This window comes from Halichoerus grypus, chromosome 5 (genome assembly GCF_964656455.1).
Source record: "Halichoerus grypus chromosome 5, mHalGry1.hap1.1, whole genome shotgun sequence".
NCBI lineage: Eukaryota > Metazoa > Chordata > Mammalia > Carnivora > Phocidae > Halichoerus > Halichoerus grypus.
The window spans coordinates 116,048,510-116,166,246 of NC_135716.1; the positions used below are offsets into that span (position 1 = coordinate 116,048,510).

The 117,737-nt window shown below is 42.2% G+C and overlaps 2 long non-coding RNA genes and 1 pseudogene across 3 annotated transcripts; 2 read left to right on the plus strand and 1 right to left on the minus strand.

Annotated features, from left to right (window-relative positions):
* Positions 1–47,248: 47,248 nt before the first annotated feature.
* On the plus strand, positions 47,249–60,688 carry LOC118523603 (uncharacterized). The gene is made up of 2 exons (XR_004911196.2): positions 47,249–47,365; positions 60,483–60,688. It is a non-coding gene; the product is annotated as an uncharacterized LOC118523603 (long non-coding RNA).
* Positions 50,704–108,033, minus strand: LOC118523604 (uncharacterized). Of its 2 annotated transcripts, none has more exons than XR_013447557.1 (3): positions 107,892–108,033; positions 104,735–104,789; positions 50,704–50,899 (listed from the first exon to the last, which is right to left on the minus strand). It is a non-coding gene; the product is annotated as an uncharacterized LOC118523604 (long non-coding RNA). The 2 variants fall into 2 exon arrangements; XR_004911197.2 differs by lacking the exon at positions 50,704–50,899 and adding an exon at positions 88,165–88,230.
* Positions 72,175–72,760, plus strand: LOC118523615 (multifunctional methyltransferase subunit TRM112-like protein pseudogene; annotated as a pseudogene).
* Positions 108,034–117,737: the final 9,704 nt, after the last annotated feature.

A 117,737-nucleotide genomic window follows, 5' to 3' on the forward strand; every position in this document is an offset into this window, starting at 1 on the left:
TTAGTGGGATTTTATGAGGGTTTGATTAAGTTATGATTTGTCATGTACGAGTAAATTTCCTGCTGTGGCCCTTAATTTTCTCATCTACAAATGAAGGAATTAAGCCAAATGGTCTTTATTTGTCCTTTTTTCCTAAAATGATTTGCTTAACTAGAACACATAATATATAGGTCTGTAATGAATGGTGGTACTTTAGGCATTTCCTGAAGTATGTGCACTAAAAGGAAATCTTTATTTTAAAATGAAATGTTAGAAATTTAGTCAGACATCGGATATCACTGAGTGATTATCCAAAGCATCCATGTAGTTTTGTGGAAGGAAGGAAGGAGAAAAGCATGGCTGAAATTTTGAATACAGATCTCTAGGCAAGAAGAGGCCTAGGAGGTGGTTTCAGTGTTTTGGCTCTAATAGTGCGTGGAGCGAGGTCTTTACACATGTCCCGATAGATTGGAGTGGGTGGGAGTATGTTACCAGAGAGCTTTATTTGCTGATGTTGTGGTTATAGAAATACAAAAGCGATAATGGCTAACAGTCTCTCTTCTGAGGGGTAAGGAAGTAAATACATTCACTGTAATCAAAATTCAGGTGTACTTTAACCACAGCGCCACCTCTCGGTAGTCTTTATTTCTGCATTCTTTGCATTTGGCAGGGCTCTCTCCTTGGAGTCGCAAGACCTGTGGTCTGAAAGCGCCGGCTTAAGTGAGGTAGCAATGTCAATCCTCTATCTCCACTGATGCTGAACTCACAGAAACTGTGTGAACACACACAAGTTCATTGTGAATGAGGAAAATCTGTGTTCAGGTATTCCTTAAACGAGTATAAAACAGTGCTCAAAGTCATAATCCTGGTATATAGTAAAATTGCCTAAATGCAAAGTGATAATGGTATATTATGCCCGATAGTTCAAGAAAACACTGCTGACATCATACATGCCTCATTTAGCCTACTCACCTACGGCGAAAAATAAGAATACAGGGTTTGGGAAAAGAAAGAGAAAAAGTGTTTCTTTTTTAAATCCTAATTAAATACAGGAACCATACTGATCCTAGATCAAACCCTCACTCCCCAGACTCACCCCAAAATGATTTGTCCATACCTTCCCTTCTTCACATTTAAGTCCTGCAATCATAATCATCTTTCCCTTCTCCCCTTCTCCGAGTGACAGTTCTCTAGGAATCTCCCACGGACGGCCAGAAGTTCTACACAGACCCACGTTCAGCCTTCCGTGCCTAGAGAACAGCCCCAGACTATTCCCTGCTGATAGGGCAACCTCCCTGACAGAGTGCCCCCTGATGTTTCTCAAGAAAAAAATAATTTTAGGGGCGCCTGGGTGGCTCAGTTGGTTAAGTGACTGCCTTCGGCTCAGATCATGGTCCCAGGGTCCCGGGATTGAGCCCCGAATCAGACTCCCTACTCCTCGGGGAGCCTGCTTCTCCCTCTCCCCCTCTGCCTGCCACTCCCCCTGCTTGTGCTCTCTCTCTCTCTGTCAAATAAATAAATAAAATCTTAAAAAAAAAAGAAAAAATATTTTAAACTTTTAAAGTCAATGCAAAACTGTGTTTGAAGGCAGCCTGTTTAGGAAGAAAAAAAAATCTTTTTAAATCTGCCTACCTTTATTGCTGCCATCCCAGAGACCCCTTGAAATCAGAAGGTTCAACCAAGGTGAATCTGAAAAGCTTGAGTCTAGTGAATCTGAAAAGCTTGAGTCTAGGACAACAATTCCAAAGTGTAAAAGAGGGAATGGAAGGTACTGACAGATGGAACAGGAAAATCCAAGGAGGAGGAATGGCAGTTAGGTCCCTGCCGGTGTTTTATGGTGGTGGTGTTGGCCGGGAGGCGCTGCCGAGTAAGTAGAGGCCGAGAGATCGCGGTCTCCTTTAAGCACAAAGGTTTAAGGAGAACTCAACTTCTCTGAAAGACTACATCTCAAAGAACCTTAGCTTGGCTTTAAATACTGATAATAATACTTCAAATTTACTGACTGCCTTTTGTTCATATTTCTCAAAATTTCTTGTAAATATCTCACTAGATGTTTCCTGTGGTAAAGGAATAGGTAGTTGCCATGTTAGAACATTCTTTTTCTTTCTTTCTTTTCTTTTTTTTTTTAAGCAATCCCAGTGTCTACATGTGGTAAATGTCCCACCAAATTATGTTAATCGGTACTTTGAAAGTTCTGTCCTAACCTCTCTTTTGGTAGGGTAATGTCAAAGCATAGCGAAGAAGTTGATTTGATCACAATAAAATAATTAAAAGATCGCGAGGAAAATGAAACAGCATTGATATTGCTGTGATTAGAAATATAATTTAAGATGTAGATTTTGCTTTTAATTATTCTAGTTGATTAGGACATTTGAAACTCCTGGGGATGACGGGAAAGGTGAAAAAAGATGATGGGAAGGAAGAAAATAACATCTGTGTGATACATAATTTTGCCTGATACAGCAAGGCCACTTTTATTAGAGTGGCAAGAAATTACTCACTTTCTTCATATGTGTTTATTAGGGTAGGAACAAGACCTTAAAAATCCCCCAAACCTGCCCCAGAACTACAGCAAATTTTGATATATGAATATATTCCATAGTGATATCACAGAAAAATTATTTGGCTTACTCACACTACCTATTTCTAGGACTGAATTCTGTCAACATTATTCAAGTGATATTCTGCATATATCATTGCCGATAAATTATCGGACTGTATATGTGAGTATATTATATGTTCATTAGGGTCTTGTGAATGGTCTAGCTGGTTGACAGGCTATGCTTATTAAAGTCGAATTAAATCTTATAACGGGTAAATTTAATTTTGTAATAGTTACAAAAGAGGGTATGTAGATGACTGGGCCATTTGTGAATATATGAGGTGGTTATTAGTAAGAATATATATTAAAATTATAAATCCAGTAGAAAATAGCAATTTCATTCAACATTAATTACTGTTCCTCTCCAAGATGATGGAAATGAGCATTTATTGATAGAGAAACTAAAGCATTAAAACATAATTCATTCCCCCTTATGTTCCCACTAACTGTTCTTGGTAAAAGAAAGGCTAATAATTCAGAAGTTTCAAGTGCCCCAAACCATAGCTTCTTTAGTTAGTGTCACTTTTAATTACAGTATTGATATAATCAAGCTTTTTCTCTATGTAGATTTGTAATAAAATGTAGTATTTTAAAGTATAATACTGGTCTCTGTTTGCTCACAAAAAAAGTTGATGAAAACATGATAATGTTTATTCATCTAATTGTAATGAATGACCCTGGTGGAATTACGCGAGTTCAATCCATAGCTGTCCATAGACTTGAAAAACACATATTTCTACTCTACACAGTGCCATAAATTTTTTAGCATAAAAAGAACAACCAATATGGATTTTTTTTAAATAATAAAATTGGATAACTCAATTGACTAAAATGTGTTCCCTCCACGCAGAGGTACACATTATAACGTCATCATTTATATTTCTCAACATAAATCAAATTTCGTAATAAAATTGTTTTTGATGAATCACCACTTCTTTTCTGGATTCAAAACATTCTGACAGAGAAAGCAAATTTGTCGATTTCTCTGTCTGATAAGAAATCACTGAAAATATATTTAAGACCTTTAGTCTAAGATGATAATTTTTAGAGGAACGTTTCCTTTAAAAGGGAAATATTCAAACAAAGTCTTAGACTTTCTTTCCAGCATTTTTTCAGAGCCATCTGTTGTGCTCGCTGACAATAAGGGCAAGAGAAGTCATTACAGAACAATACTCTGGAAACAATTTGCTTCAAAGAAAGAATGAAAACTTAAACAACACTACCTTTCTACATGTTTGTTCTAATTAGAGGGTTAAAACATCCAAGCATTGTACCCAGATGCTTCTCTCTGTCCTGTTTTTATTGCTTTTCTCCACTGAGATAACATTTAACACTGCATTGAAATTCCTACTTACTGCTGTGTCCAGTAGTAAATCCTGGCACATTATTAGAATATCTGCCTGTTATCAGCTCAGTCAGGGAATGAATTATTGACTATAACTCATTGCTGGGAAGACTACGTATGACACTCCAGTGAAGTTTTGATAATTTCTAGAAGTCGTGGTAATTTATGGAAGGGGGTTTTGATTGATCTCCCACCACCTATTTTGCACCTATCAGTAAATAGGACACATATTGATGGCCTACTTGAACTACATTAACAATACAGGGAATTCACAATTTAAGCGTTTCTCTTTTTTTTCCAGTACAATTTCTATTAAGACAGTAACTCCGTTTCTATTAATTTTCTTATGTGTGGTTTACCCATGGGAGTGGGGAATCACAGATTTAGACTACTGAATGCATAATATTACTATTCTAGTAATTATTTGGATCTTTTCCGCATTTGTAGTTCTACGCAGCATCTGCCTTTTGGAAAGAAAGCCCTGAGACCATTGGCACAGATGAGGATGGAACAAAATGGGTACTGTGAGATTTTAAAGAATGTCTTCAAGTGTGAGGATACACCTGATAGAATAAAGGAGAATGTTTAAAATTAACAGAGAGTAGGCAAGTTACTTATTCTTTGAAAAAAAATGTAATATATTTGATATAAAACTTACAGACACCATATAATAGGATACAGTGGTCACTTTCAAGTCCATCTGTCAGAACATTAAGTAATAATCACTAACAGTCACAACTTCTGTTTAATTTAGGTTTATTTTCCTCCTCTCTCATTTTTGCTGCATTCTCCAAATTCAATTATTTCTCAGAATAAACTCTACTAGACAAATGGTTCCTTTCTTTCTTTACTGAGTTTTCATCATTGTGATTTCATTATTGTTTTATTTACTACAACAATTGCTTCCTGGAAAAATAACCAGTATTTTCAAGTCCTCAATATATACCATACAATAGAGCAGGCAATATAAATAATAATTCAAAGTTTAATGGTTATTTCTGAGATGACATTTAAAGCATGTCTAGATTTATAGAAATTTCAACTTATACCCAAATAGTATTTAGCAATCTGATACAAAAATAATGGTGTCTTTCTTGCCAGTGCCATCAAGATTGGGGGCAGGTGATTTGACTGAATACTTGGCTTAAAGAAAATAATTCTTTCTTAATTTTATCTTAATTTAGTAGCTTCTAGCAGTCATCTAAACAATCTTAAAATTAAAAGATAATGTTAATGGGAGAGACTGTTGTCATAGGATAATGGTTTCCTGCTGCTAGATTAATGCAGTGGCAATAATACTGGAGCATTTATTGAAAATAAAGGGGAAGACAAAGCCAGGAGATTTATTTTTAAAGCAGGTGTCATGGATCCTATGACACTGTTGTCTTATAATTACTTTGTTTCCATTTTGCCAAATGGCTGATGGAGATGATCCCTTTTCCTGATAGATGTGGGGTGGCAGAATGACATTGGCTGGTATCTCCATGACTGGAGAGTGCATCCTTTCTAAGTGGAGGGACAGATTTGTTGTGCTTCTTCCAATCAGAAAGCACCTTCTAAAGGCTGTGCCATTTAAAGAAACAAACACCAAAATGCACAAATAAATGTGTCCTTTATCCAAAAAAAAAAAAGGCAAGCATCTACCTAACACTATTATCATTCATTCTAGAAACGTTAATATGCCCCCAATATTGACAATCCCAAATATATCGCTTTCCAGCAAGCCCCAGGAATGTCCTACGGGACAAAAGCTGTGTGCATGGATTTTAGCCACTGTGATCAACTGTCCTGGACTTATCTTCTTTTAATGCATATGATAATCTTGGGCCAAGTAATAGACTTCTCCAAGTGGAATCCTCACAGAAATGCTGTGGTAGTTGCAACTGTACGATGGTCCCTAAGATTCCCACCCCCTGGTGTACACACCTTGTATAATCCCTTCTCCTTGAGTGTGGGTGGGCCTGGCTTAATCAGTTGAGTCTTTTTAAAAGAAGGTCTAGAAGTCAGATGGAAAAAATCAGACAGATCCAAAGCTGCAGAAGATGTTCTCCCATTGGCCTGGAAGGAGCGAACTGCTGTATGTGAGAGACATCGCGGAGGGAACATGGTAAGAATGGGAGGGTAGCCTTTAGACGCTGAGAGCATTCCCTGGTGAAGAGCTAGCAAGGAGATAAAGACCTTAGACCTGGAGTTGTAAGGACATGCGTCCTGCCAACAACCTTTGAGCTGGGAAGAGGACCTTGAGCCTCAGAGGAGATGGCAGTCCTGGCCGACACCTTGCTTTCAGCCTGGCCAGACCCTGAACAGAGAACCCAGCTATGCCAGACCCGACCTTCCAGCCCACAGACACTCTTGAGATAATAAACGGGTATTGTTTAAAGCCATTTATCATCATTTGTTTTGCAGCAATAGAAAACTAGTGACAAGGCTGTGAGAAAAAGCCAAAGAAGATATTCTGTTGCCACCTCTTTCCCTCTACCATGACTTACTCTGTTTGCTCCTCCTTGTCCAATCCCCCATCTCCACGCCTAGCAGAGCCTGGAGCAAAAAGCTGGAGTAGCCTCACTATGATCAGGGTATTTATAAATTATTATATGTTAAATGCTGGTACCTGCCCTAAAGAAAAAGGAAGCAGGGTAAGAAGGATAGGGAACAGTGGGGCCTGGCTGGAATGGGTCTGGGGATGGATTACACTTTTATGCTAGTGAGACAGGGGAGGTCTCCATGATAATGTTTGTGTCCAGACCTAGAGGAAGTAAAGGAGCCAGGCATCTGAGGGAGAGGGAGTTCCAAGTAGCGGCATCTGCAGTGCAAATGTCCTGGGGAGACGTGCTGTGTACAGTTGAGAAGCTGGAGGGAGGCCCGGTGGCCTGGCTGTAGGAAGAGATGAGATCAGAATGCAGATAGGGGCAGGTGGGGGACTTGGCCTTTCCCCTGGATTGAGAAGGGATGCTGCGTGAGGGTCTTGGCAGGAAAGAGATCAAATCTGATTTACATTTTAGAAAGCTCCGTCTGGCTTTGGTGTTGAGAACAAACTACAGAGCAGGGAGGCCCAAGTGGTGAGACCACCAGACAGGAGGTTCTTGCAGTAATCAAGCAAGGGATGCTGGCGGCTCAAAGCACAATGTTAGCAAATGGAAGGTAAAAAAGGACTGGATTTAGGTATATTTTGAGTATCCGTGGCAGATAGAGCCATGGTTTCTATTTCAAAATTTCTGTTGATAGGCCATGTGCCTTTGACAGTTCTTTTGGGGTTTTCATGTGTCATGACAGCTGTAAGTTCCCTTCTGCTCCTGAGAAGTTGGGCAGGGCACCCCCCCCCACACACACACACCATGTTCCACCCACATCGGAGTCCCCTTCCCACATGCTGAGTTTATGTCAGAGATAGCCACAATATTGTTTTTCACTTGGCTCTTTCCATTTTAACTCAGGAGAAATAACAAATACTGAACCCCTCCTTGTGTGCCAGGCATCAGGCTACGTTCTTCCCCTACAGCAAATCATTTACTCTTATTAACAGCCTGATACAATAGGTCTCATTGCCTCCATTTTAAAATTGAGGAAACTTGGGGCGCCTGGGTGGCTTAGTTGGTTAAACGTCTGCCTTCGGCTCGGGTCATGATCCTGGGGTCCTGGGATGGAGTCCCGCATCAGGCTCCCTGCTCCGCGGGAAGCCTGCTTCTCCCTCTGCCTCTGCCCCTCCCCCTGCTTGTGTTTTCTCTCTCTCTCTGTCAAAATAAATAAAATCTTTAAAAATAAAAATAAAATAAAATTGAAGAAACTCAAATCATAATAGTTAAGTGATCGTTCAAGATCAGTGTCAAAGCTGTGGTTCAAAACTTGGAATTCTGCAAAGTTTACAGGTTGAAGAAACCTTCCACGGTCCACTCCCATCTGCTAACAAATCAGTATATGGGTTTTGTTTAATAGATTTGTGCAACTTTAGTTTCTAAACCCATGATTCTTTCTCCACTGTCGATGATTTTGTTCCCCAGTGGACATTTGGCAATGTCTTTGAGATAATGTCACAACTGGGAGGGGGTGCGGGGGGGGCAGAAAATCACTACTGGCTTAAGTGAGTGGAGGCCAGGGATGCTACTAAACATCATATAAGGTACAGGAAAGTCCCCTAGAACAAAGAATTATTCTACCCAAAATGTCAATAGTGCTGAGCTTGAAAAACCCTATTTTAAACCATGGTTAGATGATTGGACTGTCATAGTAGAAGTAACAACAGTTCTGTAATTTTTATGAATAAGCTTTTCATTAAGATGTTTTAAAAATGAGGAAGTTTCTGTAGTCAGAACAATTTCAGTGTGTTGGTTGGGGTAAAATTCATAGTAATCCAAGGAAGTTTTAGCCAGTATGATCTATAGCACAATGCTCGATGCATGTAAGTTTTTCAAGCTTATATAAAAAAGAAAATGTTAGAAACCTGGAGTAGAAAGTTTAGTGGCTCCAAAGTACAAAAGCTAAACTGCAAAAATTAAACTTAATAAATGTCCAAGTATATGTCTACAAAGGTAACTGATTAACTTGGCACTTGCAGTATAATTCAATTCTCACATGGGCACACTCAAATTGTATTTGTTGTGGGATGTTTTTGATGTGATTTTGCTGGATACACCAAAAGCAAGATTTTCTAGCTCTATAGAAGTCTGATCATAGCTCTGCAGCCACCACTTGAGAGAATGACATCTGGAAACAGGACAAGACTATACCTGAATGAAGTAAGGTGCTAAGCCATACCAAGATTTGAAAACACACACACACACACACACACACACACACTTCAGGCAGCAGAAACAGCAAATGCAAAGTCTATGGAGCGGGAGTAAGCTTGGCATGCTGGATGTACGCTGGTGTTGCTAGAATGGAGTAACTGGGACAGACTATGGAACCATGATTCTAGAAAGAGATACAGAGCCATTAGATCTTAATGTGAACACAATGGGAAGCTATTGGAGAGTGTTAAGCTATGATGTCCTAATCAGATTTATTTTATTTTATTTTTTTAATTAACTGTCCCTTTGGGAAGAATTGATATAAGGGATGTGTGGCAAAAATTACTACAAGCTTACCCAGGATCCATTCCCTCCTTCCTCTTAGATCTAGAACCCCAATTTAAGCTGTGTGTATTGCCACTTGGAATAAAAGACTGCATTTCCCAAACTTCCTTTGCAGCTCCATGGAGCACGTTTGGACTGAGTTGTGGCCAATACATAATATGTAAGGGGAGGTATAAATAGGACTCCCAGGAAAGTACTTAAAGACAGCTGATTCAGGTGGGAAGGACCCATTTTTTTACCCTCCGGATTTCCTCCTTCCTTGGACCTGAACTGTGGAACCAAACGGCTAAAGTTTCACCCTGAGATGACTTTGAGGAATGAAAATGCTGGGCCAGGATGAAGCCTCGTCCTGAGATTACGGAGTAGGACAATAGAAACTCTGGTAAAAGGTGTGTCCCTGGTGACACTATAAGCTGCCCAAACAATGCTGCTGGAATAGTTACTGTCAAACTGATGTGAGAGAGAAATGAACTCATCTTCTTTAGAGCATTGTTAATTTTTTAAATATAGAACCGGAATCAATTCCAACCGACACAGAAGGCAGAAGTGGAAGTGAAAGAATAGTAAAGAAATTATTGCAGTGAAAGATGAAAAGTGGTGAGCAGTACAAGTGGTTAGAAGTGGAAGATTCTGGATATACTTTGGAGGTAGTGTGAAGAGCGTATAGCAATTGAAAGATTGTGTCAGGGGCTGAGAGAGAAAACCCAGTCAAGGATGACCTCTATTTTTTTGGCATGATCTAGAATGGTAGTTGTCCTTTCCTGAAGTGGAGAAGACTGGAAAAGAAGCAGGATCATGGGGTATAAATCAAGATTCTATTTTGGACCGAAACATAGTAAAATTGAGATCCCCATTTAATATTCGTGTGGTAATGTTGAAAAGTCAGTTAGATATAATTGGATATGTAAGTCTTAAGCTCCTGGAAGAGGTCTGAGCTGCAGAAATTAATGCATAAGTTCTCAATATACGGAAGGTATTAAAACCATGAATAAAACTATATAGAGTAAATTTCAATAGAAAAAGGGCCAATGATTGAGCCCTAGGGTGCCCCAACTTTAGAGATCATGAAGAAGAGGAAGAGCCAGTCTAGGATCTATAAAGTAGTAGGAAAACCATAGGCCATGTGAAAAAAATGTTCTAAAAGAGAAAACTTATCAAATCTTTAAACACTGCTGGGAGGCTAAGATGATGACTGAAAATAGATCATTGATTTGGCAAGATGGTTTGACTGGAAAGAGAAGTGCCCAGTGAACTTCATTTCCCCTTATGTCTCATTCGCTAAAATGAGGTCATATGCTCAGCCCTAAACCAATAATGATTAAATCCCTGGGCTTTGGGAAATACCTTCCCTAGAATCAATGGATCTCTGCCTTTAAAAAAATCAGGAGTTGGTAAGTATAAAAGTGGAGGTGAGGGCGCCTAGGTGGCTCAATCGGTTAAGCGCCCGACTTTTGATTTTGGCTCAGGGTTGTGAGATTAAGCCCTGCCTCGGGCTCCCTGATGGACATGGAGCCTGCTTAAGATTCTCCCTCTCCCTCTGCTCCTCCCCCTTCCTCTGCCTATCTCTCTCAAAGAAAGAGAGAGAGAGAGAGAAGTGCTTGGTTGGGCAATAAAGTGCCTGCCGTAATACTTTTTATTTTTACCAAAAAATTCCAAACCTCATCACACTTAGAGCTGGTACCACATTTGGCGTGGGTAGTAAAGTGATCTGGTGCTCTTCTTGCTGTTGCTATTGATCCTGTGCTGAAACGGGTTGTCAAGCATTTGTATACTTTTAATTACAAAATATTCACCCCATTGTGCAAGACTTTTGAATCTCAGATCTGTACCTCTGAAACAAATAATGCAATATATGTTAAGGAAAAAAAAAAAGAAGAAGATAGCAGGAGGGGAAGAATGAAGGGGGGGAAATCGGAGGGGTAGACGAACCATGAGAGACAACGGACCCTGAAAAACAAACTGAGGGTTCTAGAGGGGAGGGGGGTGGGAGGATGGGTTAGCCTGGTGATGGGTATTGAGGAGGGCACATTCTGCATGGAGCACTGGGTGTTATGCACAAACAATGAATCATGGAACACTACATCTAAAACTAATGATGTAATGTATGGGGATTAACATAACAATAAAAAAATTTAAAAAAAAAATTCTCAGAAAAAAAAAACAAAATATTCACCCCATCTTCAAAAAGTTCAACATGCCAGAGACTCCTAAAACTAGATAAAGATGCTGCCAAGTGAAAAAGAATCAACTGCATGGACTTTTTTTTCCTCCAAAATACTAGAGCCACCTGCGTGTCAACCTTGGAAGAGTACCGAAAGTTTGGTCACACGCATAAAAGCTAAAGTTACTACTGATCAGGTTTTAAAGAAAATGATGTCAGAGATTTTTAAAAAGTGTGCCCAAAAGAATTTTTCACAGGAAACTTAAAATTCTGAGTCCCTTAGCTTGTGCTTCTCCATTTTCATGTGAAAACCCTCTCACTTGCCTTTATAAAGTTCCTTAATCATTCCATTGTCATTTGTCTCTAAGACCAGGGCAGATTGTGGTAATTAGCCTCTCTTACTTCCTCTCACTTGGCTGCCATGTATAGCAACTAGGTTTATGAAATGACTGGGTTGTGTTGGGAAGCAGGGAATGCTGCCTTATTCCTGGAAATTGTGATCCTGTGGGACTAAGCCTGGCTTCATCTTCATAATAATAAAAAGGAACTAAACACATAATACCTCTACCTTAGGAGTGCTCCTATGCCTCTCTTAAGAAAATCTGAGGACACCAAAACCTGCTGGAGAAAACCAGTAAGAAAATAAAGACAGAGTGGCCACCATGTGTGAGCCAAGCATCTTGCAGGGTGCATAGCACTGAGTAGCTCCTCAGCAAACAATAGCTCAATAAACACAAGAGACTACAAAGCATACAGAGGTGTCTTGCCCTTGGGACTCTTATAATCTAGTCTGAGGAGAAAGAGCTGACAGATAAGAGACACCTAAAGGCAGGGAGAGAATTTGGGCACGCCATTTGTTTCAGCTGGAGAACAAACAGACAAAGTAGACTACGTGATGGCTGTGAGTAAAGCGAGAATCTATCAAATTCCAAAGTGAGAAGAGGCATCAGGGATCTTCTGGTCCCACTCCCACATTTCACAGTGAAGTCAGCGAGGTGATGCCGCAGATATCACCCAGCAAGTTAGTGGCAGAGCCTACCCTGGTCCCCAGGTCGCCTTCCCCGACTCTAGCACCTGGCCGCCTACACCCTCTTGCAATGCCAGGACATGCTCCCCTGTAGTGAAGGATAATTTGTCAGGAGAGCAAGTATGAAAGCCACAACCGACCACACCCCATACTCAACTTTGTCTTCTGGATTCATGCTCTCATTCACCCTTCACTTTTGACTGGAGGTTACCTTGGAATAATAATCTCCTTAAGTGCATGACAGGTGCTGTTGTTTACCTTGCCAATAAATCATTCACCACCATCCGCTTTCTCCTCTCCACTGAAATTTTCAGTTCTGTTCAAGTATCCAGGTGCCAAGCACTTTACAGGAATCTGAGACCCTCCACAGCCTCTGGAGGTGAATTGTGATTGGTCTAAGCCTGAGACAATCCTTGCCAGTGATTGGCTTAAGAGTGGGACTGTGGCCTAGTTTGGGCCAATAAGATGTGAGAGGAGGTTAGCTCGGGTTATTTCCAGGAAAGCTTTCCTTGCTTTTTAAAAAAGTAGTGGAAGAGATAGCTGCATCTTTTTTGCCTTTAGCTGTCGTTCTGTGAGGATGAGAATGCCTAAACTTGCCTCAGCCCTCTAGGGACCATGAAGGGAGTCACGCACACGCTGAGGCAACGGGAGTGGAGAGGTAGCAAGAACCTATGGCTTGAATGATGGTGGGTGCCTGCATTGATCAAACCGGTAACTTCTGATCTCTAACTTCTAGTTATGTGATAAAATAAATACCCCTGTTGCTCTAGCCACCTTTAACTGGACTTTCTGATCATTGCGACCAAAAGCAGCCTAATTATTATAGGATATCATAGAGTAAGAACCCATCTTCGGAATTTCCAATAATCCTAAAGAGGTTTCTTTTGCAACAACAAAGAGGGCCGTCTTTAGAGTTATGTTTCCACAACTTGGCTCTTGCCATTGCAGGGTCTCCCCGGTGGCGTGATTCCACCATCCACCAACTCTTAACACTCTTGTTTCCAGAATGTCGATTATTTTTAATGTGGGATTTTGGCCTGAGCCAAACCTTGTTTATACCATTAGGATTTAACTATGCCTCATGACTGTTGGGTTTCTCCTATTTTTTACCGCCTGTTTCAAAAGGCTGGGGATACTTAGAAAAAAAAAAAATTAGACATTGGAGGAGGAAATAAATTATCGGTATCAGTCTCATGGCTACTAATATCTATTTCCCGCCAGATGGATGAGATTTCAGGGTCTGCTAAGTTCATGATGTATACATTTGAAATTTATAAAATGTTTCCTTTGTTTTATCTGTTTGAATGAGGGCAGTAATGATATTCCTTCACTGTATATAATTATTAAGAGTCCTTTGCTTATGTTAAGGGAGCTTATGGAAGGTTCCAGCCAAACACAGAACCACTTATTAGGACAAATAGAGCTTTTAAAAGAATACTATACTCTCATGAATAAACTAGTTCCTGATTGGCTAGAGTTGCAATTTAGCTTTGATCAGTAATTAAGGGCGAGCCATGGAGCAAACTCGTTAGTTGACACCAATTACAATTGGTAGACGAACTAATGAGTCCAAGAGAAAAAAGTTATTTATTTCTAAACTTTTGAAGCATAATTGTTGTGTAAATCGGATAGCGCGCAAATCTTTTCCATACGTTTAGGTTGGTAATTGAGAAATAAAATGGTTACCAAATGTACTCTTTGTCCAGTTTTGTTCTGCAGTCGATCTCTCTCGGGACTCTTTAAAGTGTAAGGAAAAGGTGATGTCAACAGCAACGTACTCTGGGCAGACGGAGCCAGGATTAATTAATAGAGATGAAAGGGAAACACTAGGCCTTTCTTAACCATCGCCTTACAGCCCCCACAGTTAGATACTTGCTCCTCTGTGGATGGCCGACCAGTGCTGAGGATGAGGGCCGCGGCCCAGAGACTGCCTCGTATTTAAAAACCAAACAAAACAGGAGAATGAGACTTGTCTCCGTCTCATTTCCAGCATGTAGTCTTTAAAATGAGGAGCTCTCAAGAGCTTTTCCCTTTGAAGTTTAATACGTGGGGCTTTACATCAATATAACATTTAAACGTGTTAAACAAATTAGTCTCTGGTTACAAAAGTTTTGAGACATTTGCAAGTTGCTCTTTAACTAAATTTAATACGTGCCGGCAAAGTTGATCGTGTAGTTGTTCATTTAGAAGAATGCACATTTGGAATGATTAATAAACAAACCAGCCTCCCATTGCTTCAACCTCTGTGTTTATTTGAAGGCAATCTACTTTAAAAAGACATTAATATTCTTAGAATTATTATTAGAATAATTGCTTTTACTCCTCTCAGAACACACATTTTTTCTCATTTCCCTTCAGCATAGACAGCTTTTCACTCAGATATAAACTTCCCATTATTATTCCCCACCCCCAAAAAATAAAGAATAGGAATTATACACTTTTCACTAAGGAATAATTAATTTGTCTCAAGTATTAGAACAGAGAATTGTGGAGTGACTTTGAATGGTAGTCTCTGAGGAGTAGCATTGTTTGTTCTCTCCAGTCTTTAATGAGCTTTAGTAAATGGCCAGGAAAAATTACCTTCTTTCTGTAATATGAGAGAGGCGAAGAATGAAGGAAGCTATAGAATCCCTAAGAGAAAAGGGAACACACACACACACACACACACACACACACACACGCCCCTCCTTCACAACAGCACTCGAGCGGGTTAGGAGGACGCAGTTCTCCTTTAGACTTATTTGAGGACAAGAGATCTGGTTACTAAGTGCATTAAAACAGAAGCATGTCCCTAATTTGTATTGATTATTGTTATAGTTACCATTGTTGAATCGGCTGGGGAAACCATCCATCCTATAATTCCATGGGGTTGGATATTCGTTACACCCGCCATGTTAAATTTCTTTCCTCTTTAATGACTAGAAGAGAATCAGAACTGGAGCTTTAACAGAAATTAGCTGTAGAGGACCTGCCCCTCCTCCACAGGTCACTGAGCTCCATAAGAAGAGCCCCAGATTGTAAAGCTCCTACCCTCAAGGCAACTCCCCCCAGCCAAATGACTTTTATGAAGGGCCAAATCATTTCCCCCAAGTTGCCATAGACTGTTGGGCTTGCCTCCACATCAAGAAATGGGTCTTTTCAGTCCTAAAGTTTCTCAGGTCAAAGGGAGATTTCGCACTCATTTAAAGGTGGCCTGGAAGGTGGGCTGCCGAGGACACACCCCAAACCACGGAGAACTAAGCTCCTTCTCTCTTCTGTCCTGTCAACCTTGTGCTGGGGCTTCAGGGGACCACAAGATAGAACCCTCCTGAGTTTGGACCCAACCGAGAAATAGCACAAAGGGACAAGGCAGGAAAGAGTCCAGGTATCCGTCGCAGACTGCCGCGGCCCGTGTGTGCAAATGTGCCTTTCATCTGTGGGCAAGTAAGCTAGCCACCAGCACGGCGAGCCGCACTCGCCACCGTCTCGGGGGAACCCAGAGCAGGAAGCAGGGCGGAACCTGGCCCCGGGAGGCTTGCTCCCAAGAGCAAGCGGCAGGCGTGTCATCGCTCTGCTGTCTCTTCTCAGGCATTGCATTCCCGTGCCCGGCATGGCGCCCTGGCCACTGTGGGGCTCCGTCCAGTCTGCGCCTGCCTACGTGCCCTGGATTGTGCTTCCCTGCCTTTCCTCGGCAATGGTTGCTGACCTCAAGCTTTATTCTAGCAGGATCCTAAGCTGTCACTTTGACAAATCTTATAAACTGGTTCCCAATAAAAGTGGCATGCCTCATAGAAGCTTAATACATTGTGTGCTATCAGTGAGAGGGGAGAAGGAAACAAAACATGAGTTTTGGAGTCAGACACTTCCTACTAGTTTTAGACCCTTGGGCAATTTCCTTAACCTCTCTGAGTCTCAGTCTTCATCTATAAAATGAGGGTAATGTCATTGTGGGTGAAGACATGGTAGTCAATGTGTGGGCACAATGCCTCACACTCAGTAAATGGACCTGTCCTTCCGTTCATATTATGCGGAGATATGCGCAGATATGCGGAGATGATAATAACGACAATCATTTCTAATTGTATAATGCTTGCAGCTTACCACATGCTTTAATGTGAATATTACACAAGAGCTAGGAGGTTTGCATGACTGTCATAATACCCCACCTACAGCAGGAATTCTCTGTTGGAGGTAAGGGAACCAAAGCTCAGAAATTGACTTATTCAAGGTCATTCAGCTGGGAACTGATAGCATTCAGATGTGAATGTGAGTTTTCTGCCTCCCAATCCAACTTTCTCTCTACTCACCTGATCGGTTAATGACAGTAGATTTTCTTTTTTTTAAGATTTTATTTATTTATTTGTCAGAGAGAGAGAGAGCGAGCACAAGCTGGAGGAGCATCAGTGGGAGAGGGAGAAGTAGGTTCCCCCTGAGCCAGGAGCCTGATGCAGGACTCGGTCCCAAGACCCTGGGATCATGACCTGAGCCGAAGGCAGACGCTTAACCAACTGAGCCACCCAGGCGCCTCTACAGTAGATTTTCTAACACTGAAAAACTAGAGACAGTACCCCGTAAAACAGAAGAGGCCAACGGGCAGCCCAGGGGCTTCATCCAGCTACAAGATGTGTTTTGTTTAGCTGACAGAGTTGCTTAAAAAGTTGAATTTTTTGCTAACGTTTAAAAATCGGGATATGACGTGGAAATATTTGGATTTACAGCTTCTCTTAAAAACATCGAGGCCTACAACCTACATGCCCATGTGGCTCTACCACCTACTGATTCTGCAACCTTGGGGAAGCTACTTCTTTGTCCTCCCTCACGTGTAGAATGCAGATAGTGATGGCCCCTACCTCAGAGGGTGGCTGAGAATTAAATAAGATAACACATTCAAAATATTTAGACCAGTCCTTGGCACAAAGGTAGATCTCAGTCAACTCAGGGTGTTATTTTTATTCTATTTACTACTGACTGCCAGCAAAATGGAGGCTGGGATTTTCTGGAGACCTGCAAACTGTTCTTATATTTGAAGAAATACGAGATGGAAGTGTTGTTTTAGTATGACATACAAAGCCAAAGTTGGTTCTTACGCAGAAAGTACAGCTTAACCCGGCATTAATGCCTGAGCCGTTCCAGCTGAGGTTCTGAAGAAAAGATTTGTCATGTCTCCCATTATGATATTTAAAGCAAACAAGGGGGGGAAAATGAACTTTTGAGCTGGCATTTTTGCATGGCTTTGCAAGGAAGGAAAGAATGAGGAAAGAAAGGGAGGGGAGGAGAAAGGAAGAAAAAAAACTTTGCATGGTTTTGCTTCACCTAGGGAAGGAAGGCAGGCAGGAAGGAAGGAAGGAAGGAAGGAAGGAAGGAAGGAAGGCAGGCAGGCAGGCAGGCAGGCAGGAAGGAAGGCAGGAAGGAAGGCAGGCAGGCAGGTAGGCAAGAAGGCAGGCAGGCAGGAAGGAAGGAAGGAAGGAAGGCAGGAAGGAAGGAAGGAAGGCAGGAAGGAAGGAAGGCAGGCAGGAAAGAAGGAAGGCAGGAAGGAAGGCAGGCAGGAAGGAAGGCAGGCAGGAAGGAAGGAAGGCAGGAAGGCAGGAAGGAAGGCAGGCAGGAAGGAAGGCAGGCAGGCAGGCAGGTAGGCAGGTAGGCAGGTAGGCAGGCAGGAAGGAAGGCAGGCAGGCAGGTAGGCAGGTAGGCAGGTAGGCAGGTAGGCAGGTAGGCAGGCAGGAAGGAAGGCAGGCAGGCAGGTAGGCAGGCAGGAAGGAAGGCAGGCAGGCAGGCAGGAAGGAAGGCAGGAAGGAAGGAAGGCAGGCAGGCAGGAAAGAAGGAAGGCAAGAAGGAAGGCAGGAAGGAAGGAAGCAAGGGAGAGAAGGCAAGAAGGGAGAGGAGAAGGGGGGGCAGGGAAGAGAGAGAGGGAAAGAAAAGAGAGGCCGCGAAGGCCGTGCTGGATACCAGGGAAGGTGACCTACCCACGCTGCCAGAATACTTGAGAGACGCTAGTGCCCTCTGGTAGCAACTTGCATTTTGCTTTGTTTTGTTTTCAAAAACTTCAAAGTTTCTCCAGGCTTCATCCTCAATTAGAACAAATGTCAGTAACATGCTTGAAGAAAATTTGTTTAGAGATGTGTGTATGCTTGAAAATTGCACATTACACATGCCCCATGCATGATTTTCCACTAAATTTTTAACGATGAGCGGAGGTACATGGTTCCAGATAGATGAGTGAATCTGAATGTATATATCTGGTGCTTTGCACGTTGACATAAACACAGCTGCTTTTATACATTTGAGAACATTTGTGTTTATTTGAATGTGTGATGGGGAGGTCATCAAAATGAACGCACTCGTTGTGTTTATTTGAATCTCACATTGCTCATAAGAATACATGCCGTGTTTGAACATGCAGTCAAACACCAGCTTCTCTAAAAGGCAAATCAAACCCCAAAAGGCAATTCAGTGCAAAACCCCATTAATGCTGCATTAGAGTCGAAATTCCATTCCCATGAAAGCCAGAGAATTTGGAGTTAAAGGTTTTCAACAGCAATCTTATTTCTACTAGCTGGAGAGAACTATAGTTTTTTTCCACTACTTTATCACAGTACATAAAATTTGTATTTAGTAACACACAAAAAAAAGAAGGAAGGAAGGAAGGGGGAAGGAAGGAAGGAAGGAAGGAAGGAAGGAAGGAAGGAAGGAAAGAAGGAAGGAAGGAAGGAGGGAGGGAAGAAGGAAGGAAGGAAGGAAGGAAGGAAGGAAGGGGGGAGGGAGAGAGGGGGGAGGGAGGAGGGAAGGAAAGAAAGGATGAATCCCAACCATGGTACTAAAGTATCAAAAATGCTAGCAGGGAAGTATATGCAATATTCTATTCTAACATCGATATAACATATAGAACACCTAAGCCTTGTTGCTTCCTATCTGGGGCATGCTGCTGATGTGTGGATGAAGTTAGGATCCACTGTCAGCGGAACTTGGATTTTGGTTGTAGTTATGGTGATGGTGATGATTTGAATGCACACTTTTGTCTCGCTTTTACTAGCACAAGGATGTTCTAATGCCATTTAAAAAAGAAAGCAGGTAAGTAAAGATGTGGTCCATGAGTAGAGGCGCTTACATTAGGTATATGTGCTTTAGTCCTTAAACAGAGGTGACTGCAAAACACAGCAGTCCATGATACACAGTCTTCTGCACACTTCAAGAAGAACAGCATTAAAATTCAAACTTGACACTTTGAAGCAATGACACCTGCTACATTTGCCCCGTTTTCAACCATTGCTCTAGTTAAAGGTAAAGTCCCCCTCTGTTATGCCACAGTAGCTTTTTGAATTCTTCATCCCCCATATGCCACAATTTGGAAAGAGTATTTGGATTGTCATGAACTGAGGCATCGGCCATTAGAATCTTCAATATTAGATTTGCATAACTCATTACCTGTGGTTTTCTTTGGAAAAAAATATGAAAAGCAAATAAATAAACAGAACGGAGGAATGGGGCACACAGAGTAAGATGAGATTCCTCTGGAAATTAAATAGCAGATGCAGGTGATTGAACAACAAGAAAAAGTATGTGTTTCTGTTTGGCTTATGAGAGCAGACAAGATTACAGCCAATGGTGGTTTGGCTGAGAGTAGGAATTTTATTGTACAGTATTAATTAAAGCTGGAGGGAGGAGGTGAGCCCATGTTTCCACAGAGTCACAGAACACTAGGGTTTGGCCACCAGGCAAGACCTGAAATCTGTGAAAAACTTCCAAAATAAAAGACATTAAAAAAAATCTTTAAAGTTGTTGTCATTACAGAACATGCTACAATAACATAATGTCTCCACTGGTTCCCCATTAGAACAATTACAAAATTCAAAATGGCTCAACTTTTTAAATTAGATAAAATCAGATTGATTGAGACCAGAAGCAACATTTATTTTTCTTTTCCACTGTCATTGACTGTAACTATGTCTTTATTTTTCTACCAGGATGCATTTTTGTCTCCCTAAAATATTATTACTACCTTGCAGTTTGTTACTCCATTAGTTTTAACACTTTTTTTTTAAATGTTTCAGAAACGACAAATGTAAAGAGGAGAGGAGTTGCATTTTAAATCAAGCAAATTTTCTGAGTTTTATGTGGAAAACAAGCAAGACTATCTCAAACCTCCTCTTTGATGAGGCCCCAAATATACAAAGGGATCAAACTCCATATAGACAAAAGGATTTTTTCCCTGACTTTGGAGTGATATCTTGTTACACCAATGGTTCTTGACAGCTATCATAGACCCTTCATTTACAATCTTCAGAACTAGGGACACTAGACTCTGCCATTTTAAACCTCAGTGTCTCCCAATCAGAAACAGGCAAAGTTTGCCTCTCAGAAGGAGACATGGACCACGGTAAGAGAAAAACAGAACCCTTTAAGTGGAAAGGGAAGTTAAAAAACAGTATATTTGGTATGATCTCATTTTCATTTTTATAACATAATATCTGTGTGTGTGTGTGTGTGTGTGTGTGTGTGTGTGTATCAGAAAGGATATAGACCAAGGTGTTAATGGGGATCCTTCTTTTCATTAACTATATTTAGTACTTTTCTATAATAAAACACAAATTATGTTTATAATATGAAAAATATTCTTAAATGTTTTTCAAATGTGGAGATTTTCAAAGTTAATGACATGACACTATTCAGTTTCACCTCTGAAAAAAATTCAGTCAGGGATACAGCTCACTGATCCTAAAGGTTCTTGAATAGCATATAGCATAAATCTCTTTGAGATCACTACTGTTTGAATTCCTGTTTCACAGATAGGAAGACAGGACAAGTGAGACTCCCAATGGGGCACTCCTGGGTGTCTCACGATAGTAAATGAAGGAGGCCATGTGCAACCCAGGTCCTCTGCCTGCAGATATTACGTCCTTTCTTCTATTGAGAGGAAGATCTACATAACATTCTATCGTTTGTCAAAGTTGTACTAGTCCTTCCAATAGCCCAGGGAGATACTATTATTAGCCTCCATGGTGGAGATGTAGAAATAGAAGAAGCTCAGAGGAGAGTGATTTGAATATGGCCTTATGGCTGGAATGTGGCCAACCTGGATTTGACCGGAGTTCTGATTCTGGGCCTAGCGTTCATCCTCCTGCCTAAGTGAGATAACACAGGCAACATCATAGGGTATTTCACGAGGAGCCACTGATTGGAGGGTCAGGATGGCATGTGAGTAACATTCACCCCACCACCCACCCTCTTGAGTCAGAATGCCTGAATCAGAATCTTGGTTTCACCACTCACTAGCTGGGTAAACCTAGGCAAGCTACTTACACTTTCTCTGCCTCAGTTTCTTCATCTGCAAAATGGGGATGATAAGAGCTCTATCTTACAGGGTTGTTTTAAGGATTAAGTGGGTTAAAATACATTAAACACTAAAAACAGTTTCTAGTCCCTGGTAAATATTGGATAACTCTTGATGATGATGATGATGATGATGATTAACATAAAAGGAGAATCTGTATTACTTACCTTAAATAAAAGAAATTTATTGATAAATAAAAATTAAAATATTATTGCTATATACTGTCAATTAAAGACTCTGACAATGAGGTCTACTCTCTGTTAAAAAAAGAGACTAATCAAAACCACAGTGAGATATCACCTCACACCAGTCAGAATGGCTAAAATCAAAAAGACAAGAAATAACAAGTGTTGGTGAGGATGTGGAGAGAAGGGAACCCCCATGCACTGTTGGTGGGAATGCAAACTGGTGCAGCCACTGTGGAAAACAGTATGGAGGTTCCTCAAAAAATTAAGAATAGAAATGCGATACAATCCAATAACTGGGTATTTACCCAAAGTAAACAAAAGCCCTAATTTGAAAAGATACATGCACCCCTATGTTTACTGCAGCATTATTTACAATAGCCAAGTTATGGAAGCAACCCAAGTGTCCATCGGTAGATGAATGGATAAAGAAGATGTGGTACACACACACACACACACACACACACACACACACACACAGCCTACACTGGACTATTACACAGCCATAAAAAAGAATGAGAGAATGAGGTCTCACCATTTGCAACAACATGGGTGGACCTAGAAGGTATTAAGCTAAGTGAAATAAGCCAGACAGAGAAAGACAAATGCCATATGATTTCACTTATATGTGGATTCTTAAAAACAAATGAACAAACAAACAAAAAACAGATGCATAAATACAGAAACAAACTGGTGGTTGCCAGAGAAGAGGTGAGTGGGGAACGGGTAAAATAGGAGAAGCGGATGAAGAGGTACAAACCTCCAGTTATAAAATAAGTAAGTCATGGAGGTGGAAAGCGCAGCATAGGAGATACGGTCAATAATACTCTAACGTCGTATGCTGACAGATGGGGACTACACTTAGCGTGGTGAGCACTGAGTAATGCAGAGAACTGTTGGATCACTATGTTGTACACTTGAAACTAATATAACATTGCATGTCAACTATACTTCAATAATATATTTTTTAAAAACCTAATTTATTAAAAAGGTGTTAAAGACACACAGTATCAATTTAGACAGTCTGCTGAATTAATTAGAAGGATTGAGAATTTTCAATGGAATAATTTTCTCTACTAAATGAAGCAATATACCTTGAGACCTGTGTCCATGAACCACCCCAAATCACCTTAAATATACTGTCCCTCCCTTAGGACACACTGATAAGCTGCCCTGGCTAATATGGAAACTGAACTAACCAGACAATGTGTGGGTTGTCTCAAGGACAGGATTACTAAGTCGATTAGTCAGATGTAGGATTTTGGGTCTCACCCTTCTGGTTTCAAGGGGTTAAAAAATGCAGGCATGTGGGTAAGATTTTATGCTCTGCATAGTGTGGCAACGTGTGGTGCCCAGGTGCCGAAAGCCCCTCCCTCCTCTCCCTCCCTCTTCTCCCTCTCCTCAGATGCTCTCTCTGCTTCTCACAAGGCTTCCAGACACAGGGCTAATGCCCAGGATGAGGTGAGCTGCCCCCCTGCTCTGCACTGAGAACAAAATCACTTTGTCTCTCTGACCTCCTTGTTATTGCCCCCTGTGCAGTGGGTCAACCTCTGTAGCAATATGGCAGTAAGCCCCCAGCCTGGCTGCTGAGGGAGGAAAGAGCAAAGCCCTGAGCCAGCTGCAGTCTGAGGCTCCTTGGACCTAGACAGATTAGAGGGGTCAGCCTTCTGTGTGGTCCAGCCTAGCATTCCAGATTTTCAGGCTAATAGAAACCACAGCGCTAGCTCATAATAAAATGAAACTTCCCATCCCATTTCTTCTTTCTTCTCTCTTGTGCGCTCCTGCGCGCTCTCTCTCTCTCTCTCTCTCCTCAGAGTGTGGCTGAGTGGCCAACCAGGAAGATGCCCAGGGTCCCTGGATACAATATCATACAATACCATCCCATTGTCACCCAGCTTCAAACAATAACAGACTGGCACTTCGGGGGTCTCGGAGCGGGTGGGTAGCCCCCAGATCTGTCTCTGACAATGGGAACATCAGGCTGCTGGCAGCTTGCTGGAGGAAACACTGACGACAGACCATGCTCCTGTGGGCTGGCTTCATTCCACAGTGCGAGTTTTTCATATAATTTGGGTGAAAGGCGTCCTGAGAACCCATGTGTGGTGGACGTTTTCCTTTTGCTGCCCACTCTGGGACTCGTGGGAGCACAATCAAAGCGAGGACAGAGAACAGTCTGGAAGAAGAACCCTGGCCTAGTCACGTGCCTGGTCAGTACCTGTCAGCATTAGAGGGGCATCTTTGGAAGTCTTTGTCAGCGACAAGAAACCGATCCAGGGTTTTAAAACAGTTTACAGAACTTTTTTTCTTTCAAAATGAAAATAGCTTTATTGAGTTCCATGGAAATGATACATATTTTTATGATCTAGAATATGTACTAAGAATGTCAATTAAAGTATTGGCACTGCTTTTGCCCACACATCCAGGCATATGTGAGACTGATGTGTCTCTGTTGATCTAAATTATGTTCATGCCAGGGCGCCTGGGTGGCTCAGTGGGGTAAGCGTCCAACTCTTGTTCTTGGCTCAGGTCATGATCTCATGGATCAGGAGATCAAGCCCCACATGGGGCTCCGGGCTCAGCGGGGAGTCTGCTTGAGATTCTCTCCCTCTGACCCTCCCTCACACTCTCTCTCTCTCTCTAATAAATAAATAAATCTCTATTTAAAAAAACACACAAAAAAATATGTTCATGCCCTCTTATTGTCGTTAGGGTGAAAACCCAAACCACTGCCATGACTTCCGTTCAGCCTTGCCTCTGCCTTCCCCACTGTGAAGAACTGAAGCAGGAGTTCATTCCCTTCAAAGCAGCATCCGGGGGTGCACTGGGTTGGTTCTTCTTCTTGGGCCTCCTTTCCCGAGGTTGACAAGTCCCCCCACCCCTGCCTCCCCCTGCTTGGCTGAGCAGGCAAGGGAGTCCTACCACCCAAAGAAGCCATTTTCTGAAAGAATCCACAGCCAGAGGACTCTACCTTCAGAGGACTCGTCTACCAGACCTGTCACCAGTGATTCTGGAAAGCTCCCTCTCTGTATTTTCCCTTCAGAGCCCTTTGCTCCTCCTGTGCTGAAGCCAGGCCCAGTCATTAGAAAGGCAGGAAGGCTGACACTGCTTGAGCGGCAGCTTTGTGTCACTCCAGGGACTTGGATGGCCACTCACACCCAATGCTGTCCCTCTGCTTCTCCTTGTTAACTTCCAGGTCAACAAAGACATGAAGGCAAGAGCCGCCACCTTACACATTGTCCACATTTTCACTAGAAACTTCTCTCCAAGATGAGCAAACAGAGCACCTCAAACCCTGGCTCCCCCCAAAATGGAACCCAATCAGTGTCCCTACTTTAGCATAGGGGTGCTATTAAAAAACACCTCTGGGGCTACCTGCCCAGTGTCTATCTCCCCTCCACCTTTTATTATCCAACTGGTAGACTCAGGCCCCATGAGAAACCACATCTCTGAAGTGAGAAAATCTAATTTGTGCTCCTGTTGTTAAATGGTGGTAACTTATAACCACTGAATTGGAACTCATTAAAAGGGCAGCATTAAGGAGTTGCTGCCGCATTTGAAATCCGTTTCTAGGGGGGAGTCTGAGTGCCATCAGGGACTTTCTCCTGGGGTCATTGAAGTCGCTACCTTTAGAAAACAAAGTCTTTTATACAACACCTCAAGGTCCCTGCCTGCTTTCTTTTAGGTATTTCACAGAGGATTATATAAGCTCCAATAACTCAATTAATTAAGAGTAAAATGAAGATGGTGACTTCATATTTCATTGGTCAGTGAAAATTTTAACATTCTCATAACCCTTTTCACTCTCTCTTCTCATCGTGAATGCTAATAGAAAAATCCTTTTTAAAATGGCATTTTGTTAGCAGGGGATGTGCCGACAACTCCGCAGTATCTTCCCACAGATCACTGCTCACATCATTCAGATGTTGAAAATTTTAAATGAAATCAATACTGGCCTATTCACGTCAACAGCACTATCCCTGGCAACGTAAAAATATATAGAGAAATTGCAACCCCAGCGACTTACCCAGTGCTCTTTTCATTACAAGTCGTCAATTAAATTATTTCTACGATATTGTATCCATCCACAGAATGTTACGCAATGTTCATGCACATTACTTCGGCTACACAGAATTCTTGGGAAATAAATGAGGGCGGGCAGGAGAACTTAAGAGATCTAGTAAAAGAGGAAGGCATTTACAATAAGTCCAGTCACAACTGCCCCCAAGACGATGATTTTATTATCACTTAGGAGACAGCCATGTCTTCATTCTTGCGGTTCCAAATTATTCCATACTATAGGGAGGAGTATTGCCAGAGAGATTTCTTGAAAGAGTTCACGATGCGGGTCTGGGGGAACTTCACACTTGGCGCTTGAGAGTCAAGTCTGCCTCTTTTGCGACGGACCAGGCTGACGGGCCCTGCCTTCGGAGAAGCCGGCCGTGTGACCCGTTCCCTGCATTCAGTAGCTGCAGCTGGCTTGAGAACCAGAGTCCATTACCGGTCCAGTCCCTGGTCTTCATTGATGACTCCCCAGGAGTTTCTGTAGCTCCAATTGCCCCTGGCGCCAAGCGGGGGAAAGCAGCGGACTGTGCACAGGCTCGGCCCTGGAATCAGTGATCCAGCCAAGACGCATCACGGCAGGAGGATACACAGATTGAATCAATAATTTCAATCACTGCCTATCCCTGATAGGCACCAGGGAGGGCAGAGGAGCATGGGCGGAAGGGAAAATCCACAAGCCCAGAGCAGGGAGCTAAGCCCAGCCTGCGAAGAAAGCAGGAAAAATTACCTACATAAGAAGATGAGGGTCAGAAAGAAGAAAAATGGGCTAAATTCGCTAAGTGCCTAGGAATTGTCCTCCACCCAAAGAGAGCCGACCTGCCAACAACCTGGGATCTGCAGGCCTTCTCCTCCTTCTATGGAGCATGGAATTGTCCACCTTTTGGTCTGAGGATGGTGATGGCTATGGGCTGGGAAGCGGCTCAACCCTTCCTCACAAAGCCTGCTGCTCCCCCTGCTTCTGGCTTATAGGGCGCTGGTCATGAGCCACGAGGCACCAGGTGGAAGCCCAACTCTGATACCTTCTCAGCTCTGTGTCCGTAGCCATATGGCTAAGTCTTTAGGCCTCATCCATCAACACTTGGGATCCGACCTTCCCCCGACTAATAACATTGGTGAGTTCTGCAGACCAGGGTCATGGCCTGCCTGCTCCTGATTACTGTCCCTCTGACTGCTCTGGCACTTTCCTCAGTGGATCCCAGGCACAGATGTTGAAAATACCTGGGGCTGCCTCTTTAATAAGACTAGCTGTCTTTTACCATCCAGGATCCTCTATCATCCTCCTAAGAACTTCATGGGCCATTATTATTTATGTGCCCATTTTATAGATAAGGCAAGTGAGGTACAAAGCAGTTAACTGTGTGCAGGATCACTGAGCTAGTCCCTAGCAGAGCCCACATCGAAACCTGGTCCTGTGTGGCCCCCAAGTCAGATCTTTCAGCAGCCAGAGTACGCTGCCTCTCTCCTTGCCCTTTAACAGAAGCAACACCATGGGGATGAAGTCTCTTCTTTCGCAGGGTGGCCTTCAACCACTAGCCAGAAATCCAATAGGGGACTTCTCCGAGTTTACTTCAGGCACAATCGGGAAGCAGAGGGCCCCCAGGGACACGTCTCCCCACCCCCACCTTCTCCATCGTCCATTCTCTTATGCTTAAGACTCAGCTTCATTCCAGTCATCCATATCCTGGCCCTCTGTGCTGACACGGTCCCCTCCCCACATACCACCCACATGCCCACCTCCGGTCAAAAGCTGCTCCTTCAGGTCCCAAGCCTCTGGGCCTCCTCTCTGCCACGAGGCTGCCAAACAAGGCGTGCCACGGGGAACGAGGTTAATGTATAGAGCCTTTGGCGGTGTATCCCATGCTTCCATCAATTTACAGCTTTGGAAGATGACGCTTTGAATCTAAAATTGTAGATCAGAAGTTCTGGGCCTCAGGGAAGGTCATCTGAAGGAGTCCTGGGAGAGACGCAAGTCTGGTACGTCTGCCAGCCTCCAAGTCAAAGACAAAGGACTACTCCCATCACCCCCAGGACTCTCACTGCCCAGCCCAAGCACACTGCAGTGAAGGACACACCGAGGAAGGAAGCCCCCATTCAGGAGAGCTGTTGGTGGTTCAAGCAGTGGAGAGTAGAGAGTGGGAACAGATGAAGTGGGAGGTGGCCTGGCTCCATTTCTAAATTGCCATGGTGGGAGGGACCCCCAGCCTTCCGGGGAGAACCGCCTGGGCGTGCACCACATAGTTAATGGGGCCCACAGTTCTGCCACATTGTTTTTGAATTCAATTCACCAAAAAATGTTTAAGAATTTGTATGCATGAAGTCCTGGTCTGGCATCTGGAGACAGAGAGATGAATAACACATAGTCTCTGACCCTAAGAACCTCAGAGTCTAGTGGGAGAGTCAGACACACACAGAAGTAACGGCAATACCAAGCGAGCAGTGATTAGTGCTAAACAGAGATACATCCACAGAGGGCTGGGAGGCTCCGAGGCCGGCTGATTATCCCATCCACCGAAGGGATCTGCCGACGAAAGGACCTGGACCGGGCTTTGAGCATAACAGTACAAAAGCCTTGTCACTCTTTGAACACTTCATACGTACCCATATTTTTGAACTGCATCACCCCAGAAAATCATCACAGTGCTGTGAAGAGGGAGGGACCCCCACCCTTACACTCGAGGAAGGTGAGCCTCCGAGTGTGAGCAGCTGAGCTAAGGAGCAACACAGGCAGGAACCAAACCCAAGTCTATCTGCCCCCGGAGCCCGAGACCCTCACGGGCCACCGAGAACAGCTGGAGAAAAGAGAGTCTGCTGGGGCTGAAGTTGCCGGGGTGGAATGGAACAGCAGGGACTCTGCAGCCGCCTGCTGGCGCTTCCAACTCCCTTCCAGCCATGGAGGCTCAAGTAAGTTGCTTACCCTCCCTATACATCAGTTTCCTCATGGATAAAAGGGGGATATGATAAATAGCAGCCCTCCGACCAAGTGGGTAAGAGAATAAATGAACTAACACCCATATCACAGGAACGTTCTGGGAGCCTATTAAGGGCTGTATGCACCTGGGGCTGCAGCTATTGTTGTCACTATCATTATTATTAAAGGAGGCAGTGCAGGGGCACCTGGGTGGCTCAGTCGGTCGAGCATCTGACTCTTGATTTGGGTTCAGGTCATCATCTCGGGGTCCTGGGATCAAGCCCCGCGTCAGGCTCTGCGCTCAGTGGGGAGTCTGCTTGAGATGCTCTCTTCCTCTCCCTCTGCCCCTCCCCCTGCTCATTTGTGCTCTCTCTCCCTCTCTCTAAAATAAACAAATAAATCTTTTAAAAAAAAAGAGAGAGAGACTGTGTAGATTTTGGCTTAGAGCATGCATCTTGGAGCCAGATGCACTGTTTCAAAGCCCCAGCTCTGCCACTTAGTGGCTGTGTAACCGTGGTCAAGTCGTATCACATTTCTGTGCCTCGGTTTGCTCATCTATAAAATAGGGAGGACGTTGCCTACCTCACGCGGTCATTATAAGGCCTTGGGGCGACGCCATTTGCGAAAACAGGAAGTCTGGCTCCACGTATGAAGTTATTTCCTAAATCATATTCTTACTCCTACACTGCAGGCTTGCTGGTTAGAGGCTACAAAGTTTCTTCGCAATAGTTGTGCAAGCGTCCTCATGGGAAAGTCAATAAAAAGTTCAGCAAAAGAACTGTAAAGTCTTAATTGTGGGGGATTAATAAGGCTTTATTATGGTAAATTTACCTCACACATGATTTAATAGGTCAAAACTACATTTTGTAATTAAAAACCTAAGAAATCATGCACACTGAGGCTTACAACCCACAAATTTTAGTCTGAAACAACGAACTCAGGAAACCATAAATGACAAAGCAGTGTATATAAATCATGGCTTGGGAAGAGGCAAGGTTTTAGGGGGCAGGCAGATCTATTTGGGGACTCATATCAGGACCCTCGATATAGGTTCTCAACCCTTTGACATTTTCGCTGTTCGGCCCGCCCCATTTTACAGATGATGGATGGATCCAAGGCAAAGGGAAAATAAACATAAAATAGTGGCCCCACCAATGTTGACACCCTGGCTCAGTTTCCAGTTTGGTGCCCAACCTCCTGCTTTCCTATCCACAGTCCCTTGAGCAAAGCCTTCAAAACGGATGCTAACCCCGCATGACTTCATTTGAATCTGTGGAACTGACATTAATTTGTATTAGAGCTATGGGTTCTTTTTGCTTATGTGGTAAGAAAGGAAAAACCGTGGTGAACTTCTAGAAGATTCTTAGGGTAACACAGAGCAGATTTCAATCTGAAGACAACATTGTGTCCTAGTTAGGTAGACACACAGACCGGGGATGGAGGCTAATCCACTGCCCGCTGGGACCTGGAGCAAATCCCCTCTGCTCTCAGAGGGAGTGTGCCCAAGTTGCTTCTTTTGTAAAATGAAAATACTCATAGTTCCCATCTCTCAGGATTGTTTTGGGGATACTATAAAGCACCATGCCTGGCACACAGTAAGCACTTAATATTTTGAAAAGATTTATTTATTTTAGACAGAGCATGAGCACGAGTAGGGGCAATGGCAGGGGGAGAGAGAGAGAACCTCAAGCAAACTCCCCGTTTAGTGTAGAGCCTGATGTGGGGCTCAATCTCACGGCCCTGAGATCATGACCTGAGCTGAAATCAAGACTCAGGCACTTAACCGAATGAGCCACCCAGGCGCCCCAGTAGGCTCTTATTATTATTATTATTATTATTATTATTATTACTTCATTTAGGCAAAAGGGTCAGGAGAAAGGGCGGATGGAGAAGGGGAAATCCTAAAACCTGCATCACTCTTATTCTGAATCACAGAGATATTTCCTTTCCTAAAAAAGAGATGCCTTCCTGAGTTAGAAAACAATAATTTAAAAATTCAGGGAGTTATCTAATAAGCTTTGCTCTTTGGCATGAAGGTTGAAATTTTGCTTAATGTCGTGCCTGGCACTTCTCTTCAAAGTTAAGTAAATTGGGACAGTTTGTGTCAAAGCTATTTTGAAAAGAAAAACAAAGAAAGGGGCTAATTGATTGGAAAGCTTTGGTAGTAAAACACCTATAAGTTGAATTTCTAGTTGTTTCCATTTTAAATCACATTTAGAAGCAAATATTTATGTATATACATATACATTTTAGATATATTTATATATCTGGGCTGATATCATGGAGTTTAAAATCCTTTGTTCATATGTGAACAAGAAGAGAAACCCTCTCACACTGGGACTGCCCTAGGGCCAGGGGCATGAGGCCCCCATGAGACCTTGTGTTGTTTCCCTTGATTTCAGCCCTGGGAACAACCATCTCTAGTGGTAGGTGGATAAATAGGTCTCCATTTGTTTGACAAGGCTTCTAGCTGGGGTGTCATCACCTGTCACTCACTGGAGCGTTGCTGTCTCTCCTCCCCCGCCTCTCCCACCCCTCCCCCTAGTCCCCAGAAGAAGAGGTGGAAACCAGCCCCAGCTCACCATGGTCTTCCGTTCCCTTCTCTCCTGCTCTGATCTGAGGTCCTGCCTGCCTGCAGGAGGGCAATTGGGTCCCTGCCTCTGCTTCGTGTTTTCCTCCGGAAGGTGTCCCGCCCTCACCTTCTGCTCTGGTTCCGGGGTGGTGAGGAGTGGACCATCCAGTTCATTCGTTGGGAAGACAGCCCTTCTCTGCATTGCCAGTAGCACACGTTGTAATAGTTAGAACTTTCATTCCAAGAGAAACAGATATTTTTTACTCCTTGGGTGTTCTGCAAGTGGTTACATGAGACCAGCCCAAATGGGCTCCAGTCATGGCCTCAGTTTGGGGATCTACCACCCAGGAGTCAATGAAATCAGATTAATTAATAAGCTGGGAGACTCAGAAAGCTAAAACTTACAAATAGAAAAGAAAAAAAAAAAACATTTGGGGCTGAATGGGCTTCCTGCAGCAGTGTCTTTGCTAAATAGATTTGCTTCCTCATCTCTTCTTCCTCATGAAGAGGGGGAAAATGTTTTCAATAAAAGACTGAGAACGAAGTCGTTGTCACTGGAACCATCCACAAGGAGGTCTGTGTGCACCGAATACTTCTATTTAAAATTCGGGCCTGAATACCACACAGGTGTTTCTTCCAGAGTTGACAGTCTCCTGTCCGCCCCCACCCCCCACCCCGAAGCATGTGCCCCTCCTGGCCTTCAGCATTCCCTTGGGCTGGGATTGGAATCTGGCTACTTTTTGGCATCGCTGTAATTATGTTGGTCAAGGCCTGTGTTCTTGACAAAGAAAACATTCCTCTAACTCAACCTGAGTAATCCTTAATGAGTCCTTGTATCTTGTGATAAATTTCATAATTATTCAGCCCCTACCACTAACACCGAAATTCATCAGTCAAAGCAAATTAGCCGAGATTCATTAGAATAAGACATCTAGTAGGCACATGTACTTTATTAGCCTCTTACACCAATAGTTTTAATTAGGTACATATTTCACAGCTCTCAAGCTACTCCAGTGAAGGGCTGCCTTTATCTCTTTTATTTACAGTAACAAGCTATCAAACAAACACCACCATAATTAAACTTGGATATAAAAAAACTTGTTTTATTAATGGCAGCCTATTCGAGCCTTGGATTTCTGAAACCTGCACTAGACAGATATTTTTATTAATTAAATAAATACTCTTCAATTAAACTGAAAAGATGAGGTGATGCGCGAGGAGGCCATGGGCTTGCGTTAAGAGTGAGATTCTCATCTTCCTTCCTTGCTCATGGTTTCCTCTATCTCACCTTCAGCCGGGGGAGAAAAACATCCCTTCATCAGATATTTTAGTGATGAGAAAAGTGATTAAAATCCAGAACATTTTTAAATTATTAATAAGGAATTTAAATGATGTTATAAAAAAGGGAAATACAGGAGAAAATGTTACACATTCATGGAATTTTGGCTCATGCATAATAAACAGTCGAAAACACTTCACTTATAATACTATCCAAATTAAAGAGGCAAGAAGCCATGCCACACGCTTTTATGCGCGGGTGTCAATGAGTGACAAATGGCGCCATCTGCTGGCCCACAGGTTAAACACTTAATTCACAGCCCAGTTGTCAGAGCCATCAGTTCCCAGGTAGTCAAAAGAAAAAAAAGAAAAAAAAAGGTATGATCAGACGCCGTGCCTACTGATACTTTCATATGGTTAGACAAGGTATAACTCTATAAGAAAGACAAAGTTTGAACTTAACTCTAAAAGTCTCATCCAGAGGCTTCAGAGCAAGATGATGTTTGGGGAAAGATTGCTATCCTTTTTGGTCTCCTAAGACTCAATATGAGTTGAGGTCTCTTTGAGGTGTACACAGAAGGATCACAGCCAGATCCTCAAAAGGCAAAAGGGTATGACAAAAAAAAACAAACTGCAAAGCACACACTCAGTTGAAAGGCTGATACTGCCTGATGCCTTTGAACCCTGAGTTTCTCAATTACTAGACAAGGGAGCCCCACAGAATTCCAGAATGGTACCCCAGGCTCTCTCTTGCACATACTGAGATATCATCTCCATCATCCACAGGTCATTCTCTGGAATGTTTGTTTCTTTGTTTCCATTCCAACCCCTGCTCTTCCCTGTTTGTGTCTCCCTGCATGAATATGAAATTCCTCACTCTTCAGACCTCCCAGGGGCTGGTCTGAAACCAATGAAATAACATCATTTTAATATAAATGAGCTATATTGATTAACTAAACCAGTTTATATAAATCATTGAACAAAAAAAATATGTGTGGAAAACCTTTGAATATATCTTTTAAAATTCAAATCCTCAAAAAGAGAAAAACTATCCATGATCCCAACATTTACAAAGAGTCTCCCTCTTTTTAAGTCTGATGAACTAAATTAGTCCTTCAGAGGCCATCAATACTTGCAAATTGAAAATCTACAATTCCAGACACCACTGTCACTGGGACCATTATCCCTGGCCACATTTTGGAGTAAAATGTGAAATTAGATCATTTCTAGATTCCTTTATTGTTGTTATAATATTGCTCCTAAGTAACAGATTCCAGAGAAAATAATTTACATTTTTATGGGATATCATTTAGAGGTTATTGCAAACAAAAATGTTATTAACAAAATTTGGGCTCTTCCCATGGGACTTCTGTGAGTAAGAAGAGCCTAACTCTGGGTTGCCAGATTATAGCGTGGGTCACCCACATAGTGTGGAACGATGGAGGGGTGTGAATTTCCCCACATCCATCTTCTTTGGGACTTAAATCTTCTGTGCAAATAGAAGACAGCCTAGGAAAGCTTCCTGCTAGGGAGAATCACCTACCCCTGAAATATTCCTTATTATAGACAAATAGTCCATTTTATTTTTATTTTTTTACTGAGGTATAATTGACATACATCATATTAGTTTCCCTAAGGCCTTCTGCCTTAGATAAGGATCTATATCGATGGATAGTCTGTGGCCCACTGTTTGGCTCTGGTCCTCATGTCTCTTTGCTTTTCTTTTCCTTTTTTTTTTTTTTAAGATTTTATTTATTTATTTGAGAGAGAGCAAGAGTGAGAGATACCGCAGAGGGAGAGAGAGAAGCAGGCTCCCTGCTGAGCGGAGAGCCCTATGTGGGGCTCTATCCCAGGATCCTGGGATCATGACCTGAGCCGAAGGCAGATGCTTAACTAACTGAGCCATCCAGGTGCCCCTCTCTTTGCTTTTCTTAGTTCACCCTTTGGAATCACATATTATTCACAGCCCTGCAAGCACTGAAGAGCCTCCCATTCTCAAACAACAAGATCCCCACACCCTTTTTCTCTCTTCCTTAGGTCCCTTTCTGGTTACTGACCCCTCATACCTCATACCACCATTAATCTGCTGCGCATGCACTGAGACTAGCCCTGCCTAGTCTCAGACTGGAAGGAGTAGACAGGTGTGAGGTCAGTGGATAGCATTGATATGGCAGAAATGAGAAAGAAGGTAAGAGGCTGACATGCACAGAATACCTGGGATGTGCTAGGCTCTGGATTTAGGGCTTTATCAGTATCAGCATTCAGTATTTCACTGAAGCTTTACAACAATTCTATATAAGTGGGATATTATCTGTGTTTTATAGGTTTGGAGACTGAGGATCAGAGAGGTTGAGACACTTGCCCAACATCATACCAGCCTTGTGGGGCAGAGATGGGATCCAATTTCAAAGCCCTCACTGTTTTTGTGACACCGCGTTGCCTCCTCAAAGCAAGGCTCGGCAGCAAGACCTGCTCCCTATGCAACACAGAACCTGCTCAGTGGCCCAGGAGACCCCTTTGGCATGGCTGAATACTTCCTCCTAATAATGCTTTCTTCCCTTCTCCTATCTCTCTGCCTGCTCTAGCTCTAGCTCTTCCCTCAAATGGTCCAGGAACACGAATGTCCCAGAGTTCCAATCTCAGTCTCTGCTCCTCTACTCTACACATCCCCCCTGAGCCACCTCACCCACCACCTTGGCTCTAAAAGCCAGGCAGCACCTTCCAGACCTGCAGCTCTAGCAAGGACCTTTCACCTGACCTAATTCATTTACCCAAACTCCTGCTAATCCTCTCTATTTGGGCATTCTACAAGCACTTCCGACTCAACATGTTCAGAATAGTTTGCCTTTCCACCAAATTACACCTCACTACATGCTGCTCATTTCAGTCAATGGCATGCCCATTTCCAGTCTCCTGAGCCAGAATGTTGAAGTCATCCTGCTGCTTCCTGAGCCCAGCCCAATCAGTCACACACTTCCATATATCTTGGATCCCATGTCCTTCTTGCTGCCCCTGCTTCTCCTGTCCCACTTTCTACCATAGCCTTCTCTTTGTCTAGTGCCATAACTTCCTGACTAGACCTCTGCCATCAGATTTGCCTTATCAGGTCTCCCCTTCACAGAATCATCAAAGAGATCCTTCTAAAATGCAAACCTTCCTGTATCCAGTCTGTATTTTCTCAAGACTCTCTGGATTGCCAGTGTCAGAAACCAATTCCAAACTGGCTCATGCAAAAGAAAGAATTTATTGGTTCTTATAACTTGAAAAGTGCACCCAGCTGTTCCGAAGATGAAGACAGGGGCCCATCTGTCTCTACCTCTCAGTTCTGCTACCTGTGGGTTAGTGTCAGTTCATTCTTAGGAAGGCTCCCTTTGTGGTGACAAGATGACCCAGCAGCTCCAGATGTATATTCTAGCAACTTTGCAACCTCATCAGAGAGAACCTTGTTCCCAAGAGTTCTGGTGTAATTCTGGATTGATTCTGATATGGCCCATCTCTGGCCACATGCTAATCTCTGAGCCAGTCACTGTGGCCTGGAGGATGAAATGCTGCTTGCTCTCGTGCGCCTCACATGCCTGCCACCCCTGTACGTCACCTGATCCACATGAAATGAGAGGATGGGGGCAGGGTTCCCTAAAAGAAACCAAAGGCTCTTACCAGAAGAGGGGAAATAGATTCTGGACATACACAAACCTTCCCTTTAAAATCTTCCAATGTTAGGAGGACCATTATCCAAAACCAGAAAATAACAAGTGGAGAAATTGGAACCCTTGTGCGCTTTTGGTGGGAATATAAAATGATGCAGCTGCTGTGGAAGGCAGAATGATAGTTCCTCAAAAAAATTAAATATAGAATTACCATATGACCCAGAAATCCCACTTCTGGGTATCCAAAAGAGTTGAAAGCAGAGTCTCAGTTATTTGTACACCCATGTTCCTTGCTGTATTGTTCACAATAGTCAAAAGGTGGAAACAACCCAAGTATCCATGGACGGATGAATAGATAAATAAAATGTGGTAGGTACATACAATGGAATATTATTCAGCCTTAAAAAGGAATAAAATTCTGATGCATGCTGCGACATGGATGAACTTTAAAAACATTATGCTAAATGAAATAAGCAGGCCTAAAAGGAAATATTGTATGAAATTACTCACACGAGGTATATAGAATAGTTAAATTTATAGAGAAAGAAAATAGTATGGTAGTTACCAGGGGCTAGGGAGTTACCCTAGGGGTATGAGGTATCATGGTAACTCCTTTCACTCTGGTATTCTTTCATGCATTCATTCATTCATTTGCACAACTCCTTGCTAGGCAGTGAAGATGCCAAGACAAATCCAGTTCTTGCTATAAAGCTCACAATCCATCCCTCTTCCAGCAACCCTGCCGACCCCTGTTCTGCCCATTAGCCAGGTTATTTGCCCATCCCCACTGACTTCAGCCCTGACAATCCTTCACTGCCTAGCTTCATCCCCGCTTTCCAGCCAACTAGCCTTTCTTCAACTTCTGACCTTTGGCAAAAAACCCTCACCTCTGTCTCCCGTGTCTGGAATATAGGCAATTGTAGAAGGATAGCAAGATCAACCACTACAAACAGAGGGGGACTGTGTGAGGGAGAAGAGATCCCCTGAAACAGGGCTGTCCTGCGTCTGCCCTAGACATTCTTAGGACACCCCTCTATTAAAAGTGGGTTATACAAATCCCCAAAAGTCTAAAAGTCCTAAAAGAGGGGAAGCAGTCTCTTTGAGGATAAATTGCAGAGGAATATTGACCATCCATCTTAAAGCACAGTCAGTCATGGTGGAGGGTATCTGACCATTTAGGATAGAAGATAAGAGCAGTGGCTTTCAACTCTGGGGGCATCAGAATCACCTGGGGGAATTTTTTGAAAAATAAGGATTCCTGGGCTCTGCCAGGCCTGCTGAGCCAGCATCTTTGGGGGTTGGGGGCTGGGCATTTGTATTTGAGAAAGCTCCACAGTTGGTTGTGTTATGCCCAAAGCATGAGAATCTTCAGCCTGGAGGATAAGGAAATAGAAACCTGGGCCAGAGAACGGTATGAAGTGCTGAAAAGATATTACCATGAGTCCCTGGCTACAGCATCACATGGAGAGAGAACTCTGGAACCAACAGCTTATCAATGGGTTAAGTATGATACCCACCTGTATTAGTCTGCTAGGGCTGCCATAGAAAGTACCACAGACTGAGTGACTTAAACAACAGGCATTTACTTATTTTCTGGCAGTTCTGGAGGCTAGAAATTCAAGACAACATGTCAACAGGGTTGGTTTCTTCTGGTGCCTCCCTCCTTGGATTGTAGACGGCCATCTTCTCCCTGTGTCTTCACATGGTCTCCCCTCTGTACATGTCTGTGTCCTAATTTCCTCTTCTTATAGGGATACCACTCATATTGGGTTAGGATCTACTCTAATGACCTCATTTAACTTAATTACCTCTTTAAAGATCCTATCTACTAATACAGTTTCTGAAGTAGTGAGGGTTATAGGACTTCAACATACAAATTTTGGGGAGGGGGCTGGGGAGACACAATCCAGCCCATAACACCTACTTTAAGGACAAATTCAAGTCTTCCTTGCCCAAAGTCAATAGAAATCCTATGTGCATAAGCTTGTCCTGAGTTGGAAATAATATGACAACTATCTTGTCAATATCTGCTGCGAGAGTCCCACATGAGGCAGAAGAAAGTGGCCCATGAATAGCATATATATAAATTGAAATACAAATTATTGTCATGAGAATATTTGCAGTCATTCCCCCTCTTGCATTGGTTCTGACAGGTCACAAGTTACAGAAGACCTGACTAACGGTAGCTTATATAAAAAGGCTCATTTTCTCATGTAACAAGAAGTCTGGAGACAGGCTGCTTCTGTGTGAGCTCTGCAACTTGTGCGTGCTGACATCAATGCCTCTGTGCTTTTCACGGACATTCTTTCATGCTTGTGACTTCATGGCCACAGATGGCTGCTGTAGATCCAAACATCATGCTCTCATTCAAGGTAAGAAGAAAGATGGAGGGGTCATGCCGTATATGAGAATCTTTACCAGGGAAATAAAAATATCCTTAGACACTCTCAGCAGATTTTTACTTATGTCATTGGTCAGAACTGCCATTTGACCACTCCTAAGGAATCTGGGAAGGCAAGTATTTGACTGGGTGCATTTATTCATGAATTCAACAAATATTTATTGTGTGCCTAATATGTGTCAGATACTGTTCTAGGTACCTGGATACAGCAGTGACTAGAAAACAAAAATCCCTGCCTCGTGGAGCTTATATTCTAGAGGAAGCTTACATCCTGGTGCTCACGTTGTCACTTCCTTAATAAAGTTGAGTGGAAATATAGCTGTCACATCCTCTAGCCTGCAAAAACAGAACCCTGTAACTTCCATCCTAATTTTCCACCTGCATTCTCCTCAAAATCTTGCTTGAGATGGGCTAGGTCAACTTAACGAAGATATAGATGAGAGGAGGGAGGAGAGGAAGAGAAAAATAAGTGAGGGTCTAAGAAGAAGAGACTCTTCCAGAAACTGTGGAGAGCAGGTTCTGGAATAGCCATGGGAATGGAAATGAATAAGAGAAGAAAAGGAATTGTGTTCTTCTTTTAGTCTTAGTCATGATTTTTGAGAAAGCTGAGTGAAGAGATTGGGCTATTCAGAAATTCCTTTGGGGCGCCTGGGTGGCTCAGTTGGTTGGGCGACTGCCTTCAGCTCAGGTCATGATCCTGGAGTCCTGGGATCGAGTCCCGCATCGGGCTCCCTGCTCAGTGGGGAGTCTGCTTCTCCCTCTCCCGCTCCCCCCTTTCGTGCTCACTCTCTCTCTCTCTCTCAAATAAATAAATAAAATCTTTAAAAAAAAAAAAAAAAAGAAATTCCTTTGGTTACATGGGTTGTGACACTGCTCTGATACTGAGTCATGTGGGCCTCAACTTCCTAAGAGTAATATCTCATTTGTAGCTGAGATGTATAGTCATCATTTCTTGGCTTTGGATTGTGCAACCTCATAATCACCTTCCAAACTTCATGTTAATTCATGGCTGTGTCACTCTCTCCTCCCTAAAATCCTTGGTCCTCATTCTCAAAGTTAATCCTGCCTAAATTCTTCCCCACGTCCCAAGTTGTGTCTTCCACTTAGCCCCCTGTAGCCCATCCAACCTTCTCCACCAATTCTATCCAAGCTGTCTGTTCCCCTCACTCCCCCAACCTGTAGCTGGGAGAAAATTCCATAGCCAGACAAGCAGAAGCAATAATCCACAGTCTATTTCTCAAAGTATAGGTCTTTCAATCTTAAACCCATGTCAGGGAACACCAACGCATTTCTCTAACTAAATCTTTTTCAGAAAATCTTCTTTCCTTTTTTTTTTCCCCCCAAAAACATAGCAGCACAAGACTCATCCAGTTTCAGTTACTAAATAGAACACTCTGCATCCTCTGCAGAGAGATTTCGGGTGCCTTCACAGTTTACTCCAAGGATAATGGGTGGAACTTGCCTTATATTTGTGACTCAAGAACCAATCTTAGTGAGTTTCCCAAAACAAAGGAAGTCAGAGAAACAGACAGCACCTTACTACCCATAGCTGTATCTTTACTAAAAATAATAATATAACAAAATTCCTCTTCTCTGGAAAACTAACTAGAAGATTCTGGTGTATTTTTTAAAAAATCAGTTTTATTTCCTGGAGCCATCCCTTCCCTATATACACATACTTACAAGAATACACACACCTGGAGTGCTTGGGTGGCTCAGTGGGTTAAGCGTCCAAGTCTTGATTTGGCTCAGGTCATGATCTCAGGGTTGTGAGATCCCATGTTGGGCTCCACGATGTTGGGCTCCACGATGGGGCATGGAGCCTGCTTGAGATTCTCTCTCTCCCTCTCCCTTTGCCCCTCACCCCCTCCTTCTCTTAAAAAAAAAAAAAAAAGAACACATACACCTGCAACACTGTATTAGTTAGGATTAAATTCTTCTGGGAGTTGGAGAAAACTCAAAATTATAAGGCTTAAACAAGATAGAAATTTTTTCTCTATTTCAGGTAACATACAGGCAGGCATGTCAGTCCAGGGTTTTTATGGAACTCCACAGTCAGGGAACAAGGCTCTTATCTTATTGCACCACCATTTGTGGTCTCCATTCCCAAGGTCATCTTCTTGTCCAAGATGGCTACTCTAGCTCTAGCTTTAATGCCACATTTCAGCAAATGCATTCAAGAAAAGAAATAAATGGTACCCATCGCTCCTGCTCACATACCATTGGCTAGAATTTAATCATATGGTCACACCTAGCTGCAAGGCACTTTGGGGAATGTAGTCTTCTCATGATAGCCGTTTATGCAGCTAAACACTTACTTAGTTTACTACTATAAAAGAAGGGAATGACAAAATAAAGTAGTATCGAATTATAATGCAAAGTAAAAAAAAAACCATATGTCCATACTAATATAAATAAATGGCTGACTAAATAAATAGGAGAGAACAAACAAATCTGATACTCTACTCTTAAAGAGGTCAAGCATAATTCTCCACTCCTTAAGTGTGGGCTGCTCTTAAAAGTGAATTTCTTCCAAAGATTACAGTATGGAAGAAGAGGGGGAAAAAAAAAAGTAACTCTTCAGTGGATAAACCGAACAAATATTACCTCAAGCCAGATAATCAAGGTTAACATCGATAGTGATCAATCATGTTGATAGTATCTACCCTTGATGTGCCGTGATAAGAATGGCACTTTACCTCTGTGGTCTTCCCAAAAGCATATATCGTTCAATCTAATCACGAGAGAAACATCAGACAAATCACAGTTGAGGGACATTCTACAAAATACCTGACTGGGGATGCCTGGGTGGCTCAGTTGGTTAAGCAGCTGCCTTCAGCTCAGGTCATGATCCCAGAGTCCTGGGATCGAGTCCCTCATCAGGCTCCCTGCTCAGCAGGGAGTCTGCCTCTCCCTCTCCATCTGCCTCTCCCCCTGCTCATGCCCTCTCTCACTCTCGCTCTCTCTCAAATAAATAAATAAAATCTTAAAAAACAAAATAAAACAAAACAAAATACCTGACTGGTACTGCTAAAACTGTCGAGGTCATCAAAAACAAGGAAAGTCTCAGAAACTGTCATAACCAAGAAGAGTCAAAGGATACATGACTAAGAAGTATAATGTGAGATCTTGGATGGGATCCTGAAATAAAAAAAAAAAAGATATTTGTAAAAAAAAAAATCTGAAAAAAATACGGACTTTAATCAGTAATAATGCATCAATATTGGTTTATTAATTGTGACAAATATACTGTATTAAAATAAGGTGTAATAATAGAGGAAACTAGGAATGGGATATATGGGATCTCTACTGTCTTTGCAAAATTCTGTAAGTTGAAAACTGTTCTAAAATGAAAGTTTATTTGGGGCACCTGGGTGGCTCAGTCACTTAAGCATCCAACTCTTGATTTTGGTTCAGGTCTTGATCTTAGGATCCTGAAATCAAGCCCCTCATCAGGCTCTGCATTGAGCATGGAGCCTGCTTGAGATTTGTTCTCTCTCTCTCCCTCTGCCTCTCCCCCCCACTCACACTTTCTCTCTCTCAAAAAAAGAAAAAATTTTAAATGAAAGTTTTTTTTAAAAAAAAAAAAAGGGAAGCTGGACATTGGACAGAGCAATTTTTCCCCAAACCCCATATATGAGCCATCTCTTCTCTTTACACCCCCAAATCCAAGAGATGTTCACACTAGAAAGGGCCTTTGAGGCCATGGCTTATCCCCCATAATGAGGGAAAGAAACCAAAAGAAACCCCGAAAGAGGGTTGGCCTGCTATTACCCAGCCAGCTGGTGGAAGAGCTAGAACCAGAAGCCAGAACTCTTGACAAAGGACCAAGTGCTCGCTCCACTTTTCCACCCTGGTGAAGGAGATAGCTTGGCCTAGTGGAAAGAGCTCTGCCATTAACTGTCCTTGTAACAATGGCAAGTCACTCCATCTTTCTGAGCAATGGTTTCCTCACCTTGAAAATGGAGATAGTGCTAACTGCCCTGTTATCTTAACAGGACTGTTGTGAGAAGTGAAACCCATATAAACATCTGGAATTCTCTGTTGTAATAGCCCAGTAGGGACCTTTTGACATACTGAAATTTGTGACACAGCCCAACAGAATTGACCCAAACATCACATTTATTTATTCAACATGTAGGCAGTATTGCCTGTCTTTCAAAATCAGGATACAAAATCTGGTCACGGTCGGTACTTTCCTTTTTTCTGATTAATTGCTGGAGGCTCGCTGTTAACAGGCTGTTCCAGTGTCTCTCACACCTCCTTGCTCCCTGACCGGCCATCCAGGAAGCTTGGATTCCTGCACAGCCCCACCAGAAGAATACAGGGGGCTGCTCAGGCCACCAGCCCCCCCACAACCACCCGTTTCTCCTAGCAACACAGTGACAGTCCTGCGGGGTCTGGCAGATGGTACTGATTCCCTGGGGAACACTGCCTCACAGATCCAGATCTCTGCACAGGCCTGCGGGGCTTCTCCAAAGGAGGACAGCGCCATTTCCTCAGTGCTGACCACAGCGAGAATCTCCCACATTTGTGCTCCTACCATGCAGCGACTCATGCCCAGCTCTTTCCAGTCACATTCTTCAGCACTCGTTAACCTCAGAGGCACTGAGCTGGTCTTGGTTCCAGTGTCTACTACCTCAGAGGTTCAGAATCCCACTTTTCTTTCCTTCCAGGGCTCCACCTTTGGAGTCCAATTGCTTTGGTTTTTATCTTAAACACTCAAAATGTTTCCTAGATTGTTGGAGATACTCATTCACTCTCTTCTATAATAAAACTGAGCTGGGTACCTCAAGGGTACCTTACACCCAGCCTTTGGAGGAAAACCATCATCAGAACTCAAAGACATTTCAGCAGTGTAAGGGAGACTCCTAAATAATTTCCCCTCTACTCTTTGGGTGATGTGGTGCTACTCTCACTGAGGGCAAGGAGAATTTTTAGCATCCATGATTAAAAGTATGAAACCCTCGATGAAGAAGAAAGAGAGAGACAAAAAAAAATTATATTATCTGACAAGCCATTTTACTATAAACAAACAAAAAATAAAAATAAAATTCAGGGGATGCCTGGGTGACTCAGTCGGTTAAGCGTCTGCCTTCGGATCAGGTCATGATCCCAGGGTCCTGGGATCGAGTCCTGCATCAGGCTCCTTGCTCAGCAGGAAGCCTGCTTCTCCCTCTGCCTGCCGCTCTCTCTGCTTGTGCTTGCTTGCTCTCTCTCTCTCTCTCTGACAAATAAATAAATAAAATTTTTAAAAAAATAAATAAAATAAAATTCAGTACCTACAATGTCCCAAGCATTGGGACATTGGGAATCAAGAAATTGATCAGTGTTCCTGACTCAAGAAAGTTAGAGCCTAGGAGAAGAAACAGACAGATGATTACCGTGCAGTTCATAAGTATCCCAAGGAACTATTTACTAGAGGGTATCATGCTAACACAAAGGAGGGACCCCAACCAGTCTTTCAGAAAGCAGTCACCCACAACTACTCTAGGTCTGAGAGGGTGTCTCTGTGGAGATGGCCCTCTGGGCCTGGGAGATGATCACACTGAGCTCTGGGTTTCAAGTAGAGGACAAAAGGATAAACTGTGGGATCTCTTCAGTACTAATATTATGAAAAATAACTTAATATGACATCAGATGAAAATAAGAAAAAGGAGAGATTCTTGTATTAGTCTGGACTCTCTTGGTTGAAAGTGACAGAAGTTGAGTCCAACTGAGTTGGGCCTAACAGAGAATTAGAAAGATACAGGACCATAATCAGGAATAAGGGCAGGGGCCCAGGAAAAACCTGAAATTAGAACTTGATCACCACATGGCTCTATTTCTCTCTGGGAGAGGCTTCATTTTCTTCCACAGATTGACTGCCTTTATGAGCTGGAGACCACAGTTCTGAAAGCTCCTGGGTTCAGCATCCAGGGGCTGCTTCCATCAGGAAGAGGGGCACAATCATCTCTTGATTCCAATTTGGAAAACCCCAAGGGAAGATTCTGCTTGGCCTGGTTTGGGTCAGTGTTCAGACCAGACCCATAAAACTAAAGCCAGGGTTGAGTGAGGAGTGAGGGCCCCTCGAGAGTCACCTCAAATAGATGAAATCTCTGTAATTATAAGCATACTCTTCTATTTGCTAGTTGCCAGAAAGCTGGCTGGAGTAAATAGATATGAACTGTTTATACCTAACTAGCATTTTGCTAAAGAAGCACTGAGGGGATGGGGTGGGACTAGGGATTAGAAGGGATAAGGTTCAGCACCTGCCCCAAGGACCTCACCACTATTGGAGTTACCTTGGATCTGAAGTGGATCTGGGAAGCCACCTGAGAGCAGGGGAGGAGGCTGGAGCAGTGGTGGAAGATGAGCCCTAAGAGGCTGAGCTCCTGGTCTCCTGCTTCTAGAGCATCACCTGCTTCATGAGTTCTATATATTGGATCTCCTGTAGAATCATGTTTGTGAAAAAGGTTTTTACATCTTTAAAAATGTGTGAGTATATTATATTCCAGCTCCCTGGTTTTGCTCCTGGAGATTCTGATGTCCAGGAGACCTGCCTATTATAAGCATTTAATCCTCACAACCATGCCAAGATCTGGCTGGTGGAGGCAAAAATGAATGTGGAGCCCCTTCTGACCCCACTCCCCAGCCACTGTTCTGCCACCAACCCTCACTTCATGGGTGTGAAACAGCCAGATAAAACCATAGCCAAGAGTCCACATGTGGAAATTCAGAGAAGAGAGAGCATTCTCTTGAATTGTTCTATAGCAGCGTATTGACGAGCACCTCATACAGACTGAGGGAGAGGCAGATGAGAGGGTGAGAGGAAGGGAGAAGAGAGCAAGAACTTATGGGATGGCACATCGAGAATGGGGCCAGGCGCACGATGTGCCAAGGAGTGGGGCAAGAAGTGGGCCAGGAGAAGAGAAGGAAGGATTGCAGAGGAGAAGGGAGTAGAGGAAAGAGGGGAGACACAGAGGCCAGAGCAGCCCAGGAGTGCCAAGAACTGCCCTTCCAACAGCTCAGTGTCTTCTCTTGTGTTTGTGCCACAAACTGAAGGCCTGAAGTCACTGGCTCATTTACTCCAGAATTCATAATCAGGTGCTTGAACGTAGGTTCACCTAACTGCAAAGGCACAGTGAGAGTGACTGTGTGCTAGGCGCTGAGCTCAGGGGCCGGGCAGGACTTGGGGAGCCCAAGGAGACTTGCTTGGTGTCCCTACAAGCCAATATCCTATTGACCGACTGTCATTTACTGAGAATGGGAAAAACCATTTGCTACTAATATAATTCATATATGTCTTTCTTGATGTTAAAAACAAGAGAATTATCTCATGCACTGAAACATTTTAACTTGATTAGAATTGCCTTCCATTTCACTTCTTTTAGCCTTATAACCGAATAGTGTTTCTTTCAAAGCACAGAGATAACTTGTATTGATAGAGTTATAAAATCTTGTTCGAATTTTGCTTAAAAATCTAATTTCTCTGACTTTCATGTTGACAGAATGTTTCCCATGTTTTTGTTTTTGTATTCTCTTAAGATTCTCTAAATCAAACAACTGCTTGGGAAGGCTGGTATCAGGATTCTGATTTAGACAATAGCATAATTCTCCAGAAGACAGCCACAGACCAGGCACTATTTGGCTGATTTTCTGTCTCAGGGTGGGTGGTAGTCGCCTGAAACCCAGCAAAACTGGAAATAGGGATTTTTTTTTTTCCTCTGAAGAATATTGTCTCTTCTGGCAGGATAGGATCAATCCTATCTAGTTGTATATATCAGGATCATGTCCAGAAAGCGGAGTTACTGGCACCACATTTATCATTTATTCCAGAGGTGTCTGGTGTCCCTTAAACACTGACACACAACCCCCGTCCCCACAGGCAGCTGCCTTGATGGCCCAGCTCTCCATCTGACTTTGGCTGCTCCAACTGTTCACATGTATTTAATCCTCACAAAAATGCTAAGAAAATAAGTCATATTATTATACCCATTTTATAGATGAAGAAATGGAGATTTGGAGACATAAATAGCTTGCCTAAGGACAAACTAACTGGAAAGCAAAGGAGCCATGGTTAGACCAGAACTTCAAAGCCTGGGTTCTTACATACATCATTGTCTACTGACTCCTCTAGAAAACGTAAGCATGTTTCACTTACACTCGTATTTTAGAGTTTCTGCCAAAATGGCTATTTTTGACTTGAGACCTCCGAAATGAGAAGCACAGGCTTTGGGTCCCTCACTCATTCAATCATATCAAGGAAGAGTGTGTCGGGTAGTAGGAAGAGCATTGGTCTAGGAGAACTGGTCTGGGAGTCACAGTACCTGACACATAGTAGGTGTTCAGTAAACACTTGTGAAATTGAGACCCACAAGTCACTATGTACATTTGATTATGCCTTTCTTCTGGGTGTTCAAGAGGGCACTCTAATGTAAGATCCCACAGTTCACGCTAGCATCCCAGGGGTTGCAAAACATTGTAGTGTAGCATGAAAAACTACCACCATTTACTGAAAATCCATTAAACTTCCTTCATAGTATAGAATTTTAGGAACAAGGATAATGGGATAATGTAGGAGACTTTGGCTCAAAGTAGCCTCTGCTTCTAACTGCTATTTTGTTCAACTTGTCATAACTTCTAACTTTGTCCCAGAAAAATCTCAAGGGAAATGAAATTAAGCTCTTTCCCAGATTTGCTTTTCAAAATTAGTCCTGGGCTGGCCTTCAATACAGCAAACATTCTGTGTGGCCACAAGGGAGGATTGCACTGAATTCTTGGACCAACTAACGAACCTTTGGGGGCCTGACAAGCTGAGAGAGTACAAGAAAATGACACAGGTGGGTGTTTTGCACTAATTATTGCCTGCCTTGCTAGTCTGTCCAGGGGCATACACCTCTTTGCTTTGCCCTTTGGTTTGTCCTTGCCCTTTCCTGCTATTGCAAATAATGTCTATTTGCTGCCTATGCTTGGATTTGGGGCTGGGCAAAGCTATCCACAATGACTAAATCAGGCCAAAGTTTTGCACAAGTGCCCAGGGACCATCATCAAAGTCTCTGCAGTTTCCCAATCCAAATGGTCCCTCTCCATGGAGGTGGGAGGTGGCAAAGTTTTACTTGACATTGGCAGCCACCAGCTGGGGTGAGTCATCCCTTCAGAGAACCCATCTGTAAATGCTAGACTTCGGCAAGGACTTGGTTTTACCGTTTTCTTGGGAACAAAAGCATGCAATTTTAAATCTGCATATTCATCATTCTGGGGAAATAAACACAGTATGAAACTAACTAAAAGATTTAATAGTCAACGCTTAATAATTCCCCAGTCATATGTGGGACAAGATTTTGTTCTAAAGAACTTTAACACTCATAGATATGTGATTGTGCAGGCAACATTCAAGAAAACTAGCTTTCTTTACCACAATAGATTTTCTTTCATTCTATGTGGGTTTTCAACAGATTACCCCCAAGAGGAAAATCCTGTCTACTCTCTCTTTTCCTTACAGTGCTGTGGTCATGGTGTTTTAAGCATTGCTGGGAATTTCCTTTGTTTCTGAGTCTTTCTTACCTTCTCATCCTTAAAGTCATCTTTTCAATGACATTCTCTCTTTCAAAAAATTTAATGTAAACTGTAAGAACTACACCAGACATGAGTCTTCATCTCAAGCTGGTCCTCTGTTTTGTTCTTAGCCACAGAAAGATTGCTTAGGCCCTGGGAAAATGTAATCTACTGGTTTCAGCAGAGAGATTGAGGGAGGAAATTTTAGGAGTCAAACATCCATGAAAGCTCTTGCCAGTAAAAATGTGGATTTCCCCAAGACTTTTTTAAGAAATGTTGAAAACTGGGGGGAGATTTAAAGGCACTGCTTGTGATTGAACTATGTCGATTCTATTCATGAATGCCACTTATTTTCCATCATACAAGAAATTAACAAAATCTAAACCAATCCCTCTTGCATAGACATTATTCAGTAGTAACAAGTTCCAATAATGGAGAATCCAGGTTTCCTTCTGTCTAATCATATGGCCATTTTCCCAACTGTTTCACACATGCTAATGGAGTGTGACAAGTAAAACATATTTGGCTCAGTCTATGGTCCAACATGAAATGGCTTCACAACGATGAGGTTCCTAATCATTTTTCTCCTAATCTACCACTGCTTTAGGGGGTTGGTGTCTTCCCTGTCATGAGCGATTTCAGTGCACTGATCAGGGTGGACTTGACAGATTCTTTATCAATGTCAAGTGTCTTTTGTGGTTAAGTCCAGTAATGCTAAAACAAAATGCCTCATAGATATTAGATATATGGTGGCATTACAGAATTCTCTTGCAGGCAATATTTTTTGGTCAACCTATGAAAAGAAAAATGGAATGAGGGCTAAAATCAAAGGAAGATGCAGCAAAAGTCTTGGCAGTTATTTCTGTGGAAGTCAGACAATGTGACTGACATGGGGCCAATCACTCTCCCCTCCTCCATTCAAGTTAGAATAGAACAAAGAGAAATTGCCAACAAAGAAAGCAATGATCTAGGGGGAGGGGACTGAATCTCAATAGGTTTTTAATTTCAGGAAAAAGAGCAGTATTGCAAAAAAACTTGGGACCCCTGCATAGGCACCCACATACATCCATAAGTACATGCCTACCCTTATCAATTTAAATCATACGTTTTCCATATGAATTTTTCTTTTGACTTGTGAAGTTAATCTGTCAGGCTTCCCCAACATTACCAACTCTCCCAATATCTAACATTAGTGCCAACTGGCTCAGAAAAAATACAATCCAAGAACCTCTGAGTAAAATAGACACTCTGGTTGATGTTAAGTTTCCTTTTGGTAAAAAGAGTTTGCGGTGCCATCAATATTGTGCCTTCTCCAGCAGTCTAGCCAAGATAACTTCATTATGGGGAATGTTTGCTTTTTCAGGGCATAACAATGGTGATTCTACAAGCAAATTTTAAAATGTTCTCTCCCAGGTGCACAAAGTGAGGCCTGCCAATCCCCTCTCCCCCCAAATAAAGAAAATGTCCCAACCACTGGCTAAATCTGTGGTAAATTGTGTTAAACCAATGTTTCAGAATACCACTCTCCAGAATAACATGGGACGCAAGAAGTCTCATTGTCTTTTAGAAACCTGAAAGCCAAAGCTAATAAAATTCTCATCAGAGCTGCAAATGGACAGTAGAAAGTAGTGCTCTAAGCATTGTGGGTGCTAACCCGGAATTGTTATTTGTTACACTATCAAATCCGTAAGTTAGTATGAATGAACAAGACAGACTGCACCCCCCAAGTCCTCAGCCCTCGGCCACTCTTCTGCATTACACAGTTAAAGGCTAAAGCTATTTCATTGCTTTCTCTGATTTTTTTTTCTTTTTTGTACTAATTTAGAAAGTTGGTACTTTAATGTAATTGAACTCACTGAAGCTAAAAATGTCCAGACCTTTTTAATAAGGTACCCTTCAATATTAAACTTTGGGGTCTGTTCTCCTCCCAAGCAAGCACTTAACTCCCATTAGCACTAATGGCAGTTGTACACAAACATTGAGTAGGAAATATATATCTCTTTGTCTCTTTGTACTGAGCTCCAAGGGAGGCAGGGGGGAAGAAAAGGAAAAACAACTTTGAGATTGAATAAAAGAGGTAGAGTTGCTGATTCATTTACAAAGATGAAATTAATGCCTGGCATCCCCAAATTTCAGGGAACACGCACTTTTAATAAGTGAGATGAGAAAATTTCTAAATCATTTTGAATAATACCCAAACCATGTTTCCCTGAGAAATCTGTTTTCCCTCCATCCCCAGCACATACATTAGACCCATTTTGCACTTGTTATGTACATAATGATTCTAGACAACATAAGACAATTTCATGATTTTTTTCTTATCATTTTTACTTATCTACCAGTGAGCCAATTTATGCAGCTTAAACCACTGCTAAAGAAGATGTATCGAAAATTGTCTGTAATCATTACAAATAATAGTGCGAAATGTTCACAAGAAGCTGTTTTCTTATCATATTTTCATTAAAACGTCTTTTCACCTGCTTTGCTTTTCCCACGTCTGAAACCTGCATTGTAATCAGTCTTATTAACTGAGAACATAAATATGATTTATTATGGTCTGATAATGGAAGCTACGTGGACCCAGAGAAGGGCTATATTGTCCTTTGATAAAATGGCTCTTTTCTCTCAAATGGAGAGCTCTATCATGAGAACATGCAGAATGTAGTGAGTGATTATTTCCTCAGGGTGAGTGATGGCGAAGCCCGACAGAAAATCTTCTTGTTGACCATGACAGCCTCAGAGGGTCCCCAAACCTCCCTGAGTTTGACAACCTGCAGACACTTTTGATGAACTGTATTCTTCTGTCAGAGACAGCCTGTCTGGGAGGAGAAAAGAGACCTTTATTGTCTGATCGGCTATTATTGTCTTGATCTTTTATAAGCAATCTCTAATGCACATGAATATAATATCCTTTCACACAAGTGCCAAGCATAATAGAAATGTAGTTATAGGACACTCCCCCTGGTTATGTAAATGTCCTTACACCATAATTAAGAGAGATGGTTGGTGACTGATAAGGGAAAGAAAGAGTAATCAAACTGTTTTAGCATTTCTCCCTATTTTAAAGACTTCAACCCAGGGTAAACAGCATTTATGGTAGATATAGGGAAGCAGATTATTTTGAAGACTTCCACTAAAAGGAAAAATAGTTTTGAATATGGTATTGATGTTATATTTTTATTAAACATGCAAATGGCAGCTGGTTTTCAGCCAAACGTGATTACTATGCTGATATGACTTAGAAGAAAATGAGTATGTCTCTCAAAATACCTGGCTGAGGGTTACGGCAAGAACAAAGACCTATTAATAAGGAATGTACTTGCACAAATGGGTCCTCCAGTCCAAATAAAGTTCTCCAATAAATTTCCCTCTTATCCATTTCCAGAAGCCCAAATATGGCAAAAAAAATTTTTCAATTAACAAATATATTTGCAGGCAAAACTCTTGCAATTATCGGGCAATTAAATTTACTTCTTAATGTGGCCCTTGGGAGTCATCTCCATTTCTGAATTGTGAAGGATAGTTCTAGATGGTGTTTGTTTGGATTTGATGACAAAAGTTTTCTGATCTCCCAGATAAAATCCAACCAGCCTGTTATCAAGCAGGCCAGCCCACGGAGGCCAGTAGCTTGATGCTCAAACTCAGCTGCTGGCAGAAAGGAGAAAAAGACATCACCCACCCGAAAAATTTTAATCCCCCAGCAAAATACAATATTCAATTTTTCATTAACCTTCTGACATCTGGACACAGAGTATCCCCACTCTAATCACTAATGGGTTTTGCATTACCAATTAGTGGAGCGAATTCTCCAGCACTGGTGCCAAAGGGTTAATCATTAGTTTCACACCACTGGGTGGTCAGAGTTAGAAGAGCAGCCCCTGAACCCAAAAGAGTGGAGAGTGAGGGGCTGGGGGTTGGAGAGAGCTCTCATTATCGAGAAGAAACATGCGGCTCACAGGCATTGACCTCCATATCTCTCTCCTGGCATCTTGCCTCGAGGTGGATTTTAAGTATTATACAAGCATGCGCATGCACACACATGCACACATATTTATACACAAGTCTGGCCCCAGAACAAATCACCAACCTAGCCAGTCACTACTGAGCCTGTTCCATCAAAGGTAGATCAGACCAGAGGAATTCTCTCCCTCTCTCTCTCGCACCTCTCTCTATTTGCTTCTCTAAGCAATGACTTTCCCATGGGAATGAAAAAATTTGCCATTTCAGAGGGAGCTGGGTTTTGAGAAGTGTTTGATCTCTCTTAAGAGATACTTCTCTGAAGTTCTGCCAACCCTCGATTATCTGTACAAATGAGGCTTAGAGAAAGTATGGAAAGATTCGATTCACAGATAATCTTCAAACTCCAGTTTGGTCTATATTTTAGTTTCTTTCTGAACAAATTGTACCAGAGCAATTAACAAACAAAACTGATTGGATGTTTCCTTTCTCCTTTTATGGTCAATTTTGTGGATATCAGCAGCATGAGGAAATTGTCAAAACACTGGCAACAAGGAGAGAGGAAAGGGAAGAAACAAAATACCCAGATAGTCTGCAAACTAGATAATCTGCTCCTGAATAATTGAGAAGAATCTAATTTCAAAGATAATAAAAGAAGGCCCAGAGAGCAATTCCATCTTGAAAACGCACAACCCCTTCCCCCTAACCCCAAAACAGCCAGTAGGAAAACAAATAAGTAAACAAAAAACCGCAAGAAAAATTTGAACCTACTGTCCCCATCCACATTTTCCCTGATTTAATCTACACATGATCTTAGTTAAATTATATTCTAAAGAGGGTCAGGGCAAGGAGGAGGAGAAGGAAGCACAGAAGACACTTCTTATTTGTGTTCTGTCTAGCTCTGTCGTCAGGTACTGATAGCAACGATTGCTTTCAAAACTATATGACCTAAAACTACTGAAATTGATCACTTCTCTCTCTCTCTCCCTTTTTTTCTTTTTTCTTTTCTCTCTCTCTCACCCATTTTCTTTTTTTTAGGAAACCCAGCATTCAAAAGAGGAACAGCAGTGACTCAGCACTTTATTATTTTTTTAGTCCCAAATTTTTTATTCCCATACAAAAAAATGCTTGAGAGCATTTGATACTGAAATGAGAAACTTTGCTACACTTGATTCTCCACGGTGCTTCTACTCAAGGCCAGAATTTAAAACTTTTCAGTTAAGGGAAGAAAGACTCTTAATGAGCCTAATCACTCACATTATTTTGGCCAGAGTCATTGACTGACTGCACTTACTTAGTTCTGCTTTAGAAACAAAAATCTAATAAAGTAACTGGCAGTTTAAATGTCACAGAAATTTTCTCCAACATCCCAACTGGAATTGTGAAAACAGGCTCAAATTCCTCTAATCTCCCTCTCTTTCACCTTCAAATGCCATGCTTCTAAACCAAACCATTTCCTAAGAAATAGCAGAACTTGGTTGGGTTCAGAGGTCGGGTCAAGGGTGGGGAGGAGGAAGACTCTTTCTTCAAGTTGGAGGGGATTTGCTTTTTTCCACACACTAAGGCAAGAAGGACCGGAATCTCGAGGCTGGGAATGTTCTGCCTCTTGCAAGGGAATTCAAAGGAGCCATTGTGTTTGATACTTTGCTTCCCAATTGGCCTCTGACAGCAACATCAGAAGCAACAGATACTTCAGTTCTACATCTGGAAAGAGGCATTTTTTAACAAAGAAAAAAAAACCACTCCTGAAGACATTGAAGCCTAATTATTCTATATTCCATAGTCTTAAAGATTGAGATCTCTCTGATACTATGTGATAACCCCTTGAGGAATGGGAGCAGCTCCATTAGGACTTGAACAGATAACATTTCTATACTTTCCCCTCAATAAAACTAACATTCAAAATAAGCTTACTGGTTGGATGCTTTCATTTCCCCAGCCACTGAATTGTAATGATCATTGTACAGGCTACAGTACCATTTATTAAGGTGCCAAGTGGAAAATAAACCTTCACTAAAATGTAAAAGGGATTTAGGATGTACAGGACTAAACCATCAAGGAATCAGTTTAGGTTAACCACTGTCCCACTTGCTCTTCTAGAAGATGTATACATCAAGTCCTCAGATTTATGATGGGGCCTTTAGAGTTCTGAATAGTCTGGACCATAGCATCATAAATCCATGCTAAGGAACAGAAGGTATTCTGAGTACCATGGTCATTACCATCATGATGGTTGGGACCATTACACAATATCCCCTGGTAGAAATTTCCCCCCTTTCTAGTGCTACTGTGACCCAAACAGAGATGAGCCAAGGGCAGGAAAAGAGAAAAAGAATGGGAGTAACACTCTGGGAAGCACTGAGGGAGGGACAGGAGAAAGGGTAGGGCAGAAGAGGGGGTATTAGTTGGTAGAGAGGTTTTATGAAACCATTAGGAAGCCTGATAAAGGGGAAAAAAGGCAGCCACTGAGAAAGCATTCATTTCCCAAATTTTAGTCACACATGAAGAGCCCTCGGTAATTTTAGTTGTTTTGTCAGCCAAGTCAGATCCTGGGCCTCTCAGAAGCCATTGGAAATGTCTCAGGTTCTCATTCTGCTATTTTGATGGAAATTAAACTTATAAATCAATAATAGAACAGAACCAACTCTGTGTGAAAGCACTACTCCTTTATCCTCTATTCTCCAGCATTCTTGCCCAAATGATTTAAGATTCCCAAATGCAAGTGAAAAAAATTAAGTTTGAGACTTCCTTGTACAATTTCAGCTTAAGTCTCCTACTGAAAGAACACTGTAAAGTAGACGGAGAATAAAACTGTATAGCTCTCTTACGCTCATGGGCTAGTCCTCGAAAGCTTTTGAAGTGATTGGTGTCTGCATCCCAGGGGAATCTGGGATTGTAGACATGAGCAACATCAACAGACTTCTCAAACTTGCCCTTGTTCATCCTTTGCGGGCTCTCCTCCACCACTGCCCTTCTCCTGGGCATCTTTTTTCCTCTTCTTTTCTTTTTAATGTATGTCATCTGCTATCCTTTCCTCTAGATTTTTACCATCTGTTATTCAGCTTTATTTTTTTTCTATTGTACATTTCTGTCACACTTCTTTATTTTTATTATCCCATGATAAGCATTGCATTCCTCTAGACCACACGCACAACACTAAAGAAGTCCTCCAACTAATGACATTGATTCCTATTATAGAGACAGCCACTCTCCCCAGCTTTCAGCTCTTCTCAGCCTTTCTCACTCCACCAATTAAGACTTCCCACATCTGGAGCAAGATTAAGAAATGTGTATCCATTGCTGGCCCGTTGCTGGTGCAGAAATGGTAGTGGTTGCTGAGAAACCCTGAAACAAACACCAACCAAATGATAGTATGACATTCCCAGCAAAGACCAGAACCAATACTTGGGAAGAATGTCATCCAATCCCTGATTCTTGAACCCCAACCCTGAGACCCCAGGAGCACCCAGTGCATCCAAGTTTCCCAAAAGGCCTCAGTCTGGTTCTTGATTCTTAACTCTATACCTCTGGCTACTGAAAAATTAGACTAAAGCCTAATTTGGGGCAATCTCATTCCCTAGTGACTTCGCAGTCACCCTTTTAAACACTTCTTCGGGGCTTTGCCAAAATCCTGCATTTTTATTCACTCCATTGTAAAGGCTTCTTTTTGGCTATAAAGACTTATGTCAATTAAAATTACGTTTTTTCATCTTCTTGGAGGCTTCACATTGACAACGGACTGTGTGACTCCATCTGCCATGGTGAGTGATCTCTCAGCCATAATCACAGCCTCTGGAGCACATCATTCCCAGCACCACATTTTTTTTTACAAGTGTGAGAATATTAAAGTAAAATGTTCTGCAATAGAGCATCTCCTTGTGCTAATCATCTGATTTAAAGTTAAAAAGGTAGAAACCTCATATATGTGACAAAGATTAAAAGAAGAAATGAAATGAAAAATATGGGAAGGGACATTCTCTCCTGGAACTATCATTCAGGTGCAGGCAGGCAGGCAACTCTTGCTGATTCCTGCTCATGGAGGGGGCATTAGCCAGAGAAAGCCAAACCTTTAGCTTCCACTTCCTATACAAACACTTCTGGGACTATTGACAGCAGAAGTCAACCAGTGAGAGATCATTTGTCCCAATACACAAATGCATGTCATGTGATAAACACACTAAGGAATTCTCACAGAATGGGGTGGACAGTAGAGAAAAAGAAAAATCACAAATAGGACACCCCACACTGGGGGGTCCAACAGTGATGATGACATAAAACTCAATTCAAACCACATAACCATAAAATGGAAATATCTTGCCCATGTAACTGGGAAGTCCAAGGTGAGTGCTAGCCTCAGATGTGGCTCACGCAGGTGCTCAGTGTGGTCAGAAATCTATTTCTTTTTTCATCATCTCTTACCTCTACCTTATTCTGTGTTAGTTTTAGTTTCAGGCAAGATTTTTCTACCTGGTGGTAAAGAAAACCATCAGCAGCTCCAAGCTTACACTGACCTTTACCAGGACATCCTAGAAAAAAGTATGTCTTTCTCTTTCCCAGAAATTATATCAAATCCCCAAAGGACTCTTAAAAGTGCTACTTGGATCACTTGCTGATGGAGAAGCATGACCATTTGATTGACAGCCTTACCAGAGGAATGTGGGAGAGGTAGATCTCAAGGAAAAATGGCTTTTATCAGAAGAAAGGAGAATGGAGGCTGGGTAGTCAAAGTCCTTCAAGCAGTTCTCTTCCAGTCACTTTGAACCTAAATCACTTGCTGGAACCTTTGGAACTCATTAGTATCCCCTGGCTCAATGGGAAAATAGCACCTCACCTTGCTCCAAGTTACTGCAGTGTTTATTGTTCTGTTTTGTTTTTGCCTGAGTGGAGAACAGACTTCAGCACCTTATGAGCCCCAACTACATGGATGAATAAGATCTACTCAGCAGCTTGCAATGATTCCTTTATTGCCATTACTGACCATCATGTAAATAAGTAGTTACTGACTTAAGAACTCACTATTTGCTCAATAACCCTTGATGGGAACTGTGATCCCTTTACACACTGTTATAGAAGTACATAATTATAGACTTTTCAAATAGGTATTTCTTTTAGGCATTTGCCTGTAATAGCTCCTTCAAAGCTGTTAAGCTTTTATCATGTGAAGACCCAAGTAGAAAATATTTAGTTCACTCCTCATTGACCTAATAGAGAACAAACTCATCTTTAAGACGGTGTTAGCTTCTTGCCAAGAACACATGGATAACCTTGTAAAAAAGGTCTGGCTTGGGCTATTTGGGCAGGAAATCACATTGCTGTTAGATCACACTCACCTCATTGAGTAATTTAATATTGACACTAAGTCATTACTGGCCATTGTTTCTATAGTCCCTCCTGAAGGAAACCTTGTCACATCCACTTGTTCTGACTTTATTACTATCCAGTGAGCTATAAAACTAAAAATCCAGGTGGGTCCCCTGACTTCATCCTATTTCATTACTGAAACACAGAGCATAATTCTTATTTAATGGAGAGTAAGTTTTTTAGGCATATTAAATAAATCGGCCCACCAAGGAAACCACAAAGAAAATCATTGAGATACCTGCTGAGGTCATGGGCTCAATAAAGCTCTGTGATATAAGTCGCAGTGTAATGCATCCATATGACACAATCTTTATATGCAATGTATATCACATACAAAAATTAGTGGCGTACCATGTTCAAATGGGTCTTAAGGATACAGAGTGAAATTTAACTTGCTTATTAGCTCAAATCAAGACACCATGAAGTGTTCACAACTTTGTCAAAGGTGCTAGGCTAAGTGAGGGAGATACAAAGATAAAGCATGCGATCATGCTTGCTCAGCTACATCAGGATTTTATGTTACTAGCCCCATGTCCTACCACCCCCCGCGCTATCTTGTCTTCACCACTTACAACTTCTCCCTCAGTTTCAGATAAGTGCAGCTCCTTTCTCAGCTTTGTACCTTTGCACATACAGCTTCTTCTGATCAGAATCCTCCCTCCTTTCTTCCATCTCACCTTACTACAATGTCACCTCCTCAAAGAAATTTCCCTCATTCATCCAGGCAGAGCTAGCCACACACCATCTCTGCTTCTGGAGCACATTCTACAAGCATCTATTTGTACCATATGCATTTGTGTGTATGTTTTCCCCCTATTACACTTGTGAGCTCTGTAAAGATCAAAATTATGCCTGATTCATGGCTGTCTCTATAGGACTCTTGCAGAGTACCAGGTACAAACAAGTCTCTAGTAAATGCTGACTGCATTCCCTCTGCAGAGAAAAAAGCAGTGCTGCTCTCACTGCATTTCTGCTGTCCAGGCCTCAGAGGCTCCTGGGAAAAGAGATATAAATGCATAAACAGGATTAGATTAACTCAGTCAATGCTGATGGAGAGTCAAGAACAAGCAGTTGGTGGGAGGGGACTTGGAGGTATGAGGAAAAGAAGGAGGAAAGAGAGGGAGAGGGAAGTGGAGAGAGCAAGGAGAAAGATGGAGTGAGGCATTGCAGAAGTAGGACGGCATTAGCTGAGGGGAAGATGAACAGCATGAAGGAAGGAGAAATACAGGAACTCTGAGAGGAGGGAGTTTGGGGGCAGTGTGAACTGCACGGGTAAGAAACTTGGATGCCATGTCAGAAAGTGGGGCTGGAATAGGACTGACCACTGAGGGTTTGGATTGCCAGGCTGAGCAATTTGCAGTTTGCTCTCTGCAATGGTGGCAAATTGAGGGAAGAGAGGGTGACATGGAGGCAACTGGTCCCATGTGGGCTTCAGTAGACCAATGAGGAAGCTATGAAGACTTGGTCTCCAATGCTGCAGAATCAAAAACTCAAAACACACTTTGCAAGAACCTAATCTCTCAGCCAATTTTAGTGAAACACAGACCATCCTGGATGCATGCAATGAGAGAATTAGACTGCAGGGGATCAGCCCTGGCATTCCGTTCATCTCCAGATCCTCAAGCATACCAGGTGCTTGCTGTGTCCTCTGCCTGGGATTCACTTAACCCTGGGAATTCTCATGGCTTTCCCTTCCGTCATTAAGGTCCCGCTCAAATATCATCTTTACGGAGAGTGCTTTCCGAACTGCCATGTCAAAACAGCACCCCATCACTCTACCCCTTTGCCCTGCTTTATTTTTTCCTCAAAGCACTACTGACTACCTGACATCATATTATATGTCTATTTGTCTATGCCCTTACTATCTCTATACTCCAATGTAGGGATTGTCAAAGTTTCTATAAAGTGTTAGATACTAAATATTTTAGAATTTTCAGGGCATATTGTCTCTGTAGCAACGATTCAATGCTGCCATTGTAGCATGCAAGCAGTCATAAACAACTCATAAATAAATGAACATGGTTGTGTCCCAATAAATTTTAACTTCCAAAAATAGTCTATGGGCCAGATTTGCCCATGGGTCATAATTTGCCAATCCTTGCCTTACTAGAAAGTTCCAAGAAGTCAGCAACACTGTTTATCTGGCTTACTCGTGGATTTCCAGAGCTTGGCACATAGAAGGCACTCAATAAGTAATTTTTAAAGAGTGCATGAATGAATGGAGTTCTATGGAAAACAAGATTGTAGGAATACTACACCCATGTGAATATATATATATTCCCTTTGTGATGGTTAATTTTAAATATCAACTTGGCTGAGCCATAGTGCCCAGAAATATAATCAACATTATTCTGAATGATTCTGTGAGAGTGTTTTGGGATGAAATTAACATTTAAATCAGTGGACTCTGAGGGAAGCAAATTGTCCTCCATAATGGAGCAGACCTTATTCAATCAGTTGAAGAACTGAAGAGAACAAAAGAATAACCTCTCTTGAGCAAGAAGGAATTCTGCCTGCAGATGGCCTTTAGACTTGAACTGCTGTATCAACTCTTCCCTGGTCTCCAGCCTGATGGCCCATCCTGCAGATTTTGGACTTGCCAGCCTCCATAATCATGAACCATGCAAGCCACTTCCTTAAAATACACATACACACACACACACACACACACACACACACTCATCCTATTGGTTCTGCTTCTCTGACTAATAAACACATAAATATACAGATTTACTCCATTGGCAAGGTAGGAAACCAGATGGTTCTGTAGAACTGGAAGACTTCAGCTGGTTGTGCTCAAATCATTGTCATATCAGAGCTTTCAGTGATGCCTTATGGTCTTCAGGGAAATGTTTCTCAACATGAAAGTAATTTCTGGACCTGGGTTCCACCTATCTCCACTTCTATGTCCAGTCAACTTGGATGTGCACCATACATGAGAGCCATACAACGCTGTTCACTCCTCACTGCTCCCTGGAGGTCAAGCTCTCTCAAGTTTCTATACCTTGCATATGCCACACCCTCTGCCTGAAATGACATCCCACTGCCTTTTCACCTGGCTAATTCTTATCCATTCTTCCACAGGTCCCCTGGAAGCCTCCATAGGACAGGGTGAGGTGTTGATTTGCTTCTGTCCCCCCACCTGGTGTGAGCTCCAACCTCCTCAAAGGCAGAGACTCCCTGCTCATCTCTCTACTCACCTCTTCCCACCACTAGTCTATACCTGACATGCAAGGAGGGCATTGATGGGCAAAGATCAATAAACAAACAAAATATTTTAAATAACTAAACCAAGCATAAGATGATGTTGCTTACTTGTGATCCGTGAAAATACAGCTTAGTACCACCCAAGGAAGATGCAAAGCCAGATTCCATGGGTATTAAGTATCCGCCCTCTGGGGGCCTCTGGCTGGACAGAACTCCTCATGGCTTAGAGAAAGATTGCTCAGAGTGAACACCAAGTGGGGGGGTGGGGTACAGAATACTGCACTCTCCTCTCAGGTCCATACCATCTTTCTTCCCAACTTCTCAAAACACTAATGAGGTGGGAGGTGTAGGGATTAAAAATAGCCACAGCCTGAGCAACCACTTTCAGCTCTCTCCCATGTCAAAAATGTTGATCTCTAACTATGGGAGTAATTTGGGGGCCCACGTCTTTTCAAAAGACACTAACAGGAAAATGGGATTTGCTTTACAGCAATGAATAGACAACTTAGCTGAAACACATCTGATCCATGAAGGCGGGTTCACCTGGTTGACAGGAGCTCTCATTAACATGAGTGTCCTTAGAATATGGCTCCTAACTAGATTGAATTTAGTTCTATCAGTTTATAAGACTTCCTTGTTCTATCACTGACCTGCTCTAGAACTTTTATGCTTCATGCTTTTATTTCTCAGTACCTCAGTTTCTGCATCTGTAAAACAGGGAGAATAATTCTTGCCACCTGCCACCCAGGAGGGTGATGCAAATAAACAAGGCAGCATCTGTAAAGCACTTTGCATTTCCATTACTTCCTCTCTATGAATCTGAAGTAGGATTATTATTACTGAAAATGTCAGCTATCATCTGAAAGGCTTATTCAATCAAAAGGCTTTCTTGAGGAACATTTCATAAAGGAAAAGTGAAAGCATGCACATTCTCCTTGGAACTATCATAATTAGTCCCAGTAACAGTTGGGCCATTTTTTTTCAGTTCATTTATAGTCAGATTCTACAAAATTGAAAACATCCAACATCTGGGCTGAAAAACTTGTACAAAGCCAGAAAGCCCCCCAAATGGGCATGTGTGGGCTTCGGCGACATAAGAGCCAGATGTACTTTTTGCCTCAACTACTCTTTTCAACCTTTAGGGGAAAAATTATAACTAAATTTTCACACTTACAAAACCCTTGGTTTTCTTCTCTATTTTTTTAAAGTATCTTCTCTGATTAGCCACGAATTTCAGACTCTCCCCAAATAATCAGAAATCTCTAGAAAAGGAATATTTTAATGAATGTATAAAAGCATTTGGGGATCCAGTTTTAACATGTAAACTTTTACAGGGACAAATAACAGTTAACATTTATTGTCCCTACATTATGGCCAGGCCCTGTTCTAAGCACTGAGCAAGCATTATCTCATTTAATCTTTGCATCCACTCCATGAAGTAGGTACTATCATCTTCCCAATTTCACAGGTAAAAACCCAAGGAACAGGTAGATTAAGTAACTTGCCCAAAGCACCATTAGTATAGAAAAAAGCAAAGTGTTTTAGTTACTTCTTGAGGTCTGAAAGAAAATTTTGCTTACTTCTACCTAAATACAGCAAGAATCTAAGACAACCTTTGATATAATAAATTTTCCCCAACCAGATTGATTAAACCAGACTCTATCCCTATAATACAGCTCCCAGAGATCAGATGGTTTGGGCTCTAAGAAACAACCCCAACTTGAGAATTTGCCTCTGTTTCTGCCATCTTCTTTGATATTCTAGGGGAAGAAAACACATAGACACACACACACACACACACACACACACACACACAGTAACTTATTTCAGCTATTTGCTGAAGAAAAGCTGTCTTCAATTTCTGTTGTTTGCAGCATGCCACCCAACAGCATCTAGAAGCTTCCTCAGGGAAGCAGGGGAATTTGCTGGATTGCCAAACAGCCTTAGAAAATCTGCTGGGACATTCCATCGAAGAGCTTTGTGAACAAAGATAAAGAGAGCACATTAGCGTTGCCTTGTTTTATGAAAAAAGGAACACACACAACAAAACTTGATTACAAAATCTCATTTTACAAACTCAAGGTAAGATGCACCTCCCTGGGGCAATGGCCCAGCACCCCCATAGGGTTCTTCCACCATGTGCTCTCTAAGTAAAGACCTGATTCGACTCCAAGGGTTGGGTTAGATAAAACCGGAAGGGTTTATGTGCACAGCATTTAACTTTAAACATTTCTTCATGGAAATTTACAATGCACATAATTTACATATTCAATACCAGTGACAATTTACTTCTCCCATCTGAACAGGGCTTTCAACTATGCCACTTGAACTAAATTAATAAACAGTAATTACAGAATGTTGTGTGAGCTAGCTGTTGATGTTGAGCAGATTCTAATCAACACCTTCTTTTAAGGGCCAATTAAAGCTGAATGTATGCAATATAAACATCTTCGAGTATTTAGACATGAACCGCAGAACAAGGTAAAAAAAAAAAATTAAAATCCAAACAATTAGACTAGGGATGAGCCAGTCAAACCTGGAGAGATTGACCCTTTTCAGCCGGTCTCTAAAGTCATGTTAATTTCTTCAAATGATGAGATTTTTGTGAAATGGGGAAGGGCTCCAAGGACTCGTTAGGCCAAACCCCATCCGTTTTGAGATTTCTTCAACATCTTGTATTATTTTCCATATGCTTTAAGTTTCATGGCATTTCTTTTTAAATTGCTTCAAACACTTTTTCTCCTTAATTCATGTGCATCTCAGCGAAAACTTAATCTCCATATTTCTGACTCATTTATGTATAAATCATCTATGTGCTATTTCGTATCTAAGAAACCTCTCCCAAGGTCCCTTCCTTGGCCATCCAGGAGCTACACAAAACAGAGTGTGCCCCAGGTCCCTCTATGGGGGGTTTTATCCCAAATAGAATACATACAAATTACTGAGGAGAGGGATTAGGAGCTATGGGGAGGAGAAATCAGACAGCATTTCAATCATCAATTGTCCTCAGAACGAATTCCCTCTGCTTCCTAACATGGCAGCATCTAGGGCTGGCTTCATGGCTTTGGGAAAGAGAGTATAGGGGAGATATTCCACGAATGTAAAAAAAGTTCTGGATAATGTACAGAACTGCAATAGTGACCAATGTATGTGGTAGTGAATGGGTTTCTCCCATAGCTGGGAGATCATGATAACCTCATTTCTTCCAAGCATCTCAGAAGGTTGGAATGGGAGCAAATTGCCTATAGATACCACTTTATATGGAACAGAAGATGGCACACCTATGAGAAGACTAGGATGAGCCCAGTCTGAGTAGATGCATGAGGATACACCTGCGCGCCTCATCACCTAGAACCCTGCTTTCCCTTTTGTAACTCAGACTCCAAAGCTATACCTCACCAGTACCCTGCTTCCCTCAGGCTAATTGACTCCTGCTTTTACAACACACCTGGGCTATCTGTCCTTCCTCTTTTCTACTCAGATCTTCCTTTTCTCTCCTGGACTTGCCTCATCCCTGACTGTCCAAACTACGCCCAATCTCAAGGCCAGCCTCAGGCCTCTTCTCTGACTGTGGTTAGTTACCCACTCCATTTACAGCTATGCTCATCTTCCCCTCTTAACTACATTACAAACAACTTGAGGACAGAGATTTTGTACTTAACCTGGCTTCACCATAGCACCTAGCACAGGATTATTTATTTGAGTAAGCGTTAAACGAATGTTTGTTAGATGAATATGAATGAAGCTTTCTTTAAAGTGAACAAAATGGAAGTCTCTTTTGGCTTCAAATATTTCCCAAGAAAATGTGGCAGTATAATGATAGACTCTGTACCAGAAATCAAAATTTCAAGGTAGTTCTTACTCACTAGTCACATATTAAAGTGGAGGATTATGGAGCCATGGGACTGGGAAGGACCACAGGAAATCATTTTATCCCATATTCCTGCCTCTTAAGAGGACTATACTAAATATACTCTTGAAAAATAGTTGCTGATTTTTACTCCATGCAGAATCGTAACCACAGTAATAATAATAGTGATCATTTATTGAGTGTTCACTACAGAAAGAAAAGGGCCCCTCACTGCTGCCACTCAAGCCTGTCTGAGGCCTGGGAGGAAAATTTCTGTGGGTACAACCCAGGTGTGTCCATGAACTGATGCCATCAGAGAAGATGCCCTAGACTCTCCCATCCCTCATCTTTGATCCATGTGAGCAGTTCATTTTTTGTCCTCCTTCTCTTCACACTCCATATGTTTCCATGGACAATCTCAGCTGTTTCCCATGGCATCACCCAACATCTCAGCTCAGGAGTAGGAAAGAAGAGAGCTCTGGGGTGGTATGTTAGGCCCCTGTGCCTCTCCTGAGGTTTGATCCCATATTTCTAACCATGCGAAGGTCATCGTCATTGGTGTCATACACCTATTTCAAACATCATGTGCCCCCCAAATGAATCTCTGTACCCTTTTCCTGTTAAAACCAGCTCTTTTTTCTCTTTCTTGTTTTCTTTTCTTGTAAATGGTATCAGTACTCATCCTCTCACCTGTACCCAAAATCTGAGCTTTATCTTTGACAGTATGGTATGGAGGAAAGAGTAGGGGCATTGGGGCCTAACAGGACTGAATTTGAAATCTGCTTTAACCATTGACTAACAGCTTTGTGACTTTGGATAAACTTGTCTGAATATATTTTCTCACCTGAAAATAGAAACATATTAACAAGGCTATCACATATTAGACCTTAAAAAATGTTTATTTCCTTCACTTTCTTCCTTTTTCTCTTCTGTCCCACTCCATCTCCCTCTGTCTCTCTCTGCCTCTCCCTCCCCCATAACAAATCAATCATCAAACCCTATTGATTATGCATCCTGGGTAACTGCCCTCTTCTCTCCATCCCTATTCTCCTCAATATCTCACCTGCAACAGCTCCCAATCCACATCTTCTGCTGCTGTTTCCTTCTTCTCTAATCTATCCTGCTCTGTGCTATCAATTACATGAACACCTAACTCCTCTACATAAAATCCACATTTGTTCACAGTTACTTCCAGGAGAAAAACCAAACTCCTTGGCAGTACATTCATGGCCCCTATATTCCCAACTTACTTTTCCAGTCTTTTCTCCAGCTAATTCCCAAAGTTCCCCCTAAGTTTTATCTGGGTTCTTGCCATTCCTTGACTATGCCATTTTCTTTAGTACCATTAGGTCTTCATGCATGCTATTCCCTCTAGACTCTCTCCTAATTCATCCATCCAACACACACACAACCTGGTAAACTTTAACAGACATTTCCTGACACTGATTAAATGTGAGTTTCTTGTGAAAACCATCCCTGAACCACATAGGCTAGTTAGGTTGCTCCCTCTGAGCTTTCAAAGGCCCTAATTAATTGTGATGTCTTGTCCTCTTTCCATTCCAACTGTCCCCTGGGTTTTGACATTGCTTTATATAGTTTCACATCCCTACAGGTTGTATAAACCCTGAATTCAAATGTCTTGCATCCTGGCATTCCCTGCCTATATAAATCCATACCACAGCCATCCCTCCTGGGAAAGCAGAGTATTAACTTTCTAGCCTGGACTTTGGTATCAGAGGATCCAAGTTTCCAGTCTTAGCTTCACTGCATATTAATTGTATGATCTTCAGCAAAATCCCCAAAGTCCCTGAGCCTTAGTAATACCTTCCTCATGTAACTGTTATAAAGATTAAATAACTAGCATAAAAATGGACATATAGGTCAATGGAATTGAGAGTCTGGAAATAAACCCTTACATTTTTTGTAGTCAATTGATTTTCTACAAGGATGCCAAGACAATTCGACAGGAAAGAATAATCTTTCAACAAATGAGACTGAGACAACTGAACATCCACATGCAAAAAAATTAAGTTGAACCCCTACCTCACAACATATATAAAAATTAACTCAAAATCGATCCTAGACCTAAATATAAGAGCTAAACTATAAAACTCTTAGAAGAAAACATAGGAATAAGTCTTCATGAGCTTGGATTAGAAAATAGTTTTTTGATGTGACATCAAAAACACAAGAGATGAAATAATAAATAAAGTGGACTTCATCAAAATTAAAGAATTAGAGGCTTCAAAGGACACTATTGAAGTGAAAATGCCACCCAGAATAGGAGAAAATATTTGTAATTCATAGATATGATAAGGAATTTATATCCAGAATATATAAAAAACTTAAAACTCAAAAATAAAAAGACGATAACAACCCAATTAAAAAATAGGCAAAAGATTTGAATAGACATTTCTCCAAAGAAAATATACAGATGGGCAACAAGCACATGAAAAGATGCTCAACATCATTAGTTTTTAGGGAAATGTAAATCAAAACCACAATGAGATACCACTTTACACCCACTAGAGTGGCTAACATAAAAATATGGACAATAAAAATTTGTCAGTTTCTCAAAAAGTTAAACAGAGAGTTGCCATATGACCCAGCAATTACATTCTTATGTACATACCTAGGAATATCAAAAATATATGTCCACATAAACTTGTACACCAATATTCATCGTACCGTTATTCATAACAGTCAAAAAATAGGAGTAACTCATATGTCTATCAACTGATGAAGAGACAAAATATGACATTTCCATACAATGGAATTTTATTTGTGATAAGAAGAAATAGATGATACATGCTACAACATGGATGAGCCTTGAAAACTGTGCTAAATGAAATAAGCCAGACACAAAAGGTCATATATTGAATTATTCCAATTATATGAAAAGTTCCAAATAAGCAAATCCACAGAGACAGAAAGTAGATTAGTAATCACCAGGGGCTAGGGAGATGAGGGGAATAGAAAGTGCCGCTGATGAGTAGGTATTTCTGTTTGGGGTGATCAAATGTTCTGGAATTAGATAGTGGTGGTGGTTTGCACTACTCTGTAAGTATACCAAAAACACTGCATTATATATTTTAAAGAGGTGGATTTTGTGATATGTGAAATACATCTTAATAAAACTATTATAAAAAATAATTTAAATTAAAATTTTTAAAGATTATATGAGATACTTGGCACATGGTAAATGTACAATAAATGCTAGTTACTATTATAATGTTCACCTCTGTTGCTGCATTGTTTTTATCTTGCTGTAATGTCCAGATTGATTTCTGGACACTAAAACATGAGTCCCTTGAAGATAGGGGCCATGACTTGCTTAGAACCTATGCCTTTTTTATTTCTCTCTCCCCAGTCCCTGGAAAGATGTTTGGCATAGACAAAACTGTATATAATACCACATCACATCACATCACATCACATAAGATAACTATAGATAAATTAAAATGAATGAGCAAGTGAAGTTTTCACGGACATGTTCAGCACCTCTATATTATACTGGGCTTGAGCTTAGACATTTTCAGGAAAATAGAGACCAACATGCAAGAATGCTAACAGTTCCAGGGACCCTTCACAGCTATTCACAACCCGGAGTGTGAAGAAGAGAAGGGAGAAAACAAAGATGGCTGAAGCCTAGTGGTAATCCCTTAGGGTTTCACTTGGCCTGACCCAATCACTGAGTTACTGTCAGTTCTCCTGAGTTACAGTTCTTCAGAAACTGATAAATTCAAACTCAAAACACAGAAAAACTCAGAGCTAATCAAAAGCCAAGGTTTTTAATTACTTTTAAGTCACAACTTTCTCACAAAAAGCTGCCAGTGGCTCTTTCTGAGGACTACCGAGATAGCGTAAGTCGTGATCTGGTAATTCCAGTCCCGCTTTACACAGGATTCCAGTCTCCCTTCCTGCCCCTATGAGAGACTGGCAATCAGTCACAATATATTTCCTACCAAGCCTGGATATAGCCTAAAAATCCTCTCAACATGGTACTCCAAGAAACCACTACCAACCTGTTTCACTTATTTATTGCTGTAAAACAAATCACCCTAAAACTCATGGTTTAAAATAATAACCATTTTATTATCTCCCACAGTTTTGTGGGTTGTCTGGGCCTGGCTAGATGGTTCTTCTACCCTGTGTAATTATGCCTGGGCTGCTGTTATTGGAAAGGATAAAATGTCCAAATGGGCTTCTGCATAAGGCTGACAGTTGGTGCTTGCTTTCAGCTGGGAGCTGAGATGGGGCCATCAACTGAAGAAGCTCAGTTCTTCTCTACCTGACATCTCTGTATCATTTGGACTTATCAAAATATGGCAGATAGGCTCCATGAGTGGAAGCTGCCCATTCTAAAACATCACTTCCTTTGTGATGTGATGAGCACTGGGTGTTATACACAACTAATGAATCGCTGAATACTACATCAAAAACTAATGATGTACTATATGTTGGCTAACTGAACATAAAAAATAAATAAACAATAAAACATCATTTCCACCACATTCTACCACATTCTACTGGTGAAAGCCAGTCACAATATCAGCCCACATTCAAGAGAATGAGAAGGAGAAGTAATCTCCACCTCTTAATGTGAAGAGCAGCTTGTACATACTGGCAGGGAGGAATTGTTGGGAGCCAAATTTTGAGAGCTACCATAGAAATATCATAGAAATTCATGTTCCCCTCATGTGCAGGATATATTCCCTCTCTCCTTAGATCTCCAAAAGTCTCATCCTATCATGGCTACAGCATCAGCTTAAAGTCTGAAATTTCATTATCTAAATCAGGTACAGCTGCAGATGCGTGGTCCCCTCTGCACAGATACTCAGGTATGGTTCCTTAAGTTCAAGTAAAGTAAAGGTAAGTTTTCTACTCCCCACACACCCAGAATACAGCAGTGAGAAAGGGACAGGATAACCACAACAAACACTCCCATTCATAAATGGCGGAGGGGTGTTGGAGGCACATGGAAGTCACTGGTCCATAGCAATTCTGAAATCCTCCAATGTTCCTGGCACAGGGCTCAGTTCTGCCCCCTAAAGTAGTTTTCCATGACTTAGTTCTGCCCGCTGAGTCATTCCTTCTTCGCTGTTGGAAATGCATTATGTTTGCTGCAGAATAGCTTTCTTAATCTGCTTCCTGACCATTAGAGGTTAGGGCCTTAGAGACTACTTTTGATTTTTAGGTATGTTTGTCCCTTTTAGTCCATGCTGATATAATTATTTTAAGTTTTTGTGGGCCTGCTATATTAAATTATAATTTAGGGGCGCCTGGGTGGCTCAGTTGGTTAAGCAACTGCCTTCGGCTCAGGTCCTGATCCTGGAGTCCCGGGATCGAGTCCCACATCAGGCTCCCTGCTCAGCAGGGAGTCTGCTTCTCCCTCTGACCCTCCTCCCTCTCATGCTCTCTGTCTCTCATTCTCTCTCTCGCAAATAAATAAAATCTTAAAAAAAATTTTTTTAAATTATAATTTAATCCATTAGAAACAACCCACACTCATAAATCTCTCCAAAATAAGTTCCTCTCTGCCTTGGGCTGAGAGTCAAGGTACTATGGGAAAATGCCATGAAGACTCTTGCAAACTCTTTGTTAAGCTGAGACAGTATAGGAAATAGGGCCTTACAATTCTTAAAGCCCTATTGTCCAGCTTAGAAGATCTACAAGACACAAACTTAAATCTTTCTGAGGTTTTCACAAAGGGTCTTACAACCACATCCTTGATCCAATTTTGACCTCGAAGGTCATGATTTACTGGCAGTGTCATGGAATTAATCTCTACTTCCAGATTTTAATTTACTTTAAGAATTTTTTTATAGGCTGGAGACGTTGGGAATGAGAAACTGTTTTATTTTCCAGCTCAGCAGGTCCTGGGCTGGGAATGTCCCCTCGTGATTCTGCTGGAAAATGAAATGGTTCCTTCTCTAATTTTTCTCTCTCCATCTGTACCTTATCAGGCACCACGAAAAGCAATTACTTCTTCTCAGGAAAGCCTTCTTCTCAGGAAATCTTCTCGGGAAAATCCACAAGTTCATTAGATATATATTTTCTATCTTCCATGTTATTATAGTGCCACTTACTGCCATTACATAGTTCAGGTCACCTTTTCTCTGGCCTCCAATAAAATTTTCTTATTGTTATTAGCATTGTGTTAACATTCCTCTCAAGATTCTTCTAGAGTTTACTCACTGCCCAATCCCAAAACCAATGCCACAGGTTTATGTTTTTATAATAACAATGCCCCACTTCTAGGTAAAAATGATTGTTTTTGTAGTGTATTAGTTGTTGAAAAAAACAAAAACAAAAACCTTACTCCAAAACTTCGTAGCTTCAAACAACCATTGTTATTGTTTCTCAGAATTCTGTGGGTCAGGAACTTGGACAGGGCACAACAGAAATAGCTTATCTCTGCTTCTCATATCTCCTGCTGGGGCAAGAACATCCAAAGAGGCTTCTTCACGTATGTGTCTGATGCTTCAGTTAGGATGGTTCAAAGGGCTGGGGGTAGCTGGAATGACTTTCCTGGGTTCATATGACTAGAGCCTCGGTTGCTGGCTGGGTTCCCTGGTTCTCCTTCATGGAGTCTCAGGGTCCTCCTCTCTCTCCACATGGCCTCTCCACATGGTCTCTCTAGCAGGGCAAACAGACTTCTTACATGACAGCTTAGGGCTCCCAAGAGCAAAAAGCAGACACTGCCATATCTTCTTAAGACTTCAGCCAAAACTGGTACAACCACACTTCTGCCACATTTTACTGGTTAAAGCAAGTCAGAGAAGTGGCCTTGATTTGAGGAAAGGTGGTTACACAACGATGAGAATACCAGGAGGAGCGATTTACTGGAGGGGGGGATATAACCCACTACCACACAATCTACTGGAACTGCCAAGGAAGATGAATTGTTTGCCATTCCTGACCTTTTGCTAGATCTATTTGTTCTAGTCTAAAGCTTATCACAGCTTGAAAACAGATGTGTGACATCACATAGTAACATTGCCACATGCTGGCTCTGAGGCATCTCACACTGATGCATGGCCTCTTCTTCCCCTTCCTTTACTACTAATCCCCACATATCCCTTGACAGACTCATGTAAACCATTAGTGTTTGGTTTGTCTCCTTCACTCATGTCACCCATAGAGCATTTTGGAGGAAACTGTTTCAAATTGCCTCAGCCAAACATTAGTTATTAACAGTGGATCCCATTTCGGGAAGGCCAACTGTTTGCACCAAAAATACAGAGGAGATACCAGATAACCCCTACCCACAGATGGAGAGCCCTCGTGTCTCATCTGCTCTGGGGTTAAATGGCAACTGAAAGCTTAAATCTGGGGTAAGAGGTAACAAACACTGAGAATTTATCAGAAGGTGTCTTGCCACAGACTCCATAGATGGGCTGCAGGAGTCTATGTACTCTCAAAATCACATGCAAAATTTTGGATGGTTTTGTGTGTTTTTTCTGGGGAAAAGACCCATTAGCTTTCATCAGATTACTAAAAGGGACTCTCTGACCCAGAAAAGGCTGAGAACCTGATCTCACGTAGAAATATATGACACACTTTTTCCATCACTCAAGGGCCAACTTGCAACTCCTCTTAAACCACAAGTTCCCATCTCAGTATGCAGACATATAGGCTTGATCAATTATACATATCAAAGATAAGAACAATGCAGCTTTATTATTCTCCACTGCATGATCATTATGCTCCTCCTTTCTGTCTTCCTCTTGTCCTTACTTTCTTTCCCCCTCTATATCCTTCCATTTCAGCTCATCTCCTGAATACTTTAAACATATTCCAGCCAAGCAAGTTTCTGCCTTCTTCCGGTTCCGGCCTGCTGAGAGCACGTGTTGTGGCAACAGGAAGCCACTCATCCACAACCTGCTGAGCTCACATGTGCAGGGGGGTGAGGCCCCGTGGCTTCCCTCTGCATCTCCAGGCCACAGAGGTCAACCCGGTGGAGTTCAACCCCAACTTCGTAGTGCATACCATACCCAAGATGGAGTGCGCGGCGCTTCTGGAGACCGCGGGTATATCTGGTCGAGGTGCCCAAAGGGCCAATTGAAGGGTATGAGCATGGTGAGAAATTCCTGAGGCAGATGCCCCACGTGCTGCTGGAGGTGGATGTGTTGGAGGGCACCTCGTAGTGCCCAGAGTCTGGACGTCTGTTCCCCATCAGTCGCGGGATACCCAACATGCTGCTGAGTGATGAGAAAACCGAGACTTAATCGTGGCAGGCACTAGTTTTTCAGTCTGTAACCATGAATGTTTTTGTTTATGTATATCCTGTTTCCTAGGTCTGTCGTGTATCCCCACCCTTGACCCAGTGACACACGAAACACAGTGTTCTTGAGCTCGATATATTTCTTTTTCTCATTAGAGGTTCAGAGCCAAAAAATAAATAAATATTTATTATATTCATAATAAATATATAATTATTATATTATATATTATATAATAAACACATAATCATTATATATATATATATATATATATATATATATATATATATATATATATATATATATATTTTCAAGCCATATCCCTGGTCATGACTTTACCTGTTTCTGACACTGAACGGCCTGTAATAGACAGGACCTTATAGCGGGAAGAAATTGTGTTACCTTATACCCATGGAATAAGTTTAACTGAGATGAGAACTAGTAGATTATAAGGAAACACTGATGCACGCTTCTGAGTGCTTTTTGTCTCAGTCGGAGATAGGCTTTCCTTTTAACAATCCCCAAGAATAGAGTTGACTTATGTTGTATACTATTCTGATTAAATTATTCTAGTGATTTTCAATAACATCATGGGTGGAAGTGCACAAATTTTCCCTTTTTATTTACAGTTTCCTGTTCCAAATGGGACAGAGGGCAGAGGATGAATTGGTTGCCCGATTACAATGGAGAAGTGCAGTTTCTGTGTATGAATACATCTGCTCACAGATAACCATCAACTATTCTTGCCAATTCAATTCATTAAATATCAAATGAACCAGGTGCCCAGCTAGGTCCAGTGAACACAAAGAGGAATAAAACATTGTCTGCCCTCAAGCCGCTTATGGTCTAGTGGGAGAGACAAATAGGAAGAGGCAGTGGAGAATCAGACTAGAGGCCTAACATTATCAGAGTGAAAACAGGAACAAGTAATTTAGTCTTACTCCCACCTCTGCCTTCAATTCCTTCTAGAACTCTCTGCTCTTCATATTTCTCCCTTGTTGCTTTTCTTAAGTAAAGAAATCAAAAGAGTACAAGTGAAAGTAGAAGAGCCTCTCACTCCAGCTTCTTGTCTTTCCCCCCTTTATCCTTCCAAGTGCTTGTCTTCCTCTTTCTGTTCTGTTTTGGTGCCCCCTGCTCTAACTTTTTGCGCTCCAACCCCATCCCCTCCACCACCATCTCACCCTATAGGTTCCCCTTCCCCCAAGAATGTGTGCTGATCAGCAAACATGCCCATGCTCTGCACTAGGCTCTAGAGACATAAAAATGAATCCAATCACTGTCTAGAGAGAGCTTGTTTACAAAACTCTCCATCTCCTAGGGATCTCTCTCACTTCCATATTATGTTCCTTTTTTATTTCTCCCACTCTCTCTCCTCAGACTATTTTTATTTCCATCTCAACTGCTGTTAGAGGCCTCCCATGAGAAGGAAATTATCTATAATGGAACACGAACATTAAAAGCCTCAGTTTCCTTAGAAATTATTGAACTCATGAGGGGTTCACATTGGGTTTTGAATTCTGAGAATTCGGAGAACTAAGTTATAAGAAACTTTGCTTTTCTAACCAGATTATTTTAACACTTGCCCTTTCTAGCTCTTTAGATACTGTTTTTTAAACTCCTAACTGCTAGGATTTTCTATAGGCTTCCATCAATGTCAGATTATGAAGGATAATATCCAAATTGCTAAACTTGAATTAAATATATCCAAGGTAGGAGGCCTAGAAGCAGTTAATACCCACATCTCCCATGGGGAAGCTTGGATGTGTATATGGGACAAGATGCTGCAGAGATGACTCAGCTGGCCTGTGTGATGTGCTGGTGTGCAGCCCAAGTCCAAGGTAATAATTATTACCAGTTTTTGACCATCATTTATCTATTTATTTATTCACATAAATATATTCTGAACACCTACTATGTAGTAGGCACTAAGCTGGATATTGGGATTTTAACAGTGAACAAGACAGACATTAGTGCCTGCTTTAATGGAATTTTCAGTCCAGCTAGGAATATTGATAATCCAATATGCTCAGTAGTTCTTCTTTTCCTTAAGATTTATTTATTTATTTATTTATTTATTTATTTATTTATTTATTTTTCAGAGAGAAAGAGCACAAGCAGGGGGAGCTGTAAGCAGAGCAGGCAGAGGGAGAGGGAGAAGCAGGCTCCCCGCTGAGCAAGGAGCCCGATGTAGGACTTGATCCCAGGAGCCTGGGATCATGACCTGAGCCGAAGGCAGGTACTTAACCAACTGAGCCATCCAGGTGTCCCAGGCACAGTAATTCTAATGAAGTGTCTTGTGTGTTGTGATAGCACTCTCTATGCACCAAGCACTGGGCTAGGCGTTCATAACACCCTATGAGCTCAGCACTATTACTCTCCCCAGTTTACATATAAGGAAACTAAGACAAACTCACCGAAAATCACAGAGCTCTGAACTCAGAGCTGTCTGACTCCATAGCCAGAGTTCTTATCCACCACACTACACTGTCTCACACAAATTGGAAAGACGGCACCATGCTTGACATCATAAACTGGCTGTTGTCAGGATTGGGAAAGAATAAAATGAAGCAATGTTAACAGTGTCTCGAGCTACTCATCTGCAGGGAGCTCTCTTATGAGAATTAGGAATAAGATAACAACATGCTTTAAAAAGGTCATTCTCTGTGACCTAGACTATTTTCTAATTCTAAGAGTGAAAAGAATCTCTGCAAAATGAATAAAAGTGATAAAAGAATTGTTTTTTAAAAAAGATTCTCACTCATTTTCACAAAGGCTGTTATTCATATTTCCATGGCTTTGTCAGAAACTCAAGACTAAAAAGAAAAAAATGATATAAAGACTAGCTCCCCTTCTTAAGAGGAAAAAAAAAGAGAGATAGAGACAGAGGAGACTATACATAAAAGCACAGTTAAAAAAATTCTGTCTCCGGCCAAGGTCAGCAGACTGCCCAGATCCAGACAACCCCAACTGGAACCCAAAGTTTGTAAATGCCCCATATCTCATTCCCTGGGATGTGATGGGACATATTTCTACAGCTGTTATTACCATTTGGTGGGTCAGAGAAAAGCAGATATTCTTTGACTTTTCCTGGGAACATTTTCTTTTACCAGCAGAAAAGGATAAAACTTAATTCTTGCAAAAAGAAGAGGTCTCAAGAAGGTGGATTTAAAAAATAATCCACTCTGGCAAAACTTGCTTTATAAAGAATTTTCTGCTACACACTTATTTGCCGTCTGTACATGATATCTTAAGAAAGCTAGCGTATGGACTCCTTGTTGGAATGTTCAGATTCTGGTTCCAACTTTGGAATAAATAAGAGGGTCAATTTTTGCAAGTCATTTTACTTCCCTGGGCCTCAGTTTCCTTTTCAATAAAATGAGAGTATTTGGACTTTATACTTCTCCTCCCAGCTCCAGTAATCTGTGATTATATTCCATGAACCCTTTCCTTAGTTACTTATCCTGATCATCTTTCCAACAGAAGCATTCCCACGGGAAACCAGACTCTCTGAGCATTTGTAGTAAGTCATATTTACATCTGAGTATGCAGGCCACCTGGCTTTGATGGCCTTCCTCATGCCAGGTGAAGTTTAAGATAGAGCAAATCTCAAGAGAAAATTAGTATAACTTCTGACCTGGGAAAACAATGACGTTCATACCAACTAAAGGGAAGGAAACTATGTATTATTATCTATGTCATGAGGATACTATTTTTAATACAATATGCTCTTTATACCTTTTACCTCTTCTTCTAACTTATGTTTCCTAGCAGCCACTCTACACCTAGAGAGAGTGAACTTCAGGCAGGAGGAAGTAATGATGTGTGTGTAGGTGGGTACAGAGGGAGGAGTCCTCCCACTTGACTAAAGAAGAAAGTTAAAATCTGTCCTTCTAGCCCCCAGTGGACTGTGTGAAGCATAAGGGAACAGAGGTAGGAGAGAAATTATGGGACATGAATGCTGTGAACAATTCTTCTCAGCCAGTTCTTGAGAGTTAATAATTGGTGCAAAATGAGTTTCCATAAACTTAGTAGCTTAGAATAGCATGCATGTATTATCTCACAGGTACTCTGCTTAGCGCCTTGCAAGGCAGCAATCAAGATGTCAACCAGCCTGAGTTCTCATGTGCAGGCTTGGCAGGAAAGAACACACTTCCAAACTCAGATTGTTGGCAGTTTTTATTGTCTTGTGGTTGTAAAATTCGTGGCCCTTGCTTCTTATTGGCTGATATCTGCTGGCCCCACAGACCCTAGAGGTCACCCACAGTTCCTAGAGTACATCCACAGTTCTTGCCATATGAGCTTTACCAACATGGCGACTTCATCAAGTCAGCAAGGAAGTCCATAGAGTGAGTCTACTAGCAAGATGGAGTCTTCTATAATATAATGTAATCACAGGACTGATACTGCATGCCTTTGCCATATTCTGTTTGGTAGAAGCAATCACAGGTCCCACCCAAACTCAAGGGGAGGAGGAAGTGGGGAACACAAGGGGTCACCCTTGAGTCTGTCAGTCCCAAATACCAAAAGCAAACTTCCGTCCTTGTCTGAGTCTCTGAGGAAAGACTGTCTTGCAGAGTACTGCCCCTACCCCATGCCGAGCACACAGCAGCCATATCATAGCAAATTCATGGTTAGGCTGAAAGCAGGCCTGAGCTGGTCTCCTGAAATCTCCTTCCTATATGGAAAGTATTCAGAAGTTCCTGGATGCACTCACTCGAGAAGGAACTGGAAAGTAACTGACTTGCTGGATAGTCAGCTTACCAGAGGGGTCATCAGGGTGGAGCAAAATGACCCTGCAGCCAAGGGCAGTCCAGGCCAGTAAGCATGTGGGGGTCACAGCCAGATCTCAGAAGGCTACACAGTACCAGCTGGGTCAAAAGAGAGGCCCACCAGGCCATCACCAAATGGAGAGAAAAGAGGTCTCAAGTTTCCAGCAGCAGATTCCAGCTGGGCAAGCACTGACAATATAGGGAAGGGACGAGATCCAGCAGGGCCAGTGTGGACTCAGAGAGTCCCCAAGAGCCTGCATGAAGATGTCTGGGACCACTCCTCTTTGCCATGGCGACAGAATAAACTCCCCCATCTACCACCTTGAGGGGAAGGATTCCAAAAGCCTAAGCATTTACCTGAAAGAGGTGGTTTTAAACCAAAAGGAGACTGACATATTGTTAATTGGCTCATTTAAAGTTCACATTTGTTTTCCTGCTACCTCAGGGCTGAAGGATCTTGAAGAAAATTCAGTCAGTTATGGAGAAATAAAGAAATTACATTTTCTTTGCACAATTGGATTTTGTGAGTAAATCTGTAATCTTGCTACACCTGCTATGTAACAGACACTATACACATATGTTTTCATAGAGTTTTCCCACAATCCTATAAGGTAAGTGTTATTATATTCCCATTTCACAAATGAAGCTGAAACTCTGAGAGGTTAAGTAATTGGTGCAAGGCCACACACCTGGTAAGTGGAAAAGTTTGTGTAGAACCTGGAATTGTCTGATTCTAATTCTTATGCTCTATTCACTGTACCTCTGTATTAGTCAGAGTAGGCTAACTCCTGTAACAAGCATTCCCCAAATCTCAGTGGCTTTGCACAATGAAATTTTGATTCTCACTGTTACAGTCCAGTGCAGGTTGATGGAGTGGGGGTTGCTTTACATAGTCATTGAGAAACCCGTACTCTTTCCACCCTCTGATTCCATTCTCCTCTAAATCCTCAGAGTCCTCTCCACTCAGCCAGAAAATACAGGAGAAGAGAGCATGGAGAGTTGTGTAGGGTAATTTTATGGGCCAGCCTAGAAATGGTACACATCACTTCTGCCAAAATCTATAGGCCAGAACTCAGTGACATGATGTCACCTAATTGCAAAGATGGCTTGGAAATGTAGTCTAGGTGTGTGCCTAAAAGACAAAGGAATGATATTTGGTGGACACATACTATTCTTTGCCACACCCCATATACCCATAACCTGAAAGATGAATGTGGCATCTTTCCCACTTCCCTCACTCCAGAAGAGTCAGATTTACCTATCATTATATCTGTCAAAATTCAGATTAATCTGATAATAAAATGGTTAAGATAATAGACGCAGCCAGAAAACTTAAATTTGGCTTCATGATACATTTCATCATGAGTTATCTATGATCAATTTTGGTTTCATATAAAGGAAACCAGCGGCTGAGGTCCATGTTCTCTGGGTTGTCTGTAGGAAGAAAATGAGCTATGGTTGATTCCAGTTGCTTAGTGAAATCATAGAGTGACCAAAGTCTGTGATGTATCCATAGCTTGGATGTTGATGTTCCTATGGGAGGAAAAATCCAAGACAGCTAATTTTTTTTTTTTTACTATAGTCCTAGAGTGGCCCTAACTGGGGTTAAATCAGTCTGAGAAAATAATAATTATATGATAACTTAAAGTAGAAGCTACCAGGTCATTACTGAATGTTGTATTCCCAAGACTAGTAGGCACTAGAGGAGTGCTTATTGATTTGATCTCACCAATAAATTCTTTTAATGGTCACCATATGAACACAGGCTATAATACGTACCTTTGACTGAGATTAGGACACTTTTCTTTTTGAAACCATTGATGCCTTGAAATAATATTATGCTTGATAAATATAGAAATGGGATAAATAACTTTCCACTTAGGGATGATTGCCATGTGTCCTTGACTTAGGCTGAAATCAGTGATATTCCAGCTGTGCTTTCTGGTGTCCTTCAAAATTTTATGGAGTTGCTGAAGAAACCATGACTTATGGGAGGTAGGCACAAGAAGGGCACAGATCCCCTACTCCTAACTCAAGCCCAGGAGCTTTGTCTTGATCTCTTGAACATATTGGTTTACCATATAAAATCTGAAGAAAGGATACTGAGGTTAAAGTCATTGGTAAACCAATGGACTAAACCACTAGATTTGCTTAGGCATCATGTGTGGGATAAATAATTCTGCCTATCTCTCTGTGCCTGAGAAAGGAATAATTGAGCAGGTGATGGTGGGCAATTCAGAGTCTATCTTTCTCAAAGGCAATTTGAAGAATGGAAAGGGCATGGGCTCAGGAAGTAGACAACTGTGAGATCAAAATATGGATCTTACTAGTTATGTACAGTAATAACATGACTTTGCAGAATGGTTATGAAGAATATGCAAGACTGCAGATTTAAAGGGGAGACTATATATTGTAGTGGTTACGAGTATAAGGTAGGGAGTTGGACTGCCTGATTCTAGGTTCTGCCTCTTACTAGCTGGGTAGCCACAGGAGAGTTAATTAACTTCACTGATCCTCAGTCTCCTCAACTGTGAAATGGATTTAATAATAATACTCACCTCATAAGCTTGTGATAAGGACTAAGTGAACCAATGTCTGTAAAGCACTTAGCACAGTGCCTGGCACATAGTAAGTGTACAGTGATGACAATTATTACAAATTAGTAATGAAGTTCCAAGCATAGATCCAGATACACAGTGGCATTCAAAAAACCATAGCTATGACAATTTTAAGACTAGATCTCTCCTTAGAAAACATAAAACTAAAGTGAAGGAAAAGGAAGGGGACATGGATTGTGAGTGGAAGAGTAATCCTTTTTTAAAGAGTTGAAAATGAGTAGAAAAATTAAACAAGTAGATAAGCAAAAGAGTGGCAGTCATTCATGCGTTTAGGGACCATGGATAGACACACTTGGGGCTAGTTTCATGCTCAGATACAGATATTACCATGTAAGAGTTAAAGCTAAGAAGACTGGCATGATTCAGTGGGCCTTATTCCGAAAAAGGAACAGGCTCAATAAAATGCACACTTTATCAGCTTTATTAACCCATATCTTGTGTCTTACGGGGATGACCATCCAGCTCAGAGCCAGATGCAGGCAGGCAGCTGAGACGAAGAAGGCCAAGTAAGGAGGGATAGTTAGCCCAGAAAGGGGTCAACTCTGTAGTTGGGACCTTCACTTTTCAAATCAGCTCCTATCAAATCATTTAACAAGCAAGTGTATGGTATCCAGTTATGCAAGGTTCTGCATTAAATAATAGACAAAGAGAATAGCATATATGTAGCTCCTGCCCTCAGGCACCTCAGGATATAAGACTCATCAGAGAATCCTTTTCCTAGGCATCCCACCAGGCAATAAGATCAGATGTTAACTTTGCAAACTCATGTTTTATCTTCTTAATATAAAAGCCAAGTCCCTCAAATTATCCATTAGAGGCAAAAAAAAAAGAAAAAAAAAAAAAACCCACCCTACAGTAACTTCTAAAATCCAAACTGATTAATTTCTCAAGTGAATAATTTAAATCTTAGACATGAAATCATTTGGAAAAGATCTTCTACTTTGAGTAATTTCATTCTGTACTTTTCAACACCTATGCATGCCACAATTTCACAAAACCTAATGTTTGTCCCATCTGCAACACTACTTCAATACCACCAATCAAAGGGGGCAAAGCTGAGACGAAAGGCAGGGCAGGTTTCCCAGTTCTGAAGAGGAAAGGGCAGAAGAAGGGTGAGCTGCAGCCAGGTCAGTCCCTTTGCCCTAAGCAAATAGATTCTTATGGATGAATGGTCAGGAATTGAGATATTAATCTAGAAGTGTTATCTGGAGACTAGAAGGACTGCTCATCTTCAACATACTTGAGAACAATAAGATGCATCTTAGTTATTACATTTTAATCTGTAATTAATGATCAAAGCCATCATAAATAAATAAATGTAAATTGTCATTATATGGCAGTTGTGTGGAAACATATTCAGTAACAGTCATGCCAGATGTATGTACAGCAGAAAGGTTAGGGCCATGGGTTCATATCTTGACTTAACCATTTATTACCTGTGTGACCTTGACTCATCTCTGCACCTCAGGTTACTAATCTATAAAATGGGAATAGTAAGATCACTTCTCTCATAGTGTTGAAGTGAGGATTAAATGGTTGATGTAATCCAGGCATGTAAATTAAAGATTTTTATTATTTATTTATTTATTTGAGAGAGAGAGAGAGAGAGAGATCATGAGCAGGGGGGAGGGATAGAGGGAGAAGCAGACTCCCCGCTGAGCAGGGAGCCCACGCGGGACTCAATCCCAGGACCCTGGGATCATGACTCGAGCCGAAGGCAGATGCTTAACTGACTAAGCCACCCAGGCACCCCTAGGCATGTAAATTAATACAGTATCTAACACATAGCACTCTTTCTCATTATTATCATTGTCAATATTATTGTCAGACGATGCAGCATGGGGTTGTTTTATAATGCACCCTTTTCTTCCTTACATCTCACCTTTATGGTTCTTGAGATATGAAAAAGAAAAACTTTCTGCATGTGCTGCTGTGACCTATTTCTCTAAGATCTTGGAATCCACAATGCACTAGACTTGATCTCAAGTCCCAGTTGTGCCCATTCCTTGCTGCATGACCTTAGGCAAGATGCTCGACCTTCTTAAGTCTCAGTTTACTCATCTGTGAAGTAGGGATAATAGAAAGAATTTTTGAGGATTAAATAATTTCTATACTTAGGTCATTCAGCACAACACAAATTCTATTAATGGTAATATTATTAGAGTAACAAGCTTCATGTGTCTGGCTTTAGAATCTTTTTCTCTAAAATAAAGGAATTAGACTAGATTAATTCTAAGATCCTTGCCAGTATTAACATTTTTTAATTTTCTGAATCTATTGCCACTTTACAGATGCAAAAACTGAGTCACAATTCACAGATAACAAATGCAATGGTTTCCTAGACCATTAGCCTCATAACTAGACTCTAAATAGTTTATCCTGCTTTAATTTACAGGCCTACCAAAAGCCTGGGCCTTTTGAATGTTCAGCTGGAATGCTAATTATGGGAAATTCCAGAATCCGTGGCCTAGAGACAAATTCTCATTTACCAGAGTAACAGATCCCTGGCACTGGGAACCTTCTTGCCTTGCCTTCAGAACACCGATTTACTTTCCAAAGCCCACGAAACTGGAGCCAGATGGCAGTGTCACCTGGTCCAGGCTGCCTGGGGCCCTCCTAGCCTTGCCAGTCCTCAGAGCTCCCTCCCTAGGTCTTCACTTCCTCATCCTCCTCACCCCAACCCCAGGTCTCAAAGGTGGCTCTAAAGAAAGTCTTGTTTTATACAACTTCCAGAAACACATTCTAAACCTTTTTCTGGGCCTGAGCCACTATTAAGCAGGAAGAACTACAGGTTCCCTTGTTCCTTATCAGATGTAACCACCCTCCATTTTGTTCGCCGTTATTTTACTTTGGTTTCACTTGTTTTCATGGTGGTGGCCTTTCATCCACGGTAATGGAACGTTTTACCAGCTGACTCCCCTGTTAGCTCCCTCTCCATAACGGGGGAGCACAGAGTTTCCAGAGATTGGATCACAAAGCCCAGGGCTCCTGGAGTCACTGGCTGAGCTATTTTGCCTGCTCTGCCGCCTAGTGATTGGGATGCAGAGAAAGGCCATGCTGCTCTGAGATGGAAGCTCTAAACATGTGCTCGATGCTGGAGGTTTGGGAAGATGGAGTTGCTGGGTCTTCAGAGAAGGGGGATGGTGTAGGTGCAAAGGATCTTAAAATTCCTCAGAGCAGTCAGAATTTAGAAAAACAAATCAAAACAACTGCAGTATTTCAACTCCTTGACTCCCCCATATTCTTGTAGGCAATGATCTTCATGCTGCAAGGATAATCCTGAGGGGCAGAATCACTTTCAAGGGCAGAGGCATTAATTAATTCTTGTGGGTGGACCACTGGGGAGACCAGCATCAGTCAGATTCTACAATGAAGAGAGGATGAGGAGGCAGATGAGTGCATGGTCCTTGCCCCTGAATAGTGCATGACTTGTTATGAACAGTGAATGACTTTCACAAATGCTTTCAGTTTATCCTCATTTTACAGGAAAAAAAAAAAAAATGGAGGCACTCGGGGATCAAAGGATTTTCTTTAGGTTATGTGGCCAGTTCAGCACAAGGAAGAATAAGATGGCTGGCTCCTGACCCCCACCCAGGTTCTCTCCACAGGAGGTCACTGTGCCTGCTTTGTGCAGAATAAGAATCATCAGAGTTTAAGGCATTGGCCTGATATGCTCAGGTGGGCCTGCCTTCCCTTCCTTCCTGCAGGGAACCAGTCACCTTGACAAGGGAAAATGAATTTTGCTAGGACACCAGCCAGAGTCTTGGAAGCCTTCATTTTTCTCCTCCAAGTACTCAACTCCCAGAGAGCCAAGCAATCTGCCTAGTGTAGCAGAAAGCCATGTCCATTTTTATTTGGAGCTATTTAATACATATTAGCAACATGCCAAGCACTGTTCCATAATCCCCAAGAGCTTTCCTCCCCACTTTGGACTGATTTATGCTAAAACAATTACACACCCTGGAGCTTCACTCAAACGCTTGCTGTGAAGGCCACCTCATGGGACCCTGCGATAAGTAGAAGTGTTAGAGCAGTATCTCCTTGGCATTTCTAAGGTCAGGCACCTCAGCTGCATTCTAAGGCAGATCAGCTTTATGTCGAGTGTGCAGGACACGCGTGGGGTTTGCCTGAGGTTTCAGTGCACTGTGGGAAGAGGTGCTAGTGGAATGCTAGAAGCTCTCTCACTCGAGACTAGCCAGCTGCTCAGGTCGCAGGTGTCTCACATCCCCCTGGAGGACACGCTGACTGATGCCCTCAGCATGTGGACACCCAATGGCATGGGACATTCTAGGAACCCACAGGCTTCTATTCCTACAATCTCAAGTGTGTGCTTATCAAGAATCGGTTGTGTGTTGCTTAGACTCTTTCTTCCAAATTTCCTTGTTATTACAATTACATAATTTTGGTCAATATTATGTAACCTGATGAAATATGAGTTCTGGGGACAAAAAAGGGTGTTTCCGTGAAAACTAAACTAGAATAATCTGGAAACAATTGGTAAAGGCAGTTGCTTAAAAAAAAAAAAAAATGCTGTCTAATGAGATGTGGGCAAAACAACTGTAAGTAATTGGGCAAAATAGTAAAAATTCAAAATGGCCCTGAATTCAGATTGCTTCACAGGTGTCTTTCAGTTTGCTTCCTACATTAAAAGAAAGCAAGCTGGAAATCATAGGTATTGAGTTATGGGTGTGGCTTATGCAAAACTACTGGGGGGAGATCCAATCAGTGGACCTTTTACTCAAAGAAAAAGCCTTGGCTCTATTTTAGAAGGAAGGAAGGAAGGAAGGAAGGGAGGGAGGGAGGGAGGGAGGGAGGGACGGAGAAAGAAAAAAAGAAAAGAAAAGAAAAAAGAAAGAAAGAAAGAAAGAAAGAAAGAAAGAAAGAAAGAAAGAAAGAAAGAAAGAAAGAAAGAAAGAAAGAAAGAAAGAAAGAAAGAAAAAAGAAAAGAAAGGAAGGAAGGAAGGGAGAGAGGGAGAGAGAAAGAGAGAAAGAAAGAGAGAAAGGAGGCTGGGGTAAATGAAAGTTCATTTATATATGTTAAGATAAAATAAAAACTATTTAAGAAATAAATGGATAGTTTTCTATAATACTCCTTTTACCTGATTTTTTCAGGTAACCAACTACTGAAAAGGGAGATTCTACTGTATTAGGAGATAAGTATACCAACTTACAAAGTGCCCAGAGAGTGAATGAGACAAAAGAATGTGCTACCACAGACCTGAAGGCTTTGTCCTCCTTTATTGCTCCTCTGGTCTTTGTTCTTCCACTTGTTCATTTCCTGAGTTTATTGACATCCTGAAGCACCTCCTGGGAAAGGCAGGCACTGTGCCAGGGACTAGGATGTGGTAAGAACCAAGGTGGATGGCAACACCCCCCAGGAGGCTCATTTTGCCAGAGCTCCATCCCCTGCCTCAGCACCCACTTTCCCTCCCCCTCCACCTACCAGCCCAGCCTGACCCCACCTCACCTTAGCACCATGCCACTGTAACCCCCTCAACTTGGCTTCTGCTGTCTCCTTTGCCTGGAATCCCCTACCTCCACTCTCAGCCTGCCCAAAGCCTTCCCATCCCGCATGCCCCTTCCTCCTCGGAGTCTGCCCTCTCCACAGGCAGAGGTGATCCCTTCCCACTTTAACTCCCACAGGATTTCCTATGTTGTTCCTTCATGAAATTTATAGGTTTCTGCCTTAGACTTAGTACCCTTCCTAATCTGCAAGGCCACTTTGGTCAATGACCAAGACATTCATTTTGGCATCTCCACACCACCTGGTCCAGGGTCTTGTTCATAAATTCTAACTGCTGCTTTGGTTGCTAAAGTGCTACGTATAAAGATTAACTAAGCACAGGAGATGATCAAGAAAATATACCCGTTGATAGATTATGAATGTGTCTCCTTGTCCCTAAGAAACATTTTTAAGTGACTATGCAAACTTCAAAGCATCTTTTATTCACCAGCTAGTTTGCAAGTAATACAATGAGATCTGCTAAAAGGAAAATTCTTTTGGAAGTTTTATTTGTTTGGGAACCTTACATTCTATGGAGATTTTCCTTCCTGCTGGAAAACATCTGGATATAAAATGAAAGAAATTAAGTTTTTCCTCATATTTCTAGAAATATTATTCTTCCAGGGATTTTGTTTATTCTCACATGCCCAGATGGAGAAGTAAGGGACTATGAAGCACAGGATACCTCTTTGGAAATTTCAGAATTCTAAAAGCATTGTTCTCCCAACTGCATTATAAGGGATGTGAATCTGCCTTGTCTAACCTAGGCAACTGTAAATGAGAATGACCTAAGGAATTACCCAAGATGGCCATGATTCCAAATCATTATAGCAGTTAGCTCTATGAACCAAACACATTCATAGGTGCCCAAAATTGCAAGTCTCTGAAACACAATCACTTCCAAAGAAAATAATTACACTCAATAATGCTCTTTATGTTGTTAATGAGAGAGTTGGTTGGTCACCGTACTAATCCAGACTGTCCTCACAGCTTTGCCTAACATCCATTGCTTAGCATGCCATGGAAGTAGATTATGACTGGAAGGAAATTCGTTTACTGCCCTTTATAAAGGACTTGGAGAGAAGCAGGATCTCATAGCAGAGAGATCACCAGCCAGGGGGCCCAACATCCCAGGCTAACATTCGGCTCTGCTCCTTGTGAGCTATAGGACTTATTTTCCTCATCTGCTGAATGGGGAAAAGAATATACTTAGCAGGATTGTGGTGAGAAATAAGTGAGATATCATAGATAAATTGAATTGTGCCTAGATTACTATGGATGTACTATTGAATTCCTTACTTTAGTTCATGTTTTTGCTCATAAAACATTTGCATACTCAACTCATTTGAGTCTCTTAAACTCCCTGAGAGAGAGGCAAGGCAAAGTCTATGGGTTGAGTTGTCTGAAATGGCTGATACTTGACTATTGTGACCTATTAAAAAAGACTGTGGATCCATCTAATATTACCCTATCTTACAGATAAGGAAGCTGCAGAACCCAGTAGTTCTGTCTATTGGCCAGTACGCGGTGTTCCGCCAAAGGAGCTGTCACAAAAGCCTTGTTCAAAATAGAAAAGACAAACACAGCAAAAGAAACATGGGCAAAGCCTAGGAGCAGACATTCCACAGAAGAAACACAAATGGCCAATAAATGCAAAGAAAATGGGTGAACTGACCAGTAATCAAGGTATATAAATTAAAACAAAATGAGATGCTTTCTCCCCACCCCCCATCAAATCAGTAATTTTTAAAGGTTACTACTCAATATTGAAGAAGATACAGGGAAATGTATATAGTCATGCATAATGGGTAGGTGTGTGAAGCAGTATAACTTTTTTGAACTTAAGTATGTATAAAAAATCCTAAAAGAGTTCAGGAGTCAGTGTCCAGGAATTTATCTAAAAACACACTCAAAGACGTGAAAAATCAAAGATACATATTACGGTATTATTTATGATGTAAAATTGTAAACAACCTAAATACCTAAAATAGAGAAAATTAAATAAATTTAGCAACAGCCATATATTTGGGCTCTGCACCATTAACAAATCATGTTTTAGAAGAATATTTAATGACACAAGAAATATTACATGTTTATATGAAGCAGATGAGTAGGTTTAAATGATGTATATGGAGAATTTGAATTTTGTAGTTATACACACATATAGACATACTCATGCATTAAGAAAATCTAGCAAGAAATACAAAACAATTTTAATAATTATTCTCATTAGGGTAAGGAAATATGTATTTTTTCATGTTTCATACTCCTTTGTATTTTCTAGATTTTCTTTAATAAACATATTATCAGAAAAAAATTTACAAAATATCAGTATTTCTAAATCAAAAAATGACTTGAAGCAAAAGAAATAATTTTCCTAAAGAACAAAAAACTAACCATAATCCTCATGCATCATCTGACCAGACAAAACACTATTTCAATGTGCTAACATATCAAAAAATTATGCTAAGCCATTACACCAAAAACAGAGGTGTTAACACTGTCACATTCAGGACATGACTGAAACTGACCCAGGAATCAGCAATGGGATGTGGCAGAGAAGGAAAAACAAGGATGTAGGATTTAACTTACCCATCAGACCAATGATCAGTGTTATCAAGGCAATAAACATATAGTTCTTGAGTTCAGTGACTGGAAATCTAGAAATTGGTGAAGACAGAAAGGCCAAGCAGTTGAGAAGTTTCAAGTAAGGGACAGAGTGGCCATCTATTGAACATATTTGTGGAGTAAAAAGGGCAAAAGATCTCTATTCCACATAGTCAGATAACTTTTTTTGATTGCTTCTGTCGTAGACCTTCATTATTTATTCTTTTATCCTTCACCCATTCTATAATAATATAGCTCAATCCATGCAGCTTAGTTTGGGCCAACATACCCACAAATTGCCCTCCCTACAACACATGGGAAGGTCTTTGTGTCAACCTAATCCTAGCTGATAGAATCCTCCAGTTCCATAGCCTCAGATATGTGTGTATGACCCAGTCAAACCAATCAGTCTTTCCTGGTATTTTACCACAGTTTTTGAGAAATATAATTATTTGGGGCTACCAGCAGCCATCTTGATATTCATGGAGAGAAGCTTCCTGAGAATTAAGCCAAGCATAGGCATGCAAAGAAGAGAAATGATAAACATTATTTGAAGTGCTGGATCCAACCATTCCTGGAACTAGCTGTTGCTCATAAACTTATTGTGGTCGTCATTTTGCAATATGTACAGATATCAAATCATTATCTTGTATACCTTAAATTTATATAGTGTTATATACTGATATCTCAATAAAGCTGGGGGTGGGGGAGAACTAAATGTATACTCATTCACACAGTGCCAAGCACTGAGGAGGCACTGGGGCCACAAAGAAGAGGAAGACAATCTCTTCCCCTGTAATAAAGTGACATACCAGGTGCTCTGGGAGCCCGGGAAAGCCTGAAATTCCTAGGAAAGCCTCACAAAAGAGAACTTATTTGGGCTGACTCTTGAGCAGAAGTCCACATTTGGACAAGGGAATGGAAGCTTTCCAGGGAAAGGGAACAACAGAAGTCTAGAGGTACAGAAGAGCTTGGCATATGCAATCAATGGTCAGAATGTCTGTGTGACAGGAACATCAGTTAATCCCATGGAGTGGTGGAGAGGAGGGACTGGAATATTTTTGAGAAATGGCAAGTTTTTAATTATATGAACTAATATTGTATGAAATTCAGCCAGAAAGATAAGAGAGAGCATCCACATGGATAACACCAACATGGTAGTCAGCCTCTGCTGAAATTCTTGAGCTCCTGCTCTGTGCCAGGTACTCTTCCAGGTGCTTAGAATACATCAGTGAACAAACCAAAGATGCCTGCCCTTAAGGAGCTTATATCATAATGCAGAGACAGACAATTAACAATAAACCTAATAAACAAGAAAACTATATAAGAAGATAGATGATAAGCAAAAAAAGAAAAAAAAAGAGTAGGACATAGGATGGAGTAGGGAGGATCAGGAGTACAGAGGTTGGGGAGACAGATTTTGTGGTTCTAACTAGGGTGGTCAGGGAAGACTCCCTTGAGAAGGGAGATTCAAGCAAAGGCTTGAAGCAGATAAGGGAGAATCCAAGAAGATATGGGAGAAGAGCTTCCAGGCAGGGAAGGAAAAAGTTCCTGACATTGGAGGACCAGCAAGGAGGTCAGGGAGTGTGGTGTAAAGTGAGCAAGGGGAGAGACACAGGAGAGGAGGTCAGAGAGCTGATGCGGAGCTAGATTCTGTGGGGCTTTGTGGCCACTGTAAGGACTTGGGCTTCTCTGAGTTGGGAGCCATGCTGATGGGAATACCCCAGTGGAGGGTCAGACATTGAAGTTGTGGGAGGGAAGGGAGAGGTGCTGTAGCAGTACCCTTGAGTGGATGATGAGGAAAAGGCAACGAGCACAGGCAGAGGGACTGGCTGGAGATGGGAGCACAGGTAGCTCATCTGCAGGAACAGCATGCAAGGCCAAGTCTGTGGGTGCAGATGGAAGTAGGTGGGTGGAGGTGGGTGGGAACCTGTGGACTTTCTCCTTGGATGGCTTCAATTTTCTCAGTGAAGTAGGAAGCAAAGTCATTAGCTGAGAATGAGTGTTGGGGGAGGAAATTAGTTAACCAAGAGAACGAAAGGACCAGGAACTAAGCATTAAGGGCCCACTAAAGGTTCATGGTCATGAATTTAAAGTGAGACCTGTCTGCGTGGCTGTGTGTTTTTCTCCAGTCATATTCAGCTGCACGGATGGAGGAGGAAGAGAGTTGGTTTTAACCAAGATTGTGGTTTTGCCAAATGAGTCTGAGGAAATGAGAAAGGGACAAGGGGGTCAACAGTATATGGCAGGATGTAATTATGATGATTGAGCATGGAATTTAAGCCCAGTAAGAAAAAGAATGAGGACATCAAAGGGGTGAGGGACAGTGAAAATGTGGAAGAATCAGTAGAGTATGGTCCTGGTGGCCAAGGGATTGTTCAGGCTGGGATACTACAGAGAATGAGCTGGAAAGATAGGAGGTGGGGGCCAAGAGCAAGCACATTACTATAGGATTATAGAAGAGCTGTCATTTTGGCAATGGCACAGGAGTGAGTAGCTGAGGAGGGGTCAAGTAGTTAAAGAAATCATGTCTGGGCTACCAGTGCTAGGGGTAAAGATAGGTCATGGGTGTTTGAAGCCATGTTGAAACTGAGAATCCCAGAGAGAATTCAAATGACAAGAGAACAGGGCTAAGCTCAGAGACCCAAGGAGTGAGACACTGGACAGAAGGAGGGCAAGCAGGAAAAAGTGATGTCCTAGAAGCCAACAGACAAATAGTCTGGAGAAGAGAAAGTCTGCCAGCAGAGTCAGATTCCTCAGAAAGGTCAGATAAGTAAGGACCAAACATTGTCCACCAGACTTGGCAGTAACACCTCCTCAGTGAATTTAGTAGCAGCTGGTGGGGTGAGGAAGAGGTTAAAAAAAAAAAAAATGGAGCAGCAAGTGTGGACCCCAGTATCTCTGAAGAAGCTCTGGAGCAAATCAAGCCAGTTGTTAGACTACATCTGATAGCTACTCCCCTATGGCTATAAGCTGAACCTACTGACAGGCCCTTCCCTGGAAATACAAAATGAAAAGAGAAAATACAAAATGACTTCATTGCTTTAAATCATGCAGATTAGCATGCGTACATCTGTAAAACGCTGTTGTCAAGACAACTGACAAAGCCTCACAAGCCCATCTCTCACTTCATTCATCTATCACCTTGTTCTATGCCCCTGGGTGCCTGCCTTCTTTCTGATGCTGTTACATAACCTTAATGTAGATGAGAACCTGCCCATTTCAGACACAGTGAAACCGTTATTATTTTTGGAATGGACAACTGCCGATTTGAGGAAGTGGTAGTGAAGAGGACCTGAAGTAGGAGATGCAGGGATGACCATGACCCAACATCCAACATGCCAGATAGCCCACTGACAGTCCCAGTTGGGCCACAGATAGCCTGAAGAAATATATATATATATATATATATATCTTTATCTTTAAGGGCCTACTCCCTGCTTATTTAAGAAACAGAATGAAAATATAAACCACCTATTTCATAGGGTTGTTGGAGAATATATTATTACTAACTACAAAATATGCTAAGGAAAGGTAAGGCATTATAAATGATATTTTAGTTATTCTAGGTCTTTTGAAACCTTCTTGGGCATTGACCAGGTTTAAACTATAAATAAGGAGCATCTATTTCACCTAAGTTACTGACAAAGGTATATTGGGTGACTTCCGTGATGTAATGAGCACTGGATACTATATAAGACTGATTAATCATTGACCTCTACCTCAGAAACCAATAATACATATATGTTAATAATTGAATTTAAATTAAAAAATGAAAATAAATAAATAAATAAATTTGTAAAAAAATAACAATAGGGTGACTTCAAAATGTTCAATGGAATTATTCTCAAAGTGGTATATTATATGAAACACAATCACTAATAATAGGCCTATGTCTGGGGTATGCAAGCAACCCTAAGAAATTCAAAAGATGACAGACATCCTAGATGAGCTCTGCATTATCTCTATTTGATAGATGAGAAGGTAACGTAAACGGCCTAATTTCACATACCTGTAAGTGCCAGAACCAGGATCCAAACATAGGTCTATTTGACTCCAGTGCTAGTAGTGGGTAAAATCTGAAGGCAAACTCCACGTGTGTCAAGCTCTCTCCAACTACCACTGCAAACATCCACATTGGAGTTGTGATGCATCCCAAACAGAGACCAATGCAGGTGAAGAAGAACTAAAATCCTAGATAGGACTGTCTTCTAGTCCAGAATGTCTTAAACATTCAGTCAGCGTCTTTTTTTCTCAAATGTGTTCAGTTTGTACAACCACACTTGTTACCTGATTTTTTTCTCTCTAACCTTTGACACTGTAGCTATTATGTGTCATGGTGTGGACATCCTTGGGTTCATCTTATTTTGAACTCTGTGCTTCTTGAACTTGGATGTCCGTTTCCTGCCCCAGGTTAGGGAAGTTTTCAGCTATTATTTCTTCAAATAAATTTTCTGCCCCTTTCTCTCTCTTTTCTCCTTTGGGACCCTTAAATGAGAATATTTGTTTGCTTGAGGTTGTCCAACAGATCTCTTAACCTATCCTCATTTTTAAAATTCTTTTTTCTTTTTGCTGTTCAGCTTGGGTGCTTTCCATAGCCTGTCTTCCAGATTGCTGATGCATTCCTCTGCATCCACTAACCTACTGTTGATTTCCCCTAGTGTATTTTTCATTTCAGTTCTTCTCTGCAATTCTGCATCCTTTTTATATTTTCTCTCTGTGGAAGTTCTCACTGAGTTCTTCCACTCTGCTCTCCAGCCCAGTGGGCATCTTTACAATCATTAAACTCTTTATCAGGGGCATTGCTTATCTCTGTTTCACTTAGTTCTTTTGAGGTTTTTGTCTTGTTCTTTCATTTGGAGCATATTCCTCCCATCTCCCCATTCTGTTTCACTTTCTGTGCTTGTTTCAATGAATTAGGCGGAACAGCTACTTCTCCTAAGTTTGAAGGAATGGTCTTGTGTATGGTTGTCCCCTGTGTAGACTATGTGTGCCTGGTGATTCTGTCTGGGAGCTGTGGCTGGCATGGCCAGGGGTCCAAGGGCACTCTGTGCTGGGCTGCCCTGGTGCGATGGCCAGAGCTGAAGTGGGCATGGGCCAGGGGTTCCTGGGGGTCTCCACACAGAGGACACCCTGGCAGGATAGCTGAGGCTGAAGTGAGTGCAAGCTGCTCTGTCCGAGGGCTTTCTGCACAGGGGGCACCCTGGCAACCCAACTGCAGCTGCAGCAGGTATGAGTCAGGAGGTGCTCTGTGCCAAGGGTGCCCTAGCAAACCGTCTGGAGCAGAAGTATTCCAGGGTGTCTTGTGCCTGTGTCACCTTGGGTGTGACAGCTGGAGCAGTTGTGAGCACTGACCAGGGATGGCCCCGTGTGTGCCTCACTGGGGCTCACTGAGGCAGCCTTCTGGCTGGGACACCCGGAATCCTGTTCCCGGCCACACTACCCACTATCATAGTGGAGGGGGACCATAAACAATGGCGCTCGCCATCCCCTCTGACCCCGAGATAGTTCCACCAGCTCCCTCGCTGTTGGCAGGGTCCTAGGGCTGGTTCCTCTCTTTTCTAGTTGCTCCTTTACATCCCGACTTTTTCTCTGTTCCCGGGGGCCTCCTGGCTCCGCCCTGCCATGGCGCTGAGGCGGCAGGCTGTGTGCCCCAGCGCAGACGAATCTGCTCAGCTCCCTCAGTCGCGTCCCCCCATCGCAGTCCCCAGAGCGGGGGGCAGGGGGGGTGGGCGGTGCGGGCTCCCTTCAGCGCCACGTCTCAGACTCTTGCCATGTCCAGTCAGCCCTCAGCTCTTCGGGAGGAACCGCTCTATACAGAGGGTTAGGGTCGGCGCGCCCCTGGCAGAGGCGAGTTCAGGGTCTTCCTACGTCGCCATCTTGGACCAGATAGAGCACTTTTTAAAAACATTCTTCTCCCCACCCCCGTCATGCCGTGTCAAATGCACTTCCCGCCCCTCCTGCAGTTGTCTTCAGCTGAGCACGTGGAGTTCTTTCCATTTGTTTTCAGCAAGCTGGGCTGTTGGACCGCATGATCGGCTGGAACCCGCTCCCAGGAGCCACCGCAGCTGTGTGCACACGCGGCTCACACGCCTTTTGCCCTTTCACCTTTGGACACGTGCGTCGGCAAACCCGTCTGGGTCGTCAGGCGCGCTGGCCTCACAGTGCCAGGGCGACAGGCCGTGTCCTCCGCCTTGTCAGTGCTCTATGAGCTCCCGGGTTTTATGCATAAGAGCAATGGGTTGTTAGTCCAATTAACTCCGCAGCTATTTGAAGGGCTTCTATAAGAGGAGGGCGAGCACAATATGTAATTTCAGCTTTTTTTTTTTTTTTGAGGAGTTTCAACCCTGCCATGAACTAAATCATTTTATCAGGTTTTTTTTTTTTTTTTTTTCACTTGTCCCATTAAACTACAGAACTGGAACATACTCATGAATGGTTTCTTTCTGCTTTTACTCAAGGAGTTCCTGACATAACAAAAACTGGTAATTAACTGGCTCGGAGACTTTTACAATAGCCTCTTTAAATAAGTTCCAGTGCGCGGCCCTGGCAGTCCCGACTCCGCACCGCTGATAGCGCCGCAATGCACCCGCCATGAAACAGGCTCTCGCTTCACGCCCTCGTCCCCCCAGCTCGCGGCCGCGCTGTCCTGCTGCTGGGAAATGCCCTCCTGTCTCCGCGTTCCCCGTGTGTGATTCCTCCCTCACTGCTTCCAGCCAGGCTCTGCACTCCCCAAAATGGCGGTCCTGCCCGCATCGCAGGACCTGACCTGGGCTTATCGTTGTTTCCTGGAAATGTGGCTGCAAGGACCCAGCCAAGGAGAACGTCACCTTGCTATAGGGTCTCACAGTAAGAGGTTATCGCACCCTAATCTGTCCCTCCTCTTCCACTTGCCACTGCCAGCCTTGGCAAGGACAACACCAATGTCTTTCAGCAAATAATCCAGTCCAACAAATTTACACAAAAGCCTCCTGAGTGGTTTTTCTGTTTCCAAATTTGCCCACATTACCCCCACCTCCTTTTCCACAAAGCAGCCAGAATGCTCTTTCAAAATGTAAGGTGTGCCCCTCCCTAAGGTTCCCATTGCCCTTAGAATGAATCAAATTCCTTACCAAGCCAGCATTACCTGGGACATACCTACTTGACCAGGCTCGTCTCTTACCAATGTCCTCACGTTCGCTCTGCTCATACCTCCCCTCTGCCCCTCACAGTCCAACTCCTTTCTGCTTCCCGGTCTTTGTGTCAGCAGCTCCCTCAGCCTGCAATGATCATCTGCATATGGCCTGTTCCTTCCTGCCCTCAAATCTCAATTCAGAAGTCATCTCTTCCTGGAGTGCTTCCCTGACCACCAATCATAAACATGCACTCATGCACACACACACGCACACACACACACACACACACACAAGACCAGTCATTCCGTCACATCCTCCAATTTTATTTTATTTTTTTTAAAGATTTTATTTATTTATTTGAGAGAGAGAGCATGAGCAGCAGGGAGAGGGAGAAGCAGGCTCCCCACTGAGCAGGGAGCCCAACGTGGGAAACTCGATCCCAGGGCCCTGGGATCATGACCTGAGTCAAAGGCAAACGCTTAACCAACTGAGCCACCCAGGTGTCCCTCCAATTTTATTTTTTTAATAACAATCTTACACTATAATTATTACCTCAATCCTTTGCTTACTGGTACTTGTGTTGCACTCATACAATGGAAGCCCCTCTCAAGCAGGGACCTCGTTTATCTTGTCATATCTACTCTATCTGGCACACAGAAGATGCTCAGGGAAAATTTCTCAAATGAAGTTGTTTGTGACAGGAGCTATGCTAGACACTAAAACTGTACCGATGACCAAGTACCCGTGTCTGGTATCCACAATCTAGAGGAGGAAACAGTCAGGAAATATACCATGTAAGTCAAGAACACTGAAAGTGCGGGGGTGATTCGCTATGGTGGAGTTCTGCATGGAAGCAGAGCCCTGCCTTCGGATTAAACCACCATGGCATCTCCAGAGCAGGGATAGGGGATCTTTGGCGAGAGTTGGTTCTGAGACTGAGTGACTGTGCCCTGAAGTTAAACACCGAAAACCAAACTGAAAAGAAGGTGGTTCCTGGTTAAATACACCAACCCTGTTACTAACTCACCCTGCTGTGCAAATTTATTAAAGCAGTCTCCAAATAAACAAGTCCTAAAACTAATCAGGAAGTGGAAAAACATAAAAATAATCCCCAGCCCACAACACACACCCATGAAAACAAGAAAGAAAGAAAAACGTTCTATATAAAACCCATGGGGCCAAACTCTGTCCTCAATTAGTGGTGCAGGCTGCCAGCTGAAGTCAATGGAGGTTTTCAGTCCAATAAGAGAGGCAGGATTTGGGGCCCACTATGCATTGCATTCATTTTTAGGTAATAAATCAGGAATGTCAAGTGGGTGTGCATTGGCCTTGCTGACATGGTAATTAAACTGAACAGTACTATCTTCCACACTGAGATCCACTGGAGCTCATAGCAACCGAGGAGGTTCTGAGGGATGTGTGTGTGTGTGTGTGTGTGTGTATGTGCATGTGTGTGTGCGTGTGTGCACGTGAAGAGATACCCTTGCATGGGCCATGTTGGACATCACCGGGTGAGGGGAGAGAATTCTTCCAGCCAAAGCCAGGCCTATGTCTTGCCCAGGATTAGCTACATAATTTGTGGGCCACAGGGCAAAATAGAAGTGCCCCATGTTCAAAAATAATTTAAAATTTCAAGAAGTGACAACACAGCATTAAGCCAAATCCAGGGCCCTTTCGAGCACAAAGTCCTGAAAGGCTGCACATGTTGCTCACCCATGAAGCTAGCCCTGACAGTAGGAATAATTCTGGAAAAGAAGCATGGGATCAGGTTTAAAGGTCTCCATCAGTATCAGAGCTGTTAATTTTGAGAATTTCCCATGTGCCAGGAATTGTTCTAAGTACTTTACGTATATTAACTCCTTTATTCCTCACAATAAGGCCATAACAAAAGAAGTCTAATTATCCCCATTTTCTGTTAAAGAATCTGAGCTCCTGAGGTCATATGGCTTGAAAGTGGCCATGCAGAGATTTGAACCCACAGAGAGGGATTTTAACCACCTTCTCACCTTGTTAGTCAATGCACATGCCATTCCATGTTTCTCTCATTCTCACACTCACCCACGTCTCTTGAGACCCATTCCCATCGCAATCAGGGACTGAGTTCAAATACCCACTCGGCGGCTTGCTACTTATGAGGCCTTATGCAGCCTTGAACAAGTACCTTGACCACTCCCATCTTCCTCATCTGAATAAAAGAGATTAAAATAGTACCTATCTCTTCGTGTTGTTGTAAGAACTTACTGAGTTACTTGAAATAAAGTGTCAGGTGCATAGAAAGTACTAACAAATGTTAGCTGCTAAATAAATATTATCCCAAATATGATTATGATTTGGAAACTTGACATAGAAGATTTCAAGCTAATTGCTGTCACTTGCTCTTTTCTCCCATTTGCTGGAATTTCTAGTAATAAAATTAGTAAAGAAGAACTATAACCTATCGTATTTCGCTTAGAAATTTACCCATGAGGGGCGCCGGGGTGGCTCAGTCATTAAGCGTCTGCCTTGGGCTCAGGTCATAATCCCAGCGTCCTGGGATCGAGCCCCACATCGGGCTCTCTGCTCCACGGGAAGCCCGCTTCTCCCTCTCCTACTCCCCCTGCTTGTGTTCCCTCTCTCACTGTGTCTCTCTCTGTCAAATAAATAAATAAAATCTTAAAAAAAAAAAAAGAAATTTACCCATGAGCCTAACAACTATAATTATAATAGTAGTATCTACCATGTATTTAAACTTACCATATACCAGGAACTTTACATAAATTATGTCATTTATTTTTCAAACCCTAATGAAGGGTGTCAAGGTAGTTAAGTAGGGAAAGAATTGTCTTCTTGACACATGATGTGAGGGCAACTGGATATCCATCTATGTACACAAGAATAAAAGTGGAACCCTACCTTACATCACATACAAAAATTCAAAATGGATTAAACACCTAAATGTAAGAGCTGAACTACCAAACTCTTGAAAGAAAACATAGGAGAAAATCTTCAAGACCTAGAGTTAAGCAATGGTTCTTAGATATGACACCAGAAGTACAAGTTACAAGAGAAAAATAAATTGGACTTCACCAAAATTAAAAGCTTTTGTGCTTCAAATGACACATCGAGAAAGTGAAAAGACAACCCACACAATATGTAAAAATGTTTGTAAATAATGTATCATGCAAAGGGACTTGTATCCAGAATATATAAAGAACTCTTAAAATTCAGCAATAAAAAGACAATTAACCCAATTAAAAATCAGCAAAGCATTTCAATAAATATTTGTCCAAAGAAAATATATAGATGACCAATAAGTACATGAAAAGATGTTCAACATCATTAGTCATTAGGGACATGCCAATCAAAATCACAATGTGATACCATTTCATACCCACTAAGATGGCTAAGATCAAAAGGATATACAGTAACAAGCACAGTTGAGGATCTGAAAAGATTGGAAGCCTCATTTTCTGCTGGCAGGATTATAAAATGGTGCAATGGCTTCAGAAAACAATTAGGCAAATCCTCCAAAAGTTAAGCAGAGTTTGTATAGGACCAAGCAATTCCATCATAGACCTATACCCCAGAGAAATGAAGTCATATATCAATACACAACTTTGTACACTAATGTTCATAGCATTATTCATAACAGTCAAAAAAGTGACAATAACCCAAATGCCCATCAACATACCAGATGAATAGATAAAACATGGTATATTCACACAATGGAAGATTATTCAGCAAGAAAAAAGAATGAAGTACCGGTGCATGCTACAACATGGATCAATCGTGAAAACATTATGTAAGTAAAACGAGCCAGTCATGAAAAACCACACGTTGTATGATCTTATGTATATGAAATGTCTAGAATAGACAAATCCATAGAGACAGAAAGTAGATTAGTGGTTGCCAAGAGTTGGGGGAAAGGAGAAATGGGGAGTGATTGCTACTGTGTATGGGTTTCTTTTGGGGGTGATGAAAATGTTCTAAAATTAGATAATGCTGATGGTTGCACACTGTAAGTATATGAAAAACCACTGAAGTCACTTTAAAAGGGCAAATTTTACTGTACGTAAATTATATCCCAATAAATCTGTTATTAAAAACAAAACTCCCAAATTCAAATGAGGTCAGTTTCATTTCCCCTATTTTGCAGACAGGGGAAGTGAAGTTCAGAGTGGGTGAATAACTTGCTCAGGGTCAAAGAGCAAGGCAGCAGGGGCTTCGATTTTAAACCTCCATGCTTCTCATTTCCACCTCTGTGCCTTCACCAAACTGCCTGCAAAGCTTTGGAAACGAGAAAAATTCCTCCTCAAAAGAAGAAAGTGGCTCTGCCACAGCTGGCTTAGATCTGAGGTCACTTAATTCAATCCTCATTTCCCCAAGTCCTTTGCTGCCAGGTTGATCCTAGGTCCCTGGCAGATGGGCGTGTGGCAAGGCGCACGGGAAGCCTATGAAAGGTCATAAACCTTATGTCAGTGTGACCACCGACCCAGACTGTGGCCTACTGGCTCCGATCGAGAAGTCTATCCCAACAATCAATAGTAATGGCAGAGGTTCAATTCAATTGCTCACAAATCCCCATCCATCATTAGGACAGCAGAATGACAGCCCTGGCCTTCCTAGGACCTAGTCTTTCACATTCACGGGCTTAATGCAAGTAGATGGTCCTTTCACCCTTAATGATTCCCCATTTCGGAGCACTGAAGCTTCTCCTGAAGTAGTACCTAATATATACTCCTATCATTTATTGTACATTGTATTTACTCTGTGCTATATATCATAATTATCTGCTGACCTGTCTTCCTCTACTCCCTCCTCGGTGTGACTCTTAAAGGAAGACTGTGTTCTATTCATTTTTAAATTTCCCACACCATGGAAACTTCCCATCACTTATTAATAAAAGTTCTGGTTCCATTCCCTGAGTGTATACTCTGTGCCAGGATCTGGGCTAACATTTTACAAGCCTGATCATATTTTGATTCTCCCAACAACCCTAGGAGGGAGAGACTATCACAACCCCAAGTTTACAGCTAGCAAGTGGCAGCCCAATAAATCTCTTTGAATTTCTCTGGACCTCATTCTTGGTCACTGTGAATATTCTTCTTTCTGGTTCACAGACACGGTAAAGGCATGGGCTATATTTTCACTGATTCACATCAGATTGTATACACCTGGCAAACACAGATGCCAGGCAGGGTGGTGTCAACTAGAACGTAACAGATGAACAGCATTCTCGTGGATTTGCTCATGAACAGTCTCCCAGGGGTCAGCTGCCTAAATTCCAATCTTCCCATTCAGAAAGCAAGTTTATACAATTGTGTGCTTGAGAATGACCTTGGTTAAAATTTCTATTATTATACTAAAGCAAAGTGAGAAATGGTGTTGTGTTTTTAAAGTCTGAGTAATTTAGTTGAATGCCTTTCTTTTTCTTTTTGGTAGAGGTTGGAATTTCCTACTATTTGGGGGTTATTTTTCTGACTGAGGGCTATGGCACCCACAGTCTGACGGTTGGTAACAACTTTCTGGAGTTTAGGTGATCACTTTCAGTGACTAAGGCAAATCATAAAAATGGGACTGTTGTTCCTCTCTCTTTGCAACTGGCTGGTTGGAGAATTTGAGGTACTTTGCCTCCATCCCAAGCACTCATAATGTTGATTTTTAAAACCAGCTATCCACTTCAAAATCCACCAGCCAGGACTTGAAAAGGTATATCCTCAAGTTCTTTCTTTGTGATGTCAGCATAGACAGGATCACAGCTTTATCAACTCTCCATAGCACGCAGAAAGGCCCATTTTAATGCGCCTTCCAGTTTCAACTTCACACTTGGGGACAGAATTTAAGACATCAGTTCTCACTGGCATGTACATGAGAATAACTGAGTAAGGCATAAAATATCTCCATGGCCACCTTCTGTTGCCTTGGCCCGAGGCTCTGTCGTAAATTACCATTGTACCCCTTGCAACCAGGTCACCAAGACTTTGATATCCTTGTCTGTTCCCACCTCACCTTACCACCATCTGGAAAGAGGCGTTTTCTTATTGTGATAGATTTTGTTGAGGGGGGAGGATGAAGTTTCTATTTCTGTGTCAGTTTCGGCTTGGGATATGTATGTGTTTTGCTTTATTTCATTTGGCAGAGGGAGGTTTATGAAACGGAACTTCCTTTTTCTTTACTGGTTGCCCTCTTTTCTTGGACTCTGCGTCTCTCCCACCTCCTGGTGCTTCTGTCTTTCCTAATATCCTTGCCCCCAGTAACTCAATTTCCCCCCCTACTACCAGATGGCTATCCTAAGACTATACATGGCCCAAGGAGAAAAATGGGGACAAGGGAGAAGAGAATGTTTGATGTTGGTCAAGATCAGAGCAGGCTGGGTTAGTTTGGCGAAGCCATGAGCTGTTGGAATCTAAGGTAACCCATAAGCCAGCCAGAGGCCCTCAGATCTTTGTGGGTATGAAGAAAATTGTCCAGAACCCAACTTACCCATTCTGTGGCCTTTGGAAACCCGAAGCTTTGCTCCAAGTCTCTGCTCCTTCCAGGAGCCCCTCCTCAAGGTCTTTGGCTGCAACTTCTGAACTGCCTCCTTCCCACACATCTGGTGCCTTCTTCATTTTCGATAATCAAAAGGTGAAACTCCCCCACCCAACTCTTTCACAGGCTTATAAACTTTACCAAAATGTCCCAGGCAGGTTTACCCTCTCTTTCCTTCCTCCCACGTCTGCTCTTACTCACCCATTTCCTAATTTCCACCCACCCAGCTCCAAACTTTTCTCCAGCTTCCCTTCCCCTCGGAGCCAGTCCAGACACCTCTCCCCAAGCACCCATCAAGACATCTCTTTTACCAAAGATACTTCTCCCCTCAAAAACAATCTGTTACCATTATTAGAATAATAAAAATTTTCTCCACCCTATTCCTCTGGGAAATCCTGGTGATGTTCAGAAAATGGGAAGAAGTCATGTTCTGCTGAGATGCTGTTGAGAGCAAAGATGACTTTAGGTAATAGTGAGGAAAGGTGAGCAGGGATTGAACAGGTAGAATAAGATTTGGACTGCACAGATAAGGAAGGGGAAAGAGAGAGGGAGAGAAGAGGTATCCAAGGAGAAGAAAAATCAGTGTTTGGAGGTCTGTGGGAAAACTTTGGTGACAAAGACATCAAGGCAAGGGCAGAAGGAAAATCCCTGGAGCTAGGCTGCCCCTCAGCTCTGTAGAGACTCTTGAGGGCTCACTCCCAGTATAGGTGGGAGTCTGGGCCTCTCGGAACACCATCCTGAGCCACGGGTAGGCCCTGCTGTAGAAATGAGACATTTGACAGCCCAACCTCCGACCTTGGGACCCTGGAGTCTTACAAGAGGCTTCCGAGTACTTTTGTTTCCCTCAGCATCATGCCCTCCCTGCAGCCTCATGAGCTGACTTCAGCAACACTTGCGCTCACTCATTGTAGACGAGGAATGTGTTGGGTTGAAATCCTGATTGAACAATTAACTAGCTATATTACCACAGGTGATTTCTTCTGGGTCTCAGTTTGAGCCTCAATTTCTTCACCTATCAGATAGAGTCAGTGACACCTACCTTGCAGGGTTCTGTGAGGACTAGAGCTAATCTATAAAAGGCACAGGGCTTGACATAGAGTGGTGCTCAGTAAAGGGCAACTGGTTACATATATGAATGTTTAATTTATGTTTAATTATCATTGCAAACAATAATGAACGTAATGTCCCATTAATTTTGTTGTAACTTTTACTGAACTATGATCAGTGGTGTGTTGATAAATACATACCACTGATTATAGTTAAATTACAACCAGATTGGGGGAGGGGAAGCCTGATTTGAGCATTTGCTGACTTCCATCGTGTCACTACTCCCATCACAGTCAATTTCAAACGACCAATGTGACGTCACTGAGCGTGGCGCGGGGAAGAGATGAAGGCTATCCTGCACATCCCTGACTATAATGCGCAAATCTGCACAGATGTGTTCAGATGTTACAGTTATGCATTACAGTTATGCACTTACAACTTACAAGAAGAAATTTTGTAGAATATTCCCACTCAATCAAGAATTGCCTCTTAACAGGAAGCAGGGATTGCCCCTTCAGATGTCCATATTCTCCCAATTCCACATTGTGCCCCTTTTGTCAGCATGTGTTTTCATGGTTTTTAAAGACAGAAACCCCCATAGGATGCATACACACATGTGTGCACGGGCACTGAGCTTTCCCACCCTGTTCTCTGACGATCCACATAAATATGGATTATATTTGAAAATTAGTCTTGACTAAACTAAACTCTTCTAATAGCTTGTAACATCAATTTAATGATAGATAAAATAAAGGAAAATTACATTCTCCTTCACTTAAACGCTAGGCCGTTTTAATTGTTTTACTAAAAAAAAAAAACTTAATTTCTCCCTGTAATTATCAATATATTTCCATCACCCCAGGAAATAAAAAGACTCCTTTCAGGGGCATTTTTAACACCTGTAAATTCCCCAGATGTTAGAATGAGTCTGTGAGAGTAGAGAGAAAAAAAGCTTATTTTATAGTCTAGCAGTTTCTCAGTTTGCTTTTTATTTTTTTAAATCCTTTCATTGTATTTTTGATTAGTAGTGGATAAATAATGTTTGGATTAAAAATCCCTACTGTATGATTATACTCAACACTCCTGCTACCAGTTAATGAACATATATCTAGTTCTCAACGTGAGAACCACGATGGTCATACCTAGAGCAGGAGGGAGCCAGAGGGGTCTTCTTACTACAAATTTTACTTGGTAAAGGAGCACATTGAGTTACAGAATGGCCCCATGATTTGTCCACATGGTGTCATATGGACTTTTACACTATGCTAGACCACCCTCCGTACCCTCACCCCCCTATGCACACATACACACACACACACATGCACACGTGCACACACATGAGGTGGGATATACAGTCACAAAATTCAGCAGAAACCATAACATTGGATATGCCCCCAAATGCAAAAGTAGGCATTTTAATAATTATTTATTTAAGAAATATTTATTGGACACCTACTATATGCTGGGTACTGCCATCCTGATACGATCTGTTTCTAAGCTTATGATGGAAACTCTTTTCCTTAAGTTCCTACATCGCTAATGTAACATGCAGCCCTCCCAGATGTAGACTTATCCATTGTGCTCACGAGAAACTTGACTGCAAGACACCATGAGGTTTGGGTTTACATTGATAACAAAACCTGAGGATTTTGCTCTCTGCTGTTTCTTTGCTTAACTCTGGACTTTATAAAGACAACAGAGGATTTGTGGGAATGATCAAACCCTTATTGTGGAAGAAGAACACCAGATGGATGGCTTGCTAGGCAGTTAACTGAATCAGGATTATGGCCATAAATTGTTTTTTCCCCTAAGTCATGCCACCAACGGCAAAAGAATGGTTCTTGAATTAGACAGTTCTGGGAACATACCTAGCTCCAGCACTTACCTGCCGGGAGAACTTCAGCAGGTTACTGTACTCCTTTGAGCCTCAGTTTCCTCATCTGAAAAAAAATGGGAACAATCCCACTGGGCTCAGAGGCTTGTTGGGAGATAATATGTAACCGCTCAGGCAGCACAGCAGCCTACAGGGTAATGACCCTACACATGTGAATTCCCTTTCCTTTTATCTTCCCTACCCACCCCGATGGAAGGGGAGTGGACAGGAGAACAGGAATTCAGGGAGATCATGAGCAGGAGGGAATGGAAGCAAAAGGAATGGAAAAGGAATGGCCTAGCTATGGGACCCCAAGAATAACAAAGGGAGAGACTGTGGTGAAGAGCAAGGGGGGCTCAGAGCCCCGCTAGGGGATGTTAACCCCCAGAGGTTTCAGAAGAAGGCCTTGGGGAAGCTTCAGGCCTTCTCTGGCCTAATGTTGAAGGTCAGGTGGTGGCGCTTCCACTGTGTCCTACCGGCTATAAACAAGTCACAAGGACAGCCCTGCTTCAAAGGAGGGGCATTGGAGTCCTCCTTGAAGTCAGAGTGCAAAGTCACATTTTAGAAGACAGGTGGGATGGGGTATCGTCACAAAATACAATCTACAGCTGGACACCTGGGACAAAAACCTCTGCTCATCTTCCCACAGTATGATACCTAAATCATCCAATTATAGCCATGAGGCCAAAAGCACGTTGGTCACTACTGAGAGAGTCTTTGCTCTGATCTAAAAGTGTGTGTGCACTCAGTTCAATCCTGGAATGCCATCTGGGTCAAAGGTTGGTAGATGACTCTGGCAGAGCCAGTAGGGTAGCAATTTGGAGCATTGGTCCTAAAGAAGGCTCTAAAATAACAGTCGGACCTAAAAAAGTCTCTAGGAATGTAATATAGGAAGAAAATTTCAGAGATCAGAAGTCCTCAAAGGAAGCATGCTGCATGTCGTTGGAACAAATAACTCAGGAAAGTTCTCAGAGGTGGGGAATGATACTCAGAAGGGAGCATGCTTATGTAACAACAGAGTGCCTTCCACTGAAGTGCCTTCTCAGGAGGGTGGGCCCAGCCAACTCAGAACTTTTGCTTTCCTGGGTGAATTACGCACATCTGACTTGTGAGTAGAAAAAGGCAGATGTTGCCATTAGAGACCCTTCATGTCTGCCCATCCCTCATGTAAATTTCAGCCTCTTCTCTAGAAAAATAGTAAACAGGTAATTGAAAGGTGATATGTCACTGTCTTGGCCTTGGACTCCAGATCCATTACTCTGGGCATCAAATTCCCTGCCAAAGGAACCGTGGGTCAAGGTTGGGTGATGGTCTCCATGTTAGAGCAATGGGTTTGAGACTCAGAGCAGGTCTGCCTTCCATCGACTTTGTTCTCTGGGGTTTACTCTGCATTTTGGAAGCTTTCACCCCAATCTGGATCCATTTTTTTTTTAAATAGGGACAATAATAATACTTCTCTCCATAGCATTAGTGTATGAGTTAGATGAGATAATGCACATGGGCAGTCAGTGAATACTGGAGATCACGTTATTGTTATTGGCATGGTGGCAGGAGGTAGCATCTTCATCCTTCTTCCTAAATACTTGCCTGGCTGCCTCCCCAGCCACAGTACAGTTTCAGAATGGCATGGGGTTGATCAGTGTCACTGTCACCATTACAAAACTTTCCCTGTCTACAAAGAGTTTGGCTAATAGTTCTCAAATTAAATAAAACACAGAAGATAATCTCCCATCTTAGAACACACAGTACTTGATATTGCCGATCAGGGAGCTTGCATTCTCCCAGAGCCATTCCTTGCACCTTGACAACAGAGGCATTTTCAAATAAATATAAATTCCAATAGGGGCAGTGCCAAGACCCAGTTGTGACAAAACCACCAGCCAAGCCAATGGAGTTATTAGGAATTATCTCTTAAGGAGAGAACTAAATGTGAAAACTACGTAATGCTTGAACTTCACTTGTAAGCATGGTTTTCTTTATGATTTGGGGGTGAGTCACCTAATTTCAAGTGCCTGACTATATTCAGGAGTCAGACCACCGGGTTTCTCTTAGGGAGTATGGGATGGGCCAAAGGGCTCCCCTGAAGGTGCTTCAGAAGAGCCGCCTCCCCACCCCTGCATCTCCTGCTCGTTCTCCCCTTTGCAGACGTAAACATGCCACAAAATGGGGCGAGACGGCTGAGAATCAGCTTGGCAGATGCTTCATGACTCTGCTAATATCAATATTAATTTTTGTAGGCTTCCTTTTTTCAGAGCATCGAGCTGGAGGTGCAATTTGTACAGACCCTGGTGTTTGGGAAGGGATTTGTGAGCCTGCTCAAAGGTGACTCCCTTGCCACTTCCTCCATGGCATCATGCAAGACTCTAGTTCAAACCCAAGGCAGCAGGGAGACGGGGGGGGGGGGGGGGGGGGGAAGCAGTCAAGCCATTTCTCACGGGCCAAATCGCAGAGGCTGAAAAACAAGTACCTGGGTATTATGCGCCTGCCTCTCTGGTGTTTTTGCCGCCAATTTCCCACTTGGCCACATGTGCACATTTAATTAATGTTCTGCTCATCACCTCCTGCAAGTCATTAATAATGATGCTCTGTAGATAGCAGCCCATCTCAGAGCCTGCCAGAAGCATGCCACTGGCCACCATCTCCCGAGCAGTCCACGGCCGCCCACCGGCTGCTCACGTGGCCTTCCAGCCAGGTTTCAATCAGTGAGACAGAGCTCAGAACCAGCTCGGCTGAATTCATCTTTCAAGTGAGATTTCCGGATGCATCCATTTCATTTCCTTCACCCACTAATGTTGTGGAGGTTTTTTTTTTTTTTAATTCTATTAAAAAATGCAATTAAATTTGTCTCATGGAATTTGCTCTTTAAAAATCCAGACAGCTGCTTGCTCATGGTGGCATTATGCTCTTGATTCTTATGCATTTTTTCCTTCGTCTCCATTCCATTACTTTACTGAGGATTAAAGACAGGCTTACCAGATGGCAAATGCCAGGATCTCTTCCCACCCCCACCTCCCATTCGGAAGACTAGTATCATATCAGCCATAATACATACCCTGGGTTCCTCTACGCAGCTCTTGGAAGAGACAGCAATTGTTTCATTTAAATTCATTAGCTAATGCCCAAAACCCAGTGAAGGGGCAGGAGGTTAGGAATGAGAAAACCTAAGTACCATTCGCAGGAACTTGCTGGAAATGCTGCAACCAGTCTCTCCCCCGCCGTGCCTCAGTTTCTTCATCTCTCCCACCTCACTTGCTTCCTCCACCAGCGCTCAGCCATAAAGCACTCGTCAGGCTGGGAAGCAAATGAGGTAATGTCTGTGGCAAGATGGCTTGTGCGTTTCCAAAGAAAGACACCGTATAAAAAGCATTCTGATTGCTAACAGTCAGAGATGCTGAGGATTTGGCCTGGCTGGCTTCATAAACTATTTAACTGCCTGCTTCTTGCAAAAACTATTTTTATCAGTTAATTACACATTTTTCTTATTAAATAACAATGTCAAAGCATTTCTTGCTCATTTTCTTGTCATGATTAATTTAATCTGCCTTCCTTTATTAAAAGTCCAGTTTTCCTTCTCTCGTCTTATCCACCCTGCTAGACTAGTAAAAACCCCACGACCATTCAACTTCTCTGATTAACATTAACCCATTCTACTTCTGTTCTTTTCAAATTTTCCCAAATCCCTGAAATAGTCTCTTTCTCTCACAAGAATGTGTGTCTGGTGTCTAAGGAAGCACCAAACTCTAAAGAAAGGACGTTGCCCTAATGAATGGCTTCCCTTCTCTCTTTTCTTGGGCCTTCCACCAAAAGGCAAATTCTCAGAGGTAGGCCAGATTTAAAGGCAGCCCTGGGTCTTAGCCTGCCTGGGGAGAGACAAGAAAGTCAGAGAGAGAGCACTGGTCATGTTTGATTTCAAAACAGGCACACATGTGATGTGCCCAGGATTTGGGGGAAAAAATAAGAAGAGAAATGCCAATGGCATTCACCACACTGTAAGACTCTTTCCTGCTGTTGTTGTTATTATTATTTATAATTACTGATTATTGAAATAATATTAATAATACTGCTATGATTATATACTTAAGCCCTTGACATGGAAAGGGGACATAAGGCATTATTATTGTGTGGTTCCTGCTATTGCTTGGACTCACAGAGAGACATTAGAACTTTGAGAAGAGAAACCACAGTTTTCGAGGCAAAGTAGTTAACCCCAAGAATTATAGACATGGTAACAGAAAAAGTAACTTCACATGTTTTATCATTATCATTATTATTATTATTAGCCACTTGTAGTAGTAGGCAGCATCTAAAATGACTGCCTCCAAATATTCCCTTCTCTGTGTAATCTCCTCCCCGTGAGCATGGGCTGGACTTATTGACCCACTTCTAATGAATGGAATTCCCCATAAATGATGAGACATCACTTCCAAGAGTGAGTTACACGAAGTCTTTTTTCTTAGATACCTTCCCTCACTTGCCAGTCACCAATGGGTGAGCCGCCCTATGATCAGGCCTGGATGGCAAGGGCTTGAGACACATCCTGTGACAACTGAGGCCCTCAGTCCTAGGATCCATGAGGAAGAGAACCCTACCAATAACCACACAAGTCAGCTTGGAAGCAGACCCTCCCCCCAACTGAGGCTACAGATTAGACTGCAGTCCCAGAAGACAGCTTGATTACAACCACATGAGACATTTCGAGACAGAAACACTCAGCTAATCCACACCCATATTTCCATAGCCCGCAGAAACTCTGTATAGTAGATATTTGGCTTTTTTAAGCCACTACATTTTGGGGTAATTTGTTACTCAGCAGTTAGTAACTAATACATGACTCTTCCTACAGCAAAGTTAATCCAGAAGTAACACTACATACTACAGGGATGGGAGAAAAAATACTCTGCCTCTCTATCCTTTGCCCATGAAATTATTAATCAACCAAAACCCTTTATCTTGCTGGATGTGATCTTAAAACCTTCTCAACACAACTCTCCAAGCGGCCATCCCCAATTAGTTGGTCTGGCAGATGAGAGAAAATCTATTTGCAGACCCCTGAACAGTATAAAGAGAAGACTTGGAGTTAAAAGACCTGATTCTACTCATAAGAGAAGAGACTTTGGGTGAATCACTATAATCACTTATACTCTCTGAGCTTCATTTTCCTCTTCAATAAAATGGAGGTAATCTGGGGACCCTGGGTGGCTCAGTCAGTTAGGCGTCTGCCTTCGGCTCGGGTCATGATCCCAGCTTCCTGGGATCGAGTCCCACATTGGGCTCCTTGCTCAGTGGGGAGCCTGCTTCTCCCTGTCCCTCTGCCCCTCCCCCTGCTGTGCACGTGCATGCTTTCTCTCTCTCTCCCTTTCTGTCCAATAAATAAATAAAATCTTTAAAAAAAAATGGAGGTAATCTGTCTGGGTGCTCTGAGGTACAAGGAACACAATACTAAACTAAGATAGCCTGAGGAAGATTCGTCTTCTTTCCAGCTGGCCACCATCAGCATGTTGGCATCTCCCCACAAGATGGTTATAGCTGCTCCAAGCCTCACGTCCTCCCAAAAGAATGCCCCTAGGCATGAAAAGGGAGCGTTCTTGTCTCCTGGTCTATATGTGAGAAACATTTTCTCCAAAAATATCCGCAGGAGAATTCCCCAGACATCATATTGGTCAGACCTGGCTTACATGCCTATCCCTAAGTAATCACAGGCTAAGGAGATCTGGCTGAAACCGTGATCAGCTTAGACTATCCCCATTTCACCCCTGAGCTTTGAAGAGGCCTACTGGCCCCTAAGGAGATGGCCATCCAGAGAAGAAAAGCAGAAGCAGATTTTGAGCTTCTTCATTTTTTTTTTAAGATTTATTTATTTATTTGACAGAGAGAGAGAGCAGGAAAAATGGCAGGCAGAGGGAGAAGCAGGCTCCCCGCTGAGCAGAGAGCACAACTTGGAGCTCGGTCCCTGGACCCTGGATCATGACCTGAGCCAAAGGCAGACGCTTAACCAACTAAGCCACCCAGACGCCGCCAGAATTTGAGTTTCTATGCACATAAAATGAAGAGGGGGAAGTTAATGCTGGGTAAATGTGTTAGTTCACATAGGCCAACTTATGCTGGAGTATTATATATATATATATATATATATATATATATATATATATATATATATATATTATGGCTTAACCCAATGAAATCTTATTTCTTGCTCATACTACATGCCCCATGCAAGCCAGTCAGGGCCAGGCCGACAGGGGCTCCACCTCTTCAACACAAGGCCTGGGATTGGCTATAGGAGCGTAGAAAACCTGGAGTGGACTTTCCTCCTATGTCACTTTTACTCACGTTTTTTTTTGGCCAGAACCAGTCAACGACCCCACTTAACTACATGAGGGCTGGAAAGTCTAATCTTCCTTGTACTGGAAGGGGGAAAAATGGAACAGGAATGGTTTTGACCCCAATAGACAAACAAGACTGTCTGCAATAAAACCATATCTCCTCAAAAGATTTTAGGAGGTTCAAATGAGACAATGTATTTATCCATTTCTCAAACATTCGTTAAATACATAAGGCCTACCAAGTACTAAGCTGGGAGAGCTCAATAAAACAAAATCACCACCCTCCTCACAGATATAACCATTGAGAAGGTAATCACACATCTGAATCTGAATGTCAATCAAAATTTATTTGCCCTTAGGGGCGCCTGGGTGGCTCAGATGGTTAAGCATCTGCCTTCAGCGCAAATCATGATCTCCAGGTCCTGGGATTGAGCCCCGCGTCCGGCTCCCTGCTCTGCAGGGAGCCTGCTCTTCCCTCTCCCTCTGCTGCTCCCCCTGCTTGTGCTCTCTCTGTCTCTCTCTCCTCCCCCTCTCAAATGAATAAAGAAAATATTTTTAAAAAATTTTTAATTGCCCTTTTCTTCCCCTTCCAAGTCTTCAGTGCTCACCTCACATATTTTGTGTTCCTATTATTGGTTTTAATTTTGTCTTCCTATTGTTGGTTTCAAAGTCTTTGCAATGCCCTCAAGAGGAGTCACAATCAGAAAGGACGAGGGGACTAATCTGGAGTGGCGGTGTCCAGGGATGAGGGACAAAAGTTATGGAGACAACACTGTAGGCAACTCCAAACTACCATCTTTCCGTTGATCCCCCTCAGCTTGCAGCTTTGGAAGAACCAGTTGTTACCTTGTTTCTTTCCAAATCCCTTTACCTGTGGCTCGGGACCTCATGAGAGAGAAGACTCCTGCTTGAGTCAGTTCTAACAGTTCATTCACTTCCCTCCTCCTTTAGCCACCATTATTTTTGCTGGTTTCACCCCTCTCCTGAGTGTCAGCTTCTTCAGGAAGGTACCATGACATTCTTAGGGTGGGTAAGTCTGCAGTTAGAGAGACCCCGGAATGTCAGTAGCTTCATACAAACTGCTTGCTGGGATTGCCTATTCAATTCAGGTCTCTGCAGAGGGTCTTCCCCACATGGTCATCAGAGACTAAAGCTGACAGTGGTTTTACATTTTCAGCCATGGCTTCTAGGCTTGCCCCGGGCATTGACAGCCCCACAAACCGGAGAAGAAAGATCATGGACAATACACAAGGGAGATTTACAGCAGGCTGGGTCTGAAAACAGCATCCTTCACTTCTTCTCATATACCATGAGAGCAAACTCAGTCGCATGACCACACCTAATTGCAAGGGAGGCTGGGAAATGTAATTTAGTTATGTGCCCAGGGAGAAAGGAGAACAGATTTTGGTGGACAGCTAGCAATCTCTCCCACACTCACCCACACAACTTCTTATTTTTCAACTTGGCAAAAGCTGAGTTCATGGAGTATTTCTATACAGCATTATATTCTTTGGTCTGCCAAGGCAATGATCTTTCTGGGAGAAGATTCACAAATCTCACAGTGCAATTAATGGGCAGAGATCTGACCCACTGGCCATTTTGCCTGTGGTATCCCTCCATCTCAATTCTCAATCAGGTTCACCAATCCTAGATGTAATCTTGAGAATATAAAGTGACCTAGACATTTCCAACTTAGGTACAAGCCAACAGATGCTCCCCATGAGAGAATCATCCTTTTCCAAGCAGTAACAAGGGGAGAAAGTCTTATGTGAAACACATTTCACCAGACATAAGACTTTGGGAGAGGTGCCTCTCTGAGCATCTTTCATTCACTCATTCACTGAACAAATATTTATTGAACACCCAGGTATGTATCAGGCATTATGTTAGGACTGGCAATAAACACCATGAGGAGCCAGGCTGACATGATCTCCTGGACCCTATAGCCTAGACCAAAAGAAGAAAGTACCTAGAAATATGAAGGAAATACATACTATGATTAAGTAATTATAAAAGAAAAACTGGGGCAAAGGCAGAGAATAACAGCAGAGAGGGGAGGGGTGACAGGTAAGTTAAGACCTGGAGGATAAGGTATAGCCATGCAAAAGGGGAAGGAAGAGGAGGCAAGCACTCCAAGCACAAGGCACAGCATGTGCAAAGTCCGTGGGAAGGGCAAGAGCCTGACGTGGCTGAAAATGATGAGGGAAGAACTGGCAGGAGATGAGACCGGGGTAGTGGGCAAGGCCCACATGAAGAGTTTTATAGGTCTGGATGTGGACTTTGAATTGGAATCTGAATAAAACAAGAAGCCATCTAAGGCTTTAAGTAGTAAAGGGACATGACTCCACACCACGTCAGCCCGTTACAGCTGCCGTCACAAAGTACCATAGACTGCGTGGCTCATACAACAAAAACATGTTGTCTCCCAAGCTCCAGAGGCTGGAAGTCTGACATCAGATATCAGTGGGGCTGGTTCCTGGTGAGGGCTGTGAGGGCCAATCTGTTCAAGGCCTCTCTGCTAGCTTCTGGTGGTTTGCTGGCGATCTTGGCATTCCTTACAGATGGCGCTCTCCTTGGGTCTTCACATCATCTTCACTCCAGGTGCATCTTTTTCTCTCCACGCGGCATTCTTTCTATAAGGACTCCCATTGTAGAGGCTAGGCGTCCCCCCTACTCCAATATGACTGACCTCATCTTACCTACTATGTCTGCAATTCCTCCATTTCTAAAGAAGGACACATCTGAAGTACTGTGTTAAAACTTCAGCATATGAATGGGGAGGGGGACAGAACTCAACCCATAACAGGAACTTTTAAAGATTTATGCTCTGCTCTGCCTGTTATGAGTGGAGGGAAGATGGAGTTAGGGTCGAAGTAGAGAAGCAAGCTGGCAGGCCGGTGTCACTGTCGCTGGTGATGTTTGCCTGGTCCAGAGGTCCAAGGAGATTTCGGATGTATTTTGTTGATAAAACTAGCATGATGGCTGATAGATTGTATTTCTTTTTTTTTCTTTTTCCTCAAACTTTATTTATTTATTTACTTTTTGCTTCTCAAACCTTATTTTTTTTATTTACACAGACCTCCCTTTATTTTTTTTTAATTTTTTAAATTTTATTATGTTATGTTAGTCACCATACAATACATCATTAGTTTTTAATGTGGTGATCCATGATCCACTGTTTTCGTATAACACCCAGTGCTCCATGCAGTACGTGCCCTCCTTAATACCCATCATCGGGCTAACCCATCCTCCCACCCCCCGCCCCTCTAAAACCCTGTTTGTTTCTCAGAGTCCATAGTCTCTCGTGCTTCATCTCTCCCTCCGATTTCCTCCCCCTTCACTGTATTTCATTGGTGAGGGAAAGGGATGAATCAAGGGTGACTCTTTTTTTCTTTTTCTTTTTCTTTTTCTTTTTCTTTTTCTTTTTCAGGACAACTCTTAAGTTTCCAGCTTGAGCAAGAAGGAAGATGGGGCTACAATTTGTGAGAGGAGGAGGAATTGGGGGAGAGACGTGTTTTGGTTTCATTTGGGCTGCGTTAAGTTGAGGTATGTGAGCCATCCACGTAGATCGGCCACACAGGCAGCTACATATAAGAATCAAAGGAGAAATCCGGGCTCGAGATAGGAATGTGGAGCCGTCAGCATATAGAGTATTTAAAATCACTCGGTCTGGCTGAAGGAGGGAGTTCCCCTCTTCCAGCACATCTCATCGCCAGCAACCCAGCACTACCAAAGTCTTTTATCTTGATGTCTCTGTGGAGTTGCCCAGGCCTACCAGGGGCTTCTGAACTAGAGACTCAGAGGCTCTGTTGCTCTGTCTTGAGGGCGGCAGAGGGCTAAGAATCCTATCTCACGTGCCAACCCCTGATTGTTCCGCCTCAGTCTCTACGCACATCCCATGGATCCTTGGTTTCTGGAGAAGATGAAGACTGTGCTCCCAGTTTTCTCAGGCTTAAACAAAGCGTTCATCATCCACACCAAAGAACACCCACTTGGCCCAATGTACGCGTCCACCCAAATCATAAGAACGTTGGGGAATGTGCATACACACACCCCGTCCCTTCGACAGAAATGACCTAAACTCTGTGAGGTTCGCATGTCCCTAGAGATGATCTCATTTGCCTGCTTCAAAAGCGCTTTGGTCTGCGCAGCCGGGAGCAGCAAATTTACACTTCAAAAAGCAGACAGCTTTTTCCACATCTTATTCACTTAATGGGTGAGAATGTAAAATTAGTTCCGTTGCTGATGAGGACCTTGAGCCAAATGAAAAGTGTTCATTTGTCAGCACAGACTTACAGCCTGAGACATGATTATATAGCTAATCCAATAATGGGTTTTGATGCCGAGCATTTATTTATATACAGTATGTCTTGTTATCTGTTGATAATCAGGACCTACAATTTACTCTTTCTTGTGCGTGTGGTGTAAAATAGCAACATCTCCCAGACATACCGCATTTAAGTACCAACATGCGAAAACATACGAAAAACGCCATCATCAGCAAAATATTTTATTTGCTTTCTTTTAAAAAAGAAAAAAGAGAGAGGGAACCAGTGCTTGAATTCGGGCTTTTATATTTTTAAACATAAATAGTAAATAAAGTATGAGGTCTCTCTCAGGACTATCTAAGGGTAAAAAAGAGCTCAGAAAACAAGATTTCTTTTATCATCTAGAACCACCTTAATCAAGGGATTTCTCCTTCCTGTTCTCTAAAAATTCTATCTGCAGGTCAAATCCTACACACATCTTTACATATAATGATATAAGCCAAAAAGATGGGTAGAGAAAAATCTTCACAATGCCACCACCTGACTCTGGGTACCTGAATCTTACAAACACTCTGCTGGTTGCAAAGATGCACATTATCACCATGTGGGCATGGAAACCGTAATACTTATCTCAAGCAAAACCTTTCCTTAAAAATTAGTAACTTAAAATTAAATATAAAACCACCACACTTCTATAAACTCTTTCAGAGACTACATACTGCTACATTATATTGTTTCTTACCCTGTGGATGAGCGTAAATGTCTATCACTAAAATATAGGGACACTTTCGGCCTAATATAAACATAAAATGCATAAAATCCAACATTTAAAACAAGCAGACATTTTTATAGGTATCGTAGAGTATGATGCATTGTAACATATTCCAGCTATAATAAAGTCTATGGGAAAGAAAAGGCACATCAGGATTAAGTATTCTGTTAATTGCAAATGTGTAGCACACCTGCAAAATCTGTGAAAAATCCTACAACACTTGGAGAAAGTCAGTGTAAGTTCCTTTCCATGCTACCACCTCTGGGATGGGCCTAGAAAAATCTAGAACAAATGCAGGGAGGCATCAGAGAACCCTTGACTCCAGTTGCCACTTTGCCCCGCTCAGCGGTCTCTGACCCAAATGAAGCTGAGAAGACCAGTCAGTCTGTGATATATGAGAAGAAAGGGGGGCGAGGGAACTTTTTTAAGCTGAAATTTATTCCGCAATAAATACTTCAATGTTGGTGAAACATGATGTTTTATTGGATTACACTGGTTTGCTAAAGAAATCACATTGGGAATAGCAAAGCTTGCGGTTTTGTGGGTAATGCGTTTGTAATGTGAGGGCTTTACACTGGAAGAGTGTTGGAGAAGGATAACAAGGCAAATTAGGAAGTGGGTAAATGCATGCAAATCTATATTATGGTAATACTTGGCCGCCTAAGTCCAAGAGGTTTTTGTGGTGGTTGGCTCACCTAGGCTGGATAATTCATTAGGTTTTGACTCGGGTAAGGAATAAATGAATATAGCATACATTACATTCTTACTTTCGTCTCAGAAACAAATCTTTCTTGTACCAGCCAGTGTAATCTTCAGAGTTTTCCTTATATAAAACACCTCAAGAAAAATGCACCTCAGTAAGATTTACACTTTATTACTCTAATGATTCTACAAACACTACCACAATGTGATGAAAGACAGAGCAGTCCCGGACTGATTGAGAGCTAATAAAAATCAGTACTGAAAACTGAAAAGAGCACCCTTATCATCTTTCTTTCATTTAGAGCTGATTACTAGGGGATTATAATGCAATCACAGCTATGTGTGAGAGGTAGCTATGGGAACCAGTTTTAACTGTTTATCTAGCCAAAGATCTTAATTTAAGTTTGAACACTCTGATTCATTTATATGTAAGACACCAAGGAGACAAAATGCAGAAGAAACAGATGCGCACTTGTTCTTTCCATTTAACTTCATAAGCTACCAGCCAATTTGTCTTTCAGGGACAAAATTAATTTCTGATGACAATGTGAGCAAGTAATAAACTAGAAGTTCCTGTCCTGGGAAACTTGTTAATGCCATGTAATGTTCTGGAGTTATTTAGGAGGGGAAAAAAGAGATTTGCTCCTGGAGTTACGGGGACGTCTGTAACAAACTCGCCTCTGTCCCAGCTCTTAGTCACTCCTGCAGAGGTTTATGACACCTTTTCTAGAGGTTGAATTGGGAAAGTTCAAAAGAAACCATGTTGCTTACCATTTCTTTCCTATGGAGTATTTTTAAGCTGCTCGCTTTCCTTCATATTCTCTCCCGTGATTCAGATCTGCTCATGGCACAAACCTCCAGCTCATTGCTTCCCAGCCCTGGCATGGGGGCAAGGTGACTGGCGAAGAGATGAAAATGAATCACGGGACCTCCTTCGTGGAGCCTGTGTT